The sequence below is a fragment of the Candoia aspera genome, chromosome 1, assembly GCF_035149785.1.
Source record: "Candoia aspera isolate rCanAsp1 chromosome 1, rCanAsp1.hap2, whole genome shotgun sequence".
Taxonomy (NCBI): domain Eukaryota; kingdom Metazoa; phylum Chordata; class Lepidosauria; order Squamata; family Boidae; genus Candoia; species Candoia aspera.
Window position 1 is genome coordinate 275901830 of NC_086153.1, and position 121896 is coordinate 276023725.

The 121896-nt window shown below is 39.4% G+C and overlaps 1 protein-coding gene across 5 annotated transcripts; it reads left to right on the top strand.

Moving 5' to 3' along the window:
- The first annotated feature begins 26439 nt into the window (after nt 1-26439).
- Nucleotides 26440-120403, top strand: SMOC1 (SPARC related modular calcium binding 1). 5 transcript variants are annotated; one of them, XM_063289827.1, is made up of 13 exons: nt 26440-26750; nt 53770-53941; nt 55523-55635; nt 60836-60935; nt 61771-61818; nt 76425-76514; nt 78487-78567; nt 104082-104274; nt 111325-111407; nt 112983-113088; nt 114478-114725; nt 116104-116154; nt 118386-120403. In XM_063289827.1, exons 1-13 carry the CDS (start codon nt 26643-26645, stop codon nt 118397-118399), a joined length of 1407 nt encoding a protein of 468 aa, XP_063145897.1. In that variant the 5' UTR covers nt 26440-26642; the 3' UTR covers nt 118400-120403. The 5 variants fall into 5 exon arrangements, with proteins under 5 accessions (XP_063145897.1, XP_063145899.1, XP_063145900.1 ...); XM_063289826.1 differs by having other exon boundaries at nt 26441-26750; nt 118383-120403; XM_063289828.1 differs by having other exon boundaries at nt 26441-26750; nt 76458-76514; nt 118383-120403.
- The last annotated feature ends 1493 nt before the right edge of the window (nt 120404-121896 follow it).

Here is a 121896-nt window from a genome sequence, read left to right on the forward strand (position 1 = left end):
TGGGAGATCGCCCACATGTGCTCCAGAAGGCTGCTTCTTGTGAGGAGACCACAGGAAAGTGGTCTTACGCAGATTTGAGCGCTGGGAGACAAAGGGATCAACCATCATGATCACCACAATGGCAGAGCCTTTTAAAGGACACTGAATTCACTAACTGGTTATGTCACCAGGCCTAGGGGTCTCAGGGAACCAGAGACATACTTAGATGGCTCCACTGTGGTTGATATTTTTACTCTCTCCATGTGGTTTGTATATTTTTAAATTTTTGATAATATTTTCATTTTTAATAATGACTTTTTATATTCTTGTAATGATTGTTTTTATGTATTAGTTGTTTTATTTGATTGTTGTATGCTGCCCAGAGTTGCTTTTTATGAGATAGGCAGCCATATAAATGTGATTGATAAATAAATAAATAAACCTCACTTTCAGGAATTGCTTATTTAACTATTCCAAGACTATTAGAGATCTTCGGAACAACAAGTTTGAAAAGCCACCTGGTGAGTTTACCTTCCTTCTTGAACAAAAGAAAATGTAACCATAAGATTAAGAGAGAATTGGAAATAAATGGTAAAAAGCTACATAAAAGTTTGATCTCAGAAAGTTATAAATGAATTAGGAGTCCAGACAAATTTGGAATATTGAGACCTTTACTTCAAGATTTTGGAAGTAATTAAATAAAATATATAGCTTTTCATGGGAACCAAACTGTTTTGTTGATCTTAAGTCATAACAAAATGCTGAGACATTATGATTTCAGAAATTGGACACTAGAAGGGATTAAAGATTCCAGGCAGAAAAGGAAAAAAAAGGTGTAAACTTGCCTCTGGTTTCTGGTTAGGGTGGGGATTTAGAAAATGACACAAAATGCTATAACATTTGAAATACTTCAGGAGATTTTCAAAGAATTGGGCCAGAAATTAGTAGCTACAATGGCAGCAATGTCAACAATAATGTCTGCTTCTATGGATAGACTATGTCCAAAATATTCTAATGAAGGAATGACAGATGCAAAACAAATTTTACCTGATGCAGAAATAGTAGAACCAGAAATACTGAATAACAAAAAAAGTGTGGATTACAAGATAGAGAAGGTGTAACGATTGCCTAAACCCAAATACTCAGTCTCACAAGCTCGGGCTTAAAGATAACTGATTTATTAAAGGAATAGTATGCAAATACAGAGAAAGCTGAGAATGAGCAAAAGCGCGCCAAATACAAACTTAAAAGCCTTGCTTGTGAGCAGGTCCCGCCCCGTCGCCCGTCAGGACGCTCCCTCTCCCAGGTGCTAGAAGCCGTTAGACGCGCCTGGGAAAGTAACCTTGAACAGGAGCGCAAACCCAAACATGCATTCCAAGCCTTCAAAACAATGGAAGGCGAAGGAATGGAAAAACCCCGGGTGAAGGAACACGGAACAGAAAAAGACATGGGAAACGTTACAATGTTAACCAGACATTAGAACGAGAACATGACATATTGCCCCCCCAAAAGAAACTAGGGAGCCGGTTTGTCAGGATAGGCAGAGTGAAATTGGGTTACGAGACGAGGAGAATGTACGTCTGGAGCAGCAACCCATTCAGGATGAGGGAAATGTTTCCAGCGGACGAGGTACTGTAAAGCAGAGCGCTGGCGTCTGGAGTCGAGGATAGATGCCACTTCGAAGTGTTGCTGGTTGTCAATCATGAGGGGAGGTGGAGGAATGGGTTGCGGATGCCAACGGTCCGACGACAGGCAGGGTTTGAGTAAACTACAATGGAAAACAGGATGTAAACGTTTAAGGTTGTGAGGCAAATCAAGTTTAAACGTAACAGGGTTGAGCTGAGCAACAATTGGAAAAGGACCCACAAATTTAGGACCAAGTTTCTTAGAGGGTTGTGGGGACTTGATAAACTTAGTTGATAAGTAGACTTTATCCCCGACCGCAAAGGATGGTTCTGGGGAACGCTTTGCATCGGCATGGCGTTTATAGGTAGCCTGGGCATGGCGGAGAGCGAGTAGAATATTAGACCATGAGTCTTTGAGAGAGTCTGCCCAGTCAGCAAGGGTGGCTGGTAGCGGTTGAGGATGAGGAAGTTCAGGAATCGGAACAAATTCACGTCCAAAAACTGTTTTAAAGGGAACTTGACCAGTGGTTTGATGAATGGCATTGTTGTAAGCGACCTCAGCAAATGGGAGTAAATCGACCCAGTTGTCCTGTTGGTAGTTAACAAAAGCTCTGAGGTATTGTTCTAATGTAGAATTAACCGCCTCTGTAGATCCGTCCGTTTCCGGATGCCAGGAGGTGGAAAGCGACTGTTTTGTACCCAAAAGTTTTAAAAATGCCCGCCAAAATTGTGACGTAAATTGTGTGCCTCTGTCACTCACCAAACGGGCGGGGATACCGTGGAGGCGGTACACGTGGATGAGGAAGAGGCGTGCCAGCTGTTGCGCGGTGGGGATAGAAGCGCATGGGATAAAGTGGGCTTGTTTGGAGAAAAAGTCTTTGACGACCCAAATGACAGTTTTGCGTTGACTAGGGGGTAGATCAACGATAAAGTCCATGGAGATATCCTGCCAAGGGACAGATGGAGTGGCAACGGGTTGAAGGAGACCTTGGGGTTTGCCTGGTTTGCGCTTTATCGCCGCACATACAGGGCACGCAGTGACATACTCCTTCAAGTCTTTGAGTAAAGTTGGCCACCAGAATTGGCGGCGAACGAGGTGCAAAGTTTTTACGTAGCCAAAATGTCCAGCTAGCTTGTCATCGTGGCAGCGCTGGAGTATGGTTTTCCGCATTGCCTCGGGTACATAGAGACGATCGTTGCGCCAGGCAAGATCATCGGTGAAAGTTAAAATGTGTCTATTGGTTTGCAACCAAGTATCTGTTTTAAGGTGGGAAAGCAACTGTTGTTGCAAATCGGAGGGAATTGACAAGGGCGGTGGGCGGCTGGAAGGCAGAGCGGCTGGAGGCGGAGTTGATTGCGCTCGGGTCTGGCTGCGAGTCACTGCTGCCAAAGTTAATTGTTTGTCGGTCCAGACGGTGCCTTGGACCGTTGGCCCTGGGCCAGCATCTTGAGGTCTGCGCGAGAGTGCATCAGCTAAAAAGTTTTTCTTGCCTGGTATAAATTTAAGAGTGAAGTCAAAGCGGCTGAAAAACTCAGCCCAGCGCAGCTGTTTGGGACTGAGTTTCCGACTGGTGCTTAAAGCTTCCAGGTTTTTATGGTCAGTCCAGACTTCAAAAGGGTTTGAAGTGCCTTCCAATAGGTGTCGCCATGTCTCTAAAGCCGTTTTTACAGCAAAAGCCTCTTTTTCCCAAACATGCCATCTTCTCTCTGTTTCGGTGAACTTGCGAGAGAGGTAGGCACAGGGTTTTAAAGCGCCAGATTGGTCAGATTGTAATAGAATTGCTCCTATGGAAAAATCAGAAGCATCGACTTGTACAACGAAAGGTTTAGAGGGGTTTGGATGCTGTAAAATTGGTTCTGTGGTAAAGATTTGTTTGAGCGCTTCGAACGCTTGCTGACAGGCTGGAGTCCATTTAAGGAGTGCGCCTGGGTTCTTTGAACGTCGCGTATCCCCCTGTCCTTTAGTTTTTAATAGTTCAGTAAGGGGGAGGGCGATTTCTGCAAAATTTTGGGCGAATGCCCGATAGAAATTAGAGAATCCAAGGAAACTTTGTAATTGTCTCCTGGTACGGGGAGGTTCCCATGCCACGATAGCTTCTACTTTTGCAGGGTCCATTTCAATGCCCTGAGCTGAAATCCGGTACCCTAGGTAATCAATTTGTGACTGATGAAACGCACATTTTGACAGTTTTGCGTACAACTCTGCTTTTTTCAATTTAGCCAGTACCTGACGCACCAAGTGGATATGTTCTGACATGGTTTCAGTATAAATCAATACATCATCCAAATATACCAGTACCCCCTTGAATAGGTGGTCATGCAAGACCTCATTGATTAGTTGCATAAAAACCCCAGGTGCCCCAGATAAACCGAATGGTAAGACTTTATATTGGAAAGCCCCAAGAGGACAGTTGAACGCTGTTTTCCACTCATCCCCTTCCCTTATGCGAATGCGAAAGTAAGCCTCTCTCAAATCCAGTTTTGAGAAAATTTTGCCTCTGGCCAGATGTGATAACATATCTTTGATCAGGGGCAAAGGATATTTATTTAATATTGAGACCGCATTGAGCCCGCGGAAATCGGTACAAAGCCTTAATGACCCATCCTTTTTTGGCCTGAATAGGACAGGAGCTCCTACCGGAGAATTTGCCGGCTCAATGAAACCCCTAGCCAGATTTTTGTCAATGAACTCCCTTAGCGTGGTAAGCTCTTTGGGAGACATGGGGTATATTTTTGGGTGAGGCAATTTTACATTTGGTAAAAACTCAATGGCACAGTCCGTTTTTCGGTGGGGTGGCAAGCGATCCGCTTCCTTTTCCCCAAATACTTCAGCAAAATCTTGGTACTGATTGGGTAGTCCCTCAAGAGGTTGAAGCGTTTGCACAGTGGTATACGCTACCCCTCCACCCTCCATGTCCTCCAGTAGGTCCTTTTCGGGTACTTTGTAAAATCCATCTGCAAACGTCACAGTTCTATGCAGCCAGTTGATAAAAGGGTTTTGTTGCACAAACCAAGGCATCCCCAAGATTACCAGAGGACCCCCCACTGGAGCTACCACAAATGGCAGCTTTTCCTGATGGGAGCCCATCTGCAAGGCGACCAGTCCCGTGGAAAGATTGACTGCTTTCCCTCCCGCCATAGTTCCATCCAATTGAGTGAAAATCATGGGTCTTGGCAAAGGGAACGTGGGCAGTTCCAGAGCCGCTACGACATCAGGGTGCATTAGGGAACGGGAGCAACCCGAGTCTAGCATGGCCCACACTTCCACCGTTTTGGTTTTTGAGCTCAGTTTAACTTTAACAGTCAGTGTGGGGAAGTTTCCACTCACCGAATCATGGTTACGCCCGGTTTCTTCCACCTGCCCTAGGGCGCCCTTCAGGGCAGGTGGTAGGCTTTTCCCGCCGGTTGCTCGAATTGCAACTCTTCCTCCTCTTCTCCGAAGGGAAGGTCTGGGGGGTCCAGTTCCGCGAGGGCTGCCTTCAGTTTTCGCGGTGGAGCAGGAGCAGGCGTCTTTACCGTGGGTTTCGTCTGTCGTTCCTCTGGACGGCGTCTCGGGCACGACGTGGCTCGATGCCCTTCTTTCCCACATCGGAGGCACTGACCCTTGGAGAACCGTTGCTCCCTCTCTTCTTCCCAGGTTTTCGGTTTGGGGCGGCTGGCAAGTCCAGATGTGCGCGCTCCTCTAGCGAGACGTGTTTGTCTAAGCTCTTTGGTATGGGCATAGGTTCGTAGGGCATTTTCTGCGCTTCCCGCCAACTGAATCCACCCATATAGCGTTTTAGGATCATCTCTGCCCAGAGCCCATCGAAGGATTTCGGGTTCAAGCCCCTGCTTGAACAATTCGATGATTGTTGGCTCAGACCAGTCTTCCACTTTTCCTGCCAAAGCTTTAAACTCCAATGCATATTTGGCAACTGAGAGGGACCCTTGGTAGAGTTTCCGCAGGTCATTTTTGGCCGTTTCTTGAGCTAGGGGGTCTTCGAAATGCTCTTTAAGTGCCCACAAAAAGTCATCGAAGTCCTCTAACTCAGTTGCCTCAGCTTGGCATAGTTGCACATACCAATCCGCTGCCCTTCCTCTCAGCTTGTTGGCAATGAAATTGACCTTGCCATGTTCAGACCGAAAGTTTCGACCCCAATCTTCTATATAATGCTTGGCATTAGTAATAAAGAAGGAGAGCGTTGTGGGATCCCCATCGAACTTCACTCCAAATGGTGGGAAGGATCTTGCCGGCTCAGCTGGCTGTGGCGGTGCCGCGAATGTCAGCGTGCGCCGAGCCCCCATGGGTGGTCGATCCCTAGGAGGTCTTGCCTCTCGCTCCCCCCCTTGACGGGCTGATCGAGTCTTGCTTCTCCCCCGGGTCGACATGGTACTGTGCCTGGGGTACTGTGACGGCTCTTCTTCCCAATCCTCCGGGGTGGGCTCTGCCTCTCTGGGTAGATCCTCTCTGGGTAGATCCTTGAGGATCGTCACTATTAAATCCATCTTATCTTCTAATGCCCTCATACGAGCCGGAGTGACCGGCTCCTCCGGGGGTTGGTTGGTTACCACCACCCTCGGTGACAAGGGGACTTCGTGCTCCCAGGACAATTGTGGAGACCCCCTCCCCGGGGCTCTTTCCATAACCGTTCTATGTTCACTCCTGAGACTCTCCTGCATGGATATCAGCAGCTCGTCCAATTGGATATCTCGCAACTCCCGACGTGCTGCTCTTTGCGCTCTCGAGGTTAGCGCTGGCCGGCTTTTGGCCGCCTCCCGCTCCTCTTCGCTTCCCTCACTTGCGCGAAGTTGAGGTTCTGTCATCGCTAGCGTACCCTCTTATCCAATGATTGGATGGGGCTAGCGGAAAATGGATAAAATGATTCTCAGCTTTATGTAACGATTGCCTAAACCCAAATACTCAGTCTCACAAGCTCGGGCTTAAAGATAACTGATTTATTAAAGGAATAGTATGCAAATACAGAGAAAGCTGAGAATGAGCAAAAGCGCGCCAAATACAAACTTAAAAGCCTTGCTTGTGAGCAGGTCCCGCCCCGTCGCCCGTCAGGACGCTCCCTCTCCCAGGTGCTAGAAGCCGTTAGACGCGCCTGGGAAAGTAACCTTGAACAGGAGCGCAAACCCAAACATGCATTCCAAGCCTTCAAAACAATGGAAGGCGAAGGAATGGAAAAACCCCGGGTGAAGGAACACGGAACAGAAAAAGACATGGGAAACGTTACAATGTTAACCAGACATTAGAACGAGAACATGACAGAAGGCAGCTAAAGCGGAATACAAGTGACAAGCCAAGAGTGACAGTGATCAGGACTTTCTACACAAAAGAAGTTGGTTAAAGCTTTGAAAATTAAAGTGGAAATACAAATGATAAACCAAGAGAATGACCTGGATAATGACTTTTTACTGGATTTACAAAAGAGGTTTGTTAAAGCCTTGATGAAACCTTTGGGGTGGGAAAAAGAAAAATTGAAGAGAGATCAAATCCTACAACAATATTTGAATGAATTAAAGATCAAGATCGTTAGAAGTAAAAGGAAGGAATATAACGGTGGTTTGTTTGACCAAGGTTAAAATAAGACATGTTTCTATAAAGCTCTGGTAACCCTTTACAGACTTTTTGCTGACACCAGGACTGAAAAGTTGATGATTTATGGATTTGCATGTAGATAAGGGATGGGTTATTGGAAGAAGAGATATTTGTTTGTAAACTTATAGGGGGTGAAGAGTTATCAAATTTGTTTATACTTGTGATGAAGATCGGAAGTCACTTCTTTATATATTTCTTTTTTTTCCTTTCTTCTTTTTCTTCTTTTCCTTTTTCTTTCTTTGCATTTTTTATTCTTTCTCTCTGTTTCTCTTCCTCCAAGTTTAGTTTGTATTTGCTTTTACTATTGTATGCATATGTGTGTGTCTGTGTATATATTAAATTTCTCTGCCACCTATCTTGTGCACAACAACTCTGGGCAGCTTACAAATAATAAAAATGGTGGCAATTCAATATAAAATACAAGTACAAAATATAAAATATAAAATTCAAGATGGGAAGTTCTTAACCTTGGCACCCTCATGGGGCCAACCACCCCCATGAGTAGCTGTGCCCTCTCCCATCCCAGGACAAATGGCATAGCCCTGTTTTTAATTCCTTCCAAAAGGTCAGGAGAGTGGGGGCCTGTCTTACTCCCGGGGGTAGCTTGTTCCAAAGGGCGGGTGCTATGACAGAGAAGGCCCTCTTCCTGGACCCTGCCAATCAGCAATCCCTCATGGACAGGGTCCGTAACATGCCCACTCTGCCTGACTGGGTGGGACGAGTCGATGTAACTGGGATGAGGTGGTCCCTCAGGTAGCCTGGACCCATGCCATGCAGGGCTTTAAAGGTGATAACCAACACCTTGAATTGGACCTGGAAGCAAACCAACAACCAATGCAGCTTGCGCAGCAATGGTGTTAGATGTGCCCTTCTAGGGGCTCCCAAAACTGCTCATGTGGCCGCGTTTTGCACCAGCTGTAGCTTCCATATACTCTTCAAGGGTAGCCTCATGTAGAGTGCATTGCAGTCTCTCTTTCTCTCTCTCTCTCTCTCTCTCTGTGTATATATATATATATATATATATAAAATTTATTAATTAAATTTATATCACCGCCCATCTCCCCCAATGGGGGACTCTGGGCGGTTTACAATAAAATAACACTAAAAACATAACCATCTAAAAATTACCATTAAAATATACATGTGTGTGTGTGTTTGTGTGTGTATATGTGTGTGTGTGTATATCTATATCTATATCTATATCTATATCTATATCTATATCTATCTATCTATCTATCTATCTATCTATCTATCTATCTTTATTATTCAAATTTAATTACCGCCCATCTCCCCCAAGATATACATGCAAGAGCTCCTCCTAAAATGTTTATCAGACTGTTCACAGGCAGTCAATAATATGACTAGCAATTTCCTGTCCAGATCTGACACCTATGCATGGAGTACCTATACACCTGATAGAACTCTTTTTGTGACTTTTGGGAGGGGAAGTACACAGCATTTCTATATGCTTCCTATTTGAAATTTTCACATTTTTCTGGCAGCAACTTAATTAATAGAAGTTTGGAATGAATTACCAACTACTAACTACAAATTAGATCAGTTCAGGCATCTCCTATTTATTTCCTTAAATAAGTTTGAATATATTTCTTCTTGTCATTCAAAATGTTTCAAAAGATTCCTTCTCAACCTAGTGCTCTCTAGTTGTGTTGGACTACAATTCCCATGATACCCCAACAGCATAGCCAACCAGTTTCTTTCTGCCATTGTTTTCAGAGATTTTACAAATGTTTCAACCATTCTGCCGCCTAGCAGTCCTGCTATCAGAACTGGCAAAGATGCAGTTGGGATTAACTATGAAGAACCATGAGGATCATTGTTTTAGGAAACTGACATACCGATGAATCCTTCATTACTTGGCACACTTACAGATTTTATGGTCAACACCGTAACCACGATCTGTTCCTACTAGTCATTGGCTCAAGGCCCATGGCAAGATACTCTCAAAAAAAATAGTCTATTTTTTTCTCAGCAGGATGGGTGGTGATTTAAAATTGGAAGAATTTTTACTGGCTTGTTTTCATGATTAAAATCTTTTGTAGGAAGTGGTGAGTAATTAGAAAGCTTCCTCTGAAGAAATGATTGGCTTGTTAGGATGGTTAGTGGTGGACATGGATGGATCTTTATGGGTTTGTGAGGTTTTTGTTGGTTCTAATCATGTCATGAAATTCAGTAGTAACCCCTCCCCCACTCCTGTGTAACTATTTCTAAATATCCGCATGAGCTGCTCCTGAAGAAACCATTATGGGTCCCAGAGGATGTTATATGGATATTACCTCCTATATGGTCACCTATACCCCTTTCCTGGCAATAGGATTGGGGAAACAGTGAAGTCCAGGAACTTTTTAATGGATTATTAGGGTCAATCATTTTTAGCCTCAGGTGAGATCTATTGAAACTTCTTTTGGGTGCTTGGTTTTCACTGAGAGAAAGATAGCTGAAATGCCGCCTGCTAATTCTATTTCAATTCTCATTGACCTTTGATGCCATCAGTCAGAGAAGCCTTTTGATAAGCTTGCTGGTTAGGGATGAGTTGTTTTGTGCTTTGCTGGTTTCATTCTTACTTAGCGGGCCAGTTTCAGAAAGCAGTATTAAGGGACCATTATGACAGCTGCTGGTATTTATAATAAGGGGTTTTATAGGGCTTTTAAAATCTCCAGCAGAGATTTGGACTGAGGTATCATTGGGTGCAAGTACAGATCTTCTCATAATGGAACCTGGTTTGTGAGGAAGCTGGTATATTCTGTAATGTTTTCAAGCCAGAGGAACTGGTTCTCAAGCCAGAGGAACTGGTCCTAGTTGTCCACTAATGGTAGGAAGCCATTAGTGGACAGCTAGGTCCAGTGAATGGAACAGAGCTTAACACAGCAGAGAAGCTGCGCACAGAAATGAATATTATCTTAAATATCTTTATTGAGCATGTTAGAGAAATACAGGTTATTGATCTTACACACTCAGCCCTCCCAAGCATAAAGAATCACACGCTTAGACAAAGTAGGTTTAAAAGTAAGAAGAGTCTTACTGATTTTATTCTTGGTTCAGTTACATCCATCTTCGGTGGAAAAATTAAGATTCTTTGTTTCTTCTGTTCCCTAAACTTAATGAACTCTTAGCCCTCATAGCTGCTAAGAGCTGCATGCAGAAAATGGGAAAAATCCTTCTTCAAGGCCCAAGCATGTGGCCATAATGGAGGGAGAGAGAGCAGCATGCATGCCGCCTCCTCGGTCATGGAAGGAGGAGGAAGAGAGAGAGAGAAAGTGGGAGTGGCAACAGCTTCCTCACACATAGAGAATTGCATCATGGGATCACCTCATCTATATGCTAATGAGACATGCCGATTTGTTAACATCTCCAACAGTTTGGAAATGCATCTGACAGGTTCTTTGTCCTTTTGATGGTAGGTAAAATATTTTTATTTAATTTCAGCATTTTAACATAGCACATTCCATTTTATTGCTGCTGTTGAATTTTTAAAAATCCTTTTCAAAGCGATGAAATAATTACATAGGTAAATTGCAAGGTCATCAGGGATATTAGGCTTACCACATCTGGTGTGCTAAATTCTGGATGACCATTAGATAGCAGCAGAGATACAGAAATATGTATCTCTTTGCTGCCAACGTTTGCAGATTAGATCGGTAGGTCTAGGGATATGGGAGTTCTACGTTAAGTGTGATGAGGCTTGCAGAGGACATCTTCATCTGATACTTTAAGTGAATGTCCCTACTGTTTTTCTCTCCTCCTCTTAATGCATCATCACAGAAACAGGGCTGTGGGATATATTGTTTTGTGGCATGTAGTTAACTAACTGATTGGTGGGCTTTTCAAAGCAGGTGACAAGAAAAGACAGCTCAGCAATTGCTAAATTCAAAAACCCAAGGGCCCTTTGTTTATAGCTTATGCTGGCAAGCAGGTTCATTCCTGGCTGATTTATTCTGTAGTGTTCTCAAGCCAGAGGGCTCTACATCATTGTGATAATCAAAGAGACTAGAAGAGGTGGAAATGGCTATGGCAGCATTCAGTTGACAGTATTTCAGGCTACAAGGTTATCAAGAGTAACCACATCAGGTTTTAGATTTCAGACCTCCAGAGTACCAGAGGCAGCAGTAAATCCCCAATGGCTGTACATAGTGCCATCCAGAAACATTCCTACTGCGTGACAACTAGATGTTTCTATCATCTTCCTTGTGCAGACCAAAGCTTACCAATTCAGAAAATCATGATGCTTAAACACCAGAAGGGTATTAATTTTAAAAGGCTACGTATGAAAATATTCTAGATCTAAATGAACATTATTAGAAAATAGGGGTTGATTTAATAGCAGTGGTGACAGAAGTATGATTCTTCCTGATCTCAGCTTCCAGTTCCTGGTTTTTGTTTTTTTGTTTTTTACATGGGTTATTTTATGGCACAATTAGAGATTTATTATTTCACTGCTCTTCATTCCCAGGGCTGCTTTTATGCCATAAATGTTGATGCTTGTTGCACAGAGCTCCATCCATTATTCTTCAGTAGGAAGAAAAACAAAAGAACAAGAAATCAGCAGAGGAATGTGACAGTGCCATCCCAACCACATTTGCTCAGCAGACTCTAAGACCACAAGAGCCCTGGGAGATCAGACCAAAGCCATATCCAGTCCATCATTCAGTTTCCTCAGTGGCCAACCAGAAACTCTGGGAAGACCACAAAATGTCATAGTAACAGCTCACTTACGTTCTTTACCAACTGATACTTCAGAAGTGGCTGAAATACCTCTAGTATATTCCATGAGGTGTCTTTTCTAATATATTTATATAGAATTGCAGCCTAAAAGTATTAAACAGAAGTAGTTAATTTATCACCTATGGGCTATACACTGCCTTTTGGACATATATAAGCAATATAGTGCCTTGGTGTTCACCTCATACTCCCTATCTAGTTGCCACTCAAAGTTCAGTAGCCTGTCACCAAACTGCTCCCCAAAGGAGAATCAGAATTGTTGTCTTCTGACTGTCAATGACATTGAAAACACCATGATCTGCTTTCCCTTTCCTTTGAATGAAAGGGGTCAAAATAAAGGTGTATCTGCTGCCAAGGGCAGGGAGACCACAGCCATGTTAAGCACTGTGGGAGGGAAGATGTGTGGGAAGCTACGGGTCTGTAAAGGAGCACCCTGTGTACCCCTCTGGCTATGAAACATTGTTACCCACTAGGGTAAAAGGAAGTGGCTGGATTATTTACAGGTGGCAGGATTTATTTACCTTCTGAATTAGATAATGAGGAGAGAGGCAAAAGCCCTTCATCATTTTTCAGCTTCTCCAACAGCCAAAACTATGAAAGGAGGAACGTGGCTACTTTGCAGACATAGCAAAGCAAGCAGTTTTGTTTGTGAGCAGATTCAAATGTGTAAATACTTGGGCACTTGAAAATCACAGACTTTAACATTAACTGCAACATTCATGTGTCATATTTCTTTGGCTTTTTGAGACCAGTTATAGGTATTTAAAATGCCCACTGATAAAAGTTCTTCGGGTGCTGTACAAAGTTGGTCAGTGTTCTTCAAAGGGGTGTCCACCAGATGCATTGAACTATAGCTCCCAACATGCTGGTTATTGGAATGCTTGCTGGGAACAGCAGGAACTTGAACATGTGAAACTGGGGGAAGACTGTTCCTGAAATTTATATATCTGAGGTTACATGAGTGTTCTGTGCATATATAGTCTAGCACCAAATACTTCCAGATACGCCACCTTTCTGTGTCCCAGCTACTCAGATTCTAATTTAAATTTAAAGTCAAGATTGATTTGAGAAGGTTATGAATCTTGCAATGCTGTGGATGGGAGATGTTCACATGTTTCTGAGTCTATACAGCTCCCAGAAAACCAACAGCCAATCAGCATTTCAACTTCCTAGCCAATCACTGAGCACTAGAACAAGCAGCCAATCAGTGCTTATGTGATGCCAGTTACTAGGTGCCTCTTCCTCCTTTTCATTGTGCACCTAAAGACACACTTCCTGTTCCCTTTAAAAAAAACAAAAAAATTGTTAGCATTTCTGTAGAAAAACCTCCTTTACTGTTTCAGCTTCTTTTGGTGATTTGACAGCTATTCTTTATTTGCATCCCATGCCATTTATGCCACCACAGCAGGATTACAGGAACTGGGAGCCAAGCCAAGTCAAACGTGCTTTCTGATGATAGGGCTGCCACTGATGGTACACATGGCACCCCTTGAAAATAAGGCAGTGATCCAATGCTGCTTCTGTGGTGACATGCACAGCTTGAAAATTCAAGGTCCTTGTCTGCGCATGGATGCCACTGGCACAGAAATAATTAGGTCATTATTGCAATAGAAGTACTCTGTTTGTTTGCCTTTAGTTATGCAATTAAACAGAAAAAAGAAAGATGAAAGCAAAACAACAAAATTGTATATATAAGGGCTATTCATACATGCCAATAGATCTATACCGTTGTACACAACAGGTGACTATATTTCATTATAATCATCCATGTATAATAAGTCAGTAACCAACTCATTCATAAATTACAAATAACATCATGTCACTGAGTAACTGGGGCTATAAATTTATCTCTTTGTTGTTGAAGGACAAATAAGAATGGCATGAAGAATCCATTTCCATTGTCCACTCGTCAATTTCCATGTAATAGGTACGTAATTCAAAAGAATATGGATGTCCAAAAATATTAAGCCCTGTGTCAGATCAATATGTGTAATGACTTCTCACAATAAGTTTTAGGACATTACAACAACAACAACAACACACACACACATACAGTATATATAGAACAACTCCCAAAACATGGTAATTTAATCATTCCTTTTCTAGACAAAAATACTGGGGACTATTAAGTCCAAAACATTATTTTTGCTGAGCCAGTCATAGTCTTAAGATCTATTAAAATTTGTGATACCAATGTTAAGCCAGTTTCTCACTGTATAGACAAAATAGGGATCTCCAGTTCCTTGTTCCATTCAGTTGTTACATTTTGCATACAAAACTGATTTATCAGTAACAAATATTTGTAAAAACTAATTTTTGTCTCATAAATGTTATTAGTGACCATTTCTAATAAATTAGGTGTCTCTGAAGCAGAAAATGCTACTGATCCAGATATCAAGAGATGCTATGTATCCTTTATTATAGGACATGGTAAAAATGCATCATTATAATCCAATAACTGATCCAAAGTTCTTGGTTGTCTTAAGTGCTAAATTTTAGCAGTTCTTGGAACCCTGGGGCTGAAAAGCATGAAATAAATATATCTAATATATAACTTAAGAAATCCCAATCACCACATGGGGAAAAATGTCACTTATCACAACCAACACGTCCATGTGCCTGCCGCCCTGTTGTATATAACTTCTCTTCTTTATCAGATCTGGTTCTGTTGCTTCCTTCTTCTACTCCTCCAATTTAAATTCAAGGCCATAGTTCAAGAAATATATTGCCCCTTCCTCCCCTTGAGGTCCTGGTTCACACTTCAAAATACAATCCTCACACATGTCGTGTCTATAATTACCTTTGGTCTTCAGTGCCCATCACTTTCCAATAGGCATCATTATTGAAGGGAGAGAGAAAAGGAGAAAGGGGCTGCCACAAAACTTAATTCAATCATGGTGCCCCATGCTCAATTTAACAGCCACAACGGCTCAGAAGGGGTCCCTGTGCAAGGGGAGGGCAATCAGCCAAGTGTCCAGGGAAAGAATTAATTGTGGGTGACAATATGTAAACAGTGCCAATGAATAGGAAGTGCAGGTGTGAGACACCAGGGCCATCCTTGAGACTTTTTCACATGAATTTTAGTTTCTTTACTGCTGACCTGCTCCTTAAAATGTGATTAGTGTTGGCACTGGGAAACCATTCAGGGGGTCAGGAGTTTGTAGATATTAATCACTTGGAGGGAGGAGGAGTGGCGAGTGTGGAAAGGGACTATGAAAGGAGAAACTCTTTTTAAAAAGGACAAGGCATAAGAACCTCAGAAGAAATCTGTTAAAATTTTAAGATGTCCAGGGAGGTTTTGTTCAGGCTGTGATACAGTTACTTTTTTCAAATATAGAGTGCTTTTAATTTAGGAACTGTAGAAGACTTTGTTTTGGGTCTAAGGCATGCTTTCCTGACAGTCAATGCCATTTTAATCAGTGGGCCTATTTTCTACCTAAATTGATTTCATGTTCATGCTATAAGCCATGGCTTGTTTTACCTTTTGTTGGGAGGTTGTTATTTTGAGAAACGACTGAAAAACAAACCATACAACCTGGTCACAGTTTGAAAATGACCCTTTTTGTTCTCTCCTCTTCAATTTTCCCTGCCTGACTTCCCTGTGGAAAATCACACCTGCAAAACAGGTGGGCACCTATTTCCAATTATAAGAGACATGGATACAACCAGTGAGCCTCTGCAAAAGTGGAATGAGGAAGTCCTATTTTTACAACCTTACTTCTTGACACCCTTGACTATTTCTCTATATACCATAATTAGTCTGTGATTATATTAATTGGTTGCATATTTGTTGACACTGCAGTAAGTAGGAGGAAAGGTTATAGGTTCTTCAGTGCAATTTTATCCTGCCTTCCTCAGATGTCTTCTAATTCCCAAACTCCCACCCCAGCTTTTGGAAATAATTTTGTAAATGAAGGGTTCAGGGAAAGGAGAGCAGCACCTCAATTCCTTTGACAACACTCCTGTGCAAACACATGTATTCTGTTAGAGTTTTTGGGACGGTGTCTATCAACTAAAAGATAAAGGTTAATATATACCACAGGTTGATATTCCAGAAGGCTGATTATAATCAATTTTTGCTTGATGAGTACTTTTCCTTGGTATTGTGTTAGTGGCAGTGGGGAGGTTGGTAAAGTTTACTGAAATATTTTTAAATTAACAGTAAAGCTAAAGATGTGACTAGCTTTACGTTTGTTTTTTTTAATGTGTATTCATTTTAAAGGCTGTAAAGATATTCTTATGCCATAAAGATTTTTTTCACCCTTTGTTCACACTAGTTCCAACCACAATATTTGATTCAGAGACTTTGGTTGTAGATCTGTTTTTATGAAAACCCCGGAGCAAACTTCATTCAAGCCTTTGTTTGCAATATGGCTTGCAGTGTTAGGTCATGGGATCAGTTTCAGGAACAAGCTTTTGTCCATAAAATGCAAAATTTCCATTGCATGTACCATATGGATATTCTCATACTGCTGCTGCCATGGTTTATGTGGATTAATCGGTCTTATACTTTTATTTATTTCAATTTGTATTTTTACTATTTATTGATTCATGTTTCATATACTAGTATTTCTTTTGAAGAAATGAGCACATTTTGTTTTTAAATAATTCATGTGCAGGAGACACTTTTCCAGAAGTGATGTTCTTTCCTATAATTTCACCAACACCTACAATCACAGGATGCATGCTGGGAGTCAACATGCCATATATTCACAAATATATTTTTTCTCAGCTGGAATATCTAGGCCACTTTGGTCCCACCTGTAATGTCAAGCAATGCAAATGTCCAAATTAATCATTCATTCATTCACTAAAGTATGAAAAGAGACTATGCTGAACTGCTGTACAGTAGTAAATGCAGAAAGACAATTTAGCAACAATGTAGAAAACTTATTGGTGTGATCTACAACTAATTGGAGTTCTCAGCATGTGACAGTATCTGGCCAACCTCCTCTGGACTCAGCAGTTAAGGAGAGTTGGGTTTTGTCAATACTTGGATGGGAGTCCACCAAGGATTCCCAAGCTGTAAGCTAGACAAAAATGTTGGAAAGCATCTTAGAAGGCAAACCTCTTCCGAAATTGTTTTATAATGTGTTTTATATTGAAATTTTATTATATATTTATTGTTTTATATTGTAAACCGCTCAGAGTTCCTCCATTCGGAGGAGGTGGGCGGTGACAAATTTGATAAATAAATAAAAAATAAATAAGTTGCTAATAAAAAACCTGGACATGTCCATGTGGTCACCAGGAGCTGAGCTTGACTGTAGGGAATCCTATGTTTTTATGGTTACTTGAGGTTCACAAAGGAAGTCAGGAAAGATCTTAATGAGGCCTTCAGTGAAGAGAGAAAAGGCAAAAGCAAAGGAAACAGAACCTTGGATAGCTCCAAGTACATCCTGAGTTGAGTACCTCCACTATTAGAATAGAAGGATGTTGTCCTACAACACTGTGAACACTTATTTGGTGACCTACCTCATGCATGGAAACTTCATTCCTGGTCTTGGAAACACCCCTGGTGCTCTCGTGCCACTCTGTACAATCCAATGGTGAAACCGATTGCAGAACACATGTCAGAAACAAGAATTCTGTGATGCCTCTGTTTCAAGAGGAATGCACATCAGCATGCATGTTTCCCAGCATTTGGTTTCCGGTTGGAGAGGCTAAGTATCTAAGAGGACTGACCTGACTCCAAACCTGTAGATTTCAAAATGCAGTAACATGAGAAACATAGAATATCAGCAAATTGATCTGCTCTCTAATTGAGAACAGTTTACCAACTCAATAAATTAAGATTTCAGTCCTATAGTTACCCCCCTCAAGTCCTGCAGAGCTGCCTCATTGTGGTGGTGGTGGGTTTCTGAGAGGGATGAGTGAAGAATGCCAGGAGTGTATGGCAAAAGTACATAATCCCAGCAGGGTTACCCAAGGCTTGAAGGTCATCTCAACTGCTCAGCTAAAGCAAGCAATGACCTATATTGGACAGTAGTAATATAGGAAGATGCTGGAGACAGAATATCATCTTAGTGACAGTGGCAAAGGCATCATTTCATACTGTGCAGAAGAAGGCAGTGGTAAATCATTCCTGTATTTTACCAAGAAAACCACATGGATAGACAATATAAAATGATTGGTGATATAGTGCTGGACAATGGGCCCTCAGGATGGATGGCATTCAATATGCTATTGAGGAAGAGCTGAGGATCTTTTGGAGTACTAATGGTAATTATGACTTGGCTATATTAAAGCCTGCAGGATGTCTAATGATGCTAATGTTGCCACAAGGACAAATAAATCCACAGCTGCAAAGCTAGAATTACAGTGGGAAGATGGAACATAAGAAGCATGGGAAAACTCAACACAAAGAAAGATGAAATGAATTGGCTACACATTGACATCCCAGGCACCAGAAAATTGAGATGGACACTTTCAGATGATAACAGTCTTTATTGCTCAGGGCACAAAAAGCAAAGAAGGAATGCTGTTGCTCTCCTAGTCAGGAAGGATATAGCAAGAACAGTGCTTGCTACAATGCAATCAATGACTAAACAATATCAATTAGACTTCATATTAACCCTTTAATATGATAATAATCCAGGTTTATACTCCAACCACTGATGCAGAAGAAGAGAGGTTGATAATTTTTATGATCAAGTTTAATTTGAAATCAACAGAACATGCAAGGAAGACACTCTGCTTGTGATTGGAGACTAGAAAGCTAAAGTTGGAAACATAAAGGAGGAAAATGCAGTTGGACTACATGGCTTAGGAAACAGAAATGAAGCAGGCGAACATCTTACCAGTTTCTGTCAATCCACTGATTTCTTCATTGCCAACTCAAGCTTCCATCAGCAAAACAACACCTGAATACATGGACATCACCAGATGGAGTACACAGAAATAAAATTGGTTATATTATTAATACAAGGAGATGGAAGAGCTCAGTTATAACACAAAAGACATGGCCAGGGCTGACTGTGGAACAGATCATTAACTGCTTATGTGCAAGTTCCAAGTTAAGGTCAAGCAGCAGAAGAATGCCAACCAGCTTCCATGATATAATCTTGACCATATATCCAGTATTTTTATGGAGAACATCAGAAATCCCTATGAAGTCCTGAAACTCATTGTAAACTGCCCAGAGTCCCCCACTGGGGGAAATGGGCAGTGATATAAATTTAATAAATAAATAATAAATAAATAAAACTCATTAATAGGAAACCAGAAGAACTGTGGAATGAAATCAAAGAAGCCATTAAAGATAAAAGTGAAAAGTGAGGTTAGCCCCAACTCTTTTGACGTTCTGGAAATCCCTCAAAATGTGGCTTTTTCAACACACCCAGGGATCCCCTGGTAACAGGGAGCCCATGTGCTGGCTGTATCATGTGTAGTACTCTGATGCACTCCCTCTCACAATCTTGTTTTTATTTACGTTTAATTGATTTAAGTCATTTTTGTAGAACGTCTTTAATGGTTGGTTTTATTGTACTCCATCCAAAGTCACTTTTGTGAGATGAGTAGCCACAGAAATTTAATAAACAAACAAACAAACAAATAAAAAACTGCCCAAGAACAAGAAACAGAATAAATTGGATGTCAGAATAAAATGGTAGAAATTGCCAAGTGGAGAAGAGGAGCCAAAACCAAGACAGAAAGATTTCAGGAAGGAACTTAACAAAGGATTTCAGAGAACTTTTAGAAGAGACAAGAAGCAGTATTAGAATTACACCTCTGAAGACATTAAAGATTAAAACAGGCATAGAAAAACAAGGAAAGTCTTTCCAAAAAACTCCAAGCTCAGAAGGAGGACTAAAATTAAATACAAAGAAGACTAAACTAATGACAGCAGGTACAGCAACCAGCCTTAGAATTGACAATGAACATAGTGAAGTGGTAGATAGCTTCTGCCTTTTAAGATCAACCATCAACAGTAAAAAAAACAAGCAGCCAAGAAATATCCTGTAGACTAGCACTTGATAGAACAGCGACAAAGGCCTTGGAAAAGATATTCAGATACTGTGAAGTATCTATATCTATAAAGATCAGAACTGTGCAAGCACTAGTATTCCTTGTGACACTCTATGCCAATGAAAGCTGGACTTTGAAGAAGCAGGATAGGAAGAGTATTGACACTTTCCAACTTTAGTGTTGGAGAAGACTCCTGAGAATACCATGGACAGCCAAGAAAACAAATCAACCCAGAGTTCTCACTTAAGGCACAAGTGACCAGGCTCAAATTATCCTATTTTGGGCATAATATGTGAAGAACTAGCTCTCCGGAGAAGGCTGTAATGCTGGGAAAGGTGAAAGGAAAGAGAAGAGAATGACCAGCAGCAAGGTGGATGGACTCAGTTACAGAGGCAATGGGTGCACCGCTGGAAGACCTGAGGGACCAGGTTAGGGACAGATTGTCATGCAAAAAATCTATTTATGTGGTCACTAAGAGTCAACACAAACTTGATGGCACATAATCAGTCAAATCTGACAAATGTGTAATGATGTTTTTGGTAGCAAGTACTGCCTGCCTGTTCTTCCGAGCTTAATTTACCTATAAGAAAGGCAGGTGAAAATAGCAATATTGATTTTTTCTAGGGTGTCCTATGTGAGTTTGGTCTTTTCAATTATTCACTGTTAGGATCATAATAATATATATCCTTTAATTTTCAAGGAACATCAGCCAATGTTGTGTACAATCTCCCAGCACAGCTAAACAGAAGGGGAAGCTGAGGCCAGTAATATACAGAGATTGCTCAGTAAACTCCTAGTGAACAGCATGGTGATTACTAGGCATCAGCCTGGATTTGCCAAGAATATTTTGTCAGATTAATTTAAATTCATTTTTAAGTAGATAATTTTCTTAATGGTTTTTGGGAATACTGTGGATATATCTTGCCTTCAGAAACGTATTTGAGAAATATCCCATAATGTTTTGATCAGTAAACTAGTTGAACACTGGCTGGATGACTTATCTATTAGGTGAATTCACAACTGATTTAGAAACTAAACTCAGAGTGGACTCAGCAACAGTTTTCCATCCAACATGAGTAAGATATTACATAAATATTAATGTTAATACACTATATTATATTATTAAATATTTTATGTAGTTTTTAATTGTTAGTAGCCACCCAGAGTCATGAATTTGAGATGGGTGGCCATATAAATTGAAATGAAATAATAAATAAATAAATAAATAAATAAAATATGTGAAAGCTGCTAAAGATACTACTGGGCCAAGGGCCTTTAAATGACTTAAAGCTTTTATTAAGTGGGATGCTGCAGGGCTTGATTTGGGATCTGGGTACTTTTCAATACTTCTTATTAATGACCTAGGCAAAGAAGGGGACAGAACATCAGATTTTTGTAGATGACACCTCTAGCTAATACAGCAGAAGACATTTAAAAAATCAAAATGATATTAACGATCTAGAAAAATAGGCTGAATATATAGAGTCTAGACAAAATAAGTGTAAAAGTCTCCTTGTGAGAAACAAATTAAATGCAACATATGTAAGATGAGATGACCTAGGTTGTATAATACATGTGAAAAGGATCTTGAAATGCTAGTTAACTGCAAACTGAATATGATTCATCAGCGTGACATAGCTGCAAAAAGGCCAAATGATAACTTTAGGCTGCATTAATGCAAGCATGGTTTCCACACACAGGAAGTAATACATCTAGTTCCTTTGGGATAGATAAAACTTTGTTTATTAGGCTTATGTTTCATTATGTTCAGTCCTAGAGCAGATTCAGAGAAAGGTAACCAGGTGATAAGAAATCTGGAAACTAAGTTTTAAGACAAGGAATTAAGGGAACTGGGTACATTTAGCCTCAAGAAGAGAAGACAGGGACGGCATATTAATAGCAGTCTTGAAGATATCCAGAGATATCATACAGCAGAACACCAAGAGCTGTTCTCTAACTCCCCAGTCTGCAGGATGCAGAATTTTGTTGTTGTTTATTCGTTTAGTCGCTTCCGACTCTTCGTGACTTCATGGACCAGCCCACGCCAGAGCTTCCTGTCGGTCGTCAACACCCCCAGCTCCCCCAGGGACGAGTCCGTCACCTCTAGAATATCATCCATCCATCTTGCCCTTGGTCGGCCCCTCTTCCTTTTGCCTTCCACTCTCCCTAGCATCAGCATCTTCTCCAGGGTGTCCTGTCTTCTCATTATGTGGCCGAAGTATTTCAGTTTTGCCTTTAATATCATTCCCTCAAGTGAGCAGTCTGGCTTGATTTCCTGGAGGATGGACTGGTTGGATCTTCTTGCAGTCCAAGGCACTCTCAGAATTTTCCTCCAACACCACAGTTCAAAAGCATCGATCTTCCTTCGCTCAGCCTTCCTTATGGTCCAGCTCTCGCAGCCATATGTTACTACAGGGAACACCATTGCTTTAACTATGCGGGCCTTTGTTGTCAGTGTGATGTCTCTGCTCTTAACTATTTTATCGAGATTTGTCATTGCTCTTCTTCCAAGGATTAAGCGTCTTCTGATTTCCTGACTGCAGTCAGCATCTGCAGTAATCTTTGCGCCTAGGAATACAAAGTCTTTCACTGCTTCTACATTTTCTCCCTCTATTTGCCAGTTATCAATCAAGCTGGTTGCCATAATCTTGGTTTTTTTGAGGTTTAGCTGCAAACCAGCTTTTGCACTTTCTTCTTTCACCTTCATCATAAGGCTCCTCAGTTCCTCTTCACTTTCAGCCATCAAAGTGGTATCATCTGCATATCTGAGATTGTTAATGTTTCTTCCAGAGATTTTAACTCCAGCCTTGGATTCCTCAAGGCCAGCTTGTCGCATGATGTGTTCTGCATACAAGTTGAATAGGTAGGGTGAGAGTATACAGCCCTGCCGTACTCCTTTCCCAATCTTAAACCAGTCTGTTGTTCCGTGGTCTGTTCTTACTGTTGCTACTTGGTTGTTATACAGATTCTTCAGGAGGCATACAAGATGACTTGGTATCCCCATACCACTAAGGACTTGCCACAATTTGTTATGGTCCACACAGTCAAAGGCTTTAGAATAGTCAATAAAACAGAAATAGATGTTTTTCTGAAACTCCCTGGCTTTTTCCATTATCCAGCGGATATTGGCAATTTGGTCCCTAGTTCCTCTGCCTTTTCTAAACCCAGCTTGTACATCTGGCAATTCTCGCTCCATGAACTGCTGAAGTCTACCTTGCAGGATCTTGAGCATTACCTTACTGGCATGTGAAATGAGTGCCACTGTTCGATAGTTTGAACATTCTTTAGTGTTTCCCTTTTTTGGTATGGGGATATAAGTTGATTTTTTCCAGTCTGATGGCCATTCTTGTGTTTTCCAAATTTGCTGGCATATAGCATGCATTACCTTGACAGCATCATCTTGCAAGATTTTGAACAGTTCAGCTGGGATGCCGTCGTCTCCTGTTGCCTTGTTATTAGCAATGCTTCTTAAGGCCCACTCAACCTCACTCTTCAGGATGTCTGGCTCTAGCTCACCGACCACACTGTCAAAGCTATCCCCGATATTGTTATCCTTCCTATACAGGTCTTCCGTATATTCTTGCCACCTTTTCTTGATCTCTTCTTCTTCTGTTAGGTCCTTGCCATCTTTGTTTTTGATCATACCCATTTTTGCCTGGAATTTACCTCCAATGTTTCTAATTTTCTGGAAGAGGTCTCTTGTCCTTCCTATTCTATTGTCTTCTTCCACTTCTGCGCATTGCTTGTTTAAAAATAATTCCTTATCTCTTCTGGCTAACCTCTGGAATTTTGCATTTAATTGGGCATATCTCCCCCTATCACTGTTGCCTTTTGCTTTCCTTCTTTCTTGGGCTACTTCTAGTGTCTCAGCAGACAGCCATTTTGCCTTCTTGGTTTTCTCTTTCTTTGGGATGTATTTTGTTGCCGCCTCCTGAACAATGCTGCCAACTTCTGTCCAGAGTTCTTCCGGGACCCTATCTACTAAGTCCAGTCCCTTAAATCTATTCTTCACCTCCACTGCATATTCCTTAGGAATATTAGTGAGCTCATATCTAGCTGATCTGTGGGTCTTCCCTAATCTCTTTAGTCTGATCCTAAATTGTGCAAGAAGAAGTTCGTGATCTGAACTACAGTCAGCTCCAGGCCTTGTTTTTACCGACTGTACAGATGTCCGCCACCTTTGGCTGCAAAGGATGTAATCAATCTGATTTCGGTGTTGTCCATCTGGCAGGATGCAGAATATTGGTCTTAAATTATACAAAGGGAAGATTCCAGTTAAATGTTAGGAAAAAATTCCTAACAATAGAAATAGTTGGACCAGAGGAATGAGTAATATTATGGATGTCTTCAAGCAGAAGCTGGATAAATATTTGCCAGGGATATTTTAGTTCTGATCCTTGTACCAAGTAAGAGGTTGGCCTAAATGGCCCTTTCCAATTCTAGGAGTCTAGTTCCTTCAGGCTGCTTGGCAGAAAAAATGAGCAGGACTAGAATCATGGTTATGGTACTGCAAAGATTGATCCCTTGTGTAGCCCTTTGTTCTATTGATGCCAATTCTTCATCGCTATACTATTTTTCTCAATGTTATACCTTTTAGCAAACAGTTTTGTTAACTGTAGTTTCCTTGTACATGCTGGCAGAGTTGGCACACTTTGGCTCCCTTCAACTAAACAGTGCCATTTATTAGGACCCAGGAAGTGTGCCTTCTTTGTCACAATGCCTACCCTCTGGAATGAGGCTCCTCCTGAGATCTGTGTGGCTCCCACGCTGATGATGTTCCATAACGTTCTGGTTATTCTCCCAGGCCTTGGCTTAAGGTGGATGGCATTCCTTGTTGGATTTTGTCTGTTTTGGAATTGAGCAACCAGATCCCATCCTGTTTTGTTCTGTACTGTGTTTTTATTGCTTATTATATTGTGAGCTGCCAAGAGTTGGTTTGGACTCTAGTGGCACCTACACTGAAATAAATAAATAAATACATACATACATACATACATACATAAATAAAGCATTCCCCCCCAAATCCATTAGCATTGCAACTCTTGTATATAAGAATGCCTTTGAAGTTGTTTGACCAATTTTGTTATTTTTTTCCATGATCCTCTTTGCCTGGGATAGAAAGAGACTCTCTTCTTGCAGTCATTCTAGTTGTACTCTAGATCAGTGTTCTCAGCCTTGGCCATTTTAAGATGTGTGGACTTCAATTTCCAGAATTCCCCAGCCAGCATGCAATTTTCATTTTACGATCTTAAAATCATCAAAGTTGAGAAACACTGCTCTAGTTGTTTCGCTTCTTTCCTTTTTTATGTCCATTTTTTTCCAAGATACACTCTCAACCCTTCCAAAATAATGATCTATTCCATATACAGTTCACTTAATTTCTTTCATATCATTTATTAATTCATGCCTTTTACTACTCCCTCCTCTTCTTTTCCAATTTGTGGTCCTTCCTATAGCCTGGTCATCACCAGATGGTTTGACCAACTGAGGCTTTCACATAAGTAAAAGAGAGGTGGTCTAGACTTGGTTATCAGCCTTAGTCATGCCCACGCCAGATGCAGCTTTCCCAACAAACAATAAAGACAGTACCAATTAAGTCTGACCTATTTTGGCCAGTATGTCACAAGAAGTTCTGATGCCCAGGTTTACCCCCAGGAGGCTCACACTATTCAGTGCAAGCTAGATTCTCTACTCTCTACATTAGAGATGTTGCCTGCATCCCACCAACTGGATGCACACTTAGGATGCTTCTGGTTAGTGCTACTCTTACTGTACATACAAAGGAGGCTTCTCAAAAGGTGACCTATGTTACATTTCCTCCAGGGGTATCTGTCCAAGGTCACCAGTGAAAGGTGGGGAAATGCCCAAACCAGTAATTAACAAGGACCAAATCAGTTGAGCGGGTCAACTCCTTGCCTCTATACTCTCCTTTCCCCCCCTTTCCTCTTTCTCCTCACTTCATATGCTTCCAGAGCGGGAACAGAATGCTTTTGTCACAACTTTTAAAATTAATGGAGAGGCTACTGGTTGCCCTTCCCTGCTGCAATCACGGAGAAGTTTTTCCCAGATCTCGGTAAACCTCTGGCCCGGATGTGATTTGTATTTGTTGAAAAGTTGGCTCCGCCAGTCATACTCTAGCCTAGGAAAATCAGCACATGTGAGATTAGTTTGAGGCTCCCCGTGTCATGCAAACGCAGAAAATTGGGTGAGTAAACCATTTACTCTCGTGTTTAGGATAAAACCGGAAAAAGCAGGCACCAAGTCGGCCAGAACAGAAGTGAAAAAGCACGTTCTTGAGGTTTTCTTGGAAGGGCACCTCTTATAAGATGTACCATCTGCGGCGCGGACAGGGGGGACAGGAAAGGACCAAGCCCGCCGCTCCCGAGGCTTATGCCGGGGGTAAGAAGACCGGGAGGCTGGGAAAGATGCCTCGGCCTGTCAGTCACCCGGCCTGGCCTTAGCTGGCCCCGCCCTGCCCCGGCAGTGGGGTTTATAATGGGAACCCTGCCTCCCCATGGCCCAGGCTGAGGCGTTTAACCTGTTGCGGCGGGACGCCCTCGCTCTGCATAGAGGTGTGAGGCAGGGGACAAAGTCGCCAACGCTCGGGTTTCTCCGGACAGCACCTTTTTTAAAAACGAAAGCAGCAGCAGCAAGCAACTCGAAGCCCCCTCAGAATTAACACCTTGATCCGCTGACGCGCGGCAGATCGTCTTGAGGCTGCGATTTTCCTTCTTGCTCCGCAAGGGACCATGCCTGCCAGATTGTGGGGCTTCGTGGCTGCTCGTTTGCTCTCGCTGCTGCTGCTGCAAATGCTGCTTCTTCCGCAGGTCCATCTCCACAGAACTACGGGCCCCAGGGTGAGTGTAACCCCGCCGCCCGTCTTGTTCCTGCTGGTGCGGGAGGAGGGTGCTTTAAACAAGCTTTTCTGATTTAGATCTCTTCACGCTAACCATTGTATCTGGTTTTACTCCGTTCTTGACAGGCGTTCTGCTGTTTAAATAGTGGCTTCGAAGCTTTTTTTTTTTAGCCTTTGGAACTTAGAAAAAAAGCCTTCTTCTCCATGTAAATACATATTTGGTACTAATGGCAAAATAATTTACACGTTTTGTTTTCTTTCAAACCAGACGTCCTCTTCAGAGCCACAGTGTTTGAAAGATGGCCTTTTTACCGTTATGAAAAGCAGTTCTTGTAGAGCAAGTGGGAGAGTTATATACGAAGGAGAATGTGGTGGCTCTGAGGGTTTTTCAGCCTTCTTTTTTAATGTTGTGGTTTTAATCTAAGGGATAAAAATCCAGGAACAATTTGAGGGACCAAAATTCTGCTACAGTGAACATATGGTTGGGTTATAATTTAGCATTCTCTTGTTAAATTTGCATGGAACAAAGAATTACCATGCAGTCTAAACAAATCGTTAAGGCTTTGTTTTGTGTTCCAAATGAGGATTAAATAAATGTTGGTTTAAAAATTAAACTTTCCATAATCACTGTGATGCCTTAGGTTTGGGCTTTATGGATAGAAATCTGTGTTTTAATTCATTTATGATAGAAGAATATGCTAAATTAAATTTACAATACTCAAATGCTGCTTCCCTCCCATTAAATTTTTTTTGATCTTTTTTTTTTAAAAGAAAGAGTAGTGTAATCTAGTTTTATAGCTAGCAGGCCTGTGCATACTTTGGAATAAATTCTATTTCGTTCAGAGTTTGCTTTAAAGAAGCTTGGATAGAATAGCATGTGATGAAGTGAGCTGTAGTTCATGAAGACTTATGCCTTCTAATAAAATGTGTTAGTCTGAAATGGTGCTTCCAGACTCCTGTTTTTTGGTTCCTAGGCTAATGCAACGTTTCTATAATGGATAGATTTGGTCTGCCTATATTATCAGTTCTTACTGCTTTTTCCCTGCCAACCCCTTTAAAACATACTTTAGGACTGGTAAAAGTGCAGGAATGTCCTTCTGCCTATCTAACTCTGCTGCTGGAAATGCACCTGTGTGTTAATTCTAATGTCTAATCCACATTTGGAAAGTTTTCATGAGCTGAAGTTGCTACTGAGAAATAGGCAGAGGTCTGAAGAATTCAGTGGCAGTGCATTGTGAGCATCACTGAATGAAAGCTAGAAGGCTGCACAAACATCTGTCATTCTAAGAACGTTTGACGTGTTGTAAGGGAGAAGGAAAAAGTATCATGTTTAGCTGTATCTTTTAGCCCCTTTTATGACTAGATGTGTAGGAATAGCTAAAATGTCGCAGATTGAATCCAGTGCATGCCATAAAGCCCTAGAGTCAAGAATTCCAAAGGCAGCAGAAATTTGGGGTTTCTACTTAAGTCTGCACAAAGGATGTATTACCTAAAGTTTTACTGCATATCAATTTAAGCCATGCTATTATGTAAGATAATGGTAGCTCCTTTTCAACACTTGAGAGCATATATAGAATCTATGCTTGGACCCCAAATGGTGGTATCTGAAGGGTTTAATTAGGAACAGTTGAGCTGAAAAAGTAAAATACATGGATGTTGGCCTATATAAACTGTACAAGCTTGTCTATCAAATCAAAATCAAGTACAGCTTTTTATGTACTTGACTTTACAAGCCTCTCTAATTGCTCCCTGCACTGTATCTTTTTTTTTTTAAATTTAAAAGCTATTTCAAGAGACTCTCAGGCAGCTGCTGATTTGTCACCTTCTTGCCACATGGATTCAACAGACTTTATTTTCAGATAGTACTTTAATATGTCTTTTCCCAACTGGCTCACAGCCAATGTATTCCTTCCATCTTTGTTGAGGAAGATCTATGTCCTTTAAAACTCTTACTTGTTTCCTCTTCAGCGTAAAACTGTGGGTTTAATGATGTTTAACTCATAAATCCTGTCTCCTATTCCTTCCCAAGTGATTTGTTTGAAAAGTATGGTGCTTTTATTTTTCCCCCTTAGTTTGTTAGCACATTGAAACTGAAAGGGGCTTCTCCTGTCCAGTACCCTTTATCCTGTTGATTAGGTTCTGCCAATAAAGCTGTCAGTATTCTCCTGATGCAATGTTTTATGCTGCTATCTGCATAACAAAACATTATTTGAATAATTCATTGTAGCCTTTTTTATGGTGATAAACTCACATTGCTTATGGGTTTCTCTGATGATGTGGCAAGTTCTGCTATAAAAAGTGAGGCCAATATCTGCTTCACTAAACTCTATATCCTCTTAAGAAATTGATCCTAGTTGTTTTTTTTAATAAAGGAGAGAGGGCAATAGAGCACATGAAGCATTCTTGGAGCACCAGAATTGCCATAGTTTAGGCTTGGAAATCTGCATTCATGGAACAATAGTTCTCGTAATTGAACTGGGAATTAAGAAAGTACTCCAGAATGCCAAAAATTGTAACATTGCTTGTTATTTTTTCCATGGATATGAATGGTCTGAGTAGGAAAAAAAATCTACCCCCTAATTAATAAACAAGCTGGTGAAAAATTGTGTGTTGTATCTCCAGACTCCCTACTTAATCAAAGAACAGTATAGATTTTTTCATATCTTCTGTTGCAAATCTTTAAAATAAAGGTATTTTGAATAATGAGTTGTCAAAACCCAACTTTTATGACAAGTCAGATACTTTAGGATTCTACTCCCCCATTAAGTGCTGATAAAAGGTACATGTGTGTATGTGTATAGGGGGAGGGGCTTTGAGAAAATGCTCCTTTTAAAATACATATTTATTTACTGAATTTGTACTCTGCTGCAATCAAGATATATAAAGAAAAAAAACAGTAAAATATCCACAGTAAAAGATAAAAACAAGCAATATCATACCATTGCTCAATCTTCTGGCACCAACACATTCTTCCAAGGTGCTCCAAAATAACTCAGTTTTTAACAACTTACAGAAAACAAGTAGAATGGGGCCAGATTGAATTACTGGGGGGAAACTATTAGAAATGTAGGTATAACCACAGAGAATGGGTCTCTGTGACCTTCCATCACCCCTTACCTTATGGAAACGGAATCACAAGCACATTCTCCTGAGATGTTTGAGTTGGGTGGGTCAAAATTGAGCAAAGAAAGTGGTCCTTAACTACCCAGGTGCCAAGCCACTTTCCCACTTTCTGTATGAAATTACACAACCTTCCTTTTGAACTGGATTAAATCAGTATCCTGAAGATCCAGACTGGACTGATGATCTTGATCTCTCTTATGTTTCCAATCAACTGTCCTCTGAGGGTAATAATAGCAACAACTTCAGGTTCATTACAGAAGATGAGGTTGTCTAATGCAGGAGCGTTTAATCCTTTCTAGCCTGAGAGCTGCTCTCGGCTGCTGTTTGGTACATCAAGGCCATACTTAAATAACCAAACAGGGTAAACAGAACAAAATGGGAGGGACTAAGGTAAAAGTTTAATTTGCATAAAATTAAATGCAGTTACTATTATTACTACCTCATTTTGGAGGGACACTAAAGACTTCACCTGCGGCTTTGGGAACATACATGTAACCTTGGGATTTCAAGTTGTGCACCTTTGCTCTAGTATAACATATTATTAAAACCATGAAGCTTCAGTTGGGTGATTCCTATTAATATAGAATAATATAATAATAGAGCCAGTTTGGTCTAGTGGTTAAGGTGCTGGGCTAGAAACCAGGAGACTGTGAGTTCTAGTCCTGCCTCAGGCATGAAAACTGGCTGGGTGACCTTGGGCCAGTCACTCTCTCTCAGCCCAACACACCTCACAGGGTGGTTGTTGTGGGGAAAATAGGAGGAGGAAAGAGTACTAGGTATGTTCGCCGCCTTGAGTAATTTATAAAAATAATAAAGGGATAAAAATAAATAAAATAAAATAAATATCATCTAAAGGATATTATACAGGTATTATGTTATTCCCTTTTTACTGTAATTTTTTGCAGGAAGAAACAGGGAAAATATGATTTCAAGTATGAGGAGATATTACCTGGAATCACCATAAATGCTGTGAATGAAACAGGGAGATTGCCTAAGAAAGATCTATTCTGGAAGTCCCTTAGGGTAGACAACATGCTTGATGTTTCCAGGAATCTTTTTTGCTCAGTTATTAGACCAGCACAGATAAAGTTTATCCAAAAACCAAATATTTGTATAAATCTTTTCATATTGATTGTCCTGTGGTTTTTAAATAAACTCTTCAGCAGCAGCCTATCAAAACAGTGCAAACTATTCAAAAGAGGACAGACTTTTTTACATCAAGCTGAAATGTTGAATGGATATGATAACAATGAATATATGGTGCTGAGTTAGGCAGAGTCACCAGACAGAAAATCCAGATGTTTCACTCTCTGAGAATTTAACAGTTTCTGGAGAGAAGAATGCAAGGAACTCTGGCTTTATGTCAATCAGCAGGGCAAAATGAAAACCTGATATAATTAATCACACTTGAATTCATCTATTTGTCTTTCCCATCCATTCTGTGCCCCAATTTGGCTTACCTACTATATCAGACAGTTGATTTCTGTTAGGCCATTCTTTTTGTCTTTATTTTCCCATGCACAGTGAAACTTTTAAGATAATCTGAGCATAATTACTAGACAGACTACAATGTAGAGAGGGTCTGTAGAAGAAGACTACAGGAAAACAGTGTTCTCTAATTCTGTTCTGCATCTAACCAAATACTATATATAGATAATGGACACAACATTTTGGTATTGTGTATAGTTTTCTTATTGGGCTGGAAAGGGAAATGATGCCTCTTTCATCTATCAACCTGAAGAGTTTTCTTTAATGGAAATAACCCTGTTACTTCTTCCATACAGATTTTGAGTATGCCATGAATGCTCTATTACACTCAGGCCACATTCTCTGTTTCAAAAATTAACACAACTTATTTCCTCTGCTTTCTGAAGTTTGAGATGTGAGAGTTGGGGCTTCTGAGCTCCACAAACACACATCCTGAGTGAGTAGATTGTAGAGATTTGCTTCATATGGATGAATAATTGTATTATCAATCCATGTCTGACTCTTTAATCCTTTAAAATAAATATTGCTTGGGAATTTTCTTCATTTTGTTTGTTCTGAATTGTCTTGCCTGAATGCACTGGTTGGTGGAATTGTCAAAGACAGTACTCTGATCTTGTAGGAATGATGTAACGCTTGTTTCAGATTTCTCTGAATTTATTTCAAGACCTCAAAACCACTGTCATACATTTATAACCAACTCAGTGTTATTGACCATGCTGTGAAGTGAAATTTATGTATTCTTGACCATTTGGCTGTGGCTGAGGCTGACGGTTGTGTCTAGCAACATCTAGAGGACTGAACATTCTTCACAGCAGCAGATTTATTACAGCCATTAGCCAATCAATAAATACAATTAAAATGCAATGCAGTAAAATCCACCACATAACACATTTTAAATGAATACAGTTAAAATGAAATGCAGTAATTATTTCTCCCGGGGAACCTTAGAAGTAAGGGGTCTATAAGTTCCTTTCTTATATCCCAGTAGAGGGTGCAATAAAGAAGGGCATGAGTTTGCAGGGCTCAGGAGTCACAAAGACAACCACCACTGGAAGATAAATGCTTTGATAATCTCTTCTCTAATAGAGTATGTTCTTTTATCATTTGGGCTTGTGCATTCTCTTTCATGATAATTTCATCTTTGCTGAGTTATGTGCCTTTGTGCAAGTCAGTATTTTAAAGCAATCCACAGATGGATAGAGGTTATGTCTGAATCCAGTCTGGACAGGAATATATTTTGGTAAATGTTTTATCTATGGTAGTTATCTGTTTGCTGCTTAACAGAATGTGTGGTTGTTTTGAACTTTAGACTTTTAATATTTATTTATTTATTTATTTTCTATCCCTCCTTTATTATTTTTATAAATAACTCAAGGTGGCAAACATACCTAATATTCCTTCCTCCTCCTATTTTCCCCTTAGCAACAACCCTGTGAGGTGAGTTGGGCTGAGAGAGTGACTGGCCCAAGGTCACCCAGCCGGCTTTCACACCTAAGGTAGGACTAGAACTCTCAGTCTCCTGGTTTCTAGCCTGCTGCCTTAACCACTAGACTTAACTGGCTCTCATCAATATATCTATTGATGTGTTTTATAACTTTTTATATCATAAATCCTTTCTAAATATAAAGATATCTAGTAAAGTAGTTATGTGTGGTGATGGTGTGATACCATAATAATCTTCTACTGCATTGTAATGCACTAGATAAGTAGGGAAAAGGCAGAGGAACTAGAGACCAAATTGCCAATATCCGCTGGATAATGGAAAAAGCCAGGGAGTTTCAGAAAAACATCTATTTCTGTTTTATTGACTATTCTAAAGCCTTTGACTGTGTGGACCATAACAAATTGTGGCAAGTTCTTAGTGGTATGGGGATACCAAGTCATCTTGTCTGCCTCCTGAAGAATCTGTATAACGACCAAGTAGCAACAGTAAGAACAGACCACGGAACAACGGACTGGTTTAAGATTGGGAAAGGAGTACGGCAGGGTTGTATACTCTCACCCTACCTATTCAACTTGTACGCAGAACACATCATGCGACAAGCTGGCCTTGAGGAATCCAAGGCTGGAGTTAAAATCTCTGGAAGAAACATTAACAATCTCAGATATGCAGATGATACCACTTTGATGGCTGAAAGTGAAGAGGAACTGAGGAGCCTTATGATGAAGGTGAAAGAAGAAAGTGCAAAAGCTGGTTTGCAGCTAAACCTCAAAAAAACCAAGATTATGGCAACCAGCTTGATTGATAACTGGCAAATCGAGGGAGAAAATGTAGAAGCAGTGAAAGACTTTGTATTCCTAGGTGCAAAGATTACTGCAGATGCTGACTGCAGTCAGGAAATCAGAAGACGCTTAATCCTTGGAAGAAGAGCAATGACAAATCTCGATAAAATAGTTAAGAGCAGAGACATCACACTGACAACAAAGGCCCGCATAGTTAAAGCAATGGTGTTCCCTGTAGTAACATATGGCTGCGAGAGCTGGACCATAAGGAAAGCTGAGAGAAGGAAGATTGATGCTTTTGAACTGTGGTGTTGGAGGAAAATTCTGAGAGTACCTTGGACTGCAAGAAGATCAATCCAATCCATCCTCCAGGAAATAAAGCCAGACTGCTCACTTGAGGGAATGATATTAAAGGCAAAACTGAAATACTTTGGCCACATAATGAGAAGACAGGACACCCTGGAGAAGATGCTGATGCTAGGGAGAGTGGAAGGCAAAAGGAAGAGAGGCCGACCAAGGGCAAGATGGATGGATGATATTCTAGAGGTGACGGACTCGTCCCTGGGGGAGCTGGGGGTGTTGATGACCGACAGGAAGCTCTGGCGTGGGCTGGTCCATGAAGTCACGAAGAGTCGGAAGCGACTAAATGAATAAACAACAACAGATAAGTAGGATCTGGGAAATCTCTTTTTTTACCAGGAACTAAAGATATTTTACTAGTTGAGATAGTAATAAAAATGCTAACTCCTCTAAAGTGCTAAATCAAGCTTCATAGAAGTTTTAACTCCTATTACATGGGAAGCATAACAAAATATCTGCAGTTACATCCAAATATTATAATTTTTAAAAAGGTCCTTTTGTTAACTCTTGGCAAAAGAGAGGCTTAATGTATCCATTAGATTTAAAACTTCTATATAATTGGTTATTCATTTTATTAGATATAAGATTAATTGAACCCAATCTGCTAGGAAGTCCTTGTTTTAATGCTGACAACTGCTTTGTCTGGTTTGGAATAACAAAGGATTGAGCTTTACTCTCTTGCAAACAGATGATAACTAGAGATAGGTCATTTCCTGTTGTAGTTTGGAATTCTTCTCTGGCTTCAGTATTTGTGATAAATGCTGACTTCTCATGTGTGTTTCAGATTCTGACTCTTTAGTAACAAAAGTACCAGCAGGGGCAATCTAATTGGTAGGTCACAAACAGAGCTTTACACTGTAGCATGAATTTTATACAACTAATTGAACTCTACCTGCCATTTGGTTGACCATTTATCCAGGTTACAGAAATATTTTTTGGAGTTCTTCACAATAATTTTGTGCATAGTTTGGTTTTGTCCACAGACTGGCCAGCTCTCTACTTTCTCCTAAGTTAAAAACCACCAGTTTCAGAACAGATTCTTGTGGACTTCAGTTCTTCCTTCTTTCCAATGAGAAAATTGCTCATTTATTTGTCCTCTATGCTTTCCCTTTTTTAATTAGTTAGCAACCCATAAAATTACAGGTTCTCTTATCCCACAGTAGTTAAATTTATTTAATTGCCTTTGGTTAGGAACTTATCAAAGGCTTTTTGAAAATCCAAGTATGGAGTGGTGACAGGGTCACTTTTATCCACATGCCTGTTGACACTCTCAAAAATGCTAATAGATAGTGAACCAGGGTTTATTTTTGCAGGATCCATGGCAATTTTCCTTCAGCAAAGTTTATTCTTTCTCGTGTTTGGTTATTTTTTAATTGATTACTATTTCTACAAATGTTAAGCTGTCTATAATTTTTCCAATCTCCCATAGATCTCCTTTTAAGAATTGGTGTCACATTGGCAGTTTTCCAGTTTTCTAGGCACTAGCCTGATTTGAAGGACAAATTGCCTATTTTTGGTAGATGGTCAGCAATCTCACATATAAATTCTTTAAAGAAATCGGGTAGATGCAGTCAGGACCCTTTAGCAATTTAAGCTTCTGGACCTGGCAGGGAAAGGCAAAATATTACTTTGCTAGCCAGGACATTGTAGTAAAGTGCTTTTTAAATATGTTGTTGATATTTTGTATGCATATTTCTTATAGAGAAGCTGGCTGCTAGGAAACTTAATATAATTTCTTAGACTTGGCTAATGCCACCTTTCTGGAAAGCTTGTATTTACTTTCATTTGGTTCTTGACTATACTGTACATTTTGTTGGAGAAATACTAACTCATTTATGTATAACCACTTCTGCAGTTTTCTATAAATTCTGCTTTGCATTCTCAAAGGTCTGTGAGCAAGACACCCATCTGCTAATACAAAGCATAGGCTTTGGGCAAATAAACAGCACTTAGGAGCAAGTTCACTGTATTGCATTTTTGTAAGAAGGGCATGTCTAAACAACCTAGATACTAGGGGTAGGTCTGCAGATGGGTTGGACCTTTCTTGTCACCTTCTAAGATAACCTGTTCAGTAGCACTTGACCAAGAGAACAGCATAAATTCTATTTGAAATTAAGGGGCAGTACATTATACATTATCCTGTTAGAGTAGGAGCTTTGGATCATTTCTGCGACATGTGCATGTGTAAAACCTGATTTTTCTCCCCCCTCTTGGTGTGGCAAATGCTTGATTATGCCTGCTCTCAGCAGGGGTCTCTATATTGCCACCAATTGTGTGTGTTTAGAAATATTTGTTGTCAGAAAGACATCTGTGAAATGATGTCCTGGAGACCCACCTGTGAATATACTGTTACATGAAAGTAACACTAATCTTACTTAAGCAAGAGTTTACATATCATATCAACAAAAGCAAAGCACATGTAGCCTATCAGTATAAACATGAGCTTTGCTGAAATTAGTCTTTCCATGCATTCAGGTCCGTGGACTGAGCTACTTGCGTAGTGTAACAATTCCCTCATTACTGTGATCATTTATATTTGAGAAACAGAAAAGAATGTGTTTGTTCGTATAAAATAGCATTGGAAGTACCCTAAAATTTGGGATGAGATTGTCCTGAATTTAAACTACTTAACAAGTTTCTTGTTCCCACTTGAGAGGAATGTTTTGTTTTGGCTTGCTAAATAAACACACACACACTTCTTCCTGCTTGCGGACCATAGCTCTAAACAAGAATAACCGAAGGACAGCTGATGAGAAGCATATAAAGCATTCAGGCAACATCACATTTTATTTCTCACTTCTTTTTTTACTTTTAACAGGGAGAGGAACCATCCTGGAGCTGAAGAACACATTTCTGTTATGCTCCTCTAGGTTTTTGATGGGGATGACTTCAACATCAGTATTATAATGATGCAGTGTTTACATCATTGCTCTCTAGGGAGAATTCCTCTATGCATGTTAATTTGCCTTAATTTATGAAGCATATTATTTATAAGATGGACTTAAAGATTTAGGTACAACTTTCTCTTGTCCTATTTTAAAATTCCACCCATTTGGTATTTTTGGCCTCTTATTTGAGCTCCATGGCTGGGTTCACACATTGTGCTAAAATTGTGTGAAACCATTCATTCTGGTTTATCAATCATGGGTTTTAGCTTAATGTATTCCCTGGCTTATTTAACAAACTATGGAATAGCTTGATATGTGAACACAGTCTAATAATGAAGGATTAGAAATTTGGCATAAAAGAAAATCTATGTGAGGTGAGGAATTAATTTGCAGTGTATTTGTGAACACTGAATATGGTCAACTGATTCTCATGAGTTACTCAAAGCAAATACATTTTTCCTATTTGCAAGCATTTCTGTATCTCTTTCCAGACAGCTTGTGCTTCTCAGTTTGCTTCCAAATTCTACTTTTGCCCTCTATAAACTATCTCATTTTTTCCCTCACAAGGGACCATGTAATTCTGTAATATTGTGAAAGGACATCCTTGGTGCCTAGTTTAGACTGCCTGTGCAAAAGAGAAGGGAAGATTATATTTTTTGAGTCTGAGTATTTTTCCTAATGTCATAAATTAAAAGTATATTACCAGAGTTTCTGAATACTCTCTTGATTATATAGGGACACATTACTTGGTTTTTAAACTCCATTATGCATTTAATCAGGTTTGTTTGTTTGTTGTTTAGAAAATAAATTCTAGGAACTCTTTTTAGAATGCTCTTATTTACATCAAAAAGACATGGTAACTTGTGAAACAGTTGAGGACTGTAGAGTGAAAGAGAAAGGGGAATTGGTAAGCTTTTAACTTTTCATTTGGAGTTGCTTGGGAATAATGCAGTTTCAGATATAACACCTTTCAAATGTGTTTGCTTTTGTAAAACTGTTCCCTCATTTAAACATGCAGGTCCCAATACAAGAGAATATATGTAGCTCAGGGTTGAACTGTGGAGTCCTTGGTGATATCTGAGCTTGGCTGTTTGCTTACAGACGTTTCATTACCCAGCTAGGTAACATCATCAGTGCTGGTGAGTGTGGGGTTTGCTCCCTGTTTATATACAGTAGTGGTATAGTGTTGGTGGGGGTGGGGGTTTTCTCCTAGGTAGTTCCTTCATTAGGGTATTGTTTTCTGCTTGATTGTCTGTCTGGTGCTAATCCCTGCTTATCTGGGTGTTGGCTACTGGAGAGGATGTGTTCTGGTCTTTTTGTTTCCTTCTTAGCTTTTTTATTGTCTCTTTTGAATGGTGTATAAATGTGGTTTGGGAGAGAGCCAGTTTAGTATAGTGGTTAAGGCATCAGACTAGAAACCAGGAGACTGTGAGTTCTAGTCCCACCTTAGGCATGAAGCCAGCTGGGTGACCTTGGGCCAGGCACTTTTTCTTAGCTCTAGGAAGGAGGCAATGGCAAACCACTTCTGAAAAACCTTGCCAAGAAAACCGCAGGGACTTTTCCAGGCAGTCTCCAAGAATCAGACATGATTGAATGGATTTTTTTTTAAAATGTGGGTTATCTATGTGTATCTGTTGATGTCTGATTTGTCTGAATTCCTAGCTTCCTGGAATTCCCTAGCATTTTTGGATTTCGCTTGGTCTAGGTTGCTCACAGTTTCCCAGTTGAAAGTATGGTTGAGTTTGTCCATGTGTTATGAGATTAAGAAGTTTTCATCGTCTGTTCTGACTGCTAGTTGGTGTTCATGGATGTTCTCTGCTAGTCTTTTGCTTATCTGTCCTACATACTGGCTGTTACAGTCCTTACACTGTGTGTTATAGAGGACTCCTGTTTTTTTCAAAAGAGACAATAACAAAGCTAAGAAGGAAACAAAAGGCCAGAACCCATCCTCTCCATCAGCCCACACCCAGGTAAACAGGGATTAACACCAGACAGACAATCAAGCAGAAAACAATACCCAAATCAAGGAACTACCAAGCAGACAAACAACTCAACAGAAAACAATATCCTGATCAAGGAGCTACCAAGGAGAAAACCACACATCCACCAACACTGGCAAGGCAAGCTACTGTACATAAACAGGGAGCAAACCCCACACTCGGTAGCACTGATGATGTTACCTAGCTGGGTAGTGAAACATCTGTAAGCAAACAGCCAAGCTCAGAGAGCACCAAGGACTCCACAAAAATATATGTTCTGTGGTATTTTCCTTTTTAATCCATTGTTTGACTTTCAGTCCGAAATTATATAGGCCAGGTGTAATTACTTGATGTTAATGATGATTAATTAAAATTGCCTTTAATTTTGAATTATTCTAATTCAATGGATTTCTGGGGCTGGTTTTAACAAAATCTCCATCAAAGGCACTTATTACACAGTTCTAAAGGAAACACAGCAGCTGCTCATGTCTGTACAGCCAATTTCCTTTTAAAATTTGTCAATAGAAGTTTATTTTGAAACACTTAAATATTTGGCTTCCATCACACCAGGTGATGTCACAAGCATAGATATTGTCCTGTGAGGCCTCATTTGCTATGGGCAATTGCTGTACAGACTGAATCTGTGAGAGGCTTATTTCAGGTAGGCAGAAGCAAACTGGAGTTTAGCAGAAATGTTTTGCTCTGTATTAATCTGGAGAGCTGATGCTACTTGAAACTGATGTTACCAAACCCTCTTTGGGAGCTATGTGGTAATATCATAAGGAGTTTTCAATACCTTCTTCTATCCAGAAATGATAGCATTTTAAAACGTTCAAATTTAAGTTAATACAGAGATAGTCACTTTGTGATGAAATGAATGCAAATTGCAGCTAATTTTAACTGTTCCTCTGGGGCAGTTACTGAAATTATGCAGTGTCCATGACAGGACAAGGTCTTTCTAGAATATATCCAATATGGTCCTGCAGCTATTCTTTGAAAAGAAAGATCAGTAGTTACAGGTACACTGACCTTTGAAACCCAGGTTAAATGATTGATGCCACAAAAATATTGAGAGGCGGGAGTAGGTAGACTGTACAGTACTAGAATGGAATTCTCTTGTGAGAGGCAGGTATTGAGAATGTGAACATTAAGTTGGGGGTGGCTGAGAAATCTGTGTGCTGTCTGATGACAGAGTAAACCTTAGAAATAAACATTTTAGAATTGTGTCTGTCTTCTTGTAGTCATTCCCCCCCTCCCACACCCTTATAACTGTTTGCCTCTGTCTTTAAATTATAAGTTTCCAAATGGGAAACTGGATTACTTGATATTGCATAACATTACTATGTTCTTTGAGCCTTAGGATTGTATAAGACATAGATTTTATTTTTCTTTTCTCCAGAAAGTACTCAGCTACAGTGACCACAAGCAGTCAGATCCAATTTTTGTCTCCTCTACAAAACAATAAATATTCTGTTGGTGGTCTCCCATGCAAAATGTAAAACATGTGCAGCCCTGTTACCTTTCTGTGAGTTTAAATAGGCAGTGATTAGTGTGGGTATAGCTCAGTGAGCAACTATGCAGCCTTTAAAAATATTTCCTCAAGTGGCAGAAGACATATGGCCTCCTAAATCCTACTATAAGTTGAGACAGATCTTATGCATTGTTATCATTCAGCTCTCAACCTTCTAGTCCCTGAATCCATGTACATCCCATTGCCTTCCAAGCTGGGCCAATTGTTCTTTTCTGAACTTGGGTCTCAAAATATAGGATTCAATTCAAAAAGTAACTGTTAACAAGAAAAAATATAATTGTCTTGAAACAATTTTGGGAAATTCACTGTTACAAACCTTAAAATCTTACGAGGTTACAAGAACTAGAGGAAAAAGAAGAATTTCTGTGGAGACACTTCAACAATTGACAGTGCTTTTTCACGTAGGGCCCCATCCCCAAGGCATATTTGCTGAACTGGCATTGCTGCTGTACTGCTGTGTCCCCCTGATGATGTGCTTCTACAACTGATCCAGTTAACTTCCAGTCCTGCCCCAGCACTAGAGCAAATCCAGTGAGAACAGTTTTGTAGCTTTAACATTGGAGATGAGAGACAGCCATTTTCCAACTGGTGAGTACTCTTGTGTCCCCAGTGCAAAAACTGCTGTCCAGTGGCACCTTTGTTCCTAGTGTAGTGCTGAGGCTTTTTTCCCCCTTGCTACCAGAAACATATCATGGAGAGGAGGTAGGTGTGAAGCTGGCTGGAAGCCAGTTTTTGTACTTGCTCACTGATCAGGTGTAGGGAGCAGTGGCTGGCTCCTGGAGAGTACTGAATGTTGCAAGGATGATAACAGTGAAGCTGCTTAAGAGGTTGCATCAAAATTCTTCTGAAGGTTTGAAAGCTTTGTGAGTGAACAGAAGTGTTCATAGTCACAGCAGAAAGTAGGACCCCCCCCCCAGCTCGACTGAAACCATTCATCACACTAAAAGTTAGGACTAATAAAAATGTCTTCACCCGTTGCTGAAAAGATAGCAGAACCAAACAAACATCCCCAGGAAGAGCCTTTCAGAGACAGCACTACATCACAGCTATAGTTCCTGCAGGTCAACATCAACATTTCCCCTCAGATCATGAGGGAGCAGAACAGGAGAGCCACCGGCTGCTGATTAACAATTGGAGATGTGAAAACATGGCACACTTTAAAAAAAATGTAAGAAAAATAGCTTTGGAGTGTAAAGGAGAGAGGGAAGATGTGGATATCAGAAAAGAAGCAATTCTTTTCTATGACCTTTTATTTATAAGCCACCCCAAGTCACTTCCATAGTGAGATAGGTGGTGTATAAATTTAATAAACAAATAAGCACATTCTTTAATCTGGTACTGATTATCATGTGAAGAAATGTGATGATGATTGGGGTAGTACATTGACCATGAGTAGCTTCTATCTGTATTCTTCAGTGACAGGGCACATGGAGAAGAGTTGCTGCAAATATATTTACCCATATGTGAGTAAGCAAGTTTTTTTATTCATTTTCCTTCATAAGCTGGAAATAAATTATTATTAAAGCTATTCATATATACTTTTCACACAGTGTAAGCATGTCTATGGAACATGCAGAAAATATGCAGAATAGTAATTAAAAGGTCTAGTTTGTTGGTCTAAGGTATTAGTTGAAATCTCTTTGGGAACAGGAATTCAAATCTAACTCTTGCTAAACATCGTATCCTGAGTGTGGTAGTATACTACATGTATCTTCTTATTGGTGGGATATGGACAGAAGTTTGTTGGCTTACAAGGCAGTCTTTAGATCAGAGACCTCAGACTGCTTAGAATAGCGTGAACAAGAACCCTGTGGGGCCTACTGACTATAAGTGTACCAGATTTCAGCTGCCCTGCTACTGACTTCCTTTCTTGCCAGTACGCCTTGCTATGTGGTCTTGATGGAAAGAAAAAAGCCATCTTGAAAACTTACTAATAATAATTCTAATACTTTACTAATCTGATATGAAACAAAACATCTACAGCTTTCTTCAAATTGAGAGATTTTGAAACTGAGCATTCTTCCTGCTGATGGAGGGTAAATCTTGCTGAACAATAGAGTATCTGTTTTCTTTTAGGTGTTTTGTTTCAGAAAGTTTTCTGTAATTGCCAGTGATTGTTTGCTTGACATTTTCAGATTTACTCCGAAATGGGCCAGATTACTCATAGAAAATACTGTCTCTTTGGGACTAGGCCAAGTCTTCTGGTCTGCTTTGAGATTAGCTCCTGCTCCTCCTCCTCCTCCTCCTCCTCCTTCTTGGTGAAAAGATATCAGGATCAGGCCAGCTGAAATCTGCAGGAGATTTTTACATTTTTCATGCACATAGTCAAATTCAAACCGGTTCCTTACCAGCAAGAAAATTCAGTGGCTTGTCTGGGTTCTGAGAGGCTGGAGGACTTTGTAACTGATGGGAGTTTTTAAAGGTTAATAAATGAACTCCAAGCAGCTAACAACAATCTTGCAAAGTAGAAGCGTGAACCAAAAAAGAAGCACATTAAGCTTAATTACGTTCAGAAAAGAATTCCGTCTTTACACAGTAGGTAGATGAAGAGAGGAAAAAAAGGTAGCTTACATTATTCAGTAGATCTGGATACAAGTAGCTTCATAGTAGAAAGCACTTATTCATCACTGGTTCTTTGTAGACATTTCCTATGGAAATAAAAATGTCTGCGTGCAAGCGAGATGAAAGGATGATAGCTGCATGCACTCCTGCTTGCAGGTGTGCCAAAAGGTAATGGAGATTGTTAATCCCCAAACCCAAGGAGAAGAAGGAAGTGGAAATCAGGTGACCCATATGACATCCCACAAACACAATAGAGATGCGTTTACTAGAAGGACCCCCTTTTTATGCTTATGAGACAATGCTGAGTTGACCCACTGATAATTCCAACAGTAACTAGGGGCTTTTGCTGGTGATTCTGGAACAGGGTGAGTGAGACTTTAAAAATGGAGGTCTATAAAAATAATTTCAATTCAGACAATAACGTCCTATAATGGTAATGTACAAAGCATTCTAAAGGGGTCCTTTATCAAGTGTCCTAAGGGTTAAAGCTGCCGTGACCTCTGGAAGAGTCACCACAGCTGTTGTGAAGACTTTCCCTGGGTGTTAGCCTCTGTGCATGTACGTGCACAGCTGCTTTGCTTCTCCCGCAGTCACAGCAAAAGTGCTATATCTGTACACATGCATGCATGTGTAGAGAAATAGGGACAGCCTCTGAAGCTCCTTCTGAAAGATGCTCCTGCTTTTATACTTGGCCAACATGCTTTGTGAAAAATGCCCTTTTGAAGCTTGGCACATCCCTGTTGTCTAACACTTCCTTGTAAAGTTGTAGTCAGGTAGCTAGAGAAAAGTTTTGGGGGAGCAGTGCTTCTCCGTGGGGCCATTTTTGCTTTAATTTTGGATACTTTCTCTTGTTTTATATGGTATTCCTTTTAGTTAGCACTGCATGATAGGTATGTGGCTGCTGCTCCTCCTCCTTTGTCCTCTTCTATACTTCTGCTTAGAGATTACTTCAATTTTTTCTTTCCCTGTTTTTTTTTACAACAACAACAAAAGCTTGAGAAATTGTTTAGATGATGCTATAGTATCAAGCAGGGAAACTTTCTATACTGCTTCTCTTTGTTCTTCTCTGCTGCTTTTCTCATAAGAATGCAATTTATGATGGAGTTAGGGATATTTGAGACCCATATAGTTTCTTCTTTAGGTTGCTTCTTCATTAGATCTTAACATGTTGTATAAACTAGGTCTTGATGCTTTTCCTGTACAGTCTGCAGTTAACTGGGCTTGTATAGTTGTTATCATTGGTACATGTGAAAAACAGCAATTGAGGTATATAAAAATTAATGTAAGAAACTGTTTGGCCTGTGACAGCTTTGATATTATTTTGAGGAATTTAAAAGGTAACAAGTAATTTTTAAAAAAATTCCAATATGAATATATAAGTGAAGAAAAATTTCAAACTTTGCTGAGATTCTTCTTTTTGTCTCTTCTTCCCATGGAAGGGAAACTTGAAAGTGTTTCTTTGTTACCTCAACTTAGTAATGGAGGCCTCAATGGAATATGTGGGTGGTGTATATATGGTGTGTGGCCTATTCTGTGTGTCATTTCCAGATTTTCCAAAACAGACATTGCTTGATGCGCACCCTATTTGCTTCATTCCCTTTTGAGTGGGTGGACAGGAATGAGAAGATTTTATCCAGAAAGGATAAAAATCTATAATGTGTTGCACCTGTTCATTTAATGGTTTCTTCTAGCTTAAAAAACATGTTTCTTCTTCTACTTACACTGAAATGAGTTTCAACAAGTCTGGACCAAGACCTTCACAGTCTTATATTGGGAATATAGAAGCTTTTGAATATCACAGGTGGAAGGATGCGTGTAAAGCAAAAATTTAATTGGATAGTAGCTCCTAAGGCATATTTATATTTGCGTATTTTTGCATTGGTGTCCTAGTCCATATAGAATCTAATACTACCTACTAAGCTTCTTATATTGTAAATAGCTTACCCATCCAAAGGTAGTACAGTAATCATTTCAGCCAATGATGTCAAATGTTTATAAAGTTAATTATCCAGTGGAAAATCTAATGAGATGGCTGCATTGCTTTTAACATCTATCTTCTCTACTGTCTTGCTATTAATAATATTGTTGATGTTTTTAATTGTATTTGTTTTAATATTCTGATTTTATGATTGTTTCTATTGTGCACCACCTAGAGTCACTTTTCTGTGAGATGGATGCCTGTATAAATATGATGAATAAATAAATAAATAAAAATAAAATAAAGTTAATGTGGTTATTTTGATTCTTGCAAAAATTGAGTTTCTCAGTTGCAAGCTGGCTGGGAAAGCACTTTTTCATCCCATTTTCCATGTGACTTCTTTTTAGAATTTTACCTTTTCTGTAAGGCATACTTTTTCTAGCTGCAGTTTATAATATTTTTTAAGTTAGTTATTGCATTTTCATACCATCACACTTTTCAGGGAGGCAAGACTGACTGACTTTTATTATGGTCTTTGACCAGCCTTTACAATAAAAAAGAATAGTTAAATTCACCAGTACATTGTCAGAAGAAAACAATTAAATGATAAAACCATATTATCTAATTAAAAATATTGTGTAATTGTATGGCTTGATAAAAATATTTAGCCACCAGGTGTGTGAGTGACGAATCAACATCCCTTAATAGGAAACATAGAATCTATCAGTGTGACCCACAAATTTAGAAATAATTGGAGAGATCAGAACACATCTTGGGGTGTCATAAAAAGGACATGGGCAAGAGTTTCTACCTCTCTGGATCCACAAGGACACACTCGTTGTGAATAGAGAGTCCCATGAAATCTTCTGGCCAGCACTGCTGAGGGGAGGGCATCAAAGCGGGCTCTGGAAAAGGCCCATCTATATTTACTTAAGGAGAGATTGTATAAATACCCTGCAATAGAGGGTTTACGGCTATCTAGAATTTGGCGATAGAATTTGGGGACACTAGTAATACCATTTTGGTGATCGATGTCCCTAATTCTTTCTTTTACTATTGAATTGGCCTTCTCCAGAGTTAGTTGGCCTACATATTCAGGTGGTAGGCCAAGTCTGCAAAGTTCTTTTGCACAAGTATGCTGCCAATGGGATTGGTAGCTATCTGACAGCAGTAAAGGCAACAGGCCAGTAGGATCAAACATACTTTTGAGTCCTGAGTTTAAAATCCTGATCCAGGCCTGGGCCTTAATGCATGGTATGTTAGCTTCCAGCAGGGAGGCAAGAAATAGACCACAGGAAGTGTGGCTCCTGGGAGAGAAAAGGCAGACTTTGTTGATAATGACTAGAAGCCAAATCAGGCTTTAGGAGACCTATACAAGATGATGAAGCATAATAATAATAATAATAATAATAATAATAATAATAATAATAATAATAATAATAATAATAATGAGAGCCAGTTTGGTCTAGTGGTTAAGGCACTGGGCTGGAAACCAGGAGTCTGTGAGTTCTAGTCCTGCCTTGGGCATGAAACCAGCTGGGTGACCTTGGGCCAGTCACTCTTTCTCAGCCCTAGGAAGGAGGCAGTCGCAAACATCTTCTGAAATCTTGCCAAGAAAACTGCAGGGACTTGTCCAGGCAGTCTCTGAGAAGCAGACACGATTGAACAGATGTTTTTAAAAAAATGCCATTATATTATACAAAGTTTATTTTGTATAATTTATACAAAATTATCTGTAGGTCAAAGTAGTTATTTCAGTATCAGATAGGCCATGTTAGAGAAAACAGTATATAGACCCAGAATGAATTTATCAGCAGTTAAAAAACTATATATTCATATGCAGCTCACAAAAAAAATGTGTACAGTTCCATTCCCAGGGTTTGTCCTTAAGTTAAATTTGTTTGTAAGCTGGAACAGTATTATTGTATAAAACTGTGTTGAACCATTGTGTATTTAATTCAAATTTTGCTACAGTAGGCTCTGTTCTTAACTATGGGTTGTCCGTAAACTGGACATTCTTAACCTGGGAACTACTATATGTGTAATGATAAGCAATTGCAGTTCTAGAGATTATAATTGTGTATTGCTTAAGAATGTGTTAAATGCTGTTAGCACAAACAGGAGTTACTTACTAAAATGTAAAGATGTAATTCTTAAGCAGCAATGGAAGCATTAGAACAGGGCTGTGCCTGGGTGTAAATACTTTACCGAGGAGATACTCCAAAATAATGCAGGGGTTGATCCTACACTGTTATTTACCTTGTGATTTTTCTTTTGACACTGAACCTGGTCTCTTTGATTTAGCAACAGTTAAGGCTAGGATGACACAGTTGGTGGGTGAATTCTGCAACAGCAAACACATGAGGAACCCATTAAAATAATTGTGTAGAAGTGGCGTAAAAATGGAAGTAGAAAGGAAACTTCTCAAAGATAAATATTTGACATTTCAAAATCAGTATAAAAATACAAGTGGTTTTCACACACATTTACATCTGAGCGCACACATTTACATCTGAACTCCACCATCCGAACTCCATCGTCCAACGATAGATCACAGGCTTTTGCAAGCATAGCATAATGATAAGCAATTGCAATGCATTATAATGCATGACAGCATGCAATCAGATGATGGCTTGCTTCCACTTCCAAACTACCCAAAATTTCATGAGAAATCTAGCAAGATTTTTGACCATTATATTTTTTAGAAAAATATTTTAACTGTAACTTAATTTGTGGCCATTTGGGGGGAGCAGTAGACAACAGAGCATTTGTGGGTCCTGTGTTTCTAACTGCTGTCCTATAATGAAGACCCATGTTATAGTACAGGGTTGTACTTTCTGCCCAACATGTGAGCTAGCCTTCCCCAGCCTGGCATCCATATTTGCTGGGATTCTAACACCCAGCATTCTCAACCAGCATGGACCAAAACTAGGAATACTGGTAGATGGTCCCAATGCCAGTGTATGGCGTCAGCTTGGAAAGGCTGATCTGAGTTTTAGTATTACACCTCTGTGTAGCTGAGAGAGCTACTGTATGTGTGGAAACCGAATAGAAAGTTCTTTGTCTAGAATAGCTTCACATTCATCCAGAGAGTGCCTAGACTGTTTTGATATTTGTATACCATGTGGCCAAGTGGATTTGCACTTCTTAGCCATAGGGAAGGGAAGTATCCAAAATGTGTTTATGTATACAAGGGCTAACTTAATTTATCCTGAAGCTTGTTATGGCTGGGTAAATGGAACCTATCACTCCAAGAAATTTAACAGAGTAAGCAATTAACAATGATCTTCGTTAATTTTGAGATATTTTCCTTTGTTAAATTTCTTGGAGTGACAGGTTCCATTTACCCAGCCATAACAAGCAAATATGGCTCTTAACCAAGCACTTAGAAAGCCAAGCCTGACTCCTTTCTAAAAGATTATCTGATGGAGATATTTCTAAAAATAAAAATTACATAATTTGCAACATCATTTTATCAACAAGTGAAATATTTTGTTCAGTAGAAAGAAATGTAAGCTTCAGGCGACTTTTTAAACTGAACAATAAACATATATATTTTTGTTTCTAAACAGTAAACCTTAGACTGAGCTATCTGTATTAATCCCATGTTCCCTTTCTACTAATCATTTTACTAAAATAAAACAGAAGAGCTCTAAATGAGGAAAAGATTTAGTGTTGGCAGCTACATCAGGTCAGATCTTAAATAACTACCTAGAGGAACATATTTCCTATTATTAACGAATAGCCAAACAACTCATTCCTGATAAAGATACTTTACTTTAGAAGGAAGCCAGATGTATATGATAGTGAAACAGTAAGTTACAGCTGCAAAAGAGGTTGTGGCAATAAAATAATATAGTTTTGATTTGCAAGTACTTCAGCGCATCATGCAGCAGGCAAGTCTTATTGCAGACTTTTAGTATCATGTCAGTTTGCTGAAAGTTAACATTTCTGTTTTTAAATACTGAAGAGGAATTCCAAAATGCTCTGCTTTTCTTTTCTTCTATTTTCTTTTCCCAAACATGGTTCCTGTGTTTTGTTTTGTTTTAATCCATCACTTCCTCTTACCTTCTTGAATGGTAGGGATCCATCCACATTTGTTTCTTCTGTAGCGCAGAGGCTTTGGGGCACCTGATTATAATTTCACAAAAGCTTGCAAAGTTCCTTAGTTGTATGTTATGATGTGCATGTGTAGGAACTGTTAAACATCTCTTCTTTGTGGGGACAGATCCATTCTAAGTCAAAATCTAAAAGTGGTTCCAGCTGTTGAACAGCTGCAAGTAATCTGCCCTTTTCTTATACACATTAGAAGTTCTTTAATCAGTGTTTGTTGTTGTTGTCAGCAGTGGTGCTGAGGTGTGGAGAGATGGAGCAGATGGACTTGGTGGGCATATTTAACTTTAGGCTGACCTCTCTTATCTTGCATTTGCTCTCTTCCCAGGTCAAAGGAGGCTGGGATTAGTCTGGAAAGTGGCTGTAAACATGCACCTGTGTAAATGCATGTTGAAAAGGAAGGGGTTTAAGGGCAGCTGTTATCTTGGAAGAGTTCCCAAAGAGTGCCTCTCTAACTACCACCCAAGGACTGGTGCACTTTGAATAGAAAATGAACTATTGTAAAATCTTGTATCTGGGTTATTAACTGGCAAGAGATGCTCTATTACAGTAACCATATGTGAGTGCATTGGCAAATGTGTGTCTTTTCTGGTGTATAAACTTCTCTTTGCTAAGTCTTCTATGGTTTGAAATACTAGTTTCTGAAGTGGCGAGAAGGCCTCTTCTAATTAAAGAGGGTCTTCATGCAATTTATATTCCATATACTGAATTGAAGTATACATGAAATTTGCAGTTTCTGGAGTCCTGTGAAGGCTGTTCTTAAAGTTAGTTTGGCTGCAGGCCAACCTAAGGCAGAATTTCCTAGCATACTTCTCCTTTTCGCGTAACATACAGAAAAGACTAGAGTTAGGATATTTTAAATTTTAACATTAAAATATGAGGCTAAAATGTTCAATGCTGCCACTTGATAGCCTGCTCCATTTTTTTGGTTGTATCACTCATTTCTCTTTGTTATGATTGTCCATTAAATAAAGTGTGAGGCTGCATAAAAATATGTCAGGTGGCTGTTACGTGCAATTTTTTGGGGCTTTATTTAATAAAAGAACAGAGAGGAAAAAACTACAACATATACCAATAACATTAATTGTATGTATAAAGGTTTCTCATGCATATTTATTTATTTAAATTTATTAGCCACCCAACTCCAGTGGACTCATATATAGATTTGGTACATAGATTTATATTTATGAAATTTTATATACTGTAAATGTTTCAATAAAAATAAATATATTTTGTTATAATTGTTTATACATAATTTACACCTGTAGGCAACTCATTCCTAAATTGCTGGTAACATCAGATCTTCAGTCAACTGGGTAACTGGGGCCATAAATTTGTCTTTCAAATGTTGAAGAACTAATCTCTTGGCAGTAATAAGGGCATGGAGAATCCATTTCTGTTATCCAGTGGTCAGTTTCCATGTAGTACCATATATAATCACGGATAAGCTAAGAATTTAGATCCCAACATTGGGTTTGGCTTATCCATGGATGGACTTATCTGCAAGTATATACGGTAATACTTTTTTTGAAGTACCTATATATACTTGTGGGTAAGCCCATCCGTGGATAAGCTGACCCTTGAATTTTTCACCAAAATACCATGAAAAATGCACTATATTAAACTTATTTGTTGATAGCATTTATTTATTTATATGTATTTATGAAGGCTGATTGTGAGTGTCTTAATCTTCTAGGATTTAATAATTTCTTCTAATAATTTAGGTGTCTCTGAGGCTGAAATCAAAATCAAGATGTCAGCATAAGATACAATTGTAAATAATACTAGTGGGTGGTAACTGACAAATGATATTTATTAACATAGAAAATGAAACCACCCAGAGTCCCCTGTTGGGGGAGATGGGCGGTGATACAAATTTAAATAAATAACTAACTAAATAAAATATTTTCATTTTCATTACAAGCCACTAGTTAATCTAATGTAAAGATCGCAGTATCCATACAAATATTCCATAAAACCATTTTTAAATTAATTTTGAGATTTAGATTGCCCCATAGTGTCAGCTTAGCATGAGAAAAAGGATCAAAGCACATTTTTCCAGAAATAATATACCACAGTTTTCAAATTTATATATAATAGTAACAGGAAATATAGCAAATCCATTATAGTTTGAACCCACAACTGTCCAGTTAACTAAAAGTATAATATACGGTAGTCTTTGAATTATAACCACTCGTTCAGAGACCGTATAGAGTTCAGACGGTGCTGAACAAAGGGGACTTACAAAAGGTCCTCAGAGTTCCAGATGTCACAGTGTCCCTGTTTTCATGTAATCGCAATTTCCAATGTTCCCTGCTGGCTTCCTACAAGCAAAATCAGTGGGGAAGCCAGCAGGAGGTCACAAGTTGCTCCCGCTCCCACCGTTTTTTTGCCTATCTGCCTACCCACGGCATCCATGAACCACCCCACAGCATCCACCCACACTCCCTAGGCCTGCCCGTGGAACCTACCCACCCCGTGTGGCACCCACGCTCTCTAGCACCTACCCGCAACACCCCCCCACGGCACCCGCCCATGCTCCCTAGTGACTGCTTGCAGCAAGCCACCCACCCTCATGTGGCACCTGCCCACCTGCTGGTAGCTCTCACCCACAACTCTCACCGGCCGACCTGCTTGCCTGAGACTCCTGGCTCTTCTCGCTTAATGACCCACAGGGTCCTGAGGTTATGACTGGGACTGCCGGGATTGCCATCGCTAAACGGAGTTCACATGGTCATGTGATGTTGCGCTTTACAACCACATTGCTTAGTGATGGCAATCTCAGTCCCAATTGCCATCATAACCCAAGGACTACCTGTACAAATCTTCTAAAAGGGTCCAGGAAGGAGAAATTGTAATAAATAAAAATGCTCAGAACTGATACCAGAAGGCATGTATAGTGATATAATTCAAGATTTGGAAAACCAAAAGCCCCACCTTTAATTGACAATTTCATTTTTTTCAAAGTTACATTCAGAATTGAACAACCATGCAGAAATTTACAAAACAGTAAAGCATTTTAAGCAGGTCCTTTGTTCATCATACCCTCATGCATTCTCAAGAATCTTTTTGAAATGAAATCCAAAATATTGCACAGTCCTTTCAGAATGTAGGACATAATTTGTACATAGAGTAGGTGACTTGAGCCAAGCCAAAGAACTAGGGTCAGGTTTCACACATGCGCTTCTATTGAATTAGGGAATTAATTTTGTAGAAAAGGTTTTCTGCTGCAATAAAACATTTAGAACTTGCTGTGCTGGAGATAAGATGTTTGGGTCAGTAGGACCGGGTTCTAATTTAAGAAAGTACAGTTTATTTTCTCAGTCTGGCTACAGATAGCTGCATCACTTTTAAGAAGCTGCAAAAATAACAAATCTTTTCAGATGCTAAGTGCAGACTGGTTTATAAGAGATTCTATTTAAAGAAAAAAAAATACCCTGGCCAATATTTGTTGGCAAACTGCAAACTCTGGAGATCAGAAATAGCAAGAAGAACACACAGAATAAGAATCAGATGAAGTGTGAACTTTGCATGTCTTCTGTCAACTGTTCTGCGAGACTTTCTCCAAAGTAGTTATTTGACATGCAATATAGTCAGTTTTTAATTTTGCCCATCACAATGTTTCAAAATAACTAAAGTGAGAAAGGACGTTTAGTCTAACCTGCCAAGGTATACATTTCAGGTAGGCAAATTTCAGTATGTGAAAAATCACACTAATAAGCTTGGAATGGTTAGGCACTATTTTAGCCACCTTACCCTTGGAAAGCATGTACAATTTTAGATAACTGTTGTACCAAGATGATTACAGCAAAAGTTTTAATTGTTTTTATAATTGTTCGCCGCCCAGAGTCACGGCTATAGAAATTAAAACAAACAAACAAACAAACACATGGTCAGATTTTCCCGATGAAACAATAATAGTGGACAGAGAAAGGAATAGGATTGTTGAAAGGGTATTCTGATTTGGGGAGAGAATTTGCTTTTGAAATCAGCCTTCTGTGTATGTGTTAATATTACAAGCTGTGGTGCCTACCTCAGTTTACTGGTTACATGAGGGCCTAGAGTTGTTACTGAGTTTTAAGGAGGGAGAACATATGGATATAAAGTGCAATAGTTAATAATATGGTTGGACTATATTATAATGTAGTTGATAATTATAATATCTATATACTACTAAAACTCTCCTTGTATTTATCTGTTTGTCTGTTTATATCCTCAAGTCAGCTCAAACAGTGCATTCTACTGCAACAATTTTTGAATCAAGGTACCTAAAATCCACTAGTTTAAAGAATGTGTAAAAAATCTGGGACCCATTACTCTTGTGGAATTGAAATTTCCATGATGTTCAGACCAGTTTTGTTCGGAAAGTTGTGGCTGTTGCAGCATCCCCGCGGTCATGTGATTGTGATTTCCGATGCTCCCTGCCAGCTTCCCACAAGCAAAGACAGTGGGGAAGCGGGCAGGAAGTCAGAAGTCGCTCCCATTCCCATGCTTTTTTGCCTGCCCATGGTCATTATGTTTATCTGTACAGTTTAGGTAAGTAAATACTGACTTATTATTGAAGTTCGTTTGCCACTACAAGTATTTTTCTATTTATAATATATACTCTTAGATGATCATGGGACTGTCCAGCATCGGGGTAAAAAAATATAATCAACCTAAAATTTAATGTTCATTCTGGTCACATCAGACTGCACTACCTTTCTCTCAATGGCTCACAGGGTTGTCTAGTAATATATAATATAATAAACATTCAAGTTCACCATGCTTTTTAAAAAAAATATGTATAAATCATTTTAAAAATCTACATTTTTTACCTGTCCCACTGTCTTTAGTTTTTAATAAGTGACCATGACAGAGATCCGCAATGTAACCTCCACTGCTCCAGATCCGGTGTCAAGCCACTCTGTGCTTCTGATGGCAGAACTTATGAATCCATGTGTGATTATCAGAGAGCAAAGTGCAAGGATTCTAATCTGAATGTGGCACATCGAGGCAGATGTAAAGGTGAGGGAATGAAAAAATGCACTTTTCTTCCCATGGGATAGATGTATTGGATGTATTTTTTTTTAATAGCTCAAATAGATGCTGTTTAAGCTAAATTGGAAATGTACGTTTGCCTAAAAATAATTATTTAGACATCTTTGGCAAGTACTGTAAAAGGGCCTGGAGAGGAGACTGGATATGTTAGTAGAGAGAAAGCATCTGTAATTCCCAAATATATCACTGCTGCATGCTAATGTGACACAGAAACTATATTATAATAAACTGTATCATTTTATTTTAATAAACTGTATCATTTTCAAATCAAATTAATAATATAAGATCAGAGCATCCTGATGATCATAACAAACATTGGGAATTGAAATACCATTCTTAAGCTTATTTGTGAAAAGGGTCCCACATTTTCTAACTGGTAGAATTTGTCATGAGATATTTTCTGGAAAGGTTTGGTTTCAGAGGTGAAGCAATGATTAACTTCCTGAACAGCTTAGAATACATAAGTCATACGTTGTATTCATGCCTTAGAGAGGGCAGATGAATTAGATATTAGATATATTTGTGTGAAGTTGCCTGTAAATTCTACTAGCTTTGGAGAATGATATACTTTTTTCGTATGATCATCTCTGAACTTCAAATCCACTATCCCAGCCTAACTGGATTCCACATGCATGTTTACTCTTTGACTCCATTTTTGGGGTGACGGTATTCCTAATATTTTATGTCTTGCCACATAGGAAAGTCTATCTGGTGCTCCCAACAATGTACCGAATAGGAAAAAAAATAAGGTGCTTCTAATATGCCGGTGGCTATACATAGAAATCTGCCCACATAAAAGACACAGGTCTTTTGAGACATCTTCTCCCTTCTTAAATTGTCACTTAACTCAGAATAGCAATCCTGCTTGGAAGGAGTGTCTTGATACGGCATTGCCAGTGGTAGCTGATCCCCCCCCACACACACACACTAAGGTTTTGGTCTGTTCTTCAGTAGTGTGATTTCATAAATGTTGGCAACATTTTGACAGAGGGGCATTTCCAACTAATTTGGATCCTTCATACTGGAAAAATAAGTAGCCCCTTGTAAGGCGGATAATTGCTTAACCATCAGAGCTAGAAGGACAGGATAGTTTGAAGGAGACCTCAATAAAAATAGTGTGTGTGTGTGTGGGAAAATTCCAGAGTAATTTAAAAGGTAAGAGAACTAATTAGCTTTCATATATTAGAAACTACTTTAGCCCTTACTTATTCCTTGCTTGCATGGAGTTTTTTTATAAAAACCTCATCCATAATAAAATGATTACAGTAAGAATGAACCTTGAACTATAGCTTATCAATGTTAATTCCAGCTGCTCTGTGTATATATGTAGGTCTACTGTTGTAATCTCTGATTATTTGACATGCTGATGGGTTAATAATTCAAAATATCTTGAAGGCTCTGTACTGCCTATCTGTTATATAGATAAACGTGGTACAGCAAGACACGATTGTCTGTGTTTTCCTTTTGGACTTATTTTCAATGAAATGTTATAGTGCCTTTGATATATTGCTTATCTTTATTTAAATTACAAATGGATTTTCTTCACAGATGCTGGTGAGAGCAAATGCCGATTAGAAAGAGCCCAAGCACTGGATCAAGTGAAGAAGCCACAAGAAGCGGTCTTCGTTCCAGAGTGTCACGAAGATGGATCGTTCACCCAAGTAAGATTTTCATTAAGATTCTCATACTTTTTCTTACACAGTTATTTCTTGGCAAAATAGTGGAAACAGCGTCTCAGTCCATAAACAGTTGTGGGTGAAGCAGTGCCTGACATCTATGTTTTGTACTGTTATCTGTATATACACGCAGAGTATATTTTGTGAAGGGACCTGATAGGCCATGACAAATAAAACAATTAAGATGGATGGGTGGTAGTTGGCCCAGAATATTTAAACTTTTCTGAACTTTAAAAAGGAGACTAAAAAGGAAACTTTAAAAAGGAAAAGGAAGAACTTAAGTATTGAATCCATTCAGTTTAACATAGTTAGGAAGTAGTCAGGTTAGGCCATCTTCTATTTCTCTTTCCCCTTTTTATTTAACTGCTGTGCAGCATCTAGTGTTGTAAAAGTGAATGTGCATAATACAGTACTCCCTCCCTCCCTCCCTCCCTCCCTCCCTTCCATGGTGCCAGGTTTTAATGTTTGTGGTGTGTGTGTGTGTGTGTATGTATGTATGTATGTATGTGTGTGTGTGTGTGTGTGTATGTATGTGTGTGTGTGTATGTATGTATGTGTGTGTGTGTATGTATGTGTGTGTGTATATATATATATATATATATATATATATATATATATAGTGTATTGATGTTGTTTTAACTGTTGATTGGAAGCTGCCCAGAGTTCAATATAAGATGGGCTGCAATGTAAATGTTTTAAATAAATAAAATGATAGAATAATAAAACATAATAAAATCATACTGTGCTGGGGGCCAGACACATAACTCTCATAGTTACAGCAGGCTCATATAACATCCTGGGCCAGCACATTGGGGAAGAACTAGGCCTTCTTAAAAGTTAGCAGGATTGAGGCAACTGAATTTCAGGGGAAGGGGGGCTGTGACAGAGAAAGCACGCTTCCTACGTCCCATAAGGTGACACTCTTTAATTGATGGGACCTAGTGCATGTGAACCTGTCAGATGTTATAAGATAGACAGAGCCAGTTTCACAAATACCCAGGCCATGTGCCATGAAGGGCTTTATAGGTGGCCACCAGCGCCTTAAATTACACCCAGAAGCCCTCTGGTAACCAGTGCAGCTCATGCAATAGAGGTACTATATGGGCGTACATTCTGGGTGAGCTGTACCATCTGAGTTGCCTTCAAGGCTGCCCCATGTAGAGCATGTTACAGTAGTCCAGATGAAAGGTAATTAAAGCATGAGTGACTAAGTAGGGCCACCTGGTCCAGGAACTGCTGTTATTGGCACACAATGAATTTTAGCAAAGACCCTTCTCTTCTAGCAGTAGTCAGAAGTCTAGGAAAACTCCCAGATTGTATACCAGTTCGTTCTGGAGTAGCGATCCCATCCAGAATTAATGATGAAAGATCACTGGAGCTGGGTGGCCCCCAAATCCACAGCCACTTGGTCTTATTAGGGTTGAGCCTAAGGCTGTTCATCTCCAACCAGACTGCCACAGCCTCTAGAGATGAAGAAAGAACCTTGATAGTGTGAGTTTTGAGCCTGCTTCTGACTCCGAAAATGAAACTTATTCAGAGTCAGAAGGGGAAAACAAAACCTATCAGCAAGGTCCTGAGCTGGTCTAGAAAGATACCATGGTCAATGGTACTGGAAGCTCTCAAGTGATAAGAAGAGCAAGGATGGATCTTTATTCCAGGCTTGCCAGAAGTGGTCCACATGTGTGATCAATGTCTCAGTAGACTGTCCAAGCCTGCAACCTGACTGAAAGAAGTCCAGATAATTTGTTACTTCCAGAGCTCCTTGAAGCTGCACCCCAACCACCTTCTTAACATCTTTTCCTAAAAAGAGGAAGGGAAGACAATCCTGCCACAAAATTGAGCAGCTGAGGAGCAGGAAGGCCTGTACAGTAGCAGGAATCTTATCTGTTCCCCAGAGCCAAACTTCCCAAACAGGGTCTCACATCCAGTAATTTCTCGGGAAGTGTCTCTGTCAGGCACAAGAGTCTGTCACATGACAGTAACTATTCCACCATCCATATATTGGAGTGCAACTTCTGCCACACCTAAAACCCAGATGGCACATATCTGAGAGGAAAATACCCTCTCCATGCTCATTCTATCTCCGATTAGCCCTCTCATCCATTATAAGGTCCTGGATATAAAAGGCCTTGTTACAGGCTGACCTGGCATTTAGTAGCAACAACTAGACCAGACCCCAGAGCTGTTGAGAATCTGCTGAGCTGGCATTGGGGTTAAGCCTGGGGAGCTGGTACAAGGCACTGAGTGCATCTTTCCCAAAAGTGGCCCACACCCTGACTCCTACCATATCTCTCTTTGCCACTAACACCAAGAGACTACTACCTGCCCCTTCCCCAAAATCAGGCCAAACCTTCCTGTTCCCATCCTTCCTCCAGGTTCTGGAGCTTCTTCTAGATACTCCATTTCTTGATTTTCCTTTTCCAAAAATAAACTTCAAAAGCTGAAATATATTTGATTATACTATACGCTATAAAAAGGAAGACTGTAGTATCTATTACATATGTTACTTTACAGATACTGACACTCTGAGACATTTGATTGTTAGACAACATTTTGGACACAAACACATTCCAACTCGCTTAACAAGCTACCTGGCTCTTTGTGCTGTGCAGAGTGCAAGCTTTGTGTTTCATGTCATTTATATGTATAAACATGTCCTCACTGGATGTTTCCAGATTAGGAGCTCCTACTATTAACAGTTAAGTGGCACTTTGCAACTTGATTGATTATGTGCCTCCTAGATTTTCTCCATGATGATCTATCCCTAACCTGTTCTTTCAAGTCTCCCAACAGTACACTCATCACCACTGTAACTGAGTCCATCCACCTTGTTTCTGGTCATCCTCTTCTCTTTCCTTCCACCTTTCCCTGTTTTAGAGCCTTTTCCAGAGAGCTGGGTCTTCACATAATGCGTCTGAAGTAGGATAATTTAAGCCTGATCATTTGTGCCTCGAGTGATAACTCTGCGTTGATTTGTTTGGTGATCCATGGGTTTGTTTTCTTGGCTGTCCATGGTATTCTCAGGAGTCTTCTCCAACGCTAAAGTTCAAAGGCATCAATACTCTTCCTATCCTGCTTCTTCAAAGACCAATCTTGCAACTGGCCCTTCTTTTTTCCTAAATGGATTTTGTCTGAAAACAAAATGACCCAGGGGTTGATGGGAAAAGGTGATAAATGGAAGATGGTGTTTCCTAGTCCTTTGTAGAGAGAGCAAAACAGAACAACCGTACAAAACAACCTTCTTCCTAACGTCTACCCCTTTGAATAGGAAGGCAGCTATTATATTTTCAGGTGTGGGGAACTACGTATCAGTCTAGTGCAGGGGAAGAATGGCCATAGACAGACTGCATTATAAGGCGGGTTCTTGTCAATAACAGACTGTGCCAGGTAACTAATCCAGACTAGGTCTTGTATTTAGAAATACACAATTTTATGGTTTTCCGTCTCCAGAAGGTAGAATCACTCCTAGATTAGTCTTGGTCAAGTTATAATGGACAATTGACCCATTTTGTTAAAATCTTTATATAGTCCTTTGAAGACTCATTCTGGCATCATCAGTGAGGAATGAAGCACAACAAAGGCTCTTTTCTTCCAGAGAACCACACCAATGGCTACAATTTAATGTTTTCATATTCTAAAGGTTTTTATGGTGCAGGAATGTATTTAAGGTCCCAGGGTCTGAAGTGTGGACTTGGGAACTCTTTCAGATATTTTGTCCCCAACTGGGAAAGTCTACTCCAACTGGGGCTTTTTAAATTGGAACAAAGGTTAGGGGAAACATGACTAAGATACATAAACTTCATGCATGGTATAGACAGTATGGAGAAACAGAAGTTTATCTCCCTCTCACACCTTGTCAGAACTGCCAGTCATCCATTGAAAATAAATGCTAGAAGATTCTGGATTAATAAAAGGGAATGACATTTCAGTGCATAACCAGGCAGTTCCTGTTGTACTAGGAAGTGTAGCTGGGGAGAGGCAGAGCTGCCCTAATTTGCCATTGCTATGCCTTTCTCAAAATCCTTTCCCAGATTCCAATGGGAAGGCTGGGCGGGGGGGGGGGGTCTTCCTCTGTGCTGTCTCCTCTGCTATCATTGCCCCTGCTGTGTGTACAGCTTAAACGTACTTTCTTTGGAAGCAATGTCTATTATCTGAAAAGGGATTTCCAAGGACATGTCCAGGGGGAGATGTTAAAGTTGTGCCTGCAAGAATCCAAGGGTGATAGTGATTTTCGTTATTAAAAAGCCCTTTCCACTTCAAGAGGAAGAAGTTATCTCAAGATTAATTTTGTACATGTAGTAGATTGAACACTGTATTTCAAGTTTAGTATATTGGAAAAAAAATCTGGTTGTATATGATGAACTAGTTGTTTATGACATTGTTGAGAGTTTATTGTGTTTAAAACTAATTCTAGTTACAGTCAAGGAATATTAAGAAAATCCTATGTCTTTCTAGTTCTGTGCATAATATTGTTTGAACAATAAACTCTTATGCAGAGAACACCAATGTTTTAGAGTTTTTACTTTATGATAATGTTTTCTGTTCACAATTCAGCATCTGCTCTAACAGGAATTAGATTGTCTTTGCAAATAAAATCATAATCTCCTTGCATATATAAGCACAAAGGCATTCAGTTCATAGAATTACATAAAGTGTGCTTAACAAAATCTCCAGGAAGAGGATGGATATAGCTTATATCTATTCACTCTAAAGGCTTGCTTTCAGTTGTAGAAATGTGGCTAAAAAGGGATTTTCAGGACATTGCCATTTATTAATTCTGTGACTGGGTTTAAGCAGCACACCGAGCCACAAAATATAATCAAGCTTATTACATCATAAAAATGCAGTTGACAGGTCTTTAACCTGATAGTTATGTGTGCCATGCAAATGCATCCACTAAGTCTTAGTGGATAAAATTGGAATATAATGTCTAACAGTAGTATAAAAAACATGCACACAGCACAAATTATAGTTTCCTGTAAAATGATTGTAAACAGTGCCTTTCTTTGAAATAATATTACTAGATATTGCATGCTGTGCAACATAATAAACCATTACAGTAAAATGCATGAAATACGTTTGCTTATCCCTGAAAATGTATTTTTCAAATAGATGAAAGTTGTTGGATTAATACTGAGGCAGAGGAATATTGCAAAACTAGTAACTAATCTGTTTTTCCAAACAGGTTCAGTGCCACACCTATACTGGATATTGCTGGTGTGTCACACCAGATGGCAAGCCCATCAGTGGTTCTTCAGTACAGAACAAAACTCCTGTATGCTCAGGTATTGAAGGCAGAGAAAAAAAGGTTTGCGTATATTGAAAGGAATAAGCTCTTTGCATTCATAATTTTAAAAACTCAATTAATAAAGCTCAACAGTCCAAACTGTATTCTGCACGTGGTTGTCCGATCTTGTGGCCGAAACATTGCTAGTCAAGAGATACCAACTGGAATTACTGCTAAACATACATTGATGGTAAAAAGAGCTTCTTGATTCTGTCTGGGTGGTATATTTCTTTTTATGTGCAATCTGAACAGTATATTGCTTCTTGTTATTGTTTAACAGAAATCCTTAAGAATGAGATGACTTAAATTCTTACCGTCAGAGCCTAGTACAAACTTTTCCTGTTATTCCAAATTGATTAGTTCTAGAAGAAACTATTTTGGGGGTTAGTTGGACAGGTCAGCTCATAAGTTGACCATTTACGCTAGACTGCACATTTCTGTTGCATATCTGTGGTAAAAATCTGCATTGGCTCTACAGCATCAATTTTAATATTATAGTTCTGCTCAGTAACCAAATTACCATGGTTCAGTGGCCATAGCTCTTTATAATTCCTTCATCAGGTTGGTCACATAGCCAATTTTCCTAACTGCCTTTTTTTTTTTTGTCCTCGTAATTCAAAAGTTTATTTCAGATTTGATTCAGCAAAAAGACATACCTAATACAAAACTGGCAGGTGAAGCAGTACATCTTGGGATTAGAGGACTGCTTGGATCCAGTTGTCTAGCTACTGCTATGGGCATGGTGTTTTGAAGCTTGCCTATAGGTTGGACTGAGTTTCCAATGATACCTGTGAATGTTGCTCATATTTGCTCATACTTGTTTTTTCTTTAAGGTTCAGTAACTGACCGGCCAATAGGACAGGGTAATTCTGGAAGAAAAGGTGAGTAAAGTTCTATGTTACAATGCTGTGAGGCTTTTGAAGGCTTTCCCATTTATCATCTGTTCTCTGTTGGAACTTTTTAGAAGAACAGCTAGCTGTAATCAAAGGGATGCCATTGTAACAAATCTCAAATTCTATGCTGCTTTCCTGGAGATTAATACTACATCTTATAGTAGTACTTAAAAATAAGAATCTTGGCAAAAATTTCAAGATAATCATGCTAACTCTGAGGACATCCAGTACTCTTTCACAATGAATGGAAGACTTGCACGCTCAACATAAGCTTTATACAACATGCAGTATCTGTTCCAAGTTTAGGTTTTATGACTTAACATTTCTTCTGAGATGAGTGGCATCATTGCCTTGTAAATATTTTGACCTTTTTTTTTTCAATTCAGCAGAGGAATAATCAGGTCAACCCAAAATGCTGCTCTAATATGCCACTGTTCTTTCATTTCCCAAGAATAATTCTTCACAAGTAAACAAAACACCTGATCTTTATTCAGACCATCACATTCTCTATTTCACTTGAGGATCAGTAGCTTAAGGTGGCCAAAAGTTGATAAATCAAATTTTTTAAGTGACTTCAGCTGGGCTTCTAGAAGACGACAGTATAGAAAATCAGTCCTGCATGTAGTTTTGCATTGTATTTTCCATATTTCTACTATAGAACACTAGAACATTTCCTCTTCATTTCAGTTGTAAAGGCTAAACAGTTGCGTTCATTTTCACATTCTTTATAAGCCTATCCCTTTCAGAGGGGATTCAGAAATCATACAAATTGTCAGCTTTTGCCAAGACAAACAATGTTGATTTGAGAAGATGTGTTTGTAATTTCATTAGTGTAGTTATGATATTTATGATTGATGCTTATCTTTCAGGATTACTGACTGCAGTGCTTAGGAAACATAGTTTATTTTGGATTTTTTTAAAAAATGAGTTTCCTATATATATTGTATATTACTATGACCTATATTTATTATAGAATTGCAGTATCCACAGTTTCTGGAAGTAGTCAGGATACAAATTTCTTACATAATATATAAGTAAAACATAGCTGCTCAGTTGTAATTAGTAAAAATGGCTTCTGGTGGCTGTCAGCTGATATTCTGCATAAATATATGTTGGCTATTATATGATGGTTATTATCCATAAAACTATAGACTACAGTTCTATACAAATAGAACTGTAATCTAGAAACTTTTCAGGAGCAGTCTGGCTGGTTGGTGTTGGAAATAAAGTTTCCGATAAATTGGAACAGTGGCCTCATCCAGCAAGGCAAATTCTGTTTGTCTGAGCCATTTTCAGCCTGAGGTTCCCCATATGTATTTGGAATACAACTTTCAAAATTCCCAGCTACCCTGAATGCTATCTAATTTTTACATGAGAACTGTTGTTTTAATGCTTTCAGACATGAGGTTTTAATGGTTTTAGCCACTGCAATCCAGACATGTAGAATGTGGCTTTTTATACTAATCCTCCCTTAGTTTACACCACTGATTGATGGGAGATGATGTCAGCAAGATCAGCATTCAGGTAAGAGCTACCAAAAGACCTTACTGCTATGTAGCAGTCATGTGATAGTAAAGGTAATCAGTACAGCCCTGGGTAGCCTTTTGTACAGGGTGGCAACCAAACGATAGGGAGTGAGAATGTGATCCTCCCCGTGCTCTGTTTATTATCACTGCACTACAAAAGAGGGCTGGGAAACTATACATGGAACACACCATGCGGTTCATTATTGCTGGAATTGTTCTCTCATAAAAACATGTTACACACACCTATCTGTAGCATAAAGGGGGTTCCTACTTTGTCTACTGCTATGTTTGATGCTACTTTATGCGAAGCAAAAAAACCAAAACTATTGTAGTCTTTTGATTACAGAAGATTATAGAGAGAAATTTATCTTCGTCTACCTTGCAAACCATATAGTTGCTTCCCTTTATAATGATTTCGTGTTGCCAAACTCACAGGGTAAGTGCAAGAAACACATGGATTCAAAACTGAATCTTCTGCCATTTTGCCATGAGGGGGTCGGGGGGAGGAGAAAAAAAGAAATGCTTTGCTGCAGCAGCAGAATTTTTCAACTCTGTGGTTCAGCATCTATCACCTTGGAAGTGAGAATAACAACTGGGGTTTATAAGAACTCTTGCTCATTCATCTGAAGTCTTGGATTAACCACTTATGACCTTTAATCCTTCTCATATGTAGTTGATGCAAAGCAGAACAGCTCAGCTCTTTTCTGCCATGTGCTGAATGGTGAATTGACTGAAGCTTGACAGTATTTTTATGTCTGTCTTCATCCTTTTGGCCCTGCCCTTTCATTGAACTTTCCCATTTGTTTGCCTGAAAGTAAGTTGTCAGGGTTCCCTCCCACTTCATCTCTACTGTTACTTACTCTACCTTTTTGCTTTGCCTCACTACTAAAGAGAGAGCAACCTTCCAGTTTATTAATGCATATATTACAGTTGGAAGCCTTCTGCCTTGCATGCTGCCACCTAGTTTCTTAACCAGTTTGAGGACTGGTTAGGTGAGACCTTTCCTCCCCTCCTCTTTAATAAGCCTGTCACAATAGCTACATGTAATATTTCCCAGGTAATTATTAACATTATCCTTAACTTCCCAGTTCTTCCTGATTGAGTGTTAAATATGCTGAAACACAGCATTTTTCTGGTTAAATAGTGTAATGTTTGCTCTTGGGTTGAATGTTAGTCTTCACCCCCAGCCTGCTGACTTGCTTTGAACTTTTGAATTTGTTTTAAGTGTTTCATTTTCATTCTTGTTTCTACTCTTCATATTTGTGAAACAACTCAGCTTCCATATTAAATTTCACTTTGGTAATGTATCTGCAATATTTATTTGCTTAATAGATTTACACCCTGTTTTTTTCATTCTGGAACTCAAGTCAATGTTCATAGTACTCCCTTGTCTTATTTTTCCCCAAAACAACCATATATGGTAGGTTGGGTTGAGAAAGAGTAACTGGCCCAAAGTCACCTCAGTAAACTTCCATATCTGAGCATGGGCTAGAAGCTGGGTTTTCCTGCTGCCAGTTCAATACCTTAACCATTACCGCACAGTGGGTTGCTTTGCATGTTAGTCTGTTGTAGAATGTGATATTGTGGGATAACTTGGTTTATATGAGTGGTTTGACCAGTTTCACAAAAGAACATCAATACCTCACAATATTTGCATCTTTTAAAATCTTGAGGGTTTAGGAGAGCTTGACCATCAGATAAAAATTTCCAGTGTGGCCCAAGACCTGAAGAAGTTGCTGATCCCTGGCCCAAGTGCCAATAAACAGAAGCTAAATCCTGATATAACTGAGATGCTATGGTAGGTGGTTCTTCAGTCTGAAGATTAAGAAGATGAAATTGCACTGCATTTGAAGAAATGTCATTTGAGTTCTTCCTTGATTTAAAGCTGTCACTACAGGCAACTGTGGTTTCAGTGAAGGAAAGAGCTTATATGTAGCTCCAGTTGATTTATCAGCTATTATATTTCCTAGGCTAAGATACTCTTACTTCCATTATTCTTATCCTAATAATTTAAAAAATGGGTTACTGTAATGCCCTTTGACCAGCTATTCTTGAAGATGGTCTAGAAGCTGTAAGTGATGCAGAATGCAACTGCCAAATTGTTAAATGGAACTGCATGACACTATACTTTAACTGTTTTTCTAATGTCTTAATTGGTGTACAATTATTTTCTATTATTTTGTAGACCATACTTTTAAGAGGAGGTGCAGTAAAGAAATAACATCCTAACTTGACAGTTCACTGTGATATGTTCTCTCCCTAACCTAAATTTAACCCCATCTTTTACTGTTGTGTTTATTATTTATCTTATTTTTAAAAAATGCTTTTGGTGGTGGTTACATTTGTTGCCTGATCATAAAGAATGGTGAATACATGTCTCTCTGACCTATACCTATTTCCAGCTCCCATCTTATCAAAAGTTTATTTCTGGAGACTTTGACTGAAGTTCTGTTGGGTGTTGATTTATAAACTTCAACCTTTATCTGTTCAAAATGTGTTCAAAATACAATCAGTATCTTCCTGCTTTTCCGTGGGCAATCTGCAGAAGTCTTTTTTTTTATTGTGCAAGGTAATTCACATTCTTTTTTGTAGAAATTTTGTAAATACCAAAGTTGGAACAACATTTTCAGAATTCTTAAAATTTTTGAGGGAAAACATGCATGCTTCAGATGCTTAATCATTCTCTGTTAATTCGATGGAATGTAGCAATCCACGATGATTAGCAAATTCCAGAAGTTCCAGAATGACTGAATTAACTTCAGACTGGAGAGTCTTTTTCCCCTAGATAGATTTGTTTATCAGATCTGGAATGTGATGCAATAATTCCTTCTTCTATAGAAAGCAGTGCCAATGTAAGATCATTCTTTTTCTCTGTGTTAAATGAGTTGGAATTTGTACTGAAAGCAGAATAGAAAATGTATTATCCTTGTCTAAGAATTCATGACAGATTAAATGAATAACTGCAAAAATGGTTGGTTGTTATTAAGGGTAAGTGATCATTGGCAGACTTGAATAAGTTTAAATTTCTGTGTAAAAAAGAAATAGGGCAAAAAAAACCCCTTCAGATCTGGGTTTTGTAGTTATGTGCCTGAAAAAGAATCTCTGTCTCTCTCTGTCTCTCTCTCTCTCTCATACACACACACAAACATGTGTGTGTGTTTTGCTGACATGCTGAATGTAAGACAGAGTAGCTAAATTAATTCAGAAACTTTATTTAACTATTATTATAACTTGACTCAGTCTAAAAGAACTCTGGGCAGCATTCAAGTATAAAAACAGAATTGTAAAAGAAAAACATAACTTTTTAAAGAAAACCCTGTAACAGGCGACACCACTGAATCAATTGGGTTGAAAGCATGCTGAAATTAAAGGGAGAGCGATCTTAAATCTTTAGCCTGATGGCCATTGACAAAAAACTATCCATCCTGTACATTTCTTTAGAAAAAGTCCAGTAGATACAGGGCATAAGTTGCATGCCTTGAAATGGTTCTGGAATGATTGTAGAGGAGGCATGCTATAAATGGGAAATGAAAAAGCCTGCCAGAATTCAATACTTGAAGACTTAGATTTTTAAAAAATGCTTATCAAAATATGCCTGAGTATAAAATGGTTATTATTCTGTTGACCAGAGTGGAGAACCTAAAGGTCAGTTGCTCCAGTGATATTTAGGTTCCCTACATGTGGTCTAGACAGAGGTAAGTACAGAACTGAAATTTTCAAATGTATTGCATTGTGTAAATGTCTTGGGGATAGTGGTCCAATCTGCTTCTGCGGCTCTGGTGTGAGAAGAAAGAAAAAAGTGTGTGTCCATGAGAGAGGGGGGTGGGTGGGGTGGAGTGTGAGAGGAAAGAGCTGAGAAGCAAAAGTACACTTTGCAATATTCCTACTTGGGTTCACTGCACACAGCTGGAGATGTAAAGGGGGTATTATGGCTTCTAAGCATGCAGGTGGCAGAAGGAAGGCAGATAGTGTCTGGGAGGAATTAGGCCAAAAATTTGGACTATTTATTTAATCCTCGGGAACAGCCTTTTTTCTCGTCTGTTTTTCTTTTTGTGTTGAACAGACTGCTTTACAGGGGGCACGTGTGGTAATTAACACATGCAGCTGTAGGGCTTCAGCCATATGGTTGAATTTCAAATGGCCATTGATCTGCATCCCTGCCCCCACTCTGCAACCTGAGGCCTTGAAGATGTGAAGGGGTTTTATGGAGAGGCTTTACTGAGAGAGAGAGAGAGAGAGAGATTCCTGAGCTGAGGGGAGAATAGCTTAGAGGCATGGGGTGTTCCCCAAAGTGCCCTTTGCTGCATTCAGCTACTGAAAAGTCACAGTAAATAGAAGATTAAAAAACCATGTATAATGTGTCCTGTCCTAATAAGGTTTGCTTACATAAAAACAAAGTTTGCTCACCTTCACCTCTTTAAACCACAATTTTCACAGGAAAAAGGGGCACTTTTTGCTGCAGTAGCAATATTCACACACTTTCCACTCCTATGCAGCAGGTGGTCTTCCTCCTCTGTCCATTTGATGTCTGCCTTTGTAGACTAGTGCACTCACCACAAATGCTAGCTCGACTTTCGTCTTAATGTTTCAGTCTCAATTGCAAATGAGAAATTATGGGTGGCAGAATATGCTGGCGGGGGGTGGGGGGCTAATACGATAAAAAAAAAAAAGCTGGATGCTCTCTGAAGATTAACCTAGCTTTAAAACAGACCAGCTCTGGGGGTTGGACACAGTGGTTTTCCCCCTTCCTCTGTGGCTGGTTCCAGTTAGTGTTGGTGGGAGGTGAGCTGCCCAAAATTCTCACCCTTCGAAGAATGTAAGAAGAAAGCTTAGGCCAGCCTTTCCCCATGACCATCTTTCTGGGACTGCAATTTGAGAATTGGCAGCTGACATGGTCAAAGAATTGTGGAAGTTGCAGTCTCAGCATATGAGGGAAGCACTAGAGTAGGAGTCCAATGAGGCACCCCACCCGATAGTGTGGGGTGCCTCATGGCTCAGGTCTTTCGCCCTTCCTTTTTAACATCTACAGGAGACTGCTGGGAGAGGTCCTCCAACAGCATGGGATGCAGCAGCAGCAGCAGCATACAGCCAGCTATACATCTGCACCCCTGCCAGCAAAGTGACACTGCCCTGGTGCTGGCCCAGAGTCTGTAAAGGTTTGGATGGGGAGGAATTGGTTTCGATTCAACCCTAACAAGATGGAGTGGCTGTGGGTTTTGGTCCCCCTGGTTTTGGTGAGGTATCATTTTTGACTCTTGCTGGGGTGGCACTCCCCCGGACAGAGGTGGTGTGCAGATTGGGGGTCATCCTGGACCCACAGCTCCTGCTCAAGGAGCAGGTGGCAGCAGTGGCTAGGGGGGGCTTTTGCACAGATTCATCTTTTTTTTAAAGATTTTTTTATCCTGCCTTTATTAGTGTTATAAATAACTCAAGATGGCAAACATACCTAGTACTCCTTCCTCCTCCTATTTTCCCCACAACAACCACCCTGTGAGGTGAGTTGGGCTGAGAGAGAGGGACTGGCCCAAGGTCACCCAGCCGGCTTTCATGCCAAGGTGGGACTAGAATTCACAGACTCCTGGTTTCTAGCCAGTTGCCTTAACCACTAGACTAAACTGGCTCTTATGTGCCAGTTGTGCCCATTCTTGGACCAGGAGGTCTTGCTCATGGTCACTCATGCCCTGGTCACTTCCTGGCTGGATTACTGCAACATGGTCTACATGGGGCTGCCCTTGAAGACCATCTGTAAATTACAACTAGTCTAGAATGTGGTGGCATGCATAGTTCGGGATGCTTTGTGGTTCACCCATGTTATCCTATTGCTGTGAGAGCTGCACTGGCTTACAGTGGGTGGATACCCTCAGGGAGAGGTGGTCCCACAGATAACCTGGTCTTGTGCCAGTCAGAGCTTTAAAGGTGCTAAGCAGCAACTTGAATCAGACGCAAGATGCTGCTTAGCACCTTTAAAGCTCTGAATGGCACAAGACCAGGTTATCTGTGGGACCACCTCTCCCTGAGGGTATCCACCCACTCCACTAGGTCTGACAGGGTGGGTGCACTCCAGGTCCCTTCCCTAAAATGTTGCCATCTAACGGGACCTAGGTAGTGTGTCTTCTTGGTAGCTGACCCTGCTCTTTGGGACATCCTCCCTGCAAGATCCGACAGGCTCCTAGCCTTCCGAAAAGCCCTGAAGACCTGCCTTTTCCCCCAAACAGTGGGGTAGTGTGAGGCTGGAGCCCAGAAGGGTTTTTGGGGATGTGGGGGGGGGGGTTGGGGGCACTGGAAGTTTTCTGTGTTGGCTTTTATGTTTTTACTGCTTTTATCGTTGCTTGTGAGCCACCCAGGGTTATATTGCCTACTATAGGCATCTATATAAATCTTTGAAATAAAATCAAATAAATAAAAAGCACATCTGCATGGAAACATCTCTCCATGGCTTTTAGCTAAATTTGAAAGTTACTCAGATCTTGGCATCTGTGGCTTCCAAGTACTGTGTCTGGGTTTGTGCATTTCATTAATTTATGGTTTGTTTTAGTGTGTCTTATTAAATATAATCCAAATGGTTGGTTGGGTTTTTACAACATGGTAAACCATAAACCATGGTTTATAAACTGAAGTGGCTGGGTTTATACTTCACGCTATTGGGCTTGGCTTTACATCTTGTGCCAGAAACTCCTTTTTATTTGCTTGGAAGGTACAGTATGAACTACTCATACAGTTTCATGGACTCTGAGAGCCTAACTTCAGAAAAAGTTTTAATTAAAAAAAAACAGTGAAAATTGTAGAAGGTTTTCTGGATTATGTGAGTATATTCCAATTGCTTTTTAGTCTTAGGATCAGATATATTATAAAAATCGCCCCCTGTTAAACCAGAAAACCATTTAATGAATGATTTTCTTTTTCTGTCTGAGTACCTTTAAAAAAATGATTTAACTTAACAAGAATAAACTCTTTGCTTATAGATCCATCATGCACTTCTCATTGTTAAAAGTGTACTTTTTGGCAGGAAAAAATGGGAGAGAGGAGATCTAGTTGTGCTGCAGCCGTAGCAGCATTTGTAGTATGTAGGAAAACATATCCCTAATTGAAATTGCAATATAGAGTGATATAAATAATATGCAAATTATTTATAATAAAGTAAACGCTTATTGTATTCCGTCTAAGTTGTCCAAGTTCTCCTTGTCTCTGAATAATAGGATTAAATCAGTGACTCAAAACAGTCTAATTTAAACACATTTTAAATTAGGGTTTAATTTGTAAATGGGTGTAAATTAGCCTTCCAAACTTCCATAATTTCTAATCCATAGAGATGGGAAGACTGATATATACTCTAAAGTATATATGTGCAGTGATTTAAACACAGATAGAAACATGCATCCAGTAGGCTATATACATAATAATTCCTACCCAGAAAGGTGCTCTACAGACAAATTGTATAGCCTTAACATATATTAAGGAGGCGTGCTTCCACAGTGTGGCATTAGTGCAAAACTAGATGCTTCAGAAAGCAGTGTCAGAAAGCTATAAACTGATATAGTGGATTGTATGAAAAGAATTGGGAAATCTCTCACTAGGGTTTTGCTGATAGTGGTAAGTACTATTTACAGTATTTAATTCTCTATTTGCCTCCTGAAGCATCAGCAGATTCAGAATATTGTAAGGTAGCTTTCAGAGAGCAACATTGGCCTGTTGAAGCAAATTTCATGGCTATCTTTGATTTGAACTGCGTCTCCCTTCCAGTACTGCTATATCACTTGCACGATACTCTTGTGTAACCAGGCTTCAGGCTTGCCCTTCAGTAGCAAGAGAATATACTGATGTAATTCTTTGGCTGACATGGATTACAGTTTAAAGTTTCTGGGTCTGGGTAATATTGTCATTTGGTGTGGGTACAATAGCATCAATAAAGTTAGGTGTAGACATATGGCCGATCAGTTACTGTACTGCAAATTGCTAAGTTTAACGGCAGAGAAAACCCTTAAATCTAATTTTGCCGCTATATAGAAAAGCTGAAGGTTTTGTTCATTCACTTTTGCAATTGTAGGTAACTCCGACAAGCTATTACTCACTGTTGCTTGAGACATTGACTTTATACACTCCTTGTCTTCCCCGGAGCTATAGAGCTTCCACCATTACTGAAAGTGGGGCTTCAGCTTTCTCAAACCCATGCAGATCTGTCATCTTGAGGGGTGGGATGGGGGAAAAGACAAACTATGCAAAAGTATGCCTACTGATCTTGCTTCTAGAACCAAAGAACACCTGGCCCTGGCTGACAGTTTGCCTAGGCACGTTGTGTTCGGAAAGACCAGACAGCATAGGGATAAAGAGAGGCATTCCTTTAGTTTGTCTCTGAATGCGAACTTACCTAATTTCATATTCTTAACAGGTATATATTCATTTCTTAAAATATGCAAATACTCCAAAAGTTGCAATGTACTTTGCAAAACTAAAAATTAAGAAAGCCTTTATTAGGAGGAGAATATGTAGAAAAATGCATATGTACATGAAACTATACAGAATGCATTAAAATTTTTTGCAAAAACTGTGCACTTTAGGCAAAATTGCAAATAGAATTGCATATATTTGGAGAAAAATGCTCCAAATGCTAGTGTGAATCTTTGTTTGAAATCGCAAACTTCTATATGGAAATGGAATGCCTTGATGTACAAATGAGAAAATGAAGAATTTAGATAATTGGCACAGATAGGTTTACAGAAACGAGAAACTAAAAGAAATAATAACTGAATGGTTTGCCCATTCTTAGTCCCACATGGAACAGGCTCTAAGATAAGAGCATTAACAGAAAGGAGAGCTCAGTGTAACAGAGGGCTAATGGATATAACTGACAGTGTGTTATCTGGCATATACAATCCATGCCATTATAAGTTGTATAGTAGATTTCATATAGCATCACTGTAACCTGTAATTGGATATGTAATTCCTGTGTAATTTGGGAATACGTACCTAATAATTTCCTTCAGTATCTATGCATGAACAGCAAACGAAGCTGTCAGGTGTGTTTATGTATCATATTTATCAAGTTGTTAGCCTTTTTTAATATAACAACTTTATTAAAGATTCAAAATACAGTTAAAATACTAAGTATAGAAAAGCTTGAGGAAAGAACTAAAAGAAAAAAGAGGAACTAAAAAGTGCAAGAATAGCTAGGAGAAGATACAAAGAAAGTGACTTCCGACATTCTTCAACACAGATATAAATGCATATTATATATAATACCCTAAACTCTTCCTCTTAACTAAGCCTTCACAAACATTATTTCTATACAAAATAACAATTTAATCATCAAAACCCAAAATCAAGACTTCATTTTTTTCAAGTTACAAGCAAATAGTCCAGAAGCAGTTTCCTTGTAGAAACAACTCCAGTCACAGTATTTTCTCTTATCGATGCTGTCAATTTTGCCATCTCCGCCAACTCCAATAATTTCACCATCTGTTCTTCCATTGTGGGAATTTGTGCATCTTTTCATCTTTGCACATACTTTGTGTGTACATCTTTCCATCTTTGCACGCACATAAGCTGTTACCCTTTAAAGAACTGCTGCATGGTCTAAAGCCACATATAAAGCTTGGCAATTAAACTTCAGTGCCATGCCAGTTGTACCCAGGATTTCAGGAGTCAAGATTTTCAAAGCAAATGCCCAAATGATGCCATTTGTAAGAAGAAACCCAGCAACTATTGATCCTTTTGATATAGCCCTTTTAAAGAATTTCTGTCAGAGAAAGAAGGTGCTTTGTCTGTAGTCAGAATAAACTCATTGTACACCCAGACAATTAACTCTTCAAGTGACTTGCCAGCCTCTTTAAAGCCACTATGCTACTTCTCTCTGTTTTGAGCTCTATTCAGACACTTAAGCACACCATTTTTGTTTTGTTTATTATTCCAAAAGAAAAAAGTCCTTCACCAGAATAGTTGGAGCGGATCAACATTGTCCTTGCAATGGCATTTATCTCCAGCCAGCAGTGAATATGTCAATCAGAAATCAAAAAGCCAAACAGAAGAGGCTTTGAATTGTGTCATCAGGGGTCGAAGGGACTTCCAGCTGCCTGTGCATGGGACAGCCTTTCTTGCACACCAAAGAATTGTGCTGTCTGTTGCAAACACATACTCACTATGCTGAATGACAAAGTCTTTGAGGCATGAAGAATATCCCCAGTTCACTTCGTTCATATCAGTGCACCTGCAAGGGAGCTATTAGGAGGGTGAGGGAAAGGGAGAGTGGGCTAATGTATTCCAGAAAGACTTTCTGACTTGGTTGATGGTTCTTAACACCATATTGCTACAATTAGCACTGGCAATGTTTGTAAGAAGCAGACACTATTTCAGAAGCTGGATCTCATGATCATCATGTTTTGATGGATAATTATGTTCATACTGCTCTGCATCAACATCCCAATTTAACCTCTTATGTGCCAAGATAACAAACAAGCTTGCAATCTTTTTTGGCCTCTGGGCATAATTAGAATTTTGGAAAAAAGGTTCTGGCCATTTCCATAAAGTGACTACTGTGAAGGATGTTGTCAGTACCTTCTGCTGCTTCTCTGAACGTCTTTTCATTCTCCATGCACTTAGTTCTTTTCTTTTTTCTCATTCTCTAAGGCTTAAATCACAACTTCATCCAATTTCATAGATGCATGGGATCCCCAATAATTACTGCAACCTATCATGGGATCTTGTGGCTGACATAAATCCTCAACATTTGACAGTGGCTGCTTCCTTCCTCAAACTTAGGGAGAGATTTGAATAGAGGGAAGACAGGATTGAGGCAGGCAGCTATGGCGTCTGCAATACTATATTGAAGATTGCAGATCAACCCCTTGTGCTGTCTCCTTATGTGGAAGCAACCTTCATTTGCTGGTCTTCTAAAACTCTTTCATGCTGTCTGTTCATCTTGCAGCTTTTTTCCATCTCCTGATTCTTCCATAGAATAGTTGCTAGTCTTTTGAATGTTATATCTATGTGTCTGATTTTCTATTTTATAGTTTTCCTTTCTATTGTCTAGCTCTGGACTCACTGCTAATTGCCATTTTAGAGTGATGAATTTAAGGTCTATCGCTTCTTACTTTTGGGGGCATCCCAAATAATGGTCCTGAGTATCAGTTTCAGGCAAAAAAAAACCTAAATGTGTGTCACACATCACACATGCACAGATATGTGTATGTGAATATACAGCAATATACATAAATGCTAATAAAAGTGAAAATTTCACTTAAGTGCTGCTGAAATTTATGAGAGAAATAGCATGATCTCCTACTTGATAAATGGATTTGTATAATCTCTCATGAATAAATTAATGATTCCATTGGGGTAAATAATACTAAAAAAAAAAAATCCAGATTCAACTGCAGTTCAGGTGGGGGGGACTTTCTAAGTTTCTCACAGCCTCCTGGGGAGTCTCAACCCATAGCTGAGATGAGAACTGTTTTATGAAATTGTTGCAGAAAACATGTTGATTACTTTTTGTGACCATTAAGTTTGACTAAATTTTCCTCATATACTGTAACTTAAAAGTACTTGATTTTAAAAAGGTTTGAGCAGTTGATTTCCTACATGTTGGCACCATTCAGCTTTAGGTGTATTTCCTCAGTAAGCTAGTAGTTTTGATCACCCACTTATACCAAGTTTTATTTATTTTTTAAAATAAAAATCATAACACATCCGGATTAAATCCTGCAATACTATAACATATAGCCTTGTACATTTTTAATCATCTTGTCTGTATATTTAAACAAATATCACTAGTTATATAGTTCTTCCCTTGTCCCCAGTCTTGCTGTTCCTTTGTGGGGAACTGTGTGTACTGAATCAATATTTTAGGATAAAATATTTATAAAATTCAACATTAGTTATTAGCAGTTGATGAAAACTGAGAAAATGCCTGTTTTGCATATTAGGCATTCTGTTACGGTTTTGTAGCAGGTTTCTGTACCTGTAACATGTGACAAGGCATTTGTTTGTTTGTAATAAATAGCCCAAAATTCCAATTTGGATGGATAAATATGTATTTATCTGGCTGGGGAGGGGGTGCCCAGGGTATCTCTTCCGTGTTTTTTGAAGTACATGCAAAGGAACACCATAATGACAATATTGCACTACTCATATGCCTGCAAAATGGAAAGCTCATGGTCTAGACACAGTGTTTGTGAAGTGGGACTCTCTGGACAAGAAGCTAATATGGCTTTACTTCTGGGCATCTATGGACAGAAACTGAAGATTAATTATGTAAGCATTTTCTTCATTCTGTAGTGAATTTCAACATAATTTAAATGTTATTAGATACAGGCTGCAGTTACAAATATTTCCAAACAAATACAACACTGTATTTGTTTTAGATATTCTTCTGTTACAGCTATGTTGGTATCAAATAATTCACACTGTAAACTTCAGAAATAATATGGTCATTACCACAATTGTTCTGAAATCTTGATTCTAAATTTCCTGCTGATAAGCTTAGAAAACCTAAGATCCTTCAAACAAAACTAATAGGAAATACTTGGGACAGCTAGGATTTTGCAATCAAATTCTTTTTTCCAATACTCCTGTCCATTATTTATCAGGTATCTGTATGGGAAAGCCTCCATAATTCAGGATTTTGGTGCAGTGAGCTGTATGTGAGTTTGTGAAAGGACTATATCGCTGCATCCCCAGAAACTTTGAGGACATGATTTCTTTTGAGGTCACTGCACCCACAAAATCATGTAACAACCTTATTAAGAAGAGCTCTATAGGAAGGGCTAAATCATGTGAGATAAACTCAGTGTGCCCAAAAGGTTTTCATACTTCAGCAATACATCAGAAGTTGTTGATGATAAGAATATATGTGGGAATGTTATCTAATTTAAAAACAGGATTTAAAAAATACTTTGGCATTTTGCTAATCTTTTAGCCAATTCCATAAAGTACTTTGCCTTCATGTTCTGATTTCTTCTTTTTCCTGTCTCTGTGTATGTGTGCTCGTCTTTCTCATGGACTTGGCCGGGCCATGTAAAAATCCCAAATCATTCAACAGTACTGGAGAGTAGATAGTATTTACCTCAATAATGGTAGTTTCTTTTCAATTTTTTTTAACTCTCAATTCAGATGATGGTTCAAAACCAACACCCACCATGGAAACACAACCAGTTTTGGATGGAGAAGGTAAGAGCCTCTGAAGTAGCTTTCTTTTTTGAGCTTTGTAGTCCCCAAAATGCAATGTTCTGTAAAGAACATGTCAAGCATTAATACATATTATACAAAACCTTACTTCAAGAGAAATCCTATTTTATTACTAGGTTAATATGCTGGTCTAGTATTGAGTTCCTTCAAAGATTGTCATTGTCTATATATAAGTTATAAAGATACAACTTATAAAAGTTTACTATATGATATGCAATATGATTGAGAATTTCAGTTATGCTAAAGTGGATTTATGGTGAGAAATTTTGAAAGGATATGTTGTTCTAGTTGTCAACACAGAGAAACAAAATTAGTAAGTAAAAACTGCTGAATTAAACTAGTTGTACAATATTATAGATCTGGGCTACAGCTTGGAAAGTGGGTATTTTTTTTCAACTTGAGCAGCTGCTGAACTCCAAGGCACTGGTAGCAAACATTCTTGAAAGGCTGAGCTTAAGTGAGTTGCTCCTGGCTCTACAGATGGGAGTTTCAACACTAGGAAACAAATTCAGCTTACATGATATTCTTTACTTGGCTTTAATCATTATTATTTTGTTGTATTTTTATTGTGTAATCTTCAGTTTGGAATCGTATATGTGGTTCTAGTAACTACACCTAAAAAATGGTATTGTAGAGCTAGAAGGGGACAGAAAATGAGCAACCACTGATAAATGAATAGCAAATTCGACTAATAAGGCTGTGTAAAATGTTCAACAGGAGTATTTTGCAAAGCATGGAAGTGTAAGCAAAGCATCCCTTGAAACCTTAAAGCAGCTGTGTCCTCCAGAAAGCCCCAAAATACTGCTTGGAAGGCTTTCCCTGGTTGGCTTCCAAGATGTACACAGCCAGTGCTTCTAAAGGGATGTCGTTGTATATGCACATCCAGATAAACCAACAGCTGGGGAAAGCTTTCAGAGCAGCTGTAGCAGACTTTTGGAGGACACACATCCTTTTACACTTTCAGGAGCCCTTTTTAATTGCTTCGCACAGCCTTGTTACCTAATCCCCTTTTACAGCTGTCCAGATTAGTGTTAATTACTGTAACTTGTGGAAGCAAATTCCATTGATCAGTGCTGAAGATGAATAAGAACAGCCTGGAAGAGAGGCTAGAGAAATTTATTGATTTATGTATTTGATTTATATCCTGCCTTTATTTTTGTCCAACTCCAAGTGGCATATATAATGCTCCTGTTTCTTACTTTCCCCAGAACAACAACCCTGGGAGATGAATTGGGATGACAGAGAGTAAATGGCCCAAAGTCACCCAACTGGCTGTCATGCCAAAGGGAGGACTAGAACTCATGGTTTTCCAGTGTCTAGTTTGGCAAGAATTAATGGAGAAGGAGGATATCACTCACCACAAATCATAATGGCTATTTATAATCTCTTGTATCAGACATAGTTCTGAATATCAGTTCTGGCTTTGATTCTGTTCATCAGGATTCTTCTTATGTTCTTGCTAACATTAAACTGAAACTACACATATCTTTTTCTAATTGACCTTTCTAGTAATCTCACTTGCTTTCTCTTCATTCATTTTACATATTTATTACACACATGCACACATACACACACACTATATAGGTTGTGCAAAAGTTTCATTATAAAATGATTTGAGTATGAAATTTTGCCAAAACTCCTGCAAAACCTCTATTTTTGAATACAAAATGGCTGTCTCAAGTTATTTCCTAATCCTTCAGAAATTCTCAAGACTGCCCATTTCACACTTGAAACAGCAGTTTTGCGCTTGAAAATGGGAAATTTTGGGAAATTTTATACACAAAACATTTGAAAATAAAAGGTTTTACATTATCTGACTATCTATCTTGGTATTTTGATTAATATGCTTTTGAAGTGCACTGTATTTTTATTTTGGTTATCTGCTTGGTCTCATGGTAACTTTAATATAAATAATCTAGAAATTTTTAATTATAAGCCTATCCTTGTGTTTCAGAAATCACAGCCCCCACCCTTTGGATTAAACATTTGGTCATCAAAGATTCCAAACTGAACAGCTCTAGTATGAAAAATGCAGGTAATGCTTTCTTTTTAAAAAGGGAATTAAGCTTAAAGGGTATATATTTTTCTTCATTATTCTTTATAATAGTTATTGCAACTATTGTTCAAAAATAAAATAAGATTATTGCATTGAATTTAGTCATAGCTGGGATAATTCCCTTAAATGCAAGTCCTTATATTTCTTTCAATAAGTTCTATAGTTTTATTGTGATCAATTGATAGATCATGTGACTAGGTATTTATTTATTTATTTATTTATTTATTTATTTATTTATTTATTTATTTATTTATTTTGCCTGCATTCAAGTTGTACGTGAGGGATAATAGACTTGGTTTACCTAAGCTAAATGTATGCTGAATAAATTAAATGTATAGTCTATGAGTTTTGCTCTTTATCAGAACATGCCATATTTAGTGTAGTAGTTGCATCAAAGTCTAGGAGAAATTCATGTTTACAAAAGTTAAATTCTAAAGCAGTATTTCTCAACCTTGGCAAATTTAAGATGTGTGGACTTCCATCTCCAAAATTCCCCAGCCAGCATGGCTGTTCTAAATAATAAACTTTAAAGTGACTGCTTTCCATAGAGCATCTTACTTATTTTAATTCATTACAAGTGTATCCTACTTTTTCTCTGGGAGCTCAAGAGAGTACCCATGGACATATCCCCTCTTTCTACCCCCATGACAACAATTATACCTTGGGTAGAATTACTTGCAACCTTCAATTTAGTACAAGAGTGCCACTGACAAACACATATTGCAAATATAGAAATGGAATTAGGCTCTCGGGGATTAGGGTGGGCTACACTATTCAGGTGGGGACGGCGTGGGGATGTCATGATGGGAGTCAGAGGGTGGGCCATCTTCAGGGAAGATGCCCCTGGTGTTTGATACCTGTGGCGTTTTCCAGCCCTCTGTATTCAGACCCAGGTCCTAGACAGCAGACTTGTGGGGCGCTGGCCTCTGGCTGCTGCTTCTTAATGCCAGGTCAGTTAACAACAAGGCTCCCCTCATGTGATCTGATCACTAAGGAGAGGGCAGACCTGGTGCGTATTACTGAGACCTGGCTGGGCCCCGAAGGGGGGGTGCCCCTTTCAGAGATGTGCCTGGCTGGGTTTATGGTATGGCACCAGCTGAGACCCCAGGGCAGGGGAGGAGGGGTAGTTGTTGTCATCTTGGAATCTCTGTTGGCCTTCAGGGGTGCTGCTCTGCAAGTGGCCGGTTGTGAGACTCTGCAAGTGAGCCGGTTGTGAAGTTGGGCTCCCGAGAACTGTTGGGATTGTTGCTATTGCACCAGCCTCCCTGCTGCATAGCAACCTCCCTGGAGCTACTGGGGGCCATCTCGGGGTTGGCGGTGGAGTTCCCCAGACTTATGGTTCTGCAGGACTTCAATCTGCCATCCCTGGGGCATGTCTCCGAGGCAGCTTGGGAGTTCATGGCCACCATGGTGGCCATTGGCCCATCCCAGATTATTCAGGACCTGACTCGGGACAGTGGCCTCACACCAAACTTGGTTTTCTTGTCAGAGCAATGGCAATGTGATCTGGAGAGTTACATCTGTCCCCTCTGTCATGGTCAGATCACACCCTGGTGGCCTTGAGTTTCTCCTATACTGTCCCCCTCTGCAGGGAGGCAGGACCCGTTTGATTGGTCTGCACCTAGTGGCTGATGTATCCAGTGGGGTTCCAAAGGGAGCTGGGGGCTGTACCTGAGGATCTGCTGCACAATCCAGTGGAGGCCCTGGCTGCCACCTGGAATAGGGAGGTGACCTGGGCCTTGGACAAGATCACACCCATGCAACCTCTCTTGCCCCATCGAATCCGACACCCCCCGTGGTTTACGGAGGAGTTGAGGGTTCTGAAGAGGATTAAGAGATGTCTAGAGTACCACTGGAGGAAAACAAGGACTGAATCTGACCGAACATAAACTAGAGCCACTATTAAGGCCTACCTTGCGGCAGTAAGAGCAGCAAAATATCAATATTTCGCTGCTATTATTGCATCCGCAGAATGTCGCCCAGCGGCCCTGTTTAAGGTCACTCAATCCCTTTTGGAAAAGGTGGGCTTAGTGACTCACCTTCAGGGCTGCACAGAGGAATTTTCTGGGGATCTGCAGGATAAAATCACTTGGATCCGTTCCAAGTTGGATTCCAAGAGTGAGGCATGGTCTGTGGAGATGCCTGGGGAATGTACTTACCAGGTTATGTGGGAATGGTTTGATCTTGTTGGGCCTGAGGAAGTGGACAGGGTCCTCCAGACTGTGAAAGCCACCATCTGTCAATTAGAATCATGCCCTTCCTGGCTGGTGAAGGCAGCTCGGGAGGTGACATGTGGGTGGGTCCAGGCGATGATGAATTCATCCTTGAGAGAGTGGGTGTTTCTGGCTGTCTTTAAGGAGGCGCTGGTGCAACCCCTCCTCAAGAAACCATCGCTGGACCCCACCGTGCTGGACAATTTTCATCCGGTCTCCCACCTCCCATTTTTAGGGAAGGTGGTTGAGAAAGTGGTAGTGTTGCAACTCCAGAGGATTCTGGATGAAACAGATTATCTAGACCCCTTCCAGTCAGGTTTCAGGCCCAGATATGGGACGGAAACGGCATTGGTAGCACTTATGATCTCTGGCGGGAGTGGGATGAGGCGTGCATCTATCCTTGCTCTTCTTGACCTCTCAGCAGCTTTCAATACCACCGACCATGGTATCCTTTTGGGGCGACTCAGGGAGTTGGGGGTGAGCAGTGTGGTTTTGTGCTGGTTCGCCTCCTTCCTCCAGGGCTGGTTGCAATCGGTGATAGGGAGTGAGAGATCCGGCCTGCGGCCCCTCCTTTGTAGGGTGCCACAGGGTTTGGTACTCTCCCCACTCCTTTTTAACATCTACATGAAACAACTGGGTGAGATTATCCATCACCACGGGATGAGGTATCATCAATATGCAGATGATACCCAGCTATACATCTTCATCCTGGGTGATGTAAGTGATGCTGTGACCACCCTCTCTCAGTGCCTGGGGGCTATGGGACCTGGATGGGGAACAACAGACTTCAGCTGAACCCTGGTAAGATGGAGTGGCTGTGGGTTGGGGGCTCCTCTCTATCCAGGAACTTAACTATCTCTAGTTCTGGATGGGGTTGCACTGCCCCAGACAGACCCAGCACTGAATCTGGGGGTCCTTCTGGACTCACGACTCCTGCTCGAAGAGCAGGTGGCAGTCATGGCCAGGAGGACCTTTGCTCAACTTTGTGCACCAGTTATGCCCCTTTCCTGGATTAAGAGGCCCTCTAGTCAGTCACTCATGGCCTAGTCATCTCCCATATAGACTACTGCAATGCGCTCTACATGGGGCTACCCTTGAAGAGTATCCAAAAGCTATAGCTGGTTCAGAATGTGGCTGCATGGGCAGTCTTGGGTGCCCCAAGGATGGCGCACATAACACCTTTGCTGCATGAGCTACATTGGTTTCTAGTTTCCTTCCTGGTCCAATTCAAGGTGTTGGTTATTACCTTTAAAGCCCTACATGGCGTGGGTCCAGGTTACCTGAGGGACCGTCTCATCCCCATTACATCGACCCCTCCCACCCAGTCAGTCAGAGAGGACATGTTAACAGACCCCATCCATGAGAGAATGTCAATTGGTGGGGTCCAGAAGCAGGCCTTCTCTGCTGTGGCCCCACCCTTTGGAACACTCTTCTCTCAGAGGTGAGGCTAGCCCCCTCTCTCCTGGCCTTCCAAAAAAAGTTTAAGACCTGGTTCTGCCATCTCGCTTGGTGCAGGAAGGGGGGTAGTCAATCCTGGGGGTGGCTAGCACCTTAAAGTGGTTCCCAGGTATTTGTGAATCTGAATCAGAACTTTTAATTGCCATCTTGGATGCTATTTTATACTTATATTTATATTTTATGTAGTATATCTCGTTTTTATTGTATTTTAATCTTTTTTAGCTTTATTGTAAACCGCCCAGAGTCTCTCTTTTGGGGGAGATGGGCGGTGACAAAATTTGATAAACAAACAAACAAATAATAAAACATGATTAAAATTTCTGCTGCAGAGTTGGAATCACGATATATATTAACATAGCTTGTTTCAGCTTTCAAGTAGTTATCTCCAGCACTACCAGCTACTAAATTTGGAGCTATTGCATGCTAAACAATTTGCCCATATGATTACATATGCAGATATAGGTAAATACTGGTTTACGCATTGCTCTCAACTTCTGTTCCTGTACCAACATGTACATTCATATAGCATAATACATAGTCCTCAAAAGTGAATGAAATCTCAGTTTGCATTTCTTTAGTATGGTAATTGAATGAAAAGAAAATGTCTGTGTGTGTGGGTGTGTCACATGCATGCATACTCACATGAATAAATAATCCTGGTTAGTTATGCATTTTGGTTTCATTTGTGAACATGCCAAGATTTCTGTTTGGCATAACAAAAACTTTGGGTCTTTTCATTTTTTTTTCTCAGTGTTACACACACCGCAGTACAGTCTTAATGCTCAAAACTGAGCCCATTCTCATAAATTCCTTTGAAATCAATTGTATTTATAGTCAGCATCACAGTCTGGTTCATATTGCCTTTATCTTTTGTTTTGTAAAATCTACCAATTGTCTGCACCCTTTAATAGTAAACAAAAAGCATTCTCACAAAGGTCTGGTTCATTTGTCTAATTTAATTCCAACTTGTTCAAAAGCACTTTCACAAAAAAATAATCTTTCAAAGTAACTGTCCTTTTTATCCATTTTAAACCTTCTAGCATCGACTCCTTGTTAAGCTTTTTACCAAAAGTTTTTAAAGTCTTTAAAACCTTTTTAAAATTTATTCCTTTGTAATCCAGAAAAAATAATAACTCACCAAGTAGAATTTTCTTATCCTGCTGCTCAGAAAATCTCTCTTTAGCTGTAAATTCAGTTACATCTGAAAGTGGTTAAAAAATGAGGCTTGTGCAAACCATAGTATATAGGCTGCATTATGGCTGTGAGAATGACTGAAATCCCTCGACTCCCAGCCGCTCAACTCACAGGCTGACTGCAAAAACCTCAGTTCCTGCACACTACCCATGAGGAGCAGCTTGTTGGCAGAGTGCTAGAAGGCATTTGGCCCAGGAGAGATCAGAAAAATCACACACCAGGCATTTCTATAAAAATAAATTTATTTACAGAAAGCACAAAACCATATTTACAGGCTTCTGCATTCTCACAGGCTCTGAGAGCTGCTTACTCTCTACATGCCTAAAGAGAAGGAGACACTGAAACGAAGCTAACTGCCCTTGCTTCAGGCTATTAACTATTAACACCTGAAAAGAAAATTAAATTCAAACTCTTCACCCAGCCAAAATGATTAGTTACCATAGTAACCTTAATCTGTAGCAGAAAACAATATACCAATACTCCCCTTTTTGTGCTACAGAATGAGACATAAACCAATTTTCTTTGTCAACTCTATGTCTTTCCATTCACAATATTTTAACATTATCTCCCCTTTGGTTTAACAGAAAGCTACCATCCTTCTCCCTGTATTTCCAAACCTAGGTAATTTGTTATTGTTCCAAGGCTTTTTTTTAAACATGAAATGGCTTTTCATGCAGGCTTCAAAATCAAGCCTTTGTTTTTCTGTTGATGTGAACAGCAGCAAATCACCAACATAAATGCATAGATACATACAGCCTTGTTTATCTTTCTTCATATATACACATGGATCTGCTTTTCCTTTTTCAAAACCAAAATTCTGCAGTTTTTCATCTACTTTTTGGTTCCAGGATCTAGCAGCCTGTTTTAATCCATAGACTGACTTCTGCAGTTCAGAGACTAGATTCTCCCCTTTTTCATAGCCAGGGGGTTGCTGCATGTATAATTTGTGGTCTAAATCACCATAGAGAAATGCAGTTTGAATGTCATAGTGGTGAACTGACACTCCTTTGTGTGCAGCAATTTTTAACAGTAATCTAATTGATTCACCTTTAGTAACTGGTGCAAAAGTCTTGTCAAAGTCTAACTCTTTCCTTTGAGTGAACCCTTTTGCAACTAACCTTGCTTTATATTTTTGGATTTTGCCCTCAGCATCCCTTTTCAGTTTGAAAACCCACCTACAACCTAGACAGTGTTCATTGGGAGGTAGATTTACCAGTTTCCATGTTTTATTTTCTTTCAAGTATGCTAACTCCTGTTGCATGGCAGAATGCCAATTTTGTGCAATCTCAGGTGGTAAAGCATTCACTTGTTCTAAAGACTCAGATTCTGTGAATATGTGAAAAGCCTTTACTGTTTCAGCCTGAAAACGTGATGGAGGAACGCCTTTATTACTCCTCTGAGATCTGCCAGGTGATACAGGGCTTAAATTTTGACTCCTTTCATTTTCCTGAGAAGCATCTGTCTCATCAGACAGATCTTCAGTTTGCTTTTCTGGTTTAATGTCCTCATCAGGCAAAAGATCACCATCAGCAAGTCCTTGCTGTTCTCTTGTGGTGGTCAGATCAACTGGAGAGCTAGAATTTAATCTCCCCCAGTTTTGTTCAGCAAAAGTGCTTTTTCTAATTATTAATTGCTCTATTATGAACCTGTAGCTCCTTTGGCTTTGTTCATAGCCACAAAGATGGCTTTCTTTGTTGTGGGGCCTCCTTTCCTTCTGTTGTTTTGGAATATGAACCCAAACAGTGCTCTAAGATGGTTTACCTTTGGTTTCACACCATAAAACAAATGGAATGGAGTGTCCTGAATCAGAGAGTTATACAATCTGTTTTGTACATAACAGGCAGTAGATATTGCCTCTCCCCAATACTTAAAAGATAAATGTGAATCTTCAATCATGCATTCCATCGCATTTTGCAAGGTTCTGCCCTTTCTTTCAGCAACACCATTTTGCTGAGGGGTGTACGGGTTAGAAAGAATTTGTTCTATCCCCTTTTCCACTAGGAACCTTCTGAATTTGTGAGAAAGGTATTCTCCTCCTCTATCACATTGGAGTGCAGATACAGGCCTAGGGAGTTTTCCATTTGCCCATGTCACAAAACCTTTAAATTTCTCAGATGCCTCATCTTTATGTTTTAAGATGTAGATAAATGTGTATCTTGAGAAATCATCAGTGATGGTCATTGCATATCTTGCTTGTCCAAGACTTGGAGCAAAAGGACCAATAATGTCAGAGTGTACAATTTCCAAAGGTCTAGTTGTAACTCTGTCACTGTGCTTACTCACAGGAGCTTTTAGTGTTTTGCATTCTTTGCAAACTACACAATCTAAGTATTTGTTACAGGGTTTTATCTTTAGGTCAGCACACAGCTATGGCATTTGTGCTATATACTTGAAATTAGCATGACCAAATCTCCTCTGCATCAGGTGTACACATTGGTCATGATATGGAGTGTTGCCAACTGCAGCCTTGCAGCTTGGCTTCCTTGCATTTTGCACAATGTACAAGGAGTCTTTTAACATACCAGTAGCACACAATTTTCCATTTTTACATATCTCACAACCATTTTTCTTCAATGTTATGACATACCCTGTTGCAGCCAATTGTGCCACAGATAAAAGGTTTGATTGTAAATTTGGCACATACAACACACCTTTTACAGTTTCTCCCAAGCAGGATAAATACAAGTCACCTTGTCCCATAATTTTGGTCACAGACCCATCAGCCAAGGATACGCTTCAACTTTCAGTTTTAGACAGTGACACAAAAGGGCTTTTACAATTACATAAATGACAATTGGCCCCAGAATCTAATACCCATACATCAGAATTACCCTTCTCAGCAACCTGTGCAATTTGGGTTGTCTGAAGAGCCTTCTTCTGTGTTGCCCTTGTGTTGTTGTTCTTTTTATTCTTGGGTCTCAAGGCACAGTCTTCCTGCAAATGTCCAGCTGAACCACAAGTGAAGCATCGCTAGTGCTGTGGCCTCAGCTTCTGTTCCCTTCTTTTCCCTTGTTTTCTGGTACTGCAGCTTTCCAGAAGAGATGGTGGGGGGATCTTTCCTCTCTCTTCTCCCATTCAGCGAGTAAGCGCTGTGTAACATACGATGGGGTGAGGTCTGTTTCAGGCATAGCCTCCAGGGTACAAATCAGCGTGTCCAATGTTGCATTCAGTGAGGACAGGAGGACATAGGATTTTGTGAGAGGTATAAATTCCATTCCTCTCTCCTGCAACTCAAGAAACAGCTGCTGAATATAATGCAGGTGCTCAGGAAGGCTATCTCCTTCTGCAAGGTAGGCTTTGTACAGCCTTTTTGTCAGGGTAACTTTACTCTCTGCTGTTGCCTTTAGATACAAGTCTCTCAAAGCATCCCAAAGTTGCTTTGCAGACTGCATACCTCGCACGTGGACTAGCTGATTGTCCTCAACTCCCAGGATAATGGTGGCTCTAGCCCACTCATCCTGTCTAAGCCATTCAGCACTGGGATTTTGGGGGGTTTGCTCACCAATTGGCAGCCAAAGATTCTCTCTGCGAAGATACATCTCCATCTTCAGGGCCCAATTCAAATAGTTGGTCTCTGATAGGCGCTCCAGAAGCATTGCTGAGGGCTGGGAGGTAGCCATGGCTTCTTCCTTCTTTTGCAAGTCACCTCAGCTGGCTTCTTTGTCCTGTAGACCAGCAGTTGCTGGAAAATCTCCAGGTGTCTCCAAAGAAAATCTTCACAGGTCTTTGTTACCTGCCTTTAAATTGTGCATGAGGTGTGGAGCTGATCCCTCTATTCTCTCTGGGTTTTACTGGGCTTACTGGGTTTACTGGGCTGCTTACTGGGCCCATAACTTTTTGGCAGAGTGCTAGAAAGCATTTGGCCCAGGAGAGATCAGAAAAGTCACACACCAGGCATTTCTATAAAAGTAAATTTATTTACAGAAAGCACAAAAACATATTTACAGGCTTCTGCATTCTCACAGGCTCTCTCTCAGAGCTGTTTACTCTCTACATGCCTAAAGAGAAGGAAACACTGAAACCAAGCTAACTGCCCTTGCTTCAGGCTATTAACAACTATTAACACCTGAGAAGACAATTAAATTCAAACTCTTCACCTGGCCAAAATGATTAGTTACCACAGTAACCTTAATCTGTAGCAGAAAACAATATACCAATACAGCTGTCTGGAGGGCAAGTGGGCGATCTCATGATCTCTTCTTTATCCGGGGAGACTTCACTGGGCAGAATTCACTGTCTGGCCACTGATCTGGCCATAATGTCATCCCTGCTCCTTCAGGGACATTTAGTTCACCATGAATCCTCACTGGAAGCTCTCTGTGATGCTGACGATAACTACAAAGTGCTCCTTGAGACAAAACTATTAAGGGTACAGGAAGACAAAAGAGGGAAAAAATGGGGAGGGAAGCTTGCCTTTTTCCCTTGTCTGAGACATTTTCATTTTTGGATTATAATATCGTAATGGCGACCAACAGAAAAGTGGCAAAAATAGAAGATGGGAGGAGATGATGACTAGAGCAATCTGCAGAAAGAGGAATTACAACAGATTTGCTTCAGAAAATGTTTGAGCATCTGCGTAGTAACTTAGCTGAGTCATTTGATACTAAATTGACGGCTTTTGAAAAAAGAATGGATGAAAGACTTGTAAAGATGAAAGAGGAGATGAAAGAGAAGTTAAGAAGATGGAAAGCTCTGTAAAACAAGGGTCTGGAGATGTAATACAAATGAATGACGAAGTGGAAATTTTGGAGAGTAAGTTATACATACATATATTCCGAGCTGTCGATCGGAAGGTCGGCGGTTCGAAACCGCGCGGCGGGGTGAGCTCCCGTTGCTCGTCCCAGCTTCTGCACACCAAGCAGTTCGAAAACATGCAAATGTGAGTAGATTAATTGGTACCGCTTCGGCGGGAAGGTAACGGCGTTCCGTGAGTCATGCTGGCCACATGACCCGGAAGTGTCCTATGGACAACGCCGGCTCCAAGGCTTTGAAACGGAGATGAGCACCGCCCCCTAGAGTCGGACACGACTGGACTTTACGTCAAGGGAAACCTTTACCTTTACCTTTAAGTTATACACAGAGTTGGAAAGATAACTAGATAATCTGGCTCTCTTGGAATTGAGAGAGAAGGAAATTTGTTTGAGATATAGAGCAAGTCCAGAGGATTCTGGCGAAGATATTAGAGAAAAGATTATTAAAGTCTTGGCAAATCTTCTGGATTGGGAAGAGGAGGATACAGAACACAGAAACTGATAAAGCATATAGAATAAATTCAAGATTTGTGAGAACAAGGAATGTTCCAGGGGATGTTTTGGTGCACTTTGTCAGGAAGAAGACAAGGGATCAAGTTTTGCAGCAGCATTTCAATGCAAGACTGAAGACTGATAATACAGATATAAATGTCCTTAAAGAAATTTCTATCAGAATATTATGTAAGAGAAAAGAGTTTTTTTTTTGACTGAGAGATTAAAGCAGAAAAAGATCCCATTACGATGAGAAAGATTGGAAGGGGTGATTTTTACTTTTAAACAGCAGTTGTTTTGATTGAATTCTGTCCAGAAGGTGAGGGAATTTCTAGAAAAATTCAAAGAATTGGAGGATATTCAGAGATGTCAGAGGAGTCTAAACAAAAACTCAAACAGGTGCAACAGGAAACTGAAAAGGATGATACTGAACTAGGTGCTACAGGTATCAATTTTTCTAAATTTTTGGCATGATTATGGATTACAAATGCTTAATGTGGAATATAAATGGAGCAAATGCTCCTCAAAAGGCAAGAAAAATATTTCATTATCTGAAGAAATTAAAACAAGATATAATTTGCCTACAAGAAACACATATTAGAAAAAAAAGGACATAAAATATTTGATTTATAAAAATTTGGGTGAAGAATTTATTTCAGCAGGAACTAAAAAAAGAAATTGAGTTCTTCTGTATACAAATCCCCAACTAAAACCAGAACTTGTACTGACTGAGGAGCATGGTAGATTTGTTGGTGTAGAAGTTAATTTGCATGGGACTAAGACTCTGATATTGGGAATTTATGCCCCAAATGAGGATGAAGTACTGTTCTATAAAGGACTTGTGGAGAGATTAATAGGTTTCTCTTATGAAAATTGGTGTTTGATGGGGAATTGGAATGGAGTGATCTCCCCACAACTGGACAGAACTTCTGAGAAAAATATTAAAATCACTCAAGGCAAATTACCAAAAGTTTTCTTTGATTTGATGGACAATTTAGGGCTGGCTGATATATGGAAACAGAAAAATGGCAATTCAAGAGAGTATACCTACTTTTCTGAAAAACCTAGATCCTTTTCAAGAATAGACAATATTTGGATTTCAAAGAACTTTGCTACTAAGGTTTCTAAAGTAGAGATATTACCAAAGTCTTTTTCAGATCATAATCCTATGAGTTTGGTTTATAAAAGAAAATCTAATTCTTTTAGATGGAGACTAAATGAAACCTTGTTACAGAAAGAAGCAGTAGTGGAGGACTGTAAAAAGAAATTAAAATAATTTTTTGAAAATAATGTAGGTAAAGGCACTGATTTAAAAATAGTTTGGGATGCAAGTAAAGCTTTTATTAGAGGTTATTTTCTATAATATAATAGTGAAGAGTCAAAACACAAGCAATTTTGGAGGAAATAAAAAGAAAAGGAGATGAATTAAAGAAATTTCCAGTGAAGATAAGTATCTCTCAACAAATGAAGCTTTTACAATGACAGTTATCTATGTTAACAGTAAGGGAAATGGAAATAAAAATGAATTATGTAAAGCAAAATAATTTGAGTTTGCAAAAAAATCAGGAAAGTGGCTAGCATATAAATTACAAAAAGAAAAAGAAAATATTGAAATTGCAAGAGGAAAATATTGTATTAGCAGACAATGCAGCCATACAAAAAGCATTTCATCAATATTATTCCAATTTGTATAAAGGAAGCAACATCTCTGTAGAGGAAATAGATGAATATCTAAAGAGACAATTTACCAAGGATTACAGAGGAACAGAGACAGATTATGAATGGACCTATAACAATAAGGGAAGTTTGTGAAGCTGTAAGAAGATTAAAACAGGAAAAGTGCCTGGACCAGATAGATTATCAGGTTCTTGTTATAAATGTTTTAAGGATGAACTTTTACAGCTTTTACAAAACACGAATTCTATCCCACAGAGGAAAGATGCCAGAGAGTTGGAAAGAGGCCAATATAGCATTAATACTTAAAGAGGGACTAGGTTTGACTTTAACAAGAAACTATAGGCCAATATCACTACTGAATGATGACTATAAGTTGTTCACAATGATTCTAGTTGATAGACTGAAAATAATTTTGCACGAATTCCTGAGGATCAGTGTGGGTTTTTACCTAAAAGACAGTTAAAAAGACAATGTTAGAAATGTGTTGAACATTTTGGAATATTTGGAGCAACATAAAGAAAAACAAGCCACATTGATTTTCTTAGATGCACAGAAGGCCTTTGACAATTTCAACTGGGCATTCTCATTCAAGGTTTTGGAAGATAATGAATTTTGGCGAGAACTTTATAAAATGGGTAAGATTGATTTACACTTCACAGAAAACACAAATAATTGTTAATGGAGATCTAACAATACCGTGTGAGATACAAAAAGGAACAAGACAGGGATGCCCACTGTCTCCTCTCTTGTTTATTTTGGTTCTTGAAATACTGAATAGAGATATAAGACAAGATCAGAGGATTGTGGGAGTAAAGATTGAAAAAGGAACTTATAAGTTAAAGGCTTCTGCAGATAACTTGGTGTTGGTTCTGGAAGATCCTTTAAAGGGAATTGAAATATTAATGGGCAAATTAAAAGAATTTGGTGCATTAGAAGGTTTCAAGAGTAATAAACAGAAGACAAAGATGTTGACAAAAAATATGAAAATAGAAGATCAAACAGAATTGATGAATAAAATGGGTTTTTAGATTGAGAAGGTAAAATATCTGGGTATTACTATGACAAATATAAATTGTATGTTATTTTAAAATAACTATGTTAAGACATGGAATGAATTTTAAAAATATATGTTACGATGGGAGAAACTACAACTGTCATTGCTGGGGAGAATTTATGTGATAGAAATGAATGTTTTGCCTAGAATGATGTTTTTGTTTCAGACAATACCTGTTTTGACAACTGATGCACCATTTAAACAGTGGCAGAAGGATATATCTAAATTGGTACGTCGGGGGAAAAAGCTACAAGCTAAATATAAAGTGTTACAAGATGCAAAGGAAAGAGGAGGATTGGGTTTACCTGATCTGAAATTGTATTTTGCAGCTTGCTATTTGGTTTTGATGAAAGAGTGGGTGTTGCTGAGAAATAGAAGGCTTTTGGAGTTAGAAGAACATGACCTGAGATTTGGGTGGCATGGATATTTGTGGTAAGATAAAGTCAAGGTTAATGTGGTTGTTAAAAATCATTATGTTAGATGTGCCATATTGAAAATATGGAATAGATTCAAACCCAGGTTGTGCCCAAAAACACGTTTGTAGCTCCCAGCACAAGAAGCATTTTATAGACGAGAAATAATAGGCAAACACAAATGGCTAACTTATTGTGAGATACTAGAATTTTGTCAAGGGGACTATAAAATCAAAAGAAGAACTGGCGGCAGAGGGATATAGTTGTTGATAGTTCTCTTATTTACAATTATTAGAAAGATTTATAGTAGACAAAAAAATTTATGGTTTTGAACATTATAAGCCTGAGTTTGAAATAGGATTGTGTAGAAATGATGAATATGTAATTGCTAAAATGTATAAACTTTGATTGAAATTTGAAACAGAAGAACAGGTGAGAGAATGTATGATAAAGTGGGCTAAAATTTTTGGTTATAATATACAGATGGAACAATGGAAAAATAGTGGCTGAAAGGATTGAAATTTATACTATGTTATAAACTTAAACAGAAATTTTATAAAATGATGTACCATTGGAATATGTCACCAGAGAAATTGTCTAGTATTTATAAAGGCACTTCAAATTTATGTTGGAAATGTGAGCAACCAGAAGGGACATTTTACCACGTTTGGTGGATATGTAAAAAAGCTAGAAAATTCTGGATTCAAATACGTACACTGATTCAGAGGATTTTAAAGATTAATATACAATTAAGACCAGAGGTTTTTCTTTGGGATTGATGGACGAACAGTTGCAAAAAAGTCATGGAACCTTGTTTTTGTACACGATAACTGCAGTGAGATTATTGTATGCACGAAGATGGAAAGATTTGGCATTACCCACAATGGAGGAATGGTTGGTGAAGTTATGGAACTTGTGGAGACAGCTAAATTGACTTCTTTGAGAAAAGACAGTACCTGCGTTTATTGCTGACTGGAAACCCCTTATGGACTTTTTGCATGAAACAGAAAAAAATGAACTTACAATTTATGGTTTTGATGATTAGACAGGATAGATTATAGAAAAAAGAGAGTTATGTTGTAACCGTAGAGTAAGAGGTAAATTTATAATTGTACTTATAACTGCTGTAAAGAAGATTGGAAGTTACTTCTTTGTATCTTTTTTCTTTCTTTTCTGTTTTTCCTTTACTTTTTTTTTCTCTTTCTTGCACTTTTAATTTTCTCTTTGATTTCTTTCTTTTCTCTTTTCTTTTTCTTACTTTATATTAGTTTGTATTAGTTTTTATCTTCCTTTTTAGAGATCTTAAACAAAAATTATATATATAATTATATATATATATATATAAATAAAATAAATAAGGTTTAAATAGTCAAACATTATACAACAAATCTGTATCTGATGATGGTCATTGTGGTCTATCTTTTCAGCATAAGTCTGGCACTCATGTTTAGTGTGAGTCATTCTTGATCATCATATATCTGGATAGTCCAATATTTAGTATGAAAGGAAGCTTCTGCTACCTTTGGCATAAGAACTTTAATTTCTTGTTTCTAGTTGGATTTCATCAAGTTTTCCATTTTAAGGACTGTAGCTAGTTTATTGGCATAAGTTCTATTTTCTGAACTTGTTTGCCTCTTGCTACTCTGATATTGAAATTCTACTTTCAAAGTAATTTAGACTTTTTTTGCTGCATTTTAATAAACTGAAAGGAATTTTACTTGTAAAATAATGTCTTCTTAAAAGGAAATTATTTCTTATAGAATAAAGTGTTAAATCATTTCCATTTTTAAATCCCTACATCCTTGCTTGGAAGAGCATTCCAGAATCCAATGGAGCATGTATTTCAAAAAAAAGGATCATGAATTTGCACCACAAAATTCAATGTTCTCGTTTGTGGATATAAACTATATTAGCTAGGGACTGGTGGAATTCATATCTGTCATATCTGGAACACCATCAGATGGAGATAGCTATACCTTGTGACTCATAGTGCAAGGGGAAACTGATCATTTACAGATTATGTATTCCTTCCCCTTGTAGTTTCTTAACTTTCCTAGAATATATTATTTGGACTATATAATTGCTTCTTCTGTGAAAGGCTTGAGCTTTTCCCTTATCCTTTTATTGTGAAATTATTTGAGTTTGGGTAAAGACAGATTCCAACCGTGTAGTCATTCTACACTGTTAACCTTTAAAGAAAACCGCAGGATGATGTAATGAGTGGACAAATGGAAATATAAACTGCTCTGTGAAAGCCAGCAGTAGCAGTCAAATAAATACATTACAGTTGCTAGTGATTTGCACATTACGTTTTTCGAAAGGAAGAATGAGTAATCTATTAAGGTTAGAAGCTGGAGACAGGTTTTATATGTTTGTTTTTAAAAAAAAGTCAGCTCTGCCTTGGCATTCATTTCTAAAACTATATTATTTGACCATGTTGTGCTCTGGCACTCAGAAATCATCTGGATGCCTTCTATAACTAAACTAAACTAAAATCTTCAATTGACAGAAATTGTTTTTATGATGTGAACTAAGCATGCAAAGTTCAAGAATTAATTTTTGTTTTTAAAAGTTACTTAATAATTTATTAAATTTATATGCCTCCTAACTTCTAGCAACTCTGGGCAGTTTACAATTGTTAAAAACATTTAAAATCAAAGAACAATACAAAAATCAGTACAGAATCAGCAGGAGACAAAAGAACAACAATAGCAAAGGAAACAAACCCAGAGGGGAACAAGGAAAGGAAGAAAAGGGTGCCAGTTGTTCTTGCCAAAGGCCCGTCTCTAGAGCCCTTCAGAATACCAGTAGTTGACTTAGTTTTTATGGCATCACATGTATTGGTCATGCAGACTTACTCTTATTGGGCGACCTTCCCCAACACGGCATCCTCTGGGTGTCTTGGACAATTGTTAAGGAGGAAGTGTTGTGTACTTATGCAATGTCTTTCAGATAATAATGCTAAGATCTGTCCACCCAAACTTTTGTGGAAGGATTTACGAAGGTCTTATAAAACATCCCCCAAAGAGGGGAATTGTGGCAAGACATAACAATTTGTGAAAAGAGAAACAGAAACTGCAGAACTCCCTTTCATCTGGGTATTCCAGCACTTAGCAGGTGTTTGAGAGAGATCCAATATCTTGCTTTCTATTGCTTGTCATTCCAGGAAGTATTTACATACTTTTAGCAACAGTGTAATTGATTTTAATCATGCAATTTCCTGGGTAAACTATACAGTTCTTTTCCCTCAAAATACATTTTTATTCTTTTCAATGGAACTTGAAAATTAGTACTTAAGGAATTTGGAGCTGAGTTGAGTACTTTTCAAAATCTTATGCTCTGTGGAAGTGATATTTCTCAGAACTGAGCTTATTTGTGCTCTGTATCAGTTTGGATTAGAACCCTGGAGGTGGGCAAGTTGCAGCTTGTTTCTAAAAAGCATTTCCAGATACAGGTAGTCCTCACTTACCGACCACTCATTCAGCAACCATTCAAAGTTACAATGGCACTAAAAAACAAGACGTATGACTGGTCCTCGAAGTTGCAGCTGTCTCAGCATCCCTGCAGAGTGATCGTGATTTGAGTGCTTGGCAACTGTCTCGTGTTTATGATTGCCGCAGTGTCCTGTGGTCACGTGATTGCCATTTGTGACCTTCATAGCCGGCTTCTGACAAAGTCCATGGGGAAGCCTGCAGGAAGTCGCAAGTTGCGGTCACGCAACGTTGCGTTTAATGACCCATGGTGATTTGCTTAATGACAGAAGCCAGAACTGATGGAACTGACATAAGTCGGCAGGGTCACATGATGTTGCACTTAATGACTACATCACTTAGTGACATAGTTGTCCCTATTGTGATTGGTAAGTGAGGACTACCTGTATAGCCATGCCATTTTCAGTTTGAAATTTTTGATATGTCAAAGCTCCCTAATATAAAGGCGTGAATGAATAAAACATGTAAACATAACATAGTCTATAAGATCGAAGAGGGAATAAATGGCAAAGGAACACTTGTGTTTTCGGTAATATACAGTGGATTTTAATTGAGTAAAGTGATGTGCAATGCTTGCGTCATTTCTTTACACATGTAGAATGACTGCCAATTTGTGGTCCTAAAGTCCTTGCATCTCAATTCCTCTGTTGGTAACTGGGGTCCCACTATCTGTGTGTTGTCATCTGTGATCAACATTTACAGAAGGATAACATTACAAATATAATAACCACAAATAACTAAAGCAACCTAAACATAACTGAGAAAAAATCCCTCTTTTGTAGGAAAAACTAGGGAATGGCTGTCCAGTCCAACTCTGGTTAAAAGATAAAAATCATAGGAAAAAGGGATAAGAATGTTAAAATTTCCCATCAACATTTGAGCAGATGTACAGGTTATGTGATTGCAACTTTCTCCTCCATTATATGATCTGTTGTGTTTCTGTTTCTTGTATATTTTAAATAAGCAATTGATGTATTTCCTCTTTTGGGGGGGTGAGGCCTAAGGGCATCCAAAGGTGACTATTCCTAATATAGTCACTATTCTGTTAGCACTGATTTGCAAGATCATAATATTGGAAAACGAATTTGGGATATTGTTTTCAGAATAAACATCCCCCTGTGTAACTCCTGACTTTTAGGAGAAATAAATATAATCTTCGCTTAAAAAAAGGAAAAAAATAGGAACTGTTGAATGGCTCTCAACTCATATGCTCTGAATTTAACTGCACATTTAATCTGATTTTGTTCCTAATATGAGTTTTCTCTACTTATTTTTAAATGCTAGATGAGACTTCATGTTCCTACTGTTTTTCTTTATTTCTTTTGTAATTGCAGATCACAAAAAATAAGTAGAGAAAATCTGTATATGTATATGCAATTTTTGCTTAGAAAATAGCTTTAAGAAATGTTGCTGACTCTCCTTTTTGATTACTAGCACTTTTGTTAACAGGCTTGTCCAAATTTTACAGAAAGGATTCTGTTTTCGTTACTTATGCAACAGACTATTGCATTTAAACCATCTATTTAGTCAAATTTTAGCTTAGCTTTTAACGTTAGATTTCATTTCGGTTGCTATTCCTTCAGTTGAAATCCTATAACTTTTAACATCTACTTACTTTTATGCATAGACCCATTGCCTCCTAAACTTTTTTTTAATGGTTATTGTTGCACATGTATGTTTCACATCAAGAACAATGGCTTGGGCAATTGGCTAGAATAACAGAATAATATCAATGGTTTAACTTTCAAGGTTGTATTACACTTGAATGAAAGAGTTAGTCCTTTTGGTGTAAAAGTAATTACCGTATAAATAATTTCATCAGAGATGATTGCAGTATACAGTCATTTAATCTGAATGGCTTTCAGTTCCAAGGAATATGGTACATGGAAGATTTTGGAGCAAATACCGGCATTTATATGGGCAGTGATAGAAAAACAGCCTATGACCCACCTGTTAACATTTTGATGGCAATTCTAATTCCAATCTGGAATTAAAGTGTGGTGTGCTGTATCACTAACCCTAACCTGTCTTGTTTAGAAAGTATGGTTGACGTAAAGGAAAGAGGAATGGAAGAATTTAACCATCTCCAGATGACTAAGAAACAAAATAATAGTATGCTAATAGTTAATCTGATTTTATGAAAGGGTACAAAGTACACAGCTGGGAGAAATAACTTGGTATAATAATTGGTCTACATCATAGGTGCTAAACCATATGCAGCTAGAGAAATAAATGAGGTTTGCTCCTGCTGCCATGTCATAAATCACTCACAAAAAATCCAGCTTTTTCCCTTCCTCCAAAGGAAGAAGGCAAATGACTCCAAGCGAAGGTCGGAACAGCATCCCCCCCAGCCGTTGGTAAGGCACATGAGGGAAGGGGAGAGAAAGGATGTTAAAATGAAATGTCAGAGCTTTTTATGGAGAGTTCAGTGATTGCTACGAGGCTTAGGAGAAAATGAAAAGGCAAATTGCTCAGCTGCTATGGATTGTGTCGTTCAACTGAAGAATCTGCAGCTTGTTACAAGGAGGGTAATGAGGTTCAACAGGACTGGAAATAGGAGCTTTGTTTCCTCTGCAGGTCTCTGGTATGGTTGAGCTCTCTGTGCGCCAGTGTGGTGGTGAGACAAACGCATTCTCTCTACTTTCAGGCATCCTTCTGTAACTAAGTGTTCTCTGGGGTTGAGAGTAGATGTTGTTGCTTACTCCTGACTGAAATTAAGCCAGGGGATTAATTAAAAAGTTCATAATGATACGTCAGAGAGATAATGTTGCTTCATATATGCAGGCTCTTCTGTACCAGAACAGTAATTAGAGATCAGAAATTTTAGATGAATATACGAAAGCAACCTTTCAGATGAACTGCATACTTTTCTTATTTTGTGATACAGCTCACAAAAACACAAGTGTATTAGCAGAAGATGCAGAAAACACAGTTTTCTATGGAAGAATTGCTTGCAAAAAGTGTAGGCACTAAGAAGAATCCATGTATACATCAGAAGCAAGAGGGTTTTGGATGGTCTTTTTGTCTGAAAAATCCTTTTCAGCTTGAGGTGACCTGAAGATGTGGATACATGTGGATTAGGTATAATATAAATCCAGTGTGCTTGACTGTCTACTTTGCAGTCTAGTATATTTAGGTCAAGATTTTTAATAAAATATCTCACGTGAATTTTTTTAGGGGTGGGGTTGGGAATTGTATTTTTGAAAATGAATGAGTTGGGCATAGATCTTGGGTTCTTTCTTTTCACAACAAAAAATGCCCCATTGACTATAATAATGCAGAGCTTTCAGGGGTAGGGATGTTTCTTTGTAATTTCTGGAATGACTATAGTCCCACTTAGGAATTCTGAATCCCATAATCTCTCTCTAATTGTATCTGCTTTCATTTTCCTCTAGCAGGCATCATTTGAGTGTTAGTGCGATTTTTTCTGACGCACTGATATCTGAAGCTGTGAACAGGGAGCAAAACCTGAGCAGGGTTCATATGACCCCAGATTACTGCAAGTCACATGGTGATTCCAGGACGTGCTGGAAATGCCAACATGGCACCATACAGCCTCTGATATAAACTGCACCAAACGCAGACAGGAAAGAAGCTGCTTTGGCCTCCATGTGAGCCAGAGCTTGTAAATTCTCCTCACCATATACATAATTATACGTCTACTGAGTTTTTGTCCTGCAGATAATGTTACTGGATTTGTGATTGCTATAGGAAACGGTTACTATTTGGGTAACATCAAGAGGGTTTATTTGGAGCATTCTCAGCTTCATATCTCCAGTGAAATGGATAAGGTCTTTTGCTACAGGCAGGCTGGATTCTTGCATGTCCTCATTATTTTGTGCTGTTGGAGGAGGGAGGAGTTCCTGGATCCAGGGAATTGTTAATGCCTCATTGTGAGAGGGGATGCTGCCAATGGTCTTGAAAAGGGCTGTTTGTGCCACTCCTTAAGAGGCCCTCTCTGGATCCAGTGGTGTTAGACAACAGCCACCCATTCTCTAACCTAAGAAGGGGAGGTTGCTGAGGTGGTGGTGGTGAGTCAATTATGGAGCACCTTAGAAAAAGTGAATTATCTAGACTCTCTCCAGTCATGGTTCAGGCCTGGACTTGGGATGGAGACAACACTACCTGTAGTAGTAGATGAGCTTTATTGGGACCTAAATGGAGGAAGTACACCCATCTTCTCCTTTTAAACTTCTCAGTAGTCTGCAATACTTTGGTATCCTTCTGGACCGCCTGCAGGGGTTGGGTCCAGAAGGATTGGAGGCAGAGTTTTGCAGTGGCTCCACTCCTTCCTTAATGGCCAGTTGGGGGAAGGGGAGGCAAAGTCAGCCCACTGGTTATTCCTTTGTGGGGTGCGGCAGGGGTCAGTTCTCTCCCTTCTATTAACTACATGAAGCCACTGGGAGAAGTTATCCAGTGGTTTGGGGTCTGATATCATCAATATGTTGATGATCCTCAGCTTTACCTCACTATACGAGGCTGATCTGGTGATGCTATTGAAGTCCTGTCCCAGTGCCTGGAGACTGATGGTTTGGATTGGAGAGAAGAGGTTTAAATTAAATCCTAGCAAGACAAGTTACTGTTTATCCATTGTACATCTCTATCTGCCCCAGCGGTGTCTTTTGATGGAGTAGCACTATCCCTGAACGAGCAGGTCTGTGATTTGGATGCCCTCTTGGACTCACATCTTCGGCTGAAACAGTAGATGGAGACTGTGGCCAGGGAGATCTTTGCCCAGCTTCAGCTAGTGTGCCTGTTGTGACCCTATCCAGGACAGGAAGTCCTTGCTACAGTGACTTATGTCCTCATCACCACCCATTTAGACTGCTACAATATGCTTTACATGGGGCTTCCTTTAAAGATCCCTTGGAAGTTGCAATTAATTTGAAGTGCAGCAGGCCATGCGTTAGGTAGCATTTGCCAGGGTGAGCATGTTACACCAATGCCATGGGCCCTGCACTGGTTAGTAGTTAAGGTGCAGGGCTAGAAACCAGGAGGCTGTGAGTTCTAGTCCCGCCTTAGGCATGAAAGCCAGCTAGGTGACCTTGGGCCTGTCACTCTCTCTCAGCCCAACTCACCTCACAGGGATGTTGTGGGGAAAATAGGAGAAGGAAGGAGTAATAGGTATGTTCTCTGCCTTGAGTTATTTGTAATAATAAAGGTGGGATATAAATAAATAAATCTTAAAATGCTGCTGCTGACCCATAAAGCCCTTTAGGGCTTGGCACCAAGCTACCTACAGGATTGTATTCTTCCACTGGAATTGGCCTGGCCAATTTGATTTAGGGAGTTAAGGAGGGATGGGGCTCAGAGGCTCTACTTCTGGGGGACAAGGCTGATCCTTTGGAATGGCCTCCCAGTGGCCATTGGGTTGGCTTCCACTTAGCACTCCAGAAGTAACTCAAAATGGAGCTCTTCTGGATGACATTTGGGCTGTGAGGTCATCTTGGTTAGGTTTATGGATTGGGGTTTTTTTTTCTGTTTATACATTTTTGTATTTTATGTTGCATCCTTACTTGGATTGTAGATGTTTTTATGTATTTTTATACATAAAACTTGTGAACTTGTGAACTGCTGAGAGCCCTTTGGGATTGGAGTGGGGTTTAAATAAGTGAATACACATATATACATATCCCCGAACAGGGTTTATGCATCATTGCATGGTTATATGCTCAGATGATCAATATTTTACTTCAAGTAAGATTTCAAAAAATTTTGCAGAGAAATCCTATTATTTTGAACTTGACCTAAATTCTTGAGTATGGAGATATATCAAAGGCTTTACTCTTTATTCCTAATCTATATGAGATGTTGTATTGGCATGCATACTGTGTTCTACTTCAAAGTTACCTGGCACATTCTTTTGGGCTTGCTGCTTGTTACTCTAAAACTAATATTGAGAATTGAATGCATGTTACAGTATTGCTTTTGACTAGTTGGCCAGATCTGCTCTTTGCTGGAGGAAAGTGATTGAGCTATAGTGGCATATTCATATTAAGCAGCTACTAAGCAGTTTTTCCATGGGATCACAAAGAGTCAGACACGACTTAACAACTGAAAAACAGCAAGCAGTTTTTAGCTGACCGGCTAATTTCAGAAGCTAAGAAGGTTACCCTGGCTTGTATTTGGATGGGGAACCGCCTGGGAATTCCAGGACAGCTGATCAGATTTGGAAGTGTAACACTGCTAAAAACTTCATGGATGCAGTCACCAAGAGTCAGACTCAACTCGAGGAGCTTTATTTTTAGCCCTTGAAAATGTCTGGAAATTTCAAGGGAGTTTGAAGGAGCTGCTAAAGGTGCTGAATGGTGAGGTTTATTTAAAATGTATAATACTTAACTTGCAAAGATTTTTACTGGTTTCCAATTAGCTTCCAAGCCCAATTTAAAGTCTGTTTCTGTCTATTCAAAGCATTAACATGAATTGTGGAGTTTGAAACAGAATTTGGAGAATAACTGAAGCAGCATTTATTCTACAAACAAAATATAAAGCAAATCTTGACATCAGTGCTTTCGTTTGAGTTGCTGTGACCTGTGTTCTTTCCATCTGTTTGTGCCAGACAGAATGAGTCTTTTTTTCTAATAGCTGAACATCTGCATTTGTTTCCTCCTTTTCTGTGTCTATCATTCAGTTATCTGTAGAATAACATGCTATATATTTCTCAAAAGAAAAACACAAATTAGAAATAATTGGATTTGTTTTTGCTTGACCTCAAAACTCAAATTCCTCCAAAGCAATCTGACCACATAAGGCTAAACACTTCTATAGATTAAACTGCTGGGTGTGTAGAATCTAGGACAGGACAAATGTGATTTATTTTCCTCTGTAAATATGTTGTAGCTAACCACTGAGAGTTGTATATCATCCCACACAGGGCCAGATCTCAAAAGGCTGCAAACTACTTGGAAAAGCTTCACTGAGTATCACTGAAGTTGCAGTGGTGATGGAGAAGAAAAGGAAGCATATTTTTCTCCCCGTCTTCACCACTGCCAAAAATAGGCTTTACCATGAACACTTACCAGTGTTCAATCAGATTTTATCAATGTTTGATCAGATTTAGTCGGATTTTCTTCCATCTGCATTTTATTTTTCTCCCAACTTGTTTCATTGTCTTATTTTATAAAAATATAAAATGCATTTCACCTTTATATTTGCCCATGTCTAAGTGGTGGTGCCTGTGTTCACTCATTTTCATACAAATAAACTTTGGTGCTTCCTTTTCACAGATAAACAAACAATGCATCCAAGACTGAAAAGTCTGGAATGTTGTTGTTGTTGTTGTTATTCCAGCAGAGGATTTTCCATTTTCTTTTTCTCCATTTCTTATTATGAAAAACAAATGAATAGAAATCCCAAAGAGACCATTGAAGGGGTTACTCAACTTGCTTTCTCTCAATTGGAGTAAGTGAACAGCAGGACTCACTTTGACAGAAAAGGTGTAAGTTGCAATCAAGGAAGGAGCTTGAATAATTTGGCAGCTTGTGGTGTAATTGATTTATGAGAATGCCCAGAAGGTACTAACTGAATGATTTCTTTGTTTGAGAATAGTGTTGCCATGTTTAAAAAAGTAACTCTTGTCAGTAAGGTCAAGTCAGCATACATATCAGCTGAGTCCTGAGATTTCTACCGTTTATTTGCTTTTTAAAAAAAAACTGATTTCTCCTCCCTGCTCTGTTTTGCAATCTTGATTAAGTTAATCCCCATTGTATTTCATCTCTAAAGAATCAGTTGTGTTATATTTTTCTGGGGTAAATTATTTTACTGTAACTCCCCTGGTGGCAGATCCAAGTTTCACAGAGAAACTTTTTTTGCCAATAACCTCGTACATTATCTGCCAGAAGATCCCTATACTCAGTTCAGTGGAGCATCAACTGAAATTTTTGAATAGACCTGACTGCAGTTTTGAACATGCCAACATTCCTCTGTGGTTGTTCGCTGTTGTGGAGGATTGATGGTAATGATGGAAAAACCCTGGGAAGTTCATCACTGTTAGTGAAGTTTTCATGGATTCTCTCAGCCCCACCAAGTAGGCTAAACCAGTAAATGCACTCTATGGGAAGGCTAAAACTACTAAATCTTGCAAGTCTGATTGTTCTGTACCTTTTCCTCCTCCTTACAATTCAGTGAATTAGAGAGGGGTCTGGCAGAGCCACTTCCAGGTGTTATCTCCTTGTTCTGGACTTGCTTCAACCCCTTTTGTTTAGGTAACAGTTCCTGCATATCTCCACCAAGGTCTTCTTCCTTATTCTCTACAGATACCAAGGATTCATGTTTAGATTTGGATTCATGCACAACATGGGATTTAGAAGCAAATGTGTAGAATCTCTGGATATCAGTATATTTGAATCTCTATGAAACATTATAAAGGACTAATCACATGCTAGGAAATGTGCCCACACAAAAATTTAAACTGCAGTGGTATAAGTAACTGTTAATGTGCTTGTCATTTAAATTTGTCCATTCAATCAGACTCTGTTCTACTCCAAAAGGTGAGCAGGATGTGATGTCTCAATTGGCACCTCACATTAAACCATTATTTTTGCCAGTCATAATTTACTGAACAAGCTATAGACCTGGGTCACCCATTACTACACTAAGTCATAAACCAGACTAACTGCATTGTGGTTTACAGTAATGAACCAGCCAGTACTTCATTTTATTTTATTTTATTTTTTTGAGGTGGGAAGTTGATTAGATGGAAGCTCCTGTAAACTTTGTGGATAGCAATGGCTTCATGGTTTCTTTTCCAGAGAGAATTAATTCATGTGACCAAGAAAGGCAGAGTGCACTCGAGGAAACCAAACAGAATCCGCGTGAAGGAATTGTTATCCCGGAATGTGCTCCTGGAGGACTGTACAAACCGGTGCAGTGTCATCAGTCTACTGGCTATTGCTGGTGTGTTCTGGTGGACACAGGCCGCCCCCTTCCTGGCACTTCCACCCGGTAAGAACCATTTGCTTCTAGTTTCACCTTTATGTGAAATAAGTTGCAGCATGTGAGTGGGGGAAGCAGTCCTAAACAGGGTTTAGATCAGGGAAGGGTAACTGTTTTCAACCTATGTTGAAATGGCTTCCCTCTATAAATATGAAAAATATAAAATATTCATCATTGCATTTGTTTGTGCCTGAAACGTGTCTAAATATTTAATGCCACTATTGATTAAAGTACTGACAACAAAGGTCTGATGTCATGAGTAGTGATGGTGAGCAGGAAGGGGCGCCTATCCAGGGGGGAAAACACATGTGTAGTACTGAGGAGTTAAGCAGCCATTCAAAGAGACACAGATCAGACCCGCCTTAACTTTTGGGGTTTATCTGTCTGGGTTTTTCCCACACTTCTTCAGTTTGTTAGGATTTTCTGTCTAATGTAGCAGTAATAAAGCACTAGAGACCTATTCCTTGTCTCAGCATGGTTCCTGACTGTTAGGACATCCGCATAGTTAAAGCAATGGTATTCCCAGTAGTAACATATGGCTGCGAGAGCTGGACCATAAGGAAGGCTGAGCGAAGGGAGATCGATGCTTTTGAACTGTGGTGTTGGAGGAAAATTCTGAGACTGGCTTGGACTGCAGGAAGATCAAACCAGTCCATACTCCAGGAAATAAAGCCAGACTGCTCACTTGAGGGAATGGTATTAAAGGCAAAACTGAAATACTTTGGCCACATAATGAGAAGACAGGACACCCTGGAGAAGATGCTGATGCTAGGGAGAGTGGAAAGCAAAAGGAAGAGGGGCCGACCAAGGGCAAGGTGGATAGATGATATTCTAGAGGTGATGGACTCATCCCTGGGAGAGCTGGGGTTGTTGACGACCAACAGGAAGCTCTGGTGTGGGCTGGTCCATGAAGTCATGAAGAGTTGGAAGCGACTGAACAAATAAACAACAACATTGATTAAAGTGGGGAAAAAATTGCTAGCTTTTTTAAAAGTGGGGAAAAAATTGCTTTGTTGTTTATTCGTTTAATCTCTTCCGACTCTTCATGACTTCATGGACCAGTCCACACCAGAGCTTTCTGTCGGTCGTCAACACCCCCACCTCCCCCAGGGATGAATCCGTCACCTCTAGAATATCTTCTATCCATCTTGCCCTTGGTCGGCCCCTCTTCCTTTTGCCTTCCACTCTCCCTAGCATCAGCATCTTCTCCAGGGTGTCCTGTCTTCTCATTATGTGGCCAAAGTATTTCAGTTTTGCCTTTAATATCATTCCCTCAAGTGAGCAGTCTGGCTTTATTTCCTGGAGGATGGACTGGTTTGATCTTCTTGCAGTCCAAGGCACTCTCAGAATTTTCCTCCAACACCACAATTCCAAAGCATCTACCTTCCTTCTCTCAGCCTTCCTTATGGTCCAGCTCTCGCAGCCATATGTTACTATGGGGAACACCATTGCTTTAACTATGCGGACCTTTGTTGTCAGTGTGCTGTCTCTGCTCTTAACTATTTTATCGAGATTTGTCATTGCTCTTCTCCCAAGGATTAAACGTCTTCTTATTTCCTGACTGCAGTCAGCATCTGCAGTAATCTTCACACCTAGAAATACAAAGTCTTTCACTGCTTCTAGATTTTCTCCCTCTATTTGCCAGTTACCAATCAAGTTGGTTGCCATAATCTTGGTTTTTTTGAGGTTTAGCTGCAAGCCAGCTTTTGCACTTTCTTCTTTCACTTTCATCATAAGGCTCCTCAGTTCCCCTTCACTTTCAGCCATCAAAGTGGTATCATCTGCATATCTGAGATTGTTAATGTTTCTCCAGCTATTTTAACTCCAGCCTTGGATTCCTCAAGACCAGCTTGTCGCATGATGTGTTCTGCGTACAAGTTGAATAGGTAGGGTGAGAGCATACAACCCTGCCGTACTCCTTTCCCAATCTTAAACCAGTCCATTGTTCCGTGGTCTGTTCTTACTGTCGCTACTTGGTCATTATACAGATTCTTCAGGAGGCAGACAAGATGACTTGGTATCCCCATACCACTAAGAATTTGCCATAATTTGTTATGGTCCACACAGTCAAAGGCTTTAGAATAGTCAATAAAACAGAAATAGATGTTTTTCTGAAACTCCCTGGCTTTTTCCATTATCCAGCGGATATTGGCAATTTGGTCCCTAGTTCCTCTGCCTTTTCTAAACCCAGCTTGTGCATCTGGCAATTCTCGCTCCATGAATTGCTGAAGTCTGCCTTGCAGAATCTTGAGCATTACCTTACTGGCATGTGAAATGAGTGCCACTGTTCGATAGTTTGAACATTCTTTAGTGTTTCCCTTTTTTGGTATGGGGATATAAGTTGATTTTTTCCAATCTGATGGCCATTCTTGTGTTTTCCAAATTTGCTGGCATATAGCATGCATTACCTTGACAGCATCATCTTGCAAGATTTTGAACAGTTCAGCTGGGATGCCGTCGTCTCCTGCTGCCTTGTTATTAGCAATGCTTCTTAAGGCCCATTCAACCTCACTCTTCAGGATGTCTGGCTCTAGCTCACTGACCACACCATCAAAGCTATCCCCAATATTGTTATCCTTCCTATACAGGTCTTCTGTATATTCTTGCCACCTTTTCTTGATCTCTTCTTCTTCTGTTAGGTCCTTGCCGTCTTTGTTTTTGATCATACCCATTTTTGCCTGGAATTTACCTCCAATGTTTCTAATTTTCTGGAAGAGGTCTCTGGTCCTTCCTATTCTGTTGTCTTCTTCCACTTCCGTGCATTGCTTGTTTAAAAATAATTCCTTATCTCTTCTGGCTAACCTCTGGAATTTTGCATTTAATTGGGCATATCTCCCCCTATCACTGTTGCCTTTTGCTTTCCTTCTTTCTTGGGCTACTTCTAGTGTCTCAGCAGACAGCCATTTTGCCTTCTTGGTTTTCTCTTTCTTTGTTGCCGCCTCCTGAACAATGTTGTGAACTTCTGTCCATAGTTCTTCTGGGACCCTATCTACTAAGTCCAGTCCCTTAAATCTATTCTTCACCTCCACTGCATATTCCTTAGGAATATTAGTGAGCTCATATCTAGCTGATCTGTGGGTCTTCCCTAATCTCTTTAGTCTGATCCTAAATTGTGCAAGAAGAAGTTCGTGATTGGAACTACAGTCAGCTCCAGGTCTTGTTTTTACCGACTGTATAGATGTCTGCCACCTTTGGCTGCAAAGGATGTAGTCAATCTGATTTTGGTGTTGTCCATCTGGTGAAGTCCATGTATAAAGCCATCTCTTAGGTTGTTGGAAGAACATGTTTGTTATGCAGAGTGAGTTGTCTTGGCAAAATTCTATCAGCCTATGTCCTGCTTCATTTTGTTCTCCCAGGCCATGCTTACCTGTAATTCCAGGTGTCATTTGACTGCCCACCTTAGCATTCCAGTCTCCTGTGATGAAAATAACATCTCTTTTAGGCGTGTTGTCCAGTAGGTGCTGCAGATCCTCATAGAACTGCTCTACTTCAGCTTCTTCAGCATCTGTGGTTGGGGCGTATATTTGGATCACTGTGATGTTAGATGGCTTGCCCTGAATTCGAATTGAGATCATTCTATTGTTTTTTGGATTGTATCCAAGCACTGCTTTAGCCACTTTACTATTAATTATGAAGGCTACTCCCTTTCTTCTGTGGTCCTCTTGTCCACAGTAGTAGATCTGGTGGTTATCTGATGTGAAGTGGCCCATTCCAGTCCATTTCAGTTCACTGACACCCAGACTGTCTATCTTTAATCTTGACATCTCACCAATAACCACATCCAATTTGCCCTGGCTCATAGATCTTACATTCCAGGTTCCAATGATGTGTTGATCCTTAGAACATTGGATTCGCCGTTCACCACCAGCACTGTTGGCTGCTAGCCGTCCTTTCGGCTTTGAGCTAGCTGTGTCATCACATCTGGGGCTAGTTGAACTCATCCTCTGTTCCTCCCCAGTAGCATTTTGACCATCTTCTGACCTGGGGGTCTCATATTCCAATGGTATACCGACATATCTCTGGTTGTACTGATCCATTTAGTTTTCACGGCAAGAATACTGGGGTGGGTTGCCCTTACCTTCCCCAGGGATCACATTTAGTCTGACCTCTCTGTCATGACCTTCCCGTCTTGGGTGGCCCTTCACAGTTTAGCTCATGGCATCATTGAGGTGCTCAAGCTCCAGCACCACAACAAGGTAACGATCCTTTGCTGAAGAATTCAGCAAAAATTGCTAGCTTTTTTAAAAGTGGGGAAAAAATTCCTAGCTTTTTAAAAATTATTATTATACAATAACTGGCTTAAAATAATTGTTTTGCTTAAGCCCAGCCAGGTGACAATCTAAAGCATAAAATTTGTTAAATGGTTGGGTATAGGACTTCTTTGAATTTGGCCTTAATTGGGAAACAACCATGCAGCCCCATATAATTCTTTTGAGCTTAGATGATCCAAACATGCAAATAACTGATTAGTACATGGAATTTGACTTCTTCTATTTATTTTCCTATGGACTTTTGTCAGAATACTCTGGCATATATTTACTGTACCCACAGTAAAAAAATCCCTCTTTTATTTTTATTCTTTCAATCTTTATCTGTCTCTACATTCTTTTTGTAGCCTTCAGAGCAACCTCAACCATAGTCTTGATACTAACATTAAGATTTTTTATAGAGAGATCTTAGTGTTTTAATATTATAATACAGGTAGTCTTTGAACAGTTCAGTGATTGTTCAAAGTTGTGATGGTGCTGAATGAACAGTACTTACAACCAGTCCTCAAAGTTCTGGCTGTTGCACCATCCCCGCAGTCACATGATCGCTATTTGGGCGCTTGGCAACTGCCTCGCACTTACAATGGTTGCAGCGCCCCACGGTCATGTGATCACCATTTGCAATCTTCCCTGCCGGCTTCCTACAAGCAAAGTCAATGGGGAAGCTGGCAGGGAAGGTCACAAGTTGCTCTGGTAAGTTTCCTGCTTCCCCCAGCCTCCCTGCACTCGTGCATGGTCTACTCCAGGCCTTCCCCATCCCCCCATGGCACTTCCACACTCCCTACCTGGGTCTCCCACCACTTCCCACTCAACAAGCCACACATCTTGGGGTTACAATGGCAACCAGGACTGCCAGGATTGTCACTAAGTGATGCAGCCACGTGATGTTGCACTTTACAACCACATCACTTAGCGATGGCAATCCTTGTCCCAATTGCCATTGTAACTTGAGGACTACCTATTGTGTTAGTAATGCTAGCTTTTAGTTATGTTTTATCTCTCATATGTTTCAGTGTTATTAATGAAATGGGTGTAATTTTTCTTGATTGTATTTTATGGTGGTCTATGACCAAAATAAAGATTTGATTGACACTGCACACATAATGAGAAATAATCATCTATTGACATGTCTTTTTGTTACTTTTGTTATTTTTATATAAACCCTCAAGGCTTCTTATAACAGTATAACAAAATATAAAGCATAGCACTAACATAAATACAGGGTTAAAATGAAGTTTTAAATGTTAAAATGAAGTTAAAATGTTAAAATGAAGATTGAAATAAAATTAATATTGTTAAACTCAGCTAATGATTGATGGAACAGTGATTTTTGATTTGCATTTTCCTGAGAGACTGTGGAGTTAAATGAACTAACTTTTGATACTCTGGCAGTCACAAAGCCCCTTTCCCATGTACTGATTAGCTGTGCTGTCTTCAGAAGGGCCTCTCCTGTTGGTCTAAATAACTGGGTAGGTTCTTTGTGGGAGAGACAATTCCTCAGATTAAGGCCCTAAATTGTTTAGGACCATCATACATTGTGTCTGATAGGCAGCTGACAGCCAGGGTGGATATTTCAGTGCAGGCATCACAGTATGTGATTCCTGTACCTTGTGGTGATCAGGAGCCTAGTTACTGCACTTTGCACCAACTGCAGTTTCCAGCCATTTGTCAAAAATATTCCCATGTGAAATGCACTGCAGTAGTGGATCACCATCCAGCTGGCCCAAGAAGAGTAGCAGTTGGCACACTAGTTATAGTTGTGCAAACATGCTCCTCACCACTCCCACTGTCAGCAAATACAGTGAAAGGTGGTTCAAGGAGTATCCCGAACCGTGAAAGTCCTTTTTCTGGGGGACTGCATCCCTATCCCAAACAGGCTTCACTTCAATCTTCAGATGTAGATTTCTTATTAACAGTGCCTCCATCATACCTGGATTACATTTCAGCTTGTTCTCCCCCATCCAAGCCCATTTAGGAAATATCCAGATTCATCAGGCATTTTGATCAGGCCATTTTATCTGGTCTTCCATCTCTTCTAAGGTCTATAGCAGCTGACAATCTAAAACTGATCAGAGAATGATCTCCATATGACAACAGAGTTACAGAAAGATCCTTCACTTTTGTTTCACAGGCTCCAGCCCTTTGTGTATGCTCTGCTGCACATGTGAGGCAAGATATCATTTGGAACAGGTCCATTGTCATCATGGCAGGCATAAAATCCTGAGCCATTTCTGACATGGCAACCTCAGCATGGACATTAAAATTCCCCAAGACATGAAATCTAGGATAGCCCTCTGCCGTGACAGGGATTGTCCAGCTAGTTCAGGAAGAAAGACTTTCTGTAGCAGGTTGGACAGTACAATAACAGTATCGCTCACAGTCTCACCTCACCAATACAGCAGCAAGTACTCAGAATGTCAGACTGACAGCTTCTGGTCAATGAGAAGAAATTCCTATAGACTAAAGTCCCAGAGGGAGGAGTTAGATTGCAGAGAGACTATATATATTTAGTCTTGCCCAAATCTAGCTCCTAGATTTGATTACTTTTTCCTTCTCTCCTTTTATTTTACACTTTTAAAATCCCAGCCTGCATCCCCAAATATCCATGGAATAAAATCATGTGATACAGTAGTATTGTTTTGAAAGGGATAATATAGAAAATAAAAATGAATCCTTTGGACTCCCTGATCTAGCTGACCCTTGTATCTCCACAAGGATTGGAGCAATGTGAAAGTTATCGACACATGTGCCTCAAGAATGTGCTGTTTTTTTAAACCTTTCAATTCTTTAGGTATGAGACCCCTGTATGTGAAAGTGATGCTCGATCCAGAAGTCCAGAAACTGACGATCCTTTCAAAGACAGAGAACTTCCAGGTAAAAATGGGGGATTAAAAGAGTGGCAAGGATGGGCAGAGTTCTAGCCATTGGTTAAATATAATTAGCCAGTGGACTTTAGAGTTTTGTCTTGATTTTAAATCTTATGTTTATATGATCATTCCACATTTCTGGGGTCAATAATGATGATGATGGTGCCAAAAAAATGTATGGGGAGAGGTAATTCCCCCTCCCCCAAAAATTAATTTGTGCTTGAACAGTTTCTTCTGTTGCCCTGTTTCTAATTGTCTCCCATCAATTTGGTTTGATTTGTACACATCCAAGGAATTATTGTACAAATATTGAATTAAAAAATGTAGAAGGTATTCATTATGGTTGGAAAACTATTCAGGATTTCTCTAGCATATGTGCAGTTGCTAATTTATATTACACTACTTCACTATCGGATTATGATCATGGTGGAACTATAACATCCTGTTGATCTGTAGTATCTGCACTGTATAATTAGTAGGGTGTGATGATGGCCTACTCAGCTTACTATTAAATTTGATTCATAAGTAATAAAAGTAGAAATCTCTTTAATGGAGTGTAGTATGTGGTGCGGTGAAAAAGTTGCGAATGGAAGTTCCCGCGCTTTCTCTAAGTTAAACAGCCCAATGAATTTAACCTCCTCCCCCTTCTTCGGTATGCAGCCCCACCTTCTCGTGCCAGTTCGTTCAGTTCTGTGCAGATGTCTCCAACGGCCCGGCAGCTTGACCTTGGATGCCAGAGATAGCCCAAACAAGATGCTTTCACCCTCCTGGTTTGCCCCCTCCCACTTCTACCAACTCGCAAGTCTCGACACATGTTGACTTCATTCATGCGTGCCAGTCTGATCAGATGTTCCAGGAACATTTGATCTGGAAGCATGACATAGGGTTCTAATGACACTCCACATTTCAAACCTGTAGAAATTTCCAATATAGCTATATGTTCCTGCCACTAGAGGCTTCATTGTGGGGACTTTATGATTATATTTTAATGAAAAGTAAACAGATATTTGCATTATGATTTAAAACAGCTTTCCCCGACCAGTCAACCCCCAACTCTGTTGGGATTGTCACTATCTGTGCTTTTTTAGAATTCTGGGCCCTGCCAAGAGGTTAGCAAAAGTTAATTTAAAATATCCATATGGACTGAAATCTATAAAACCCAGAACTAAAACAGTGATTGTGTGATTGATTTACAGTGTCTATGAAACCTCCCTTACTGTTTTTTTTTGCTGTTATTTCTTTTTATTCTTGTTGGAGGGTTTGATGCATATTAACATTTACGGTGTGTTAAATATGCCCAATGTGCATTTGTGCAACCATATTATCATTCCCCTGAAACAATCAAAAGCATTTTTCTCAGAGAAATCAATCTTTGCCTTCTTCATAGCTCCATGATATGTGTGTTTATCATGGAAGAAGAAAATGCCTGCCACAATTGGGGAACTAGTTTAGATTTCAACCTACTGCCAGTGTCTCACCTGAACTGCACTGAAACAAAATATGGCAACAGTATAGATAGTCATGGAAAAAGAAGCCTGTTTTGTCTTCTGTTTATTAAAACTAAGCTGCTCTCCTTTTCCAGGCTGCCCAGAAGGGAAAAAAGTAGAATTTATTACCAGTTTACTGGATGCTCTCACCACAGATATGGTACAGGCCATTAACTCAGCAGCACCTGTCGGAGGTGGAAGGTGAGTTTGGAAGCATTCAGGGGAAATAGAAATGAGACACCCAAATACCTGTTTCTGGCCTGGACAATAGCACAATTGCAGGAGGGTGATACACAAAACCTATGGAAATGGAATGGAAACCTTTGCTCTGAGTTCTACCATCCTAGGAAAACCCAAGGAACCTCTTTGTATATGTTTCCAAGTATCACTTCCAATTCGCATTGTGAAAGGGGTGAGCTTTTCCTCTTTGTGGTTGAAACACAAATACTGAGGTTTGTACGATTCATATTTAAAATGGGGTTCTCTTCTGCAAAGAAGAACAAGTGAGCCTTCTTCTACCTTAACTCACAGCTTCTCCTGCTTGGTGAGAACAACTCTTTCATGGATTTAACGTATAAAAATCCAGAATATCCCTATTAGGAAACGCAGTGGTTTAACTGTATAATTTCAAATGCAGTGAGTTAAAGGTGAAAGACATTTTAGAAATTATCTGGCATCCATATTTATTTGCATTTTAATTTTTGTCCTGTTGTAAAGCAGCACCCTTAAAATATAAATAATGAAAAGCTAAACATTTCTGGGGAAGCTAAATGTAAAGAGAAAAATCAGTGTACATATGTTTGTGTGTATATATAGATAGAGAAGTATATATATATGTATGTAAACTTTAAATCTTCACCACATTAATAAATGAGTAACTTTCCTAAAAGACTGGATATCTTCATACTTCTGTATGAAAACAGAGCAAAGACACTGATTTCTTGCCATATGATAAAGTGATAGCTTTCATATTTTAGACTGTGGACTACAATAATTGGTGGGAGGGGGGTTGAGTCATTGCAGTTTTCCTTGGTGTAATTGGCTGAGAGGCCAATTTAGTCTGTGAACTTGGATTTACGATCTGTAACTCGGATCACACGATAAATTAAACCAAAGTGTGGTTTACTTGGTGCATTGTGTGAACCAGCTACTATGGTGCTAAAACAACTTTCTTCTATGTGAGCTGCAATTTATATAACTTCTGTGTATTTTATAAGGTATGTAGTTGGGTGGCTTTAGAAATCTGACAAATAATAAAAGGCCCATTATGTGCACATTCCTTCCTCTGCTGAGGTTCTGGTTAGCAAGCATAATCAGGACAGGACTAGGAAGTCCAGATTTCCTACCTTGAATTAGAAGCTGCTTAAATTCGTATCTTTTTCTGCATCTTGTAGTCATGCAAGGCTGCCCTAAACATTTCTGGAAAAAGAGGTCCAGCTGTCTCTAGAAGCAGACAAATGGCAATGTTGATTATAAAGATAGGAGTGTGTTAAGGATCTGGCTACCGGGTTCTGTTTCTGTTTTATGTGTATATGAGTGAGAGAGAAAAACATCTAGCCTGGCACTGCTATGAGCCTTCCTACTTCCAAGGTTCTCTGAGCCTGATCCCAGCCATACCCTGGAAGAGCGGGTGGTACACTGGTACTTCGGTCAGCTGGACAACAATAACAGCAGCGATATCAACAAAAGGGAGATGAAGCCCTTCAAGCGCTACGTGAAGAAGAAAGCCAAGCCCAAGAAATGTACACGACGCTTCACTGACTACTGTGATCTCAACAAAGACAAGTCCATCTCTCTACGGGAACTGAAAGGCTGCTTGGGGGTCAGGAAGGAAGGAGGTTGGTGTCTCTTTTGTTGATTAAGCCTGGAATCTCATTGCTCTGGTGGCCAAACTGACAACTGGCTTTAGAATTCTGCCTGCTTTGCATTATTGTCCAAGTCATTTTGTTTTGATGGGACTGTGGCTTTTGCAGGGTGGGAGAAGGCTGCATAAGGGACTGTTGTTTTAAGGGAAGAAAAGGGGCATAGTGGCCTGGAAGAAGCTGATAATCTTGGTCATTTGGAGTCAGGATCTACTTCTTTTAACTGCATATTTTCCTTGAAACAGCTCCATTCTTTTTCATACTTTATTATACCGGGTAATGTCTTTCAAGAGAGGCAGTTTGGTGTAGTGATTAAAGCACCAGGCTAGAAACCAGCAGACTGGAAGTTCCAGTCCCACCTTAGGCATGAAGCCAGATGGATGATCTTGGGCCAGTTGCTCTGAGCCCTAGGAAGAAGGCGAAGGTGAGCCACTTCTGAAAAAGGCTGCGGAGAAGATTTCATGTACCTGTCTAGGCAGTCGCCGGGAGTGAAGATCAACTGGAAGGCACCAAAATAATAACCATAATTTTTCAACCCTACAACTGATTTTCAAATGCTGTTTAGGTCCTTGTTTACATTTATTTACTCTTTTCTTTTTGGATTGGGCCTATGATTGCTGGGGTGCAGATTAAACAAGCCCCATCCTGAGACACTCTGCTAAAATACAGATTCCTCTGGCTTGCAATAAAGTGAAAATAATTCACTTGTGCAATTTGATTATGGATCTCTCAGGTTGTGCATGTTGTATCCCTCTGCCTTCTAGGATGTAACTAAAGACCTGTCCTTACACAGTGCTGGGTCCTGTGCAATTATTATTTGAAGCTCAGGACATGAGAAAGAATCTGTAGTGGCAACTTTCTTGCTCTCCCTGCCTCAATCTACCTCTACCCTGGAGACATGCCGCCTTGCAAAAATAAAACAAAATCCTTTATTATTATAAAGAATATTTCCCATATTCAGAATTGCCCAGCTGTTTCCATTTAATTTTTCTGCAGATATTAATGAGTTTATTGCATGGGAGAAGCCATTTAGCTCCTATTGTGAAGAAATGTAATAAGTTCATTGCCATTCCTCAGATCTCAGTAAGATAGATGCTTATCTTGAAATTGGCATTGTGATGTTCTTTGAGTAATTGCTCATTATATGGATTTACATTTACTAGTGTTCTAAAACAAAAATATCGCAGGCAAGAAATTGGTTTAATGTTCTTCTTAACTTCTGCCTTAATTGTAGTTTGAAGAATTTCAGTTATCATCATTGGCAGATTAGTCTTTCTATTTTCCTAAAATGTGCAGCATTCACAGTTCCGATATCTAGAATTATTAGACAAAAGAATATTCTTTATATTTGCAGGCAGCATTGGCAGTTTCCCACATGGAAAAAGGCAAGGAGTTAATCCTTTCAGTAAGTAGTTTTTATTGTTTTGATCACCTTCCCATCCCTAGATCTTTCTTAGCGAGCCACTTGGGGCATTTTAAGCTGATGCTACTCAGAGTAGCTAACTTAACATAACAGCTTGTGATGCCCTCTTTAGGTCAAGAAGACCAGAGAAGAAGGCTCAATTTTCACCTTCCTTCAGATGACTCTTGATTTGAAATGGCCTTGTTGAATGGTTTTTATTAACTATTTATCTTGTAACAGTTTATATAACTTGGCATACTTGAATTACATAAATCCTCTCAATAGTATTTGAAGAATATTTACTTGCTTTTTAGTTGAACAGGGTAATGATAAAGGAAACAATTATTTGTGAGCATATGCTTGAAGAAGTTAGCAATTACCTACACAAAAAAATGTTCATTTACTTTGTAATCAATGAACAAAGCTCTAAAAAAAAGCATTGAAAACTGTTTCCTTTTGTTTCTAAAACCACAGCTAGTGACTAGATAGATTTCCTCCATGATTATGTACTGACCTTAATTTTTATGCTGCTTTTTACAGCTTCACAGTATGCTGCTTTTATCAACCCAAGATAGCATGGGCAGGGGGAAGGGAATTAAGATATTTTAAAAAATCATTTTAATGGTCTTCACTAAGTAATTAACATCATTATAAAGACACACATTTTTGTGAGATCCGAGCATGAAAAAGAATATGTGTTTGTGAAAGTAGCATATAAAAAGAGAGTTGTATGTTAAACAAGAACTTAACTTGGTATAATTTAGGATAAAAAGAATAGCATTAAGGAATTATATAAAACCGATTGTTTGGGAAATGTATACTGAAAGTTCTGCACATTAGAAGGAAGTCCACTGAAGAGTTATGTGTGTTAGAGAATGAAAATGGGTGCAGAATTTTTTAAATAGATGTATTTGAAACATCTTTGAAAAACCTGACAGAACAGAATTCTGCCCTGACCAACTTATATGGACAGTTAGATTTATTCTGATGTGCACTTCACTGACCTGACATTTATCCATGACACCTTAATATTTGTGCAGAGTGCAAAAAACTACCCATGTTGTTGAAGCTGGGGAACAAGCTGAAAGCACATTGACCTTCCCCCTCCCTGAAAACCAAAAAACACTTTTAAAAGGAGTGCAGCTGGTAAAAGGTGCTGCTTTCCAGAAGCAACAGAAGAGAATATATGCATTTTAGGATTGAATTGTGGAGTCCTTGGTGCTCTCTGAGCTTGGTTGTTTGCTTGCAGACATTTCATTACCTGACGAGGTAACATCACCAGTGCTAGTGAGTGTGGGGTTTGCTGCCTGTTTATATACATAGCTTGCCCTGCCAGTGTTGGTGGGGATGTGATTTTCTCCTTGGTAGTTCCTCAATGAGGGTATTGTTTTCTGCTTGATTGTAAACAACACTCCCACCAACACTCAGATCAAAACCAACAACAACTCTTAGTCTCAGATACTAAGCACAGTGCTTCAGAGCTTGATTTCATATTTCTGTTCTGGGATGTGTGCATGAATCTAAAATAATCTAACTGTAGCTATGCAGAGGGCATCTCTTGTGAACCTTCTACTGGTCTTTATATTTAAAATTGAAGGTTTTAAATATATTTAAAATTGGACATGATGTAGGAAGGTTACATAGTTCTTAAAATCTCCTTTAGAAATGAAGCATCATTCCAAAGCTTGTGCTCTTGAAGAATTTAGTGGAATTCTCTTCTTAATTAAATGCAAATCATAATCTGTATGTTCTAGACAAAATATTTCTTAAAGTTTGTTATGTTCAGTATATCTATATGGTCTATATGCAAGGTTTATTATTCAGGGTCTCTGCTCATATACCCTAATTGTTTTTTCAGCCTTATTGCCTCTTATGAAAGTACCATCCTCATTAGATATTCAGTGGGGGAAGTCTCGTGAACTTTAAATTCCTTTTTTTTCCCCATGTCTTTGGGTCAATCTTGACTCCTAGTGACTACCTGGACCAATCCCTGCAGTTTTCTTGGCAAGGTTTTTTGGAAATGGTTTGCCTTGCCTCCTTCCTAGGGCTGAGGGTGAGAGACTGGCCCAGGGTCACCCAGCTGGCTTTGTGCCTAGGCAGGACTAGAACTCACAGGCTTTCTAGCCTGATGCCTTAACCACTACACAGACCGGCTCCCTTAATTAATTAATTAATTACAATAGGGTTTAATTGGTTTTTCACCTTTTGTTTTCTTCTGTCTACAACTTCAGTAGGACGCCTTGTTTAAAAGCTCATGAGGATATATGACATGGATGGATGGAAGGAAGGTTAGGACGCGTGGCCATCTGAAAACATGTGGGACTGGCAACATCCAGTATAGCAGAAGTGGCAGTCACAACATTTGCACTTTGTTAAAAAAAGTAGAGAGGAGAAAAATGGTCTACATGTAATACAGTTATCTAGTAATCTGAAGAAAAGAAGGAGAACAACCATTGAATTTGGAAGAAAACTGAACATCTATTGGTGATTTAAATCTTGGGGATTGCTTGGACTTGAAAAAAGATGTTTAATATACTGTATATAAATGTAAATTACACAGTGATTTTCTGTTGCTTGTAGGATGACTATTTGATCTCTGTCCAGTTTTTTTTTTCCTTTTAAGGGGCACAGCAAATTCAGGAATGCACTGATTTTTATAACCATTCAAAATTATTTCACAACCTGTTATTCAAGTAAGCCAAACATGGTTGCGCACAGATATTCTTTGGAACCTCATTTCTGTGTATTTGTGTGCCCACTTTTGTCAGAAAACAACCTGTTTCTTCACTAGGCATTTATAATGTCTTCTAGCATCACCCAGTCATTGTTAGGGTGATATAAAGTCTGTCTTTATTACATTTGTAACAATACAGAGATTACTGGATGGTTCTTTATAAGATGTTATAAATCACTAGTGAGGAAATGGCCTAAATGTGTAATCTTGGGGATGTCCAAGAAATGTAAATGTGAGCAGTATGAAATTGTAAACAGGAGTGGGGACCCCATGGCACCCCAGATATTGTTGGACATTAATTTACATATGTTTAGCCAGCATATCCAGGGTTCAAGGACAGCAAAAATGTGACAAAACCTCTGCCCAGTTCAGGAATCCAAATTAAATTAAAGTAGCCTCAAAAGAGAGCTGGCTTGAGGTTAGCCCACCAATTCCTTGGCTCTTGGTTCTTTGACTGAACGGTTCTTATTGATAGGAAGTTTTTTTTTCCTCCCCGTTCAGAAGGAATCTGCCTTCAGGTCATTATTCTGTGTCCTGCATTCTGGAACAAGAGAGAGTGGATCTGGAATTTATTTTGTGTGAAGAGTTCCCAATGTGGTATCCTCCAAATGTGTTGCATGTCAACTCCCATAGCTAGCATGCTCAATGGCCTGTCTGGCTGGGGGGGTGATAAAAGCTGAAATCTGAAAAATCCAGAGTACGCTAGGATGGGGGAAGCTTGGTTTGAGCCTATGAAATAAGCCCTAACAGGAACCATACCATGTGGTTATGAAGCTGTACAAAATCATTTTTCCCCAACAGCAGACCATAATGGGAGAGCTATGTTATTTTTTTGGCAATCCCACACACAATGAACTGCTATCTTGGCTTTTGACTAGTGGCTTTTCTTGTGGAGTTGGTTGCCCATTGTGAGAACATACTGCTGGACTAGATGGGTCCAGTCCAGCAGGACACTGCTTAGGTTCTTAACTTGTTGGTCTTGACTATTTTAATGTTCAGAAAAAGCAAGACTGAGTTGTAACAATGAATTTTTTGGACTGAGGATCTTGAAGGTTTACTGTACATAGGTGCAAGTTTGAAACTGGGCAAAAACATTTTCTTCTTTTATAAATTTGTGTTGAATCATTTCACAAGTTTACTGTAAAGCAAATCTTTGTCTTATGGATCAGCAGCACCCACTGCTGGCTTCTCTAACACATCACATACAATGCATGTCTCTTCAAACTTTTCTTTGCATACTGTGTTCTTTTTCCTTTCTTTTGTTTTCAACACTTATTCTGTATGTATTCAGAATACATTGTACGTTGTTTGAATATGCAGTGTAAAAAGTCTACTTTGTCCATATGAATGAAGATCAATTTGTAAAGAATGTTGTTAAAATTACTTTTGTTCATGCAGCCTTCCTCTCAGCCTCTTACACCTAACAATGACAGAGAATCAGAGCCCATGCCAAGTTCTTCTGTCACTTTGTCTTACTATTTTGTGAAAATGAATGTTGTTTAGTTATCTTAAAGGGTATATTGCATCTGATCAGTGGCTCCTTTGGTTTTGTGGTCTTTCTTTCAAGGAACTCCTCTCAGATCCTGTTGGGTTAGAGCAGCATATAAGCCCCAATAAATAAATAAATAAATAAATACATAAATAAATAAATAAACTTTTTAACAATCCTGATTTTCAAATAATATTTCCTAGTTCCCTCATTCAGATGCATACCCTTTGTAGGAGAGGTTTTTGTTAGATTAGACCACAGTCTATCTGGTCCTCCTTCCCTCTGCCCCAGCAGTAACCAACTTTTGGCCTTGCTCACAATAAGGATATAAAGTGATAGTTTCCTTTCTTGGTTGTCCCACATCCAAATAAGAAATTGATCCTGTTTTCTGCCAGAATATTTTGGTCTAAAATTGCACTCCATGTTCTATTAATGCTTACCTCCTTTCAATTTTTTTTTTAAAAAAAGAAGCATCTGAAAAGCATTTCAGTGCTTCATGCCTTCTGGATGCCTAACTGTAATGTTCTTATATGGAGGGTCCTTCTGCTAACAAAGTTCATTGTGATGCTTTCTCTTCCACTCATGGATTTTTTTTTGGCGGGGGGGGGGGGAATATGATTATAGTTGTAGAAAAACAGGAGCCTACAAGTGGAAGACAGTGTTGAGTAGATGCTCTGTGAATAAGCCAGGGCAATCTATAGAAAAAGACAAGCAGGAAAGCATCTCTCCTGTTAGTAGTGGGTGAGGCAAGTAATCGTGGACTTTTAAAATTGTATGGCTATTTGGCTTTTACTTTCTTCAGTGAGGATTCACTTGAATGCTTTTTTTACTTTGTTTTCATGATGGCAGCTAAGGAAGGTTTGATCTGTATTATTTTTAATTAGGGCTTTTATTAAGGTTTTGAAAAAAGATGCTTTGGACCTGCTGGAAAGGCCTTAAACCAAACATGTTTTCATAAGATCATGCTACAACTGGGGAAGGCAAATGCACCATCCTGGAAAAGGATGCAGTTGCTATTAGGAGTTCCCAGCAGATGCTTTGTGAGGGCCTCGGTGGACTCTGGAGCATTTTTTTTTCCTCCTTCCAACTGCAGCACTGCACTGCTCTATTTTTTACTACCTCCTGCTTCCAGTTTAATGATTAATTCATATCTTATATTTTACTTGCCTGGGAAAAAGAAAGCACAGCTTCTAGAGACATGATTGAAAATTATGTGAGTCCTGAGCCTGCGTAATGTGTGGGAGCCAATACTTGCTAACCCCTTCCTGAAATCTGATTCAGAGAAACTGGATTCGAATTATTGTTTGGGGCAGCAACCCAGCTACTCTGTGGTGGTTTACTGCATGGCTTAGTCAATTTCATTCTTGTAGGCAGCATTTTCTTTGCTTAATCAGAAATGCAGAATTTCTAAAGACAATCTATCAGTGGTCCAAAACAAGCAAACAAAAATATAAGTGATGGAGGTATTGTGAACCGGTAGGTGGAATTCAGAAACTTTGGAAGATGAAATCAGCGAGCTTCC

What these genes read in the sequence shown, in the direction of transcription:
- SMOC1 (XM_063289826.1), top strand. Translation starts at nt 26,643, where the DNA reads ATGCCTGCCAGATTGTGGGGCTTCGTGGCTGCTCGTTTGCTCTCGCTG. An exon ending in ACAGAACTACGGGCCCCAGG is followed by an intron (nt 26,751 to 53,769) that starts GTGAGTGTAACC and finishes CACTGTCTTTAG; the next exon opens with TTTTTAATAAGTGACCATGA. An exon ending in CAAAGACAGAGAACTTCCAG is followed by an intron (nt 111,408 to 112,982) that starts GTAAAAATGGGG and finishes CTCCTTTTCCAG; the next exon opens with GCTGCCCAGAAGGGAAAAAA.